We start from the raw sequence: 127,431 nt of genomic DNA on the forward strand, positions 1-127,431 counted from the left end.
CGACTTTTTCTTTAGGGTACTAAGATATAGTTTTAAAATATTTTAAAGATACTTGCGTTACACTAGCATTGGATTATCAAATTATTTATATCTATTACTGAGTTAATTTTCAGTTGTGGTTAGCTAACTTTGATCAGAACTGAATTTCTGATAATGATGCAACTAACCATCTTATCACTGATTTAATATGTGAATTATTTCAGAGATCTACATATTGGTTGTTTGATTTTGAATTTCGTCAAAGGTACACGAGGGCTATATGCGCTAGCCGTCCCTAATTTAGCAGTGTGAGACTAAAAGGAAGGCAGCTAGTCATCACCACCCACCGCCAACTCTTGGACTACTCTTTTGCCAACGAATAGTGGGATTGACCGCAACATTATAAGGTTCCCACGGCTGGAAGGACGAGCATATTTTGTGGATCTATATATATCAGAATTACTTAACGTAAAACAAATACATTTTACTAAATACAACACACTAGGTCTTCAAAAGCCTTTCAATTTGAACTTTGAAAATTGTTATTCTGTATTAAAACATAATTATGATACCACATCTTAAACATCAATGTCTACATTACATTAACAAACCTTTGACAACCATGAGGTATTTAGAAGAAAAAAACAATCATATTAGCCTCTTTGACAGTCATTTAACACCACGTAACTACTGCCGAAAACGTATATAAGTCCGTCGGTGAGTCAGCGATAAGTTTGCGGATTTTCATTGCTAAAATGCTAGATTCGATTCCGTGCGGAGGATAAGTAGCCCACTGTGTATCTACGCACTAAAATGAACAAACTTGAGAGATTAGGTATTATACAATCAATATCTGAAACTTTTTAATGCTGATTTTTTTATGTGTTATTACAACTTTCGAAAAGTTAGTGTTATAACACAAAAGGTATTAACGGATGGTAATTCAGTATAATTCGTACAGAAAACTCAACCAAATTAACTGAACGAATATAAGTAGTCAATTAATACTTTTACGTATCAATTATTTTTTAAAACACTGCGAAGAAATCTCAGAATAGGCTACAAGGTTTGTTGTTTTTTTGTTTTTTAGTGTATCACTGGTGGCAAAAAATATGAATACAACAGTCGAATTACTTTTACTTATCATAATTTATTTGAGATGTTTATAACAATAGCATAACTAGTAAAAATCGAATATCGACAGTACCTATATTATAAATTTGTATAAAGTAGGTTGCTGATAATTAGGCTAGGAGTATTTAGTTTTCGTAACAGACATTACGATTTTGTTTTCGTTTAATGTCGTGATATAACACAAGCAAATAGTGTTAGGATCTAAAATGAATAAATAGTTTCCTTTGTTATTTCTGTATCACGCAAGTTAAACCTGGTGGTAATCTGATTATATCACTTAAAACCATATATAAGACGACAAAGAATGACAGTTAATAGTCTGTTAAACCAGCTTTATAGCATTCCATAGTCTCTCAGTCCGTGTAACAAAAATTATTATAGTCTCTCAGTCTGTGTAACAAAGGTTACCATAATCTCTCAATCCGTGTACAAAGATTATCATAGTCGCTCAGTCTGTGTAACAAAGATTATCATAGTCTCTCAATTCGTGTACAAAGATTATCATAGTCGCTCAGTCTGTGTAACAAAGATTATCATAGTCTCTCAATCCGTGTACAAAGATTATCATAGTCGCTCAGTCTGTGTAACAAAGATTATCATAGTCTCTCAATCCGTGTACAAAGATTATCATAGTCGCTCAGTCTGTGTAACAAAGATTATCATAGTCTCTCAATCCGTGTACAAAGATTATCATAGTCGCTCAGTCTGTGTAACAAAGATTATCGTGAAAAATCCATTTCGTACCACAATCTCTTGGCTTTCGTCTTTAGGTAACGAATTGCGTCATTCCTACAATTAAAAGAACAGCATTGATCGTCTTAACATATGGAATCACATTGTCCAGAAATCAAAGTCATTACTATAATAAAACATGTGTATTTTATTGCGTACTTTGGACATTATTAAAAATCGCAAACTTGTAATTTACACAATATACATATTTATTTTTCATCAAACTTTTCAGAATCTATATCTTAACAGAGCTTGGAATTATACTTATTTTCTGTATTCTAGTAAAAACTGTATTTATAAATATTGCGTACTTTTGGCCAAAGTACCTAATCACATGAATAAGGGTATGACGGGGTATTTATTTTAGGGCGGTACCTTGGTGTCGAATATTTTATATTTGAGGTATTTGCGTTCTTATTCAATACGCGTAAATTCAATTTATGTTATTATTATTAACACTATTTCCGTTTGCATTTGACGGTTTTACATTTTTAATAATTATATTTTGTTTAAATAATGCAACTTGTTGTTTTAAAAATACTTTAAAACAACAGTTATTTATGTATTTCTTCTTTAATTCGTTTTCTACTTTCTCCTTACTTTTGTCTTCCTGTTTCTTTTCTTTTGTTTTATAGAATACGTCTAAACGTTATCCGTATCCTTGGAACTATTAGTGAATCTCCTGCAATGAACTGACGATCTTTAAAATATTAGGATAAAAAAATCAGTCGTCTTATTGCTTTGGAGTTATAAGTTAAGGGACTTAAAAAGGCACTAAGTACCATCTGCGTTATTCGTTCCTAATTTTGGATCGATAAACAAGGGTAAATCTTTGATTACTCCAGTTGAAAAATGGAATTTGACCTTCACTCTTATAACACGCCCACAGTCCCAAAGTGTGATGCATGTTTTTTGCGATAAAGGGACGCGAGTCATGCACCCTCCGTTCAAAGTCCAGTACGTTAACCACTAGGTCGCAACCGGCCCATATTAAGAGAACTACAGTGTGAAAAATAATGAAGAGTTATATATTTTTCAGTTAAAATATACTAAGTCTCACCCTCACCAATCAACTCATGTGCTATAACTTTTAGCTTAAAACGACGGTCTTGACCTGTTGAAGTAATACAATAACTAACAACCTTTTCAATACCCATATAACAGTAACTATTTCCGCAAAAATGCACGTGAGTGCAAAGAAGCATCTTAAAACATTCCCCAAAGTACTTCAAAATTAGCAACGATTAACAGTAACGTGATGATGTCACTGGACATTCTCCGTAGTTTTGGTTATGAGTCGGTTATCAAAGTGAGAGTCAGTTAAGAGCCAGACAAAGCGTTGTGACAGACGTTGCTTCTCACTGATTACCTTACCAGTTTAGAATTAGGGTCGTCTATACCTGAACATTAATTATGCGTAGCCTGGTCGTTGCGAAACTCCAATTTCATTTTTTCTCTGAACGGAATGTACTTTGTAAGCGTATTAAAATTCCTAATATCATTTAAAAGTAAAATACTTTTATTTATGAAAAACAGGATAACAACATGAATTATGCATAGTAAACGGTAGAATGGAAAGCTAGAAGTGATAGTTCTACTTTTTATTACACGTTTATTAAGGTCATAATTTAAAATACTGAAAGTTTTAATTCAGTGATATGATTAACAATAAACCAAATAAATCCAAGGTTGTCAGACTATTATGATTATATGGATAAAACATTTTATACATCATTGTTCGTTGTTGTTGGCCCGGCATGGCAGGTGGTTAAGGCACTCGACTCGTAATCTGAGGGTTGCGGATTCGAATCCTTGTCACACCAAACATGCTTGCCCTTTCAGTTGTGGGTACCTTATAATATGACGGTCAATCCCACTATTCGTTGGTAAAAGAGTAGCCCAAGAGTTGGCGGTTGATGGTGATGATTAGCTGTCTTTCCTCCAGTCTTACACTGCTAAATTAGGGACGGCTAGCGCAGATAGCACTCGTGTATCTTTGCACAAAATTCAAATCAAACCAATCATTGTTGTTTTTGTAAAGTTTATTTGCATTCTGTTCAAACCAAATAACCTATTCCGTTAGAAGTTCATTGATATTACAAATCAACAAATTTATGATACAGTGATGAAGACAATTAAAAGTCAATAGAGAATTTTAACATCACAATTATAACAAGGGAAAATCACTATTATAAAAATAGTCTCGATTATCCTCACCCTCTCAGTTTATTATCCTGAAAATCAGACGTATGATGATAAACTGTGTAATCTGAAATGGAAATTATAAGTCATTTAGATTAATATTATATAATATATATATAAAGTAGTTTCATACAATCTGAAAAGTGACTGACAGGGCTGTAAATGGCACAAATTACTCACTAACTAAAGCGTGTGTTTGTTTGTGTTTTTCTTATAGGAAAGCGACATCGGGTTATTTGCAGAGTCTACCGAGGGAAATCGAACTCCTGATTTTAACGTTGTAAGTCCGTAGACTTACCGCTGTACCAGCGGGGTACCTAACTATAGCTAACTTGCAGAGAAAACATCTGTATATTTTGATCATCAGATTTGGTTTGGTTTGTTTTGAATTTTGCGCAAAGCTGCACGAGGGCTATCTGCACTAACCTTCACTAATTTTGCAATGTAAGACTAGAGGGAAGGCAACTAGTCATCACCCCCCACCACCACTAACTCTTGGGCTAATTTTTTATCAACAAATAGTGGAAATCACCATCACAATATAACACCTCTACAGCTGGAAGAGCGAACACGTTTGATGGGACGAGGATTCGAACCCGCGACTCTCAAGTTATGAGTCGAGTGCCTTAACCATCTGGCCAAGCGAAAATTAAAAACAAACAAACAAACAAACATATTTAGGATCCCTGAAAATACTAATATCAACTCTATTTCTTCCTTTCAATCCTAAAGATAAGGTTTTGTTCAAGAAGGAAGAATAATGGAAGAAAACAATGGAATTAATTGAAATAAAACTGTTGCTACAACTATGTCATCTCAGAATCTTCTCTCAGCAGCGAAAAGTCACTTTTAAACAATAATAACAATTATTCTGTAATTTATATTTACAAAGTTTCCCCTGAGTTTTACAAAAGGCAAATCTAGCAAGAGAATCACTATCGTTAACATGTAACCACACTCTATTATCCATCCATAATGAAGACGGGACTGTACGGATAAGATTGAGAAATAAATAATGAGATCCGAATACATATCACAGAAGCTGACCAGGTGTGAAGTGTCTTTTTCTTATAGCAAAGCCATAACTAGCTATCTGCCGAGTCCACTAAGGAGAATCGAACCCCTGATTTTAGCGTTGTAAATCCGTAGACTTACTGCTGTGCTAGCGGGGGACGGCCAGATGTGGAAATCATGCTCTATAAATATTTAAAATGTTATAAAACCACTTGCTTTACCAAATACACCATCGTCTAAGGTTTATACAATGCGAAGAATGGCGTATACTAGTCGGAATGTCAACGTCTGTGTCTAGATATGTATATACTTGAAGGAACAGGGGTTCGTTTGCGCACAAAAATAGCCTAGCCCCTGAGTAAGCTAAATAAATTACAACACGAAAACAGTGCAGCCGTCCAACGCTAAGTTTACCTATAAACATAGTTTTCCAGCACCCGATATAGAATTAGTAAAAAAACAACAACAACCAAAGGAACAGTCGTAGAGACAACTGTAGAAGGCAGACACAAAAAAAAAAAAATTGCTATCTATCGATTCTAACTCGATGTCCGTGGTTGACAGAACATAGAATACCCACTGTATAGTTTTTTGCTTAAAAACAAAACAAACTGTCATAAGGTACGCGTTTGCCCAGTGAGCTGCATTTAACAGTTAATCTGGAACGGTGCCAAAAGCTTCTTCAGTGGACCATCAAAATGCAGAGTAATATAATTTTGTATAGATGAGTTGCACTTCCTTCTTAGTCCAAATAACAAAAGAGCCTGAAGCCAGATCCACCCTATTTCCACACAGAAAAATGATGCACGTGGAACTATTGGAACTATGGTATGAACAGGAATAAGTGTTGATAAATGAATATATTATTATTATTACAACATATATTCGAAACACATTCTACGACCCTTTCAACAGCAATATAACGGCGCAAATATTCCTAACTTTCATCTAATGGCTAAAATGCCCACCTCTTAGTGCTACATTCGTCTACGGTTTTTGTATAATAAGAGATTGACTGTATGGAGTGAGTTTCATGCTCATCGGGCTTTTGTCTTATCGTAGCTGTTTTTAGAGTCGCATCACATTCTGCCATGTGATCTCAAACACTAGAAAATATCCTAAAAAGACATATTTTAGAAGTATAATAGTGATTAACTCAAGACTTTGCCGACGCTACAAGAAAGATAAATCAGTGCCTGATTATCCTACATCTTTTGGATGACTTTACTCAACTGAGCAAAAAAAAAATCGTATATCAACCAAATGTTAAATTATGAGCTTAAGTAGATTTACCAATGACTTGTGTTTCACATAATACAATTACTAGCATCTGATTTGTATAGATATTTAAGTGAAGGAAGTGATGAATATTATGACAATATTTTAGTATTTCTTAATAACTTTAATATTGCAAATTCCAATAATATTTTAATTGTTTTCATCAGCGTAAAAAAGAAGTAATGTATTGTCATATCATTAAATATTTTCATATGCCTTCCTAATGTTAGTCCAATTAATCAAAAAAGTCCGTTCAATGGGGAGCTAATACGCGTATTGTCTTCACGCGTCATTTTCCGTACTCGTATGACTTAAAACAGATTATGTATTTTTTAGTATTTGATTTATTTATCATTTTTGTTTTCTATTTATACAATGTGTTTTAAATTTTGTTTCCTGGTGTGTATAATAAAATTAGACCTTTTTAAAGCTTTGTATTTAACTGCAAACAAACTTTCTTTACAAATATGTAAGTTTATATGTTAAAGACAGGATAATACCTAGTTTCATTGTTTGTTTCTTTTCTTATAGTAAAGCCACACTGGGCTATCTGCTGAGTTCACCGAATCCCTGATTTTAGAGTTGTAAATCCTGTTTTCATTACTTTTGTCGCTGTCTTGATATTTCACAGTATTGTCTCTTTAACCGTATCAAAACTTCACTTTTATTTCTTGATAATTTTATTATATAAGTCATCTAAATTCCAAATTTATAAAAACAGAATAACAACTGGATTTAAAGTTTTTATGGACTTCATCTGCAATTTAAAGATCTGATAAAAAGGTCTAAATCCAATACAATCTATACTCTGCCTAAAAGTCCCTTTGACCAGTATTAACGTCTTCATTATTATTGAAAAAGAACAATAATATATTTTCAGAATATCAAACAAACATAATGTTTACAGGATACTCCGCACATGAAAATTGTATTTGAATATTCACATGTTTTAGCAATGCTGGCACATTCCATGTACATATCAATTACTACAATATTTTAATACATGAGCTAGAAGGTAATGAGAAATTTCATTTAAGCTTGTAAAACATCAAACATGCTTGCCTTTTCAACCTGTGGACGTTATAATGCTACGGCCAATTTCTCTTGTTATTAAAGAGTAATCCAAAAGCTGAGAATGTTGACTAGATGCATGTCCACCAATCTATCATCACTTCTAAATTAGGATCTGCTAGCGCAGACAACCTTCGAGTAGCTTCGAGCGAAAGTCATTAAACAATTAAACCAAATCTATATCACATAAATAAGTTTAATGAATTCTAGTAAAGAAAATTATTCGAATAGTGGTAATTTTTACGTATATTTCTTGTACATATTTCTGAAATAGAATAAAAATATATTGACGCTCCTAGATCCTCTAAACCACAATTTATTCATTGTCAGAATATATATTATATGCTGAAACCAACGCATTATTTCTATTAATCACTATCCCATGTTTCTTTTGTTATTGAATTACACTTCACTTATGCATAAGTGTTTTCTACAGAGTTAAAACTTGTGTCAAGACAAATGTCAAACTATAATGATGGTTCAGAAGATATAGTTACCCCTGTATATCTAGAGAATGTATTTTAATAAAGCATCTAATCATTATTAATTTTAAAACTGCATCGACTCTTAGTTCTGAAGGGTCATTGTCTTTTGAAAATTTCAGACTATGCCTAGCATTAAAGATGTGTTCCTTTCATTGTTGTTGTTGTTGGTAAGCTATCGCACTGTAGAATAGAGTTTAAAATTTTAAAAAGGTGCCAAACAAAAGCATTATTAAGCCTTGAAAAATACTAATATCCTGATTATTTGAAACTAAGAACGTAATGGCCTTCAAAGAAACTAAAAACATAAACGAGAAACCAAGCATTAACTTTAAAGCACCCGTTATCGCCTTCTAGATGGAGTTGACTGTAGTATCGGTTATAGAATTTCTACAGTAAATATAAAGATTTCAGGTCGTGCAATCATACTTTTGCAATAAAATCATTAATATCAAACGTTTTCGCTAAGCCAACCTTGGTTTTACTAACGATTAGAAGCTTAGCGTGAAAAAGATATGCGCTGAAACCTTAGCACATACTAAATCTCTGTAGAAAGTAAATAATATATATAAAATGTTTATTAACACTTATAACATACTTGTTATCTCGCAGTGTTGTAATCCAATGCTTAAAAAATGCGAATTCTTTCGTTTAGCTCAACCATTCTCCCAGGAAAACAGTTATAGATTTACTACTCATTAGAGGCTGAGTTTAAAGCAAAATAATTCTGTGGTTTCGTCATTCATATCATATTCTATGCCACTTGTGCTAAAAAATACATTAAATGATGCTGAAATAATGTCAATATACTAGTAGTGAAATAGAAAATTTTATTTGTATTTTTAATTTGATTTAATAAGGTGTGTTTGTCTTATAACAAAGCCACATTGGGCTCTCTGCTGAGTCCACCGAAGAGAATCGAACTCCTGGTTTTAGCGTTGCAAATACGGAAACCTACCGCTGTACTAGGAGGGGGCAGGCTTAATAAGGATATCTGCTGCATTGAAACTACTAGCAGAAGAAATAAACCTTGCTCTCACAAATGTTGATTTTCTAACTTAAGCAGAATGGCTGAGCATTTAGGTTCAAATCAGATGCCTAATATGTATAAAAATATAACTGAGAGAAGTGGTTTATGTCATTTTGTATTCTCAGGTTAAATTGATTTCCGCAAAGAGTGTTAGGTTAGATCGTTTACAATGGAAGAATCATAGAATAAATTACGAAGTAAATATGAATTTAACTACTAACTGAGCTCAAACAAAGAAATAAACAGATTTAACATGGTGTGCTAGAAAACGAAATCGATATATATTTATATCAAAACACAGTATGCATGCTTATGATCAACTGATATATTTCCCTCGAGATATTTTTTCACAAATCAGCTCACTTGTACGCTTTTTAAATTTCACATTTTTTTTTTGCTATTGTTTTTTGTGTTTAACAAGAAATTTTAGATTTACCCATAGCGTTACACACATGACTGGTCATTTTATTTCAACATAGACGAGTGCGTAATCCCTAGGTAGCATCTCACCTACCAGTGAAGGACAATGCTGTCATCTATATTCTTGTACAATGCGCAGCAATACTGTAATATCTCCTACAGGCACGATAGTATCATTCGAATAATCAAAATAAATCGAAAACTCATACTTTAAAATAAGAAGGTAGAAAACCATGGTATGCATGCATTAGCAGACTTTCCATCGTCCTCTGTTTCAATATTGTTCTCAATCTGATGATTAAATTTAACCTTAAAACCAATTAGCTTTACACTTACAACTTTCTCTTATCCCCATTAACGTTCACATACAACATAGACAACCCAACACTTAAAGAATAAACAACTGCATAAAAATAAAGTATGGTAATCAATAAAATGTATTGCGTAATTAAATAATGATAATGAAAAGTTAAATGTTATTTATTTCAGAGCATATCTATTTATATTAAAACATCTTTACATATTGAAGCAATACAACGAAAAACCTTTCAAAAGAATTAGTATATAATGGACAGATTAAACATGTGAACAATGAAATAATTAATATATATATATATATACAGAACAATTATTTGACATCGAATTAAATAAAAGTCAACTTTTCAAAACATTGTAATTACACATACACGCACATGTACAAAATGCCCTTTAACAATGAAAACATCTTCAACAACAATAACCTATCAACTTACGGAAGGATAACCTAGCACACTATGTACCACTATATAACATAGAATGAAAGCCATTTCATAATGAAATACAAAATAACAGTAATGAAAAAAATATCAGTAAGGGATATCTGTTTTTAATCTTAAAAAATTCTAAAACACGAAACATACAACTATTTAAATAAACTCTTTAAGCAATTAATCATAATAATAATTTAAAAACGTGAAATACATTTAATGTATTTAATAATCCTTTAAGATATTTAAAGCATATTGAAAAATTTTAATATACAAAAATCAATCCTAAAAGAAATAACTTTTTATAAAAAAAAAATACGAAGAAAACGAATTGTCCTTAAAACGTACAAATCAAGTTACAAGCATGAACAATTGAAAAATAATGAAACCGATACAATATTTTTTAAAATTAAGAAAATAAATATAAAAACTCTACAACATTCACCCAATTGGTGTTTTCTTATACTTGGATCTGCTCTAACATCAGGTGGATGGTCAACTCCCTTTAGTGGCTTTGCTGTGAGCTCTGCCTTCAATTTTCTCTAGGTTTGATTGCGTGATATCTTTGTTGGTGGTACCTCAGTAATTGTGAAGATAAAGGTCTACCTTCTCTTTACTTACTACATATATGTAGCATTTTGAATGCAATGATACTGTTGTTACTGGCTTTTGAGCTGCCTGGCTTGTTTGGAATTTGGTGGTGATGGAAACAGTGTAAACATTGGCTCACTTTGTAAAGTCATCACGACATGGCTCACCTTGGCCTTCCTGAAGTCTGATTACCCTAAAGAGGATCCGAGCTCTGGAATAGTTTTATTGTGTCCAATAGAATTGAGAATACATCTGGTGTAGTTAGTGTGTGATGATATCACACTCTTCAATGGGGCCTTTAATTAACTGGTCCTGTTTCTATAAATGGACTGCGTCTCACTGAGGAGTGCCATAGTCCATCTTTATTTCTATATTATGGGCCTAGGTAATACATTATAATAAGTTATATTCTTGTATCGTTATTATACAAGTTGCTATCTTCCTTTCCTTAATTTCAAAATTTCTTAGCCACTTCAATCACTTACCATACGAGCGGTTGTGATTGTATTTTATGAAGAGAAAAACAATAAGCAGTTTTTGTTCATTATATAACATCTTTATCTGGAAGTGGTGAGCAGATTATTATACAGCTAGAGCTGTGATACTGTGGCTGATGACAACATGGAAGTATTGTAGAGACTTACCAAGCGGTCTCAAAGTCACTGATACCGTTACTATCCTCCATCGTCCTTACTTCCCTTGTGTCGACATCTATTCTGAGGAAAATGGTTTGATCTCCTAGTCTGGGTGCACCTGTCATTGATTGATCTTCCTTGGTTCGTGGCTGCAGAAACCTATGCAACATTGGCAAAAATTCTAAGTCCGAGAGAAACCTTCCTCTTATGGACTCGATACCTCTCTGATACATCCATCTCTATGCAGTAACAAGATCTCCATCTTGGTCAAAAATACTTCTTTTTTACAGAATATCTCATTCCTTCAACAAAAACATTACTTTAAATTTGTTTAAATTCATGAGATAAATCAAAGTATAATAAAAATTATTTAGTAAATCCAGTGGTAATGGAACAAAATATCTTCTTCCTGACTATTTGTGTTATTTTAGATTAACTGTTTGTTTGTTTGTTTGTTTGTTTAGAATTAAGCACAAAGATATACAATGGGTTATCTGTGCTCTGCCCGGTTTTTAGCAGTGTGAGTCCGCAAATATACCGCTGTGCCACTGGGAGGCTAGATTAACTGACTTCTGCAGAAGTATCAGATAAACGTGTTTTATAACAGAAGATTATCACCAAGTAAGTTTGATTTAACTACATAACTAAGATATAAACTATGGGGATGAACATGCTGTACATGTAATGAAAAGTGAATAACAATCTTTATTAATAATAATAATGTGTTTGTACTCATGTAAGACATCATGTTTCTACTGGATCTATAGATTGATGAAAAGATTTCTTCCTTCGAGATGCATCTTCATTGAACTATTCAGGTCATTAATAAAGAATAACCCAAAATAATACTTATTGCTGAAATATGTAACCTTACTTTTACTCATAAGTGATGAGCGTTACCACGTGATTGATTGTCTTTGTGTAACATACAAAGGCCGTAACCTCTAGATATCATCAACTGGATCAGCGAAAGACACTGATGTTGTTTATTCCTTTCTACATAACGTAAGAAGCTGCAGCAATATATCACCGTGGAAAAGTAAATAAAATAAAACAATTTAATCAGTTTTTGGATCAAAAATGAATAGAAATAAACTATTTTTTTAAATTTCTATATCACTAAAAACAGTTGGAAGCACGTGTTTATCACACCTGCTTACTAAATTACGACAATATTTTGTTTTTCTTCATAGCTTTGATATTGCAAATTTCAATTATCCTTTAAGTAATGTACAAAATAGATTCCAGCCAGATTATTATTTTTTTAGTTTGTTTTCTTAATTTTAATCCAGTTAATTATTGAATTAACGAAAAGTTTGTTTGTTTGTTTTTTTAATTTCGCACAAAGCTACTCGAGGGCTATCTGTGCTAGTCGTCCCTAATTTAGCAGTGTAAGACTAGAGGGAAGGCAGCTAGTCATCACCACTCACCGCCAACTCTTGGGCTACTCTTTTACCAACGAATAGTGGGAATGACCGTCACTTCATAACGCCCCCACTGCTGAAAGGGCGAGCATGTTTGGCGCGACAGGGATGCGAACCCGCGACACTCAGATTACGAGTCGCACGCCTTAACACGCTTGGCCATGCCGGGCCAAATTAACGAAAAGTCCGTCCAACAAGGCGTTGTTACATTGGTATGTGTATTATCTTCAAGTGTCAGTCAGCATGCCTATAAGTGATAAATATACTACAAATTTTTGTTTTAAATTTCTTTAATATTTTACTGCCCCGCCCCCCGCTAGTACAGCGGTATGTCTCCGGATTTACAACGCTAAAATCAGGTGTTCGATTCCCCTCGGTGGGCTGAGCAGATAGCCTGATGTGACTTTGCTATAAGAAAAATACAAAAAACACACACACTTTCCTGCACTCTTTGGTAGTTTAGAGTTAAATGTGAAGGCTTTTAACGTGAAAGGCTGTGTTTCAATACCTATGATGAGTACAGCAGAGATAGCACTTTATGTAACTTTGTGCTTAATAACAAACGCAAAGAAACTATCTTTACAAAATTTTTGAGTTTATGTATTAAAGACAGAATGTCATATGATATTTGGTTTCATTAATTATGTCACTGTTTTAATACGTCGTAACATTTTCTCCCTAACAGACTCAAACCTATACGTTTATTTTTCAGTACTTTTAATATCTAAGTCTAGAAATTTCAAACCCATTAGATGCGGAAGAACAGATGAAGTTAAAGTTTTTGTTGATTTTATCTGAGAATTGGACCTCAGAGATCGAGATACTGTACACTGCTGTATTCGAAGCATGTAAGTCCATAAAAAGGTTTAAATCCTCTACTTTGTCTAAAAATGATCATAATGAAGGGTAATGCCTTCATTCTTGTTGAAACAAGGCTAACATATATAGGGACGTAATCAGGGAAAATCGGGAGTCAAGGACAACCCATATATTATAAAAAGTTGTTCACAATTCAACATCTCATTACTGTGAGGTAAGATAAACTCCGATTTGTTTTTGCTTTTTTAAATTTTGGATACTTTTATTTTATACATTTCGTTTAAGATAATTAACTTAAACACTTTATTTAAAAAAGGGTACAATTTTAATTTTTTTGAAAAATACCCCTCTCACCAACAACCTCTAATACTGGCTACACCGCAGATATATTTTCAGAATGTATAAAATATAATACTTCAAGATATGTTAGAAATAAAATTTGCATTCTTGTCTTAACATATTTTAGCAACGCAATATTTTTTTTTAGATGGAATTACTTTTACATTGCATTTACATTATGAATGAGAAAACGTAAATCCATATATTTGTATATATATATATAAAGCACAAAAGATGTGTCTGTCTGTCTGTTCCTTATCTCACTATTCCTAGATCGCTTCGCCAATCTTAATCAAAATTTTTGGGATGATAGTTTGCAACAAGGTGCATAATAATTGGGTGTTCACAGCCCTCCTTCACACCAATTAGTATTGTTATTTAGCAATTCGTATCTTGGGCGTAAGTTAGGATTAACTACATTCATAGATGGCACTACATTCTTACACGTCACAAGATAACATTTTAAATTTTCTATAACTCAACATACACACAGTGTAGGGCATACAAACGTCTTGTGTATCTCAAAGAGTGCAGCAGCATTCTTTATGGAGGAATGTAATGTAAAAATGTAACTGCCATTGTTGTAATAATACATAAACGCAGATGAAGTTTCCACTCCAACAGCCAACATAACGCTGATACGAAGAGCCGTTGTTTGAGGTATACCTATTTCCTACCTTGGCCCGTGACCTTACAATTTTTCTCAGAAAGACATTTCTGCGGCCAATAACCGTCAATGAATTAATAACTTGAAATAATATCGAAAGACATTAAAAGCTAGATGTTGAAAGCGAGCAGGAGAAAACACACCTACCACCATTACTTTGGTCGCTACCTTTTCGTACAAAGTTACCGTGACCATCACACCGTGTGCACTACATTTTAAGCATATATTATAGATATATAACTTAGTAAGTTCTTAAATATTATACAAAATTTTGGGTGGGGTAATAATAAATACTGTAATAATACAATACGTTATGTTTTCAATAAATTGCATGATGACTAAGATGTTTGTGCTATTTTTCATGGTATACAGCCTCCACATTTTTGTAAGTTCATAACCCTGAAAAAGGATCGGTACTCCATCTTATTATCACATAAATCATTTTCTAGCTGAAGTTCTTTAAAGATGACCTCCTGTGGCTCAGCAGTAAGTTTGAAGACTTATAATGCTAAAACTAAAGTTTCGATGTCCACAGTGAGCAGAACGCAAACAGCCCATCATGCAGTTTTGTGCCAAACAGCAAACAAACAAAATCTGTTTACGTATCAAATAGAAAAAGTGTTTCGATACATAAGAAAGAGGAAGAAAGCAAATTTCACTAAGCTATTGTATATTTATTTCTATTTCGTATAAATCTTATAAATATGTTCAATGTTTTATACTTTAAAAAAAAAACCTCGAATAACAACAATCTATACTAATTACCTCCTGTATCTATCCTACACATATTCTTGAGTTAAGATAAAACATGTTACTCTGATTAACATCTCAACCCCATAACCTGTTCTTTACTCTTATGGATCTGTATGCTAAAACCAAAGCAATCTTTCTGTTAATAGCCATTCAATACTTCATTAACAACGTGTAACTCCTCAACTATGAAAAGTGTATGCTACAAGGTTAAAGTCTACATCGAATTTAATGTCATGCAACATGAATGGTTCAAATAATGTAGTTATTCCTCTGTATATAAGAACAACATTTTAATACAAAAATTATTTATCATTAATTTGGAAACTGCATCAAATCTAAGTTCCGAAAAGTTGTTGTCTTCTGAACATTTTAAAACTACATCTAGCATAAAAGACATTTCTTTTTGTTGTTGTTGATAAGCTATCAAATGGAGTTTAAATATTCTAAAAATGTACCGAAACAAACTCATTACCAAGCTTTGGAAGCTAAGTAATATAATCGTGATTATTTAGAAACTAAAAACATATCGATTTTAAAGCACTAAAAAAAACACACGGAAAACCAATAGCAGCTATCGCCTTCTTTATTGATGTAACTATAATACTGGTTATTGAACTTCCATAATAACCATAATAATATCAGGTCAGTGTAATTATATATATATATATATTAGATAAGATCGTTCAAACCCAATATTTTCGGTATAGCCAACGTCAGTTTTTAGTAAGAAAAATATGCAACGAAACGATGGCAGGTACTAAATTACAACAGAAAGTCTCGCAACAAGAAGAGTAGTGACATTGTACAATTAGTGAAATAGAAAACTAGATTTATATTTCGTAATTTTAGTTTAGTAAGGTTATCTGCTTAAGAAGAGAAGAAATAAATTTCGTTGCTCACTAATCCCTCAGCGATAAAAGGAGGTGTGTTTTCGCACTTTCCAAACTAGGCTACAAGTAGATGGTACAAATAACCGGGTTTGGCGCTACTATTTTTGACAGATATGATAAACTGCTCGATAGAAAATCATCCTATTTTGATTCCAAAGTTTGCTCTGGCCGAGGACAAGAGAGACAGGCCCTCGAAGGCAGGGGTCCACAGTTTAACAAGGCACTGGTGTGCGCACGTCAACTCCTCGAAGAGAGATAATTAATTTCACATCAGGATATAAGCCTTACTATGCATATGCTTATAAATATATTCACCTACGCGTGCAACTGTATGAAAGCAGCTCTGCATTATTTGCATTCAATACTTACAGAAAATTTGTAATATTGAATATAATATACCCTCTAGCCTTGAACTTATGAAAATAAACAAGCCCTTAATTATATCAAAATTAATATCTACTGGGTGTAATAAACATTTATGAAATAAGCAAGTTTAAATTAAAGCCCACCTATGAGGTAATTACAAATTTTTCTAAACACGTACATGCATTCTTTACTATAGTGTACCCTTTGTTTTCAAGCAGTTCTTTGTTGTTTAATTTTTAAAATCAGTTGTAATTATTATTCTTGAAATTGAAAACTTTAACTAACTTTCTAGAATTATTCTGCGAAATGATACTCATAAATGTATTTTCTCAAGTTGAGATAACAATAAGGTTATGGACTTATATCACTAAAATCTAGGGCTCCATTCCCCGCAGCAGACACAATAGACAGCTCAGTGTGCCTTTGCTATTAAAAAAAAAAAAACACCATCCATTCAGCTATGAAATGATTAACTAACTATTCCCTGTTACTTTATATGTCTTTACAAGACTAGAAATCAGACTTACCCGTGGTGGTCAGAGCACAGATGGGCCATTATATGATTGTGATTAATTACATATAACAAACATTATATAAATATTGTTGTTTTTCATCATTAAAATATTAAACTCCTAATTATTTGTCTCCCGCTGGAAGAGCGGTAAGCCTAAAATCAAATGTTAGATTACCTTCGGTAGACACAGTAGATAACCCGATGTGGATTTGCTATAAGGAAAACACATACTATTTTAATTCTTTGTTTTCAAACATTACAGCGAGTGTTTTTTACACAACCTTAACTTAAGAAGAGTGACTCTTGACAAGGATATTTTTACATCGTTTCTCTTTTAATGATAACTCTTTTATTAATATTTCAGGGGGCATTTTGTTTAGCCTTATTGCACCAAAGAATTTTAATAGTATTTAATGATTGCTGTGGGCATTATTTTTACTCAGTTTACGTACTGCATTCTAGGAATTGTTGTAGTTCCGGTATATTTTCTGAAGTTCTTTATCAAGAAAAAATTATAAGAATTCTCACTCTTTTTTACTCAGAATTATATTTTCTTAATTTGCTGTTCCTTGTACTTCTATAAATTATAAACAAATGAGAATAATATTTTTGGTTGAGATTTGTTATCAGACATTTCTTACTGAGATATCAAAATCATATCAAATTTGGAGTTACGAGACATAAACACTTTCCAAGATTTTTTTTTTCAAAACAAGAAAAACGATCTCTTTGCTCTGTGTCTAATAAAACTATGTTTTTTTTAGATATTAATTTCAAAATTTATTCATTAGTCACTAAAAAATAGCATTAGTCATTTGGATGTGTGGAAGTTAAAACTATCTTAATTAGTGGAGCATCAAGACAGTGATAACCTTTAGGTGAAATACTAATAACAGGGTCAACGTAAACTAGATAAAATTACCACACATTTTACAAAAAAAACAAAACAAAACAATAAAACATTATCGACGTCTTGCCTATGTTTCGGTTGGATTTTAAACACATGTTAAACTACAAATAAAAAAATTTACAAAGTATCCGAAACGCTCTCATCGCCTTTTAGTGGCTCTGTATCTCATATATAAACATTTCTTAAATTTAATACTTTAAATGTATACATACAACCTTTATTTATACGTGAAATAAAATTACCAGTAATATTTCCTAATATAAGGATGTAGAATTCATAACCATCATAATTTCAAACGAAAAAAAAATTAAATATACTAGACGGTTACTCTTAGCGTCAGTGCATTAGATCTGCGTGTGACGTTTTCATAATGTCATAGCTGCATCCTGAAAATGGAGAAAAATAAAGTTTTTCCATAACGGGAAATGGAGGTGAAACGTGAAAATTATGACCTCTATTGCAAATCTACATGCACGCAAGATAAAATTTCATAAAGTTGTGGGTTGCACATCGCGTAATAAAAATTTATTTCCAGTATCATATAAGCAAGAACTCCATTATAGTATAATGTACGTCTAACCTATTTATTTATTACATTTTTTATTCTGAGCCCTTTACTTCTAGTCTTAGAATCTCAGTGCAGTGTTTAGAAGGTAACAACATAACAAACTCTATATATGCCTGTGATAACAACACACTAAGTATGAAAAGTTATATCTAACATATGTAACAATCACTACTTACTTAATAAAAACTCGTTTAATCAAATATAAAAGATACTAATAATCATCGCCATTATAAAAACACCTAGTCATATACGTACACGTAGATGTGGGTGTGTGTGTAAAGCAAAAATGGAGTTAAAACAAGACCATTTACGTCGTACGTTCTTCACAATAACGAAAGAAACGAGATAGGCCCGGCATGGCCAGGTGAGTTAAGGCGTTCGACTCGTAATTCGAGGGTCGTGGGTTAGAATCTTGGTCGCACCAAACATGCTCGCCTTTTCAGCCGTGACTATGTGCAAATTTCAAGCCAATAAAGCCGTCGTTTGGTATGTACAGATGGTTAAGGCGCTCGACTAATAATCTAATAGTCGCGGGTTCGAATCCCCCTTGCACTAAAGATGTTCACCCTTTCAACCGTAGTGGTTATAATGTTACAGTCAATCCCACTATTCGTTGGTAAAAGAGTAGCCCAAGAGTTGACCGTGGATGGTGATGACTAGCTGCCTTCCCTCTAGTCTTGCACTACTAAATTAGGGAGGACTAGCGCTGATAGCCCTCGTGTAGCTTTGCACGAAATTCAAACAAGAAACGAGGTAACAGTTTTGATAACGCTATTATTCGTGCACGCTTAAATCAGGCTTGTACCATATCATTTATTATATTTATTATATTGAAGTAAAGTTTAAATCAGAAGAATACACCAAATTTACGAAACTGGTGAAGAAAGATAACAAAAAGAAAATTTTGTAAACAGGAGTGTTGCCTTTACTTTATTACTTAAGTAAGAGAAGAATCTTTGCTCCCGTATCTGTAAATTCGTGGAATATGGATATATGGCGCCATCTTTTATATTTTTCTGATTCTCGTTATACTAAGTGCAGTTTAGTCGAATATCAATTTTGATATTTATTGTTCAAATATAGTTTCGTAAATTAATCTGAGTATAAAGAATTTTGCACATTCTTATTAAATGCTTTTTGTTGTTTTTAGGGCTATCTGCGCTTTCCACCTTGAGAAATTAAATCGGGTGCTTTCGCGCAAAGCTACACGAGGGCTATCTGTGCTAGCCGTTCCTAATTTAGCAGTGTAAGACTAGAGGGAGGCAGCTATTCATCACCATCCATCGCCAATTCTTGGGCTATTATTTTACCAACAAATAGTGGGATTGACTGTCACATTATAACGCCCCTACGGCTGAAAGAGCGAGTATGTTTGATGCGACGGGGATTCGAACCCTCAATCCTCAGATTACGAGTCAAACTCCTTAACCCACCTGGCCATGCTGGGCCTCTTCTCAGCAGATAGCCCGATGTGGCTTTGCTATAAGAAAACACATACACAGATGCAAACTTAATAAACATTCTAGTATATAATATTCTATATGCAATGCTTCTACACCCATATATATATGTTAAGCCAACCAAACAGCTTAAATATAAGGGTACACGTTTACACAAATCTATTAATTAATACAACGTATGTTTCAAGACTTTCAAGCAAAATTATAGCGTTGGAAAAATTTAAAGAATTACTGATATATTCAACATTTTAAAATCATGAGTCAGCTATTATTTTTGTACAGGAACAGTACACATTACCATTTTCTTGCTAATGAATGGAGATATCTACTTGTAAATGATCTGAGTTAAATGAAATGATATTGATACATTCAACAATACAACTATATACTGGTTCATTTATCTAAGCAATATCAGTCTCATGCACTGTGGTTTTATATGAGGAATTTTAATGCATTTCCTCAGTGTTTTACATCCCTGTGCAAAAACTTATACTTTTTATGATTCAAATAAGACTAAAGCACTAGTTTCTAGTTCACTTATCTATTTTGTATTTTTGATAGCTAAACAAATATATGTGACATTTCCTTTCAGTAACTTATCAAGGATGTAATTCAAAGGGGTTCGATAGGGTTGTTTTTAACGTATCTAGAAAAGCCAAGAACTGCAGACGCTTTGAAGATAGATCTACAGGATCATAAGGTGATGAAGTGGAGTCTGGGAAGGATCCTTAACCACCAAAGCATTTTAGGAACTTAAATCCGTGGAAAACGATAAGACATAACAATTTTTGATTAATTTAAGTTCTGAAAATGTCCATTGTTTTTATATTTAATCAAGAATACAATACACAAATTACCTTTTCTCTAAGCACTTAAATTGAAGTCTTCAAACCTCTACCTCAGTAATCACCATCTTACCCAAATCTAACCTATTCGAACTTACCTAATCGCGGTGTACTTTTGCATAATTCGCAAATGTACGGTTGAAAGTGACAGACCCAAACTTACATAAGCATTTTAAAATGCTTAAAAAAACTCGAACTTCATCTAAGTTTGCCACTGCCATTAGATTCTGTATCAATAGAGTGGTTTGTTTGTTTTTAATTTTTTTAATTTCGTACAAAGCTACACGAGAACCATCTGTGCTAGCCGTCCCTAATTTTGCAGTGTAAGGCTAGAGGGAAGGCAGCTAGTCATCACCACCCACCGCCAGCTCTTAGGCTACTCTTTTACCAACGAATAGTGGGATTGACCGTCACATAATAACGCCACCACGGCTGAAAGGGCAAGCATGTTTGACGCGACGGGGATGCGAACCCGCGATCCTCGAATTACGAGTCGAGCGCGTTAACACGCTTGGCCATGCCGGGCCAGAAACTAAGAATTGAGACAATTGAAACAGAGTGACGTGTAGCAGGTCACAGTTTTTGAACAAGTGGCGTGTCGTGCTTCACAGTATTCAGAGATACCGGAGTGAACCCATTTCGGTTCCAGTTTTTGCTTTTTCGAAAAATTTCTAATGTCACAGCGTAATGGAAAACGTTTAATATTTCTCACAGAGTTAACGACAGCAGCTTATCAATCAGTAGATTTAATTTTGTATACAGATTTTCAAAACACATTTTGATTCGAAAATGAGCCTTTTGCCATTAAAATTTTTTCTAGGAAAAAGTTAAGTTCTAGCTACATGTTTTTCTACCATGGTGGAACTTGTAAATGTATTTTTATATCATTCTCCTATTAGGTGTTTATGCTAAGCGTTTAAATATTGAACGTAGGTCAACTACGCAGAAAAAAAAAATATATAAATCTGACTCCGATCCCGTATACAGTAGCATAACAGTGTGTCTGTAGACTAACAATCCTAAAAAGCGGATTTCGAGCACAGATAGTCAAGGTGTAGATTTGCGCTTAGCCGCAAACCAACCGACTCATTATTGTTTATTACTGACGCCATCTAGTTTCAGACATTAAGATTTCCTTAAATATTTTAGTCTCGGAAATTTTGTGGTAAAGATATTTCTTTCTGTTATTTTTATTCTTTATATTCTCCAGTGAGGTTTTAGCAAGTTATATCCCACAGAGAAAATTGCACAGATAGCCTATTGTGTAACGTTGTGCTTAATAACAACCAACAAATTTGATAATATAATAAAAAAAAAGTTTATATTTTCTGTAGTTACATGGCTGCAAATCAGTTTAAGTCTGTTTAATCGAGTGTTTAGTGACTATGATCGTGTTTCAAGGTTCAGTACAAAATTATTCAGTAATAAACCTAATTCCAAATTTTTATATTTTTGGAAAATAATATGGTAATAACTCTCATTTTTAGGATTTATGGATAACAGAAATAAAAGGAAAATTGAAAAAGCTTTTCAAATACTTTTTTAAGACTAGTTAAATATAAACACATGTTTTACCAATATATTTAAGGGGGATAAATTATCGTTCAAAATTCGTTAAAGGCAGACTGATAAGAAACGTAATACAAAATCGGGTTATCTACGAGTGAGTGGTTCAGTGAGCTCTTTTTTGGCATAGCGGTATGTCTGCGTCTTTACAACGCTAAAGACCGGGTTTCGATACTCATGGTGGGCAGAGTACAAATAGCCCTTTGTGTAGCTTTGTTCTTAATTACAAACAATTAAGCGAATTAGAAAGCATTCGTAACGAAACATTTTGTTTGGCTAACATCTAGCGTTCTTTACTAAAACTACTTTATTCGTGAAATTCACGTTCTGTTAAGTTATTATAAGTTAATGAAAACATATAAGTTCAAAAAACAACTTAGTAACTATACCGATTGATTTATAGTGGAAACTATTCCCAACGATATAAATATGCGTAAGTTTTGATTCCAATCTACGCTATGATAGTGCGCAATTCAATAATTTATGACAGAAACTAACCGAGCATTACTTGTGTGACCCCAACCTTCATCTGTTGTTTGCAAATTATTTGAAAGCATTTTGTTCATAGTTTAATTGAGAATTTAAAATAATGTGATCGTCTTGCCATCTGTATGTACTTTTTGATAGGTATTTTTAAAAAGGACTACTCTTCAGTTGAAATTATCATATCAACTTACAATTTTACACTCATGAAGGAATGTACTGTACCACATTCTTTAACTGACGTAAAAGTATTAAACATAACATAAATCAACCTTAGAACGATTTGCAATCGGTAGGATTCGAACCTACTCGGGAATATCCCAATGGATTTCAAGTCCATCGCCATAATCACTTGACCACGACTGGGTATTTTAATATTTTCATAAAGTTTCTGTTACACATAAACATATTTTTAAATGTATAATTTATTGTTATTATTGTGTTGTTTAGAGTTTAGCACAAAACTATGCAATGAATATTTGTTCTTTGCCACCACCATTATTTAAACTTGGCTTCTAGCGGTATAAATCTACAGAAAATACTGCTGTGACACTGGAGACATAATTATTGTAATGCTGTGAGTATTAGAAATAAAATTGATCAGTTCAAAGCAGTTGTGGGAAACAGAAGATTTTGTTATAGTGAGTATCATTAAGATTTGGTTGGATTTGAACAACTATGATGTGAGAAATTGCTTTGAATCACCAGACTACAAATTGTATCTCAGAACGGCTGTTATGGGTATTAACACTTTTATTAATAAAGCTTTATCAGTAAAAGTGTTAATGCCCCTACCAGCCGTTCTGAGATACAATTTTCTTTCAAGTGGGTTTCTCGTCATCAAGACTACAGATTATTTACTACACATAGAGTATTGGAAAGGAGGGAAGGTGTATATTTACTTGTGAGAAGTGAATTGTATATTAATGGAAACAGCACTAGATTCAGTCAATTTGGGTTAGTGTTAGTGGATATAAAGGGAAAATCCTTCTAACTGGGATATATTATAGACCACCAAGTTAGAATATAGAAGTTAATAACATAAAAATGATAGCTGAAAAAGATATTATTATTATTGGATATTTTAATTTCATGGGTATTGATTGTGAAAATATCGAGTCTGACAGTAAGGAGACAGGTTTCTGGAAATTGTTCAGGTTACTTTTATACACCAACTGATGACGGAACCCACAAGAAAGGTAGTTATATCATACTTAACACTAGTATTCAGTGTGAATAAGATAAACAGAGTTGTGGTTGGTGAGAAATTAAGTACAAGCAACCATTGCACTATTAGGTGTGGGATTTCACTACATGTAGAACTAAAGAAGAAGAATACCCTAATTCCAAATTTCAGGAAAGCCAGTTTTGATGGAAGAAACATGAACTGGCTTATGTAGATTTGACTAAAGACTTGGGATAGGATCTTGAATAAAAGTAAGAAGCATTAGAGGAAAATTAATATGCATACAGAACATGCATATTCCCTATAGAAAGGCAACTAAACCTAGTTCTAACGTTGTAAGTCCGCAGACATATCGCTGTGCAACAGGTGGACATACAATTATAACTTGATATCTCATGTAACTTAGAATTTTGCTACTTCTGTAATATATTCTAAAATTTGCACTTTCTTCCATTCACAACTTTATTTATTCACAAATAACAGAGTGTATAATAATAATAGCAAATGGTATAATAAGTAACGGAATATATCTGATCACAAACACAAAATCAATTTTCATTGAATGGCTTGCACTATAACAACAGAAAATAAAACTAGCTCATTGACTAACAAGCTGATTGTCTTATTTATAATCTGCTCATGCATCACGATACTTTCAAATTTACTAGGTTATATATCTAAAATTTAGAACACTACGTATTTTAAGCTTACTTTTATAAACTTTTCGATCTTAATATCATGTTCTTTCTTGCTAACATCTGAATAAAAGCACTAAAATATGGTTCACAAATATATTATGATGAATGCGTAATGTTTTCTGTGCACTTTTTTTCTACTACTATTAACTGTCGAACATTCATACTGAGCACCTATCCTTTTGTTTTTCACATGTAGCATATCTCCTTTGTAGAGATTTTAGAAAACATCGATGCATGATAATGTTATTTATATAAACATTAAAGGTAAACAAAAAACAAATTATATTTTCATGAGGTTTTGAGTCCTTTCTACTTCACCGTATAGTAACCTGGAATAACTTAAGTATGCGAATAATATTATGACATCTCATGAAATTCATTAATATAAATTATGTTTCTATAAATGAAGAAATAAAGTTAATAAAATATTAAAATGTCAAAAGAAAGATTATTACCTCATCAAGGATATTCCTTTCATCTAACCATAAACACCCCGTATTACTCATGCTTTCATCCAATATTTTTTTTAAAATCAGTTAAATTGTCTGCCTTCACCAACGTTAATTGATCTATATTATTAATAATAATAACTCTCGATAATCTTAAACATTCCAATCAAATCTCCTCTGACCATTCTCCTTTCCATATAAAACAAGTTTAGAGATTTCAGTCTTTCCCGCATAAGATAATCCCGCCTTCCCAGGTATCATCCTAGTGACTCTTCTTTGAACCTTCTCTAACAATTCAATGTATTTCTTGAGGAAGGGAGTCCAAAACTGTGCACAATATTCTAAATGAGGCCTTTCAGTTGATCTATACAGTAAAACAATAATATATCCTGTATTAAAATCTATTATTTCTATAGATGCTACCCGAAATCATATTTATAACAGTTTCTTTTTTTGATATCCTTTGAGGAAAGTTTTTATTCTCTTTTGACTTTTAATTGCAGTTGCAGATATTTGTACTTTATTTCCCACAGTCTGAGTGACTAAATGCTAAATTAATACTCTTAGTTTTTAACATTTTGTTAAGAGAGTTGATGCTTTAATACTACTTGATCCGATGATCCCATAACTGCTAAGTAGTCCCTTTAGATTTTATCTGCGACTTCAATGAATTCAATTTACATCGCCAAACAGAAAGTTTCCTTTAAAAGTATACGTTTGTTTTGCTTTAACCTAATTCTTATATCCTTGTCTGTTATAACATATATAAATGGGTCATGTGCCAATGAAGTCATCATTTTACGTGAAGCATCAAGGTAAGATAAACGGCTTTAGCTTTTCCAGATCTTTTGGAACTTTGACTAAGGTATTTTCTTTTTTTTTCATACCCTGTTCTAAACCTACGCTTGATACACTGAAACCCCGCTATAGCGCGGGACTCGGTATAGCGTGGGTCCGTCATGGAACCCATAAAAATTCTTTAAAATTTCACCTCTCAAAACGTTTTTACAGTTTTTTTTTTTACAAATGTTATTGAAGTATAAATCCTCTACAATGGACAGACAAACTTTCGACAGCTAATGTTTTTTGTCGCCCAACAAGTAATTTAAAAAAATATATTGTTAGACTTTTTCATTCTAAATACATTTTATATGAAAATATGAATTTAAATAAATATTATATTTAATATTTACAAAATATTCTTTATTAATTGCTGGATTATCGATTACGTCTTCACTGTTATTTTATCATACTATAATGGAACTCTTACTTATATGACACTGTAAAAACTCTTTTATTACGCGATGTACAACCCCATACTTTGTGAAAACTGTATTCTGTATGCATGTGATTTGCAATAGAGGTCTCGATCTTTACGGAGAACTTTATTTTTATCCATTCTCAGGGTGCAGATATGACGTCAAGGAACGTCACATGTGGATCTAATGCACTGGCTCTACGGGTATTTCAAAATAATATTTCTACTTACGAAATAGTAGAACTGATTTTCTAAACTTTAGACTAAATAGGTAAATCTAGAAACATCACTACGATTACTTGAAACTCGCCGTGACAAAGAATGTGAAGGTTTTGAACCCAAAACAAACTCTATTTAATTTTAGTACATATGTAGAAACAAGTGAACCTTCTTGTGATAATGAAACTCATAGTTAAATTTACAATCAGCCAATAATACGGCAGCCATGTGACTAATTAAAAGAGCTTATTCAATTATGTTTTCCCATTGTAATTGAACGCTCCTATCTCAGTATAGAAAGGGATGAAATTTAGAATACTGCCATCTATACTTGTAACGATACATATACACGATCAACATAAAGCAAATTTGAATTTATATTCTTCAGTTTGCTAACGAAAGTCAATTTCTTCAGAACAGATCAGGTAATTTGTCTATTTATGAAGCCGTTTTGATCATTTTTTCTTTAGTTTTGTATTATTGCAGATACTGACTTGGCACTTTTGAAAGAATCCCGCTATAACACGTTCTTCTGCGATTTACAACGTCATAACGGGGTCTCAGTGTAGTTGCTATGACACACATCTTGAATAGTGCTTAATCCCACTGTTTTTAAATGAGCATCATTATTAATAGCATGTTGTTCACTATTCCATTCTCAAACTTATTTTTTTGCTCTGGGCCTGACATGTCTCTTATGTTACCTTTTCATCATAATAGGTTGGTTTATGGTTGAATAATGTTGTTAGAATGGCCGGCTAAATTCTGGAACTGAGTTTGGTTGTGACAAAGTTGGGATAGTTCAGGATGGCCAAGCACTCACAGGTGGTAGGACAGTAGTGGTTAAAGGTAGAGGTCAAATTGGTTCCTACTCCATATTTTATAAGCCCGCTGCTAGTACAGCGGTAAGTCCACGGATTTACAATGCTAAAATTAGGGGTTTGATTCCACTTGGTGGGATCAGCAGATAGCCCGATGTGGCTTTGCTATAAGAAAAACAAACCATATTTTATAGCAAATTGTTTTGGTTTAGATTTGTTGGACAGATATAGAAAGATATGTATATGATTTGGTCTTTGAATTTATTAACTCCTTTTCCTAATGTTTTATTCTGTCATAACCTCAATTATCTTCTCTTTTTCCGAACATTTTTGTTTGTTTTTTATCCCAGCCTCTCCGTAATTCATTATATTTATTTAATTCTTCAGTCTTATTGATACAGTTTATCTTTACGTCTCGTTTATTTCATCAATCTTACCTTTAATCCAGTTTATAACACAATAATATTTTATCTGGTTATCAATGGGTCTCGTTCTTTTAAACACGCTTGCAGTTATGTAGCATTTTCATGAATAACTCAAAAGCTACATCATGTTATTTTTGCATTTTATTTAACTGGACAACAAAGTGGATATTCGCAAATAAATTATAAGATGAACGTTTATTACATTGAATAGAAATGATGTACGTATATAAAAATGAATTATTTTCATTATGATCAAAACATTATACTTCACTTTTTTCTTCAACCCAGCCTTTAAGTGGTTTAAAGACTGCATAACTACATTTTTGGAGCATTTGAAAATGCACTGCCGGCTAAAATCTTAAAGCCAATGAACATAAAGAAAAAATATGCATTTTGCGTTGTCAGACTCGAACACTTATTTGAGTAGAGCTTCGAAAGATGAAAATAAGAAAATGGAAAATAAAAATAAAAATTAATCTTGGCCTTAAGATTTTGGCCAGCAGTGTATCTGTGGGTCATGAAATACGGTTCCTTTTTTTCTTGCATAAGTTGTCCAGTCATATAAACGTCGACATTGTTGTCCATGTTTTGTAATTAAATACAATTTATTTTATATATTTATTACTGAAAAGTTAATGGTAGTTCTAATTAATGCAGCCATATACACCCATCAACTGTTGTTGCAAGCTGGCAATACATAGCCAATCTATCCCTGAGAAGAGAAGTCTATTTACCCAAGCACTAGTTTATCTTACCTTGTTTTTTAAAACTTGTTATCTGTTTTTATATGTTCCAAGCGTTTTCTAAGCATTGTTAATATCAAACAATTTGACAATCGCTGTATTATTCTTGTTACATTTATTTTTGACAAAGATAACAGCAGAAAATATTTGAAGAAATTTTAATAGATTCACTTTGACTGTTTTTTGTTTTTTTTATGTCTGTGTCGAAACGGTTTAGTATTGTTTGTTCTTCCTGATTATTGCACACGGTAATACCCAGGCAGGATCTGCAAAATTTGTTGCATGACGACTCCGAATACTCACATTTCTAAATTATAAATACGAAAGGTAAATAATTATGTGTGTATTTTATTATAGCAAATCCATATTGGGCTGTCTGCTGTGTCCACCGGGGGAAATCGAATCCATGGTTTTAGAGCTGTAAATCTGTAAACTTACTGCTGTTTCAGCAGGAGATAAATTATTATGAATCATGTTTAATCACAAAATGGTTACTGATTGCCACAATTTCTTTTAGTTAGATAGCCTGGTGGAGGCTTTCCTCATTAATGACGTCATTGTCTTGCATCGTATCCAGCTTTTGTCAGTAAAAAAAGATATTACATAATTTTCTTATGCATGGTTTATCGTGAAATTGGGTAATTACCATCCTGGGTTTGCATCTCACTTAAGTTTTTATGGTCGAAAATTGATAAAGGTCCGTTGTTTTTAATATTTTATGTAAATTAGAACAGAATAATGTCATTTAGGGTTTAGTTTCTGTCATTAAGTAGTACTAATTCTAGTGTTAGTATTACTACTAGTAGTAGTACTAAGTGCAAGAACATATGATATTAATTGGCATAAAATTATGAAACGTAGATCTGTTTATTTTATTTTTTGCAGTTTCATTGTCACAAATACTGTTATTACAAGTATGTCTATTTAACTTAGTCATGTATGGCGTATCAAATTCTGAGACGTAATTGCTCCGTCTACAGTACAGGCTGGTGACGAAACACAATGCTATTAACCATCTATGATTTAGGCTTAGCTCTTAGTTATATTGTTTTCCGTAAGGCAAATTAAATAATAATAACATGATGACTTAAGTAATCAGAAATAATATTCAAAGTTTGTAAATTCACAATTATATATATGTAAAAAAAGACTTAAATTACCTGTGTTAAAGTGTGCGTGAAAAAAGTTATCAATTTCACAAGTGATGTAAAAAAATTAAGTCAATGTCCGTTCTCAAGTATTGTCTAAAATTGTGTAATTTTTTTGTTCATCTTTTGTCAGAGCTAAATCTTTGAAAACTAATTTTAAGTGGACAAGATTTTTGGACTGAAACAGTTGAGCTACTCTATGAAGTTACAACTTAATAACATAGGTTAAAATCGTTACTTCTAGGTCTAAACATATAGTAAATTGTTAAATAATAACATGAAAAATAATTGAGAATGAAAGGTTTTGTCTTCTCTGTACCTTCATTTTGGCCTAAGTTGATGTTTGTTAAATCACGTGATATTTACTAGTTCACAATTTTAGTGACTCAGGTGTGCAAATATATGGCATGCCTCTGGATGGTGCTGGTAAATTAGGATACATTTTACTGTTTATTTGAACATTAATTAGAAAATGCTCAATTAAAAATTTTCCCCCTTTACTGAAACATGACAGGCACTTGATCTGTTGATCACTGTGCTACTAGTTTTACTATGAATCTAAGGAATCATGGATAATCCACCATTGCTACAAAAATGCAATGCTTTTAGGGACTGTGGGTGTGCTGTAAAAATCAGAAAAGTAGCCTGGTGCCATTTGCTTACTGCTTCTTGCAATTTATCAGTACAATTTTAGGGACAGCTAATCATTTTAGATATAAAACTGTAAACTTAATTTTCCAACATGATATAAAAGGAACAGTTATAATATTTTACTGCCTATTTATGATTACAACTGGTTTAACTTTTAAATTATAGTGGTTGTGGTATAGTGAGTATAATCATTTGTTATGTGCAACTGTATGTTGAAGGAATAACTAAAATTCATTCAAGGCAGTCTAACACATTTGAGTAATAAAGAACAACAGAGCTGTGTATTTACTGATTCTTCATTTATTTATCTATCTAAATTGCTATTTGCAAAATAAAACTTGGTATTGGTACCATAGACTTATTAACATGCAGGTGGTGTTTGCTCAGCAAGCAAACAAACAACAGACATAAATTTAAATATTATTTTACATCATGTTTTAATGCTAGAAGCAGCAAAGTTTGCAGTAGGAAGGGGCTGAATGAGAAATTATGCAACTGAATAAAAAATAAAAAGTTATTTGGTTTTTATTTTATTTTCCAATAATAACATTTTCATTAGAATAAATAGCTAATTTTTCCATGATGTTAAAAAAAATTATCTTTACAATTCCTAGTATGAGCTCCAGTACTTCAACCATAAATAAATAATTGGGGATGGAAACAAGACTTCCATTGCATAGCATTTTTATTCACTCTAGGTTTTATTAAAATACTATCAAAAAATAATCTACAGCAATATAAGGTATATTGCAACACTAATCTAATTCTCATTTGGCACCTTGGACAGTTCTTGTTCATTTAATTCTTAAAGTGTGCTGTATTGAAAAAATATGTAATGTGTATCAATCATGAAATTTATTTCTGTTATTTATTCACTTGTTGAGCAAGCACCACCACCCATACAGATATGTGGATGATAGGCTAACTAATATTTTTGTTTTGCAAAAGTGATTCAAATTTATAAGTAAATTAAGCATATGAACATACACATTCATGTTGGTCTTCCTTATTCTCGTGTATGTTGGGTAAGGCTCAAAATTTACCAGACAGTCTTGAGTGGAACTTGAGGTATATCTTACAGTTCTGGACAGTGTTTGGTGGGATTTAAACTGTATTAGATTGATTTTATGTAGGACATATATTGGTACATTTTGTGTTTTATGTACAGCATATGTATGTATTAGAAGTTCATATACTCATCAGTATAGTTTTATGAGAATGCAAAACAAAATATCTAGGCTTAATGAATAGCTTTTTTTTACAATATAATGATAAAAATAGTGTTTCATGTAAAGAATGTTGAGTTTTCAAAAAGGCAATTGTTGGCAGTTATGATGGTATATTCTTGAGGTATAGAAGTAGTAAATGGTTATAGATTATAACATTTTTCTTAAGTATAATTTTGGTATTATTAAGCTTTAGAATACTTATTTTAAAATATTTTAGTTAAATTAGAGAGAATTTCACACTTAGGTTTTTCATTGTAGAATTATATGAAGCTTTAGACTATTAATTCAAGTATTACTTGCTGTTTTTAAATGGTATGTTGTTATGTGCAGTACTAAGTACATTGAATATTTAATTGGAATAAACAAAGTATGTTAAGTGTTAGTTAAGTAAGAAGGGTAATACATTAAGAGCTGAATTTATTGTTTCTATTACGTTGGACAACAAAAACTTTGCTACTGCAAGAAACTCAGGTGATTCTGGGTAGTTTGATGATACGGATTTGAAATACGTAGTCAGACTTTATCTCTTGCCTCTAGGCTTTGATTATTGTCATATCTCAATATTTTATCAACACAAATATCATGCACTCAATTTTAGTACAGTAGATTTATGCTATTAAATTGTTTACTTCAACAATTTATAGGTAAAAGGTATACATTTTGAAAAATCCATACATTGACTGTATTGTATTGGTATAAAGTTCCAAATATAATGTTCGTATGTGCTATTTCTTTTTAATATAATTGTGGTGACTTGCACTGCTTTTGCTTAACTCCCACTTACCTGCTCCATCTAGGAATCATGAAACTCTCATGTGCTCTGTTTTCTAGAACATTCAATTCCTGTATCATACCACCATAAAGTGCTTCATCTGATTGCACAAGAAGAGTTAAAAGTGATTTGATTCATAACGTATCTCTTTCAAAACAGCAAAGGGAACTTCTTGGCTCTTTTTTACAGCAATGGAAATTATTAGCTCGGGAACAAGTTTCAAATTAACAAAATTACCATCAGTCTTTCTTCTTATTACAAAATGGAAGATTAGCTACTTAACATCATTCCCAAGACTGGAATTTTTATCAACTCATCTAAAGTTAGTCTGAAAGTTGTACTTTGGTATAATGAGAACACTAAACCATTTATTCTTGTTTCTTATGCTGTGAACATGAAAGAAATTTTCCAAAGCATGCAGATTGTATTTGAGGCTATCAAATGTGATCACCAGAGGTGGAACATACTTAGTGATCTAAAAGATATGCACAACTTCTAGGTCTGCAGAGTGGGTATACCAGATATTGTTGCTTTTTTTTATGTCTCTAGGACAGCTGAGATAATAAAATCATTTCAAAAAGAAGGAAAAGAAAGTGAGAAAGAACTACATACCAGGAAAACAAGATATTATCAATCTTTAGTGAATCCTGAAAATATATTTGTAAACCTTCATATTAAACTGGGACTAATAAAACTTTATAAAAGGAATAAACAAAGAAACCTGCTTGACAAATTTCTAAAAATCAGTGAATAAAGAACGTAAAGAGACATCTTTGTTAGACCCCAGGTTTGGGAAGTGCTGATGAATGATGGTTTTTAAAACAGTACTTAATCAGAAGGAACTTGCTGTCAGGACAGCATTTAAACTGGTTGTCAAAAATTTCTTAGAAAAATCACAGAGATGAAAGCTATACTGTGATACTTGATGATATGCTCAAGAACTGCAGGAAAATTGGACCTTACACTCCCATCTAGACTTCTTTCAAAATTATCTAGGTGTAGTGAATGATGAGCATGGTGGATGCTTCTACCAACATATTTCTACAATGGAACAGCAGTATCAAGGATGATGGAAGATTACTGTTGGCTCTTACAGCATGAAACTGAGAACACACACAAAAGGTGCAAAAAAGTCAGGCAGATATTTTATAACAAAAAAAAAGTAATACCTTGATGAAAGTTTTGAATGTAGCCTGAATGTGTTACTGCTCTTTTGAACTGGTATTGTTATTATATATTGTTTTGGAACATTCTTAAATCCAATTTTCAATCAATAAAGTTGTATATAAGAATAAATCTACCATAACTCAAAAACTGGAGGTGAACAGGAATTTTCAGTATGAGTTTTAGAATCAGAACTGTCAAATTACTTGTAAAGAGTTGCATTTTTTTCTTATTAGTAGGAGAGAAAGTGAGTTAATACAGCAATATATTAGAATTAGTAGTACATTGTGTGCAACTAAAAATGGATACATTGTAATTTAATAGTGTCAGTATGATTTAGTAGGGATTTTAGTGTTATATTGAGCTACACTTTAATCTGTAAACTGTGAACTAGCATAAGCTTAGTTAAATATACAGTTGTTATGTGGTTAGAATAATTGAGACTGATAAAACATCAGTGTTAGAGATAATTGAAAGATAATGGCATGGAACTTGTATGATATAGCAGGTGCCAGAATTGTGTAAATCTTGAAAATTGTATGCCTGTTACCCACTGTCAGAGATATATTAAACTACACTAGTAGAACTATCTTACTTGAAAATTGACAAATCTGGAAATGGTTTTCCATGGCAAAGAAGGGGAAGGTAGATTAGGAGCTTAAATCATAAAGCAAGGCAATAAATGGATAAAGTTAGGCAAGGGTAGGAATTATAGTGTTTGCTTTACAGGGTTGCACATTAATAAAATAATTAGGGCTGTAGATGCAGGTTCGGTTAACATTTGGGTTCTAGTTTGGAATGGATTCTCAACTTTTTACTGTTTGTCATGAGGAGTGAGATGATCAAGAGATGCCTGTTTTTCATTAAGTATACTAATAGTCACTTGTGGTGAAGAATATAAAAAAGACTAGGACTAGAATTTGCTTGCTTGATGCCAAAGTACAAGAAATTATGGAGCTTTTTGACAGTTTAGTTTCTAGGACAAGAGGATATTTTCTTTTCCTTTTTTTTGTTGTTGTAATGTATGAAGCAACAAAGATGTTAGAAATTGTAAATAGAAGAGGCTGCCTATAAAATAAGAATTTAAAATGACATAGAATGGAAGATTTATAGAACTATATGTAGTTAAGGATTTGATTGAAATAAAAATTAGGCAAATTAAAAGAGCTTATGAAAAACTGTGTGCTTAAAATGTTGAAATTGACAGCAGTGGTATTTTTAGCACATTAAAGGTAAGATCCCTTTCTTTCATAACAACTTTAAGATTATTCCTATCCAAATTATGATCATAATTGAATTATCTTGCATTTATAATTAAAACCCATCTTCCATTTATTTTATTTGTCCAACTCACTGAATGATCTGTTCTTTTTTGTAAAGCAGCAGCATCCTCTTCATAGCCAGCAACACCAAGTTTTCAAAAACAGTAAATTTGTTGTTTATTCTTTCATCCATATCATTGATGTAAATCATAAAGAATGAAGGTTCTAGGACTGAGTCCTGAGATACTTCATTATAATGACCATCTGCTTTCTTTCATTCAGCTACCCTTCTATCCAATTAGTTCACTCATCCTTCACATTTATAGTTTTTTTTATTTTAACAAGCCTGTTTATGTGGCACTTTGTCAAATGCTTTATGAAAATCCAGTTACACCAAATCTACACTCTTTCCCTCCTCTGAATAAGCAATAACCTTTTCAAAAAATGTCAAAAGACTTGTAAGGCGAGATTTTTCCTCTAATGAAACTATGCTGACTATCCAAGAAAATTTTAAACTGTGTTAAGTGACTTTGTAAAGCAGTATGATTTATCAGACTTTAAAAGAAATTTAACACTAATCTAAGATTAATAGGCCTTTGATTACTAGGACAGTTTTTATCAACTCTTGAAAAGAGGAGTAACATTAACTATCAATCCTCTGGCACCTGTCTACTATTTAAGGTCTTGTAAAAAGTAATAGCAAGAGGCTCATATATCCAGTCTTTAATCTCCTTCTTAACCTTTGGACCAGGAGCCCTATTTTCTTTAAACTTGCCAATTTTTTTCTTAACAAGCACATGAATAAAACAAGACAATGACATTAATTAAGATGAGAAATGTGTCCTAAACCTTCATTAGTGAAAACTGAAGGATAAACAGAATTTAACAACCCTGCCATCTCAAAATCATCAGTTACAAGACTTCCTTTATCATCCCTCAAAGGTTCTATCCTCATCCTAACGTTTTGTTTATTCTTAATGCATTTAAAATAATCTTGACATTCAAGTTTTACATTTTGAGCCAACCTTTATACATACATTCTCTATGAGGTCCTAATTTTCTGTTTGACCAATGTTTTTTCATATTCTGTAATCTTCTAAATCTCCTGTGAAACCATTCAATTTAAATTTCAATAATTTGTCATGTTTTTCTTTAATTTGATCCTGTATACCTTTTGTGAGACAAACTTTTTTTTAATTGTAGCCACCTTTTTTTTTCCTTGAAGGATAACTTCATAATATGTAAAAATATTCCACACTTGATATAGTGTCCCAAATAATTCGACTGCTCATGCACGACAGATAAGTTTTAATGCATCCCTTGAAAATTTGCTTTTTTTTAAAATTGTAACCAAAATATTATTATTCCTGATCTCCATGTGCAGCAAAACATCAAACCTAATAGACCAGTGATAACTTGCACCCAGATGTTTCCCAATTTCCACCTTTAGTATTAGAAGTTAACAACAAATCTAAAACAGTATTGTTTGTAGTAGGTTTGACTCTAATGTTTGCTTGTCTATATGCCTGAAATTAAAATCACCCATAATTATGACCACATTAACAGCTAAAATCTTAATCTCAATGTAAAGTTTATTATTAATTTTGTCAGTATCATGTGGTTGTCCTGTAACACATTCCCACTAAATGCCTTTTCCCTTTATATCCATCACTGGAAACCCAAAGGGACTTGATTACCTTACTGTTATTTTTGATATACCCTACTTCAATAGGATGTTACTCACACTTTTCATATAAAACAAATCCTTCATCTTTCTTTAGTACTTCATCCCTATTAAATGATATATAGCACTATATTTGAAAGATTTTTGTCATCAGAATTATCTACACCTAACCATGTTTCAGTTTGCCCATTATTTCAAAATCCTTCAGTACTACCAGCACACAAGTTTTTTTCTCTCTCTAGCAGTACAGTAATTACAATTAAGCTACCCCTCCATGTGGATTCCTGTAGTGGTGAGGGGACCTCCTATGGAAGGTTCTGTTCTTTCAGTTTACCTCCTATGGAACCTAAACATACATCCACATGTTTCCTGTGCATGGCGACCTGTGAAAGGGGGAGAGGATCCTGGTGGTTGAGGGGTCTAACCCTAACACACCACTTTTTCCTTGAATTCCTGTAGATGGGTAGGCTTAGAGTGGCCACCTTGGGTAAATTGGCTGGCCCACTCGGGCTAGGGTCAACCAAGTACCAGTGTTGGATGTTCTCAACAGGTGTTGTGGACATTGTATCTTATGTTGGTGTTTGGGTATAGTGCTCACGAAACCCTGGTGTTACTGCAGTTTCCTTGTTTAACATTGTAATGCATCCCCTCATGGGTACATGGTGGGTGGGGTCAGTGAGCACCGAAATTTCCCTTTCTTTATTATGGATACTCCAATCAAAAATCTTAATAAAATAGTGAAAAAACAGTCTATAGGTAAACAACCACGTCTTGAAGATTTTGAGCAGCAAACCTCACCATCTGTACCGCTGTTGTACCTCATTTTGTTATATTGCATTCACTTTCAGACAAACCTTTTGGGCAAATGCTTCTCTTTTTCATTTAGAAGGGACTAGAGGGACTTGCTAGCTTTCCAAAGTCAGTAAAGAAGCTTCAATCTGGTGACATATCAGTGTAAACATCCACATCTCAACACAGTGAACTCCTCTTGCATTTAAAAGCCATTGGGGATATACCTATTTTGGTTACACCTCATGTTATTTTGAATTTATCACAAGCAGTTATTGTTGAGAGGGGTTTGAAAAACATTCCAAAGTCTGTGATTTTTGCTGGTTTCTTCACCCAATGGGTTTCTGCAGTGAGAATATATCCACTTGCAAAGATAGAATTATGGTGCTGACCAATGTCCTCATTCTCACATTTATGTCACCACGTCTGCCTGCCATCAAGGCAGGTTATCTTAATTGCAGATTTCGGATATATTTTCCCAACTCTCTCCGATGTTTCCAGTGTCAGCAGTTCAGTCAATTGAAAACATCATGTCGTGGGTTTCTTGACATGTGCTCTTTGCAGCCGCATGGACCATGATGCCTACAAGTGTGAAATGGACCACTCGACACACCCTTGGAGGCGTAACCGTTCATGTTTCCTTTGGTCATACCATCACTGTTTGTTCTCTCTACCTGTCATCCGGAGAGACATGTGATCAATCAGCACTTGATGCTCTCATTGAAAAGTTGCTGTTTCCCTTTTTCATCCTGGGGGACTTTAATGGACATTACCCCCTCTGGGGAAGTGCTGTTAATGATAGGAGGAGTTGATCTGTAGAGCATATGCTCTCTGATCACAACCTTTCTCTTTTCAATACTGGTTCTTCTACTTATTTCCATGCACATAGTCAGTCCTTTACTGCTGTTGATCTCTCAATTTGCTCTCCTTCATTATTCTTCCATTTTACATGGAGGGTTGACAATAATCCATGAGGCAGTGATCATTTACCCATAATCTTGAGAGAGACTGGCCATGGAAGCTGGAACAGGCAAACTGGCCCTCTTTCACTGCTCTCACAGAACTTGATCCTGCCATTGTCTGTAAGCCATCACTAGAAGACTGTGTGGCAGCAGTAACTGACTGTATTATATAAGCAACTGCTCAATGTATTCTTAAAACCTCGACACATTTTCCACTATATCTTCATTCATGGTGGAATCCTGCATGCCACATGGCATGGAAGGCTCAAAAACGGGCTTGGGACATATTCCATAGATATCCCACACTCACAAACTGCATTGCTTTCCAGCGGGCCTCTGCACATGCTTGGTGGGTAAAACATCAAAGCAAAAAGGAATCTTGTATTAAGTTCACAACTGGCATATATTCTGCAACCAATTCCAAAGTGATATGGGACAAGATTCGAAAGGTCAGAGGGCAATATAATTCTGTCCCCCTCTTGATCTTGCTTTCTGATGGCCAGGAAATAGCTGGTACCCGGAGCATCGCCAATACTCTAGGTGAAAGCTTTTGCTGGATATCTAGCACTTCTGCTTCTTCTTCCACCTTCTTAACCATGTTAAGAAGGCTAATGATACAACATGGAGGTATGGCATTTTGCAAGACCATATATATGGGTTATGTGGCCATTTACCCATGTTTATTGAAACAATTTTAATGGACAAGAGATTCCAAGTTCGTGTGGGTTCGACACTTCCCATTCTTTTTTACAGGAACATGGAGTTCCTCAGGGCTGTATTCTGAGTGGCACACTTTTCAGTATAAAAATTAATGCCATCACTGAACAACTCCCTCTCACTTTTGTAAATATGCTCTATGTTGACAACTTTCACATCTCATGCTAGTCGTCGAACATGAGGTATATTGAGCGGCAGCTACAGACTGCTCTCAATTGTTTACTGAAGTGGATCACTGTGAACAGCTTTAACTTCTCTCTCTCTAAAACTGTTTGCATGCACTTTTGTTGCCAACAGGGTATTCACCCTGATCCTGAACTCCATATCGGTGAAGTTGTGCTGCCTGTGGTCCCTGAGAAAAAGTTCTTGGGGCTTATCTTTGACCATAAGCTGATCTTTATACCACACATCAAGCAGTTACGAGTCAAATGTACAAGAGCACTGAACATCCTCCGTGTCCTCTCTTCCACCACTTAGGGAGCTGATCGACGTTCTGTGCTAAAGATATACCGTGCTCTTATTTGATCGAAACTCAACTGTGGATCATTGGTCTATGGCTCTGCCAGACTATCGGCCTTAAAGATGCTGGACCCTATTCATCATCAAGGACTTCAGGTCTGTACTCGGGCTTTCTGCACTTCCCAGTTCAGAGCTTATACGTAGAGTCTTATGAACCTTCCTCGCACCTCTGCTGTTTGCAGCTGTCTTTACTGTATGCTTCAAAACTTCATTCCTTATCAAAGCATCCCACCTGGTTTTGTGTTTTCCTGAAAATGTATATCTTTGTATGAGGAAGAAAACTATTGTTTTTAATCTAATATTAAGTTTTTTCAAAGACTACTTAACATTTTATTAAACTGTTAACATTAGATGACTGCTAAGAAAATTACTTTTTGATTATCATACTAAAATTATTATAGTTCATTGTAGTACAAATTGTTTGTTTGATATAAGGAAGAAAGATCATATATTTTGGAAAATACTTCAGCTTGCAACCAGCAAGATGAAAAGTTTGAAATATGTTTGCAAAGAAAAAAAGGTAGGTAATGAATGGAAATGGATAAGTATGCCTAAATTATGGTACAGGTCATAACTTGAAAAAAGCAGTGTGCAGTGCTAAATATGTTGTTTATTGACAAACAATGGAACAATGGAATTCATTATTTTCATGGTTACATAAAATAGCAAATATAAATCCCATAAAACATTCCATATTATACATGTAAACATGTTTTGGTCTCAACATTAAGTGTTTATGAGAGAAAATAAATGCAGTGTGACTGTTTTGTTACGAATGTACATTTATTCCACTTCAAGAGTTAACGACCAATGACTTGATTGTAAATTCTGAAGAGGTAAAATACATGTTGTATCTTATCAACATTGCTTTAATGAGGTGTGTGTATCAATCTTATCCCTCATTGTTTTATGCTGTAGATCATCTGTAAAATGTGCAACATTGTAAATACTTTGTAAAAGTTTCCATGTATTTTTTATAGCAGTTAACTTGTTTTAATACAAATGCAGAAAAGTTACAAGTACGTCAACCTATGACATCATATAATATTTGAATTCCAAACTGACTGACCCCTTGGTCCGTTTTCTTACTGAATATTGGGTTAGTTTACTTTTTATCCTGATTATAACTAGAACTTGGAAGAGATTTATCAAGATGTAGGACATGGCTTGTTCAGTTGTTTGTAGAGAAGTATGGACTCCAAATGGTTCACAAACATTAGCAGAGGATTATGCTGGCATATGTACATTGTAGTTCATACCAGTAATCCTCAGTATTTGAATACCATTTTCTGGAGATTAAACTGGCTGAAAAGGATTACTGCAATTGTAGTTTATGCTTTTGAACCATATTTGGAGGAAATAAACATACTAAATTATTGCAATAATATTGTCAAAGAACTGTTTATTGAGGGTGGAAATGCAGCATTGTAAGATGGAAGTAATCAATAAAAATGTTCAAATGTACTTTTAATATTATTTGTCTTTTGAATGAAATAAAAGAACTGATTTATTTCTCAAAAACATTGCAATAAAATTATTCTACTGTATAAGAATTTTGAATATATCTAGTGGCTTCATTCATATTTTTGTTCTGTTCTCAGTATATAAAAATATAAAATGTTGCTTACTGAACTACACCATTTTTAACAAAATTGGTCATTTGGGATGAAGTCTGTTGCATATTTTTAAACCTGACAAGTCACTTTTTATTTCAATTGGCAGAAATTTATGCCCCAGTGATAGACACATTTCCTTTAGATTGGCACTTTTTTAAGACTTATTGACAGATATCTCTAGACAATATATGAAGGAAATGTTTTTTTTTTGGTAAAAATGTTCCTGTTTGGACATACAATGGCTATCTTGTTTCATTGTTAAGTCAGAAAAATCTAATTATACGAGGGCTGTTCAAAAAATACGCGGACTGACATCATAAAACAAAATGTACTTTATTTAGAAGTTACAGGTCTAGGACCCCTTCAAAGTACTCTCCTCCCCAACGCACACACTTATCCCAACGGTGTTTCCATTTGTTGAAACAGTCCTGGTACGCTTCTTTTGTAATGTCCTCCAGCTCCTTCCGTCGCATTTGCCTTAATCTCGGGAATCGTCTCAAATCTTCTTCCTTTCAAGGGTCTTTTGAGTTTGGGGAACAAGAAAAAATCGTAAGGAGCAAGGTCAGGTGAGTAGGGGGGTGGGGAAGAACAGTGATCAAGTGTTTGGCCAAAAACACACGAGTTCTGAGGGCTGAATTTCGCAGCAACGCGGTGCATCTTCAATTTTTTAGGTCAAAATCTCGTAACAAGATCCAACTGATATCCCACACTCTTCAGCAAGCTCCCTGACAGTCAGACGTCGATCTGCCCGCAACAGGGTTTTGATTTTGTCCACGTGTGGGTCATCAGTTGACGTGGAAGGACGTCCAGGACGCTCATCATCTTCAATGGATTCTCGACCATCCTTAAAACGTTCATGCCACCTGAAACATGCCGTACGCTTCATAGCAACATCACCGTAAGCCGTGTTAAGCATAGCAAAAGTTTCAGTCACAGATTTTCCAAGTTTAATACAAAATTTCACAGCAAATCGTTGCTCCTTCAGGTCATTCATTCTGAAATCCGCCAAACGAAAAAATCGCATTTCACTTAAAACCGCGTAGCTAATACACAAATGAAGATATCTGCAATCGGGAAATGGCGTCGTAATCAGCTGATTGTGCGAACCTAGCGACACCAAGCTGATTCCCCTGGAACCAACTGGAGCCGCGCAATTCAAACAGTCCGCGTATTTTTTGAACAGATCTCGTATTTGCAGGGTAGCCATTATATGAGTAAACATATTTCTATGTTTATGGAGCTGTAGCAATAACTATTGCACTTTGTATAGTTAGTGTATTTTGAGTAAGCTGTGAATTGTGTGAAGGTATAATTTATCAACAACACAAAATTTAATCAGCAAAAGTTTAAGTTACAAAATATGTTTTTCACAACTAGTTTTGTGAATTTAGTTATTTTTGTCTTTTTTAATTTTTTTTTCCTTGGTTTGGTACTTTGTGATGTTTGCTTTAAAAATTTAGGTTTCCACCATGCTCTAATACAGATGTGTGACAATTTTTACACATTTTCTACATAGTTAATACAAAGGACATAACTGATTTGATTTGAGCTTTTCACATGTATTTGAGAAAGTCACATAATTACTTTATTACCTCAATTTTGTTGAAAAGCTTTCAAGTTAGGTTTCATAAAAATGTTATTGTAGGTTTCAAAGTGTTAGTATATTAATATTATTATACATCTGTAAACAGTAGTAAAGATAAAGGAATAATAGCAATTAAATAATTAAATCATAATGTTTCAAAATATTATGCACTGAATGGATATTTTTTTTATTTAGGTTGGGGATGATCCGTTATAAGTAGGCAGTAATCTCCTGCTTACTGCAGTGTTCCAACCAATGGGGAAGTGCCTTTCTTGTTGTCAGTCCAATCAAGCAGGATCAGTACCCGAGAAACACTTGAAGCATCAAGAGTCCTCTCGGACAGTGGAGTTTTCAGGTGCCAGTGTGCCATCTAACAATTGTGGTGGGAGCCAAATTTTAAGATCCAGCAACAGAGAACTTAGTGCTCCTGTGGTTAGTAGTAATGGGGAAATGCATATAAGCACCTCTTCCAAGTCTACTCTTGGTTTTGCAGAAAAATTGATGTTTCACCCTCGAATCCCTCCAATCCGTAGTGGTAGCACAGACAAAAAGAGGTCTAGTCATTCAGGACGAGATTATTCAGAAAGCAAGATTCATGCTCTTTTTGATCAATATAAAGATTCACATGAAGATGCTATATTGTCAGAAGGAATAGAACGACTATGTCAAGACCTTGAAGTTAAGCCTGAAGAATTTCGTGTCCTGGTTTTAGCTTGGAAGTTTGGGGCTGAGCAGATGTGTTGCTTTACACATGAAGAGTTTGTGATTGGCTGCAAAGCTCTTCATGTTGACACAGTTCAAGGAATACGGTCCAAGTTTCCAGAGATGTTAGCAGAAGTACAGAATCCTGAAAAGTTCAAAGATTTGTATCGTTTTACATATAGATTTGGTCTTGAAGTGGGACAGCGGATCCTCCCAGCTGAAATGGCAATACAACTATGGAAACTTATATTCTCAATAAAAGAACCTTCAATTCTCAAACGGTGGCTTGTCTTCTTAGAAAAACATCCAAATATTCGAGGGATACCTCGTGATACTTGGAATATGTTTCTGAACTTTACAGAAACTGTTGGAGATGATCTCAGCTGCTATGATGACACAGAAGCTTGGCCAAGTTTATTTGATGACTTTGTAGAGTATGAAAATGATCAAACAAATCAGAATGTGCTTCAGAGTAAGGAAATAGAAGAGCTGGAGTAATAAACAGCTGCTTATGTCTTTGTTTGGTTAGCAGATAAAATGTGCATGCTTCTCTGAGTTAGTGTTGGTCTACCTATTAAGGGCTTTCCTAAATTAAATGTTATGTGATATTTTAACAGTGTCCTATTGGAATATATAAATGTTTGGACAAAAGACTATAAAATCTGACACGTTTTTTAAAATAATTTATTTTTCTTTTCTAAATTAGTTGGTTGATTTGTTGGCTTTTAGATATAAGTGAATTGTACACCTTACTCTATAAACTTTATTAATCAGCTGACCATTGTCTGCATTAACATGTATTTGTAATATTTTTTGTACATGTGACTGATATTTATGCAGATCATTTTAAAGTAAAATGTTGACAAATTCACACTGGCTGTTATAGTATCTGTTAATTAAATTTTCACATTATTCAAGGCCACTTCAGTAGAAACACTAAAAAATATTAGAAACCCTTTCAACGGCTATGTGACTGTTAACTTAAACTATTGCCATTTATAGGTGTAAGGTGTTTTTCTCATCACATTTAAATGCATGTGTGTTTGATAATTCGTATTAATTCTATTACGTATACTATAAAGTGTGTCACTTGAACTTACCTTCTTTATCGTGTACTTTTGAAAGAAAAACTGGAAAAGTATAATTTTTTTTAAGAATGAAAGACTATTTTGGCCAAAACTAAAACTTGTGAATAAGGTTCGTGTTGTTATTATAATCATTCTTGTGGTGTTAGTGGTTTAACTTTCTACTTGTAGTGGTGCATGTAATATTGTTTTTATGATGAAGCACATTGTCTTAGTTTACATGTACGTATATCTATATGCATGTATATAAGTACAAAGTACATAAAATTGAGTAAAAGGAAAACAGCTAAAAAAGTGTATATAACTGTCTTGTAGTAAATAAGAGCAACTTTTTCATAATAGGATTTTGAATGTGGGAGAACAGGATGCTACTTTTACTGTAAACATGTTCACTGTGACTTTGTATGAAAGGAATATAAAGTTCAACATTTTGATTGTAAATAGTTTGAAACTTTTAGATTGAATTAGTATTTACAAGAATACTTTTAAACTGGGTAAATCCTGTAAGCTAATTTGATATGTATGTGTACCAAATACATCTACTGTACTTGTATTCCATGATCAACAATACTGCTTATTTTTTAATTTGGGTTTTTCTATATAAAAAATCTAAATTCAAACTATTTTGTTAAAACTACATTACTTGTAGGAAAGAGGAGTTATTACATTCCTACTTTTCTCTTTTTTGTGTTATTTTTTTCTTGTTTTCAAGAATTTTATTTTTTTAAAATAAATTATGCATATTTGTGTCTTTATTTTGTAATGCTTCAGGTTCTTAATGCTGTGATTATTTAGTGTTAATCTTTTTTAATAGGTCATAATCATAGTTTTTGCAGTATTCAAAGAAAATACACATTTTGATTTGAAAAAAAGTAACAATTAAGCAGTTTGCATCCTATTTCCTTAAGGCATGTATGTGTTCTGCTTTCACCAGAGTTTGGGCATGTACTGTATACCTACACACTGGAAGTCAGCCTTTTATAGTTAACTCTATGAAGAAGAAATAAAGTGGGGAACAGAAATAAAGTACATATTGTTCAGTTTATTATTTCTTTATTATAACATAAGACTACTTCAACCAGTAACTCCCAGTAAGGGCATGTCAGCTCAGCACTGGAACAAAAACAAGTGAAATATTGCCTGGAACTTGCATTGAAGTTTACAATGTGTGATCCTCGGTAGCTCAAAAGGGAAAAACGCTTACTAGCACATCATTTTAGGAAAATACTAACTCATTTATTTCACCAGCAGTTCAACAGAAATATATTCATTACATATCGCTTCAGAAATTAACAAGAAAACTTTAGATTTGAAAATAAAGATTTATTTTATCTTTTTGCTTAAATAATGTTCTTTTTTATTTTAAAATTTTATGGCTTTTTTGTAAAGGTTGTTGGAAAGCCTTCTGGAAGCTGATCCAGTCTGAACAGTTTTGCATGTTTGTTTTATATATCAAATCTTTCTAACTTGTATGTTCTAATACAACACCATTTTTATCAATTAAATACAACATTTATATAAATATGTAAATGCAGTGTCTTGACCTTTATAATTATTGTAGGTCATCTTCAGTCATAAGAATATAATGGAAATTAGACTTGATGGAAGATCGAAAATGTTTTAATCAGGTGAAGCAAGAACAATAACATTAACCAAGAATATTATTGACCACCTAGAAACCAGCACTGGTGTTTAACACAAAAAAAGAGTCAATTGGGAAAAGAAGACACTTATATTAAGAGGTTAAAAGAAAGGTTCTGTATTTTAGGAATATAGTATAAAATGTTCAATTCCAAAATAAACATTAAACTTTTTATTACCACATACATTAATAAGGCTTGTATGTTACTGATATTGTTTTTTAAATGCTTTTTTGACTCTTTTATCTGTTTGTGTAATTTTTCTTTGTCTTTATTCCCTGTAAGTAATATGACTGAAAAAGTAGAAATCAAATTTTTTTTTTAATACTGTGTTGATAATGTTGTTAATTGGAAGGTCAGTTGATCAGAAGAGTTGCTTTAAAGCTATTGTAAAAGAAGATTATATTTGAAATAAGGGATACCCATTTTCTGAATACTTTCTGATATTAATAGTTCAACTTTTGAATTTCCATTACAAAGAATTAATCCACGTGAATAACAGGGTGATCAATGTGGCTAGACTTAAAAGCATGTTAATTGACTTAAGTGATACAACAACATGTTCATGGGTGGGTGTAAAAAAAAGTTTTATTTTCCTAATGTAGGTGTCACTACTCATATTTGTTAACAATCCAAAAGCAAAGAGAGAGAGGTAGATGATTCTTCATCTTGAAGGGATGTTTTAGTGTAAAGGATGGTTTTAAAATGATTTTTAAGTTTGATATACTAATAGAATTTTCATTTGTGAAACATTGATGTAACATAATGTTCATGGACAACAACATCCTGGTTCTCTCATCTAAACTAAACCAAAACTATTAAATAAAAATATCAAAATCAGCTTTATCACTAATATAATCATTAAATTTTCTTTTAAATTGACATAAATTTACTTTCTCCTCAACATCCAAAGGAACCCATTCCAATTCAAAGTTCTTAACCTTTACATTAATAACAACCCCTCTAACCCAGGCACCATTATTGTAGCTTTTTTTTTTTATTTAAACTTTTCCAATAATTTAAGGTCCTTAAGGTATGGAGCCCAAAACTGAACACAGTACTCCAAATGTGGCCTAAACGGTGTTCTATACAGTGAAATTATAACTCTGATTTATATTCAGTACTTTTGTAGATACAGAGTAAAATCCTATTTACCACAATACTAACAAACAGTACACTGGATGGCATAAAAGGCTGACCAACCACTGCATAAAGATCCCTTTCTTTCATAACGCTGTTAAGATTATACAGGGTGTTCGGAAAGTCACTGTGCACTTATATATTTATTAACAGACAAAACTGCACAGTGACTTTCCGAACACCCTGTAATTCAAATTATGATAATCAACATGCATTATTATAATTAAAACACATCTGCCATTTATTTGTCCAACTCAGTAAATGATCTAAATCTTTTTTTAAAACAGCAGCATCCTCTTCACAGGCAGTAACACCAAAGACCTTAATATCATCAACAAATTTAAGTAATTTATTGACCATTCCTTCAATTGTGTCATTGATGTAAATAAAAAGGAACAAAGGTCCCAAGAATGATCCCTGAGGTATCGCACTTGTGACATTAATGTAGTTTGACTGAAGTCATTTTATAAATGGCCATCTGTCTTCTTGCATCTAGCCACATTTCTATCCAGTTAGCTTACTTATTCCCTGGCCAGGTGGTTAGGGTGCTGAACTCCTATTCTAAGAGGCATGGGTTCACGTCACACCAAACGTGCTTGCCTTTTCACTTATGAGGGTGTTATAATGTGACAGTCAGTCCCACTATTTGTTGGTGAAAGAGTAACCCAAAAGTTGGCAGTGGGTGGTAATAATTAGTAGCTTTCCCTCTAGTCTTACAATACTGAATTAGGGATGGCTAGCACAGATGGTCCTTGTGTAGCTTTGTTCAAAATTCAAAAACAAATAATACTAATCCCCTATACTTAGAGGTAATTTTTTTACCAGCCTTTTTTTCTGGGACCTTGTGGAGTGCTTTCTGAAAATTGAAATAAACCAAATCTATATGCTTACCCTCATCTACATTAGTGGTAACATTTTCAAATAATTTCAAGTAAGCGTGATATCTGTTTTAAATATAACACTCTTCTTATGTATGTAATTTGTTTTAAAACAACTTTTATTTTGATAAATTAATCTTCTTATTTGCAACGTTATAAGTAGCAAGTTAGTTTTTAGTCCTATTTCCTCTCCTTGCTTTGTACTGTTTTTAGTTAGTAATATTGCTTGTTAATTTTCTTGTTCTTGCATCATCTGACTTAACATTCTTTTGATTTTGTATTTTTCTAATGAGCCTAATTTTTGTTACCTGAGGATGTGTCTTATTAAAATTGTATTACATAAATGTTAGTAATTGACAAGAGATCATTGTCCTATTTGAAACCACATATATTGCCTTTAATAATTTGTAAATGAAAGAATAATAAAGGTTATTGTTTTCCATAAATCTATTAAATGTAAAAGTTATAACATCATACATGTAACTTGTTTTGCTTAAGCTATCACAGGAATTTTAAAGTTTTATAATACATACCATTACAAATGGTAATTAATAACATTTGGTTATGCTATCCCTTTATTTGATGTACAATGCGTATGTGTGTATAGTATTATGGTTACAACTATATAGAAAAATTTACCATAACAATTACATTGTAATGTATTGTTGAAGTTAAATTTTCTAAGTTATGATTGTACAAAGCTTTTATTTCCTCATGTTTTAATTAAAAAGCAGAGAAATAATTTATAATATGACTAATTGATATATCATCCTACACAAACTATTAGAACTAGTCACAATTCAAGAAACCTAATAACCAGAGTGCTTTCAGAACACAAAGCTCAGATTATCTTCTCCTGTTATTGTACATTTTTGGTTTTTCTTTCAGCATGGTTTTTAACGCAAAAAAGATTTGACGTTTGATATGTACTTGTAAATTGAATATTTTATTAACAGAAAACAGTTTTGTTAATTTCAAAGCTCTTGAATGATAGTTCAATAATCATTCTGTTTAAATAGATATAATTACACATATTCCACAATCTTACATACTGATATTGACAAACATGAAATAAGAGTGATCAAGGTGCAACAAACGTTAATGGAATGGGACAAATAATCATTTTGATTGGAGCAGAAAATACTTATTGAGAATATTTTTTATAAACATCATTAAAAATGATATTTTAGAACTTTATTTAAAATGTTTTAACACTTATCAAATCTTGCACCCTTTAAGCTGATTATCATCTTCACTGTGGTGTACATAGCACTAAAAACATAATGTTCTAAAATTTGAAATGACAAATTGTCATTCAGGCATAGCCCTCCTCAATGAAGACATAGTATAAAAGTGTCACTTTAGAGGTATTTTGACTCTCAAGTTACACTGTTACCAAGCCAGAATGAGAAAACTCATTTGAGTTCGTTGATACAACTTAGATTTATTATATTAACCATTCTAAATTTTTACAAACTTGTGCTAAAGAGGAGGAACAAATATTTTTAATTTAAATGTCATGTGTACTTTAAACTTTGATGCAAATAATAATTTAAGTTTGACAATTAACTTTTCTTAATTGCCTTGCCATTACTATGAGAATATCATAAATTATTCAAACTGAGATTCACTTCTTAATTGTAAAAATAATAGATGAAAAGTGATGTTTTTTAATGTTAAAAATAATTAAGAATTTTTTTTTACTTTATCATATCATCTAGTGACAGTCAGTTATTGCACTGTTAATCAAAAGTTCATTATATAACAAGATTTTGTAGGTTTTGTTATGATTGTATTTTTGAATACCTTGGTAATAACATTTCTAGGTCTGTTCAAAGTTACAGCCATGTCCTCATAATAAGCCTGCCTTGTGTTTAGTTTACACATTTTGAAAGCAAAATGCAACTACTATTATTTTGGTAGCAATGTAAATCCACTAAAGGCTAGTGTACACAATATATATATATATATATATATATATATATATTTTTTTGCTCTTTTTATTGAGATTATCTCTAAATGTGCAATCTATGATTAATTTTTATATGCTATAGCGAATTTGTTGGAAGGCCATCTTGCACAGTATAAGATGTTGAATTTATTATACTTCATAATTACAATTAGTGTGTTAAAATACTTGATACATTTTGTTTATTGAAAATACGTATTAATTTAGTAGTGAGTATTGCATAACCTTTAAGAATATATTAAATTTCTCATGTTTCAAGTTGGTGTTATTAACCCTTCTTATGCTTAATAAATGACAATAAGGTATAGTTATGCCATTTTCAAAATTATTATTTTTGAACCATTGCTTAAAATGATTTTTTGTAACTTAGACATGTATAAATATTCTTATATTTTATGCTTACAATATAGAGTTGTATGAGTACAGACTTTAGATTGATTTTTACTTTTAAGAAATTTAATGTTAAAACTGGAATATTACATATAAAATGTTTGCACACCTTGAAATTCAAATTTAAATAGTAAGAACCATGATTTAAAATAACTATCAAATGATTTCAAACCATCAATGATTCCATATTTGTGTCGAACATTTAATGGGAAAATCTCGTTAATGCATAGGCATTTAATTATTGGCGCAATGACGTAATATTTCCGTAATTACGAAATCTCACGCGTTCTAATTGTTCTTCGAGATTTACTTACGAGCCCTATTTTGATATTATTTCGCAACAAAAATGGCAGCTTATCATAAAAGAAAAGTTGATGAAGAAACCGGCACTGCGCAATACTATTTTGTTCAACAACAGAAGAACGTGATTTGTCTGCTGTGTCATTCGACAGTAGCAGTGGCGAAGGTATCCAATATAAAGCGTCATTATGAGTCGAAGCATAAAGATTTCCACAACGTTCCCGGTGATGAACGAACAGCTCGAATTGAACCTCTGCGGCGATCGCTGAATCACCAGCAGAACGTTTTCTCAAAGCAGCCAGCAGATTTAGGTGCAGCATGTGAAGTAAGTTGCGATATTTTGTTGATGATAGCGAAATCTGGCCGACCATTCACTGATGGTGATTTTGTCGAGCAATGTATGATTACTACATCGGAAAAGTTGTGTCCGGAAGCAGTTCGCAAGCTACAGACGGTGGCTTTGAATTGTATGACAATTCAACGAAGAATTTCACACCTCTCAGCAGACGTGACAAGGCAGCTTACAAATAAAGCAGCCAACTTTGTCTACTTCTCTTTGGCAGCAGACGAGTCGACTGACATGAGTTTAACAGCACAGCTACTAGTTTTTGTTTGTAGTGTGTCGTCATCGTTTGATATCACAGAAGAAGTAATCGGCATGGGTTCCATGAAGGGTCAGACAACTGGGTCTGCTCTATTCGAGGAGACAGTACGACTGTGTAATAGTGTTTCATTGGATTTCACGAAACTGGTAAGTGTGACAACTGATGGAGCACCAGCCATGACTGGAGAAAGTAGCGGGCTGGTAGCACTGTTGATGAAGTATCGAGGAAGGCAGAACAGCCAGTTGGTGAAGCTGCACTATATTATTCACCAACAGAACCTGTGCAGTAAAGAACTTGGTTTTCAGGCACTGATGGCATTAGTGACGAAAACCATTAATTTCATGAAATCACGAGGGCTCAATCACCGTCAGCTTCAAAGTCTTCTTGAAGAAATTGATTCAGACTATGGTGACCTTGTGTATCACTGTGAAGTACGCTGGCTGAGTCGAGGGAAGATGCTCAGAAGATTCTGGGAGTTGATTGATGAGGTGATAGAATTCCACAAAAGCAAGAACAAAGACACAGAAGTGATCTCCATGACTGATCCAGCATGGCAAGCTGATTTGACCTTTATGGTCGACATGACACAATACTTGAATGATCTGAATTTGAAGTTGCAAGGCAAAAATCAACTTGTCTGTCAGCTTGCAAATCACGTATCAGCTTTCAGGACAATGTTGCAGTTGTTCCAGCAGCAAGCAGTATCAGGCAACTTCATGCACTTTCCCACTTTTCAGTCATAGCTACAGAAGAATCAGTACATTAACACACAAGTTTATGTTGGGAAGCTAGATACCTTGATTCAATCCTTCAACTCACGGTTTCATGACTTTGACCAATGCAGATTGTTGATGAAACTTTTTGCTGATTCATTCAGTGTGTCAGTGGATGACTTGTCAGCAGAATATCAGCTCGAACTTACTGATCTCCAGGCATCTGATGAACTACGTGCTATTTACCGAGAAAACAGTTTGCTTGACTTCTACAAAACGTTGCCCGATACATTTGCTAATCTGAAAGAGAACGCACTTGTCTACACCAGCATGTTTGGCAGCGCGTACTGCTGTGAATGGGCTTTCTCGCATAGGAAACTGAACAGAAACAACACTCACAATCATCTGACTGATGATCATCTGGAAGCAGTCTTGCGTCTTTCAAGCCGGACATTTCTAAGCTCGTAGATGACATACAGTACCATCCATCGCACTGACTTCGTAACTGTTGACGTATCATAACATTTCTTAAAATAATGTGCAAAAAATTAATGAACTGTGGGTGGAGGAGTAACCGTAGGGGTGGATATAAGGCACAAAAACAGACTGTTTGCTAAGCAAAACAAGCTCGTCGAAAGTAACAGACGAATACTGAGATGCCAAACCATAGACATTATTAAATCTTCACAGAAAAAATAAAACATCTAAAAGTAATTAGATTAATGCATATCGAGGTTTTTGTTTTTCCTCACTCTTAGAAGAGGTAACGAACATGGTCACTTATGAAAGTGTTTAAATTTTTATTTTGTTTGGACAATAAATCGCTGTGGACTTCTTCCGCTTGTTTTAGGCTTCAGCGTAAACTGCGGCAGTTTACTTCACACAGCAATAAACTAAACATACCATTTTACATATTACGCTTTATTCATCCTTTTTATATATAATGAATATGAGTGAGTAAGTGCGTTGACTACGCTAATCGGTAGATTTATTTTCCTAACTGGTGGCCAGCACATTTTTTTTTTTTAATGCTTACAAATAAGGCCCATTTTAAACATAAAAAACTGTTGGAGAAAAGTTAAAACATAGTTTATCTTTCCTTAATTGCAGTATAAATATTGAAAACATAAATTAATACACGTAATAACATATGGGTTACAGTAATAAGTTTGACTTCTAGGCAAACTACAATTCCTCTGTAATTAAAGGAGCCTTTTGTTGGCTCACCAATAGGTTTCAAGATTGTAACTGTAAAATTCAGGAGTTAATGCCCATAGTGGCTACAATACACAGCTCATTGTAGTTTTCTGCTTAAGAAACAACTAAATCACGCCTAACAACATGAAAATGCTAGAACAGACGGTTGTTGAGAGTAAAAGAACCACTTCTGACTAAAGAATCACCTGGGCATAAAAAATAAATACTTAGAATTTGTTATACATTCAACGTAAAACTCATCTATCAGGTGAGGTAGCCCTAATCTATACACCTATGCTCTAAGTTCACTCTCTTGAATAACGAACATTTTAGTTTCATTCTGAAATTGCTGTTTTAAAATTACAATTACTTTACTTGTAGATATAAACTCAACCAATAAAATTTTTTACTTCCTAATCAACTTAAGACTTAAATCAGATTTGTTATTTTCGCTGCTTCATTATTTGAATCAATGCAAGAACATTGTCTAGTAGAAAATCAAACTATATATATAAAGTCAAACCTATGATTAAATAGTATATAATTAACATTTTAGAGGAGGCTAGCTGAGTAAAATTATGCAAAACATTCCCCTCCCAAATTGAAATTGAAAACCAAAAGTAAAATAAAGAAAAAACATTTTAACAGAGGTAGTCTGGATATTCTATCCAAAAGAAATGTAGAAACTTCAAGTTTAAGTGGTGAAGGAACTCCAAATAGTAACTGGTTAAAATATAAACAAGTAAATTAAAAGCACACAAAACCAGGTTTATTTCAATAACCAAGAGTTACAGGTAATTTCTGCATTCACACAAAAATCTCGTTAATTGTTTGTAAATGTTTCAAGTATATTTGCTCAAGATTAGAATTAGAATTAGCAATCTGAAATTGCATTATTTCTTTATTTGTATCAAGCTTTGATTTTATACTCATAAACATGTGAGTCATCTTTATTACATTTGTCTCATTTATGTATATTAAAGCTCCACAAATTATAATTCAAAATGAATCTACACATTTTACATGAAAAAGCCATATGTTTAAATAACACTTATAAAAAAATGATAAAAAAAACAAGAGGAACTTGAACAATAATCACAGATAACTTGCATTAGTTAAGCAAATGAAATTTTTCCTTCCCACAATTAAAAAGCTTTTTCATTTCATACCCTGTTTTAAAATATATTACAAGAATTTACAAAGAAAGATTCTGTATTAGCAAAGACTGTAACATATTAGATTAAATTACAAAAAGACCATTAAATAATACACAAAGTATGGAAGTTAATCAAAATTAAAAAGATTAATATCAGAATTATTGAAACTTGCATGTAGAAAAATATGCCTATGATGAAGATCCTAAAAATGTGGAAGGCATGCATAAATGTATAAAAAAGGTAGCACAGTACATAGAACATTTGATAGTAGAAAACAGAAAAAATTATATAACTTTTTATGTATCTGGTGTGAATTATTTTTCATCTCTCCTTATTCATTTAATGGCATATTCATACCAACAGGAATAATTTTATTTGTTATTGCACAGAAAGATACAGAACAGACTTATCTGTTTTGTACTAACCTTGAATGCTTCAACACTATTTTTAGCATTATGGGTCATTAAACTTACCATTAACCTACCATGAGCAAAAAAGAGAAATTAAAAGTTTTTCTGTAGCACAAGTCAAAAAGATGTTCACTGTAGCAGAATTTGTATTATGACATATTATCTGTTTAACCCTACATTTTAAATGGAACATATATTAATCTGTACTGAACTATTTCTAAAAGACTCAAGGTAACATTTCTGAACTTCACACAACTATTTGACAATGTTTTCAAAAAAATAATGAGGTTTTACTTTTCATGATTTACATTTATCTTTCAAACATTCAGAATTTGATACTTTAAAAATTACATGTATGCCATTTCTAGTTATATTTTACTCACCACATTGAGCTTATATTATGCAGGATTTGAAAAATGCCTAACATTCTTGCAACTAATTTCTGGGCTTGATGGTCAGGGCACTTGAATAAATCCCTCTACACTCAAATCCTTTACTCACTTGACCAACTTTTGACAAAATTGATTTTTAATGGATTCCATACCACAGCAAAGGTCAGAACCATAGATAGAATGTCATATATTTGTGCTCGTAATTTCGTTAAATGTAATAGTTATATTTTAATAGTAGAATTTGCCCAAAGATTTTAAAAATTAAAGGTGTACTATGTTAAACAAGTAAACTAGATTTGAGTACATTCCTGGTAAACAGAAATCATCCTAATTTCATTATCAACTTTCCACAAAAAGTCAGTTAGACCTAAGTTTAAGAACAATAAAATACCAAGGAAGTCCTGTGTTCCACAATGTAGAAGCAATTATAGGAGTACATATGTGTAGGTTTTAGTCTTCCAAAAGAAGAAGAAAACAACTAGAGTTAATAAATATTCCAAGAAAGGATTTCATGCCAATGAATAACGTGATTTATGAAAAACACTTCATTTACAATGATATACTTCCAATAGAAGATAGAATACATTAGTGTTTCAAAAAAACCAGATAGAATTAATTCATAATGCTTATTCAACTTTATTTACTAACTTGCCTTCTTACCTTCGTGCTAACTACCAGTTACCAGAAGTTATCCTGATAAATGAGCTGGTAATATAGATGAAAAAGTTTCAAGATGGTCCAAGGTTTAATAATTGAAAAAATATTTAGTTTCAAATTTTAACATTTTGAAGTTTGTCTGAAAAAATAAAATGTCCAGGTAATTCTCTTGTATTATAATTTTCAAATAACAATGTAGGACAATCTGAACTGAGATTTTTAATATATTTTTATGTACAATATATTTATATATGTATCAATAACTTACAGCTTATCAAAAATAAACTGGCAAATTATGAATATATGATAAATGAAATAAAAGCATGGCATGAAGTGAAGGCCAGATTAAGGGTTTAATTGGCCTTAGGCTTTTCAACTTATACAGGCTTCCCCTCAAGACAGAACTTATGTGTAATTCTTTTATATTAATAGCTTGAGGTTCCCTAATTTGGGGTTGCATGATGTTTTTCATTTACTTTTTACAAGTTTGATTGAAGTAATTGGCATCATTACTGAATCTTCAGATTAACATTACTCAGATAAAATAAATGTACTTGTACTTTTTATTTCAGCAAATTTACATTTATTAAATTTACTCACACATTCTATGAATATGATAAATGAGAAAGAATAATAAATATTATTGTTGATTAAATATGTATTTAATCAACTTTAGAATATGAATGTGGTCAGCTTACAGGTACTTTTCAGGAAGACAATGATAAATTGATTGATTCAGTATGTACTCTTATTTTGGAATCTGCATTTACATATCATAAGGATGCAATATTATTTTATCTTGTTAAATATTCAACAGCAGAACTGCACGAACATGTGAAATTTTGTATCATTAAAATTTAAAATGTTGTATGCAAACTAATTTCTTTTATTATAGCAAACAAAATGTTTTCCTTGTTTCTAACTTCTACAAAATTTTTAAATACACTGGCTTGTAATCCAAGGGGTTTGAAAAGGCCACTTTTTCCAGCATTTGATTTGGTCCATATTATTTGAAGTGCATAGGTAATAACTGGATTTCACAAATAAACAAATTTATACTTCGTGCTGATGAAAATACCAGAAATGTATCTTCTAATTATCAGAATCCTGTAAATACTTACAAAGTCAAACAAATAGTTATTAAATATGAGCATAAGTTGTCACAAAATGTTTTCTTTCCATCAAATATTAAAAGGCAGAATGTAACTTTTGCTCTAAAATTGTTTGACAGAACAAACGTGCACACTTTGGAAATGCTTGAACTACAGTATCCTGATTTATTTTACTGGGTTAAAAATTACTGCACTGTTTTTTAAGACAATTACAAATTGATGGAAAATTGTAAATCTTAAGTTTGTGTAACAAAGGATTGTCAGAGAGGAACAAGAATATGCTTCCAGTATTTTCTGTTAATGATTTTCAAGTTGAGTTTCTCATAAAATTTCCTACTTGCTAGACAGTAGCTGTTGGTAAATACTAAGAGGCTATTATTCATACTACAGAACCTATATTTATCAATTGTGTTTTAACTGAACCACACTGAAAATATGTCTTACTTCGGCAGTTTCAGACAGGTAATTTTGAAATTCAGTTTGGTCAAAACAGACAACTTAGTGGTAGTATATAATATACCACTACAACAGATTTTTGAATCTGAAAAGAAAAAGCTAAAAGTAAAATCTCTTATAAGTAAAATGTTCAAAATATAGTAACATCTTTGCATTATTTATGTGTAATATTCTCAGGCAATGTTTATTTAGCTACTGAGCACACTGCTATTGATATTAAACTTATTCTAGAAAGTATTAATATAAATGTAGAATTTTCCTTCATTCAAACCAAATGAACAACTTAATATACACTGTCAGATACGACTGCTTCAAATTGAAACTGGTAACACATGCATTTCAATGTGTTTGTCACAGACAAAACTAACTGCTGAGAACAGATTGGATTTCTAACTAATTGTAATGTGTAACCATGGTGATCTCACATTCTGTTGAAACTGTAATTAAAACATGGGCAATATGTTATGCTTTACTTCAGAAACTTGTAACTGAAAAATCTGTTGTGAACGTTCTCGTTTTTCTTTTGTTTTTCTAAATATTCTGATTAAATATGCCCCCATGGGGTCAAAGAAGGATAATGAAAGCAGCAAACCAAAAAGAAAAGTTGTTAGAGCCACAATAGAGGTGAAAAAAGATCTCATAGCAAAGTATGAGAGTGGTGTTCGTGTGTCTGATCTTGCTACACAGTTTGGTATGGTGAAGTCTACAGTCTGCACCATACTGAAAAATAAAGAGGTCATCAAAGGAGCTGATGTTGCAAAAGGAGTGACAGTGCTTACAAAACAAAGATCACAAACAATGGAAGAGGTAGAAAAACTGTTGTTGATTTGGTAAACGAAAAACAGTTAGCTGATGATAGCATTTCTGAGACCATCATTTGTGAGAAAGCAAAGCAGTTGCATGCTGACCTACTGAAAAACACCCCTGGAACGAGTGCTGATACAAGAGATGCCTTTAAAGCTAGTAGGGGGTGGTTTGAAAAATTTAGGAAGAGAAGTGGCATACATAGTGTGATGAGATATGGGGATGGTGCCAGGCAGAAACAAACCTCATTAGACAAGTTTTTAGTGAGAAATAGGTCCAGTGAGTCTCAAGCAGGTTGTAGCAGTGTAAAGAGACAGAAGAGAGAAAGAACCCCAGAAGGACAGTTACCTGACGTTTTTATGGAAGGTGACTCTCCTTCCAAACAATAATAACCCTCCTACTCTCCACGTTCTTCACCACCTTACGCCATCAGCTCTCCTCAGCACAGGTAAAGTGCAGTTAAATTTTCATTTATTGTTTTTCTATTGCGTTTATAGTTTTTTTGGTTGACTTTATGCATGCAAGTATTATGATATAGGTATAAATAAGCAATATTTTTACTTAAAATGCTTCATAATGCATAATTTTTGGAGGTCTGTAACAGATTAATTTAATTTACAGTATCTTTTATGGGAAAAATTGATTCTGTTTCCGAACAGCCTTCTGGAATGGATTAAGTTCAAGAACCGAGGTACCACTGTATTACATTTAGAGAATTGTAATTTTTACAAGTTAAATAGTTGAACTTAGTGCTAGTTTTTCTTTACAAGTAATTCAAATACCCAACTGAAGTTTAGTTGTGTATCATATTATTTCCTTGGTTAACAATAATTAAAATGGTATTTCTAAATTAAATGTTTTCTTTTCACAAGTAAGGACTATTGGATTTTGTTCAGAATGTTATAAAATACATTTATAATAAGTGTATTTCTTATTGAACTGCTTCTGTGTTATCTGTTATATTTAGAAAACATAATAAAAACAAGGAAGGAAATTTAGTTATTTTTTTCTACAGTTGAATATTTAAATAATTTAGTAGTATACATTTTTAAACGGTTCTATATTATTTCATTTGGAGCCTCTTTAGATTATGTCAAAAGGCATGAAGTTCACATGGTCTCAAGCTTTGTGTGTATAGAGGGTTTTGGCTTGACTTGTTATCTTTCGGCCATAGCATCACTCAAGTTTGATAATTATAGACGATGACTAAAACTTTCTCACACAGCCAACTTAATCTCATTTTGTTCAACTAGACAGTTAGTACCCTGTAACAGACCTTTACTTAAAACAGCAAGTCTACTACACTCTTATCCACATCCATATGACACAGGTAATGTTGACTCTAATCCTCAACCATCACCACCCACTGCTAATTCTTGGACTACTCTTTTATCAATGTAAAGTGAGATTGACCAGAACATAATGCCCCCATCGTTAAAAGGATGAACATTTTGACATGACAGGGATTTAAACCCATGACCCTAAGATTGTGAGTTGAGCACCTAAACCACCTGGCCATGCTGGGCCAAAAATGTTAGGAAAAGTTTGCTTTTGTGAATGCTGTTCTAGTCACTAAACTTTCTGTCGTAGACAAGCACCTCTGTGTTGCTTGATGCACGTAACCTTTGCATGGAGTTCAAGTTAGCATGAATAACTGTAAGTAGTAAGACGGTACAATGTATACTGCTCAGTTACATTACCACACAGTGTATTGCATAATGTTTGTATACATACATATGGGTAGGTAAGAATTTGCAACTAAAACAAATACTGATAGCATGAATACTTAGTGAGATTAAGTTCTGGTATGGATGCTTATAACAACAAAAAAATCTAACATGGCTTTCTTCACTTCTTACTGATAAACTTTCGATACAACTAAAATTTTCAAATTTACAAAACCAAACTCAGACTTTTCATTGTTCATCATCACAGTTGAAACACTGACCCCTTTTCAATTATGCCTGTATAGGCCTAAATTTAATGTTAAACAGACATGTTAGCAATCAAGTTTGGGAAATAGAGAAGGAATAGCTACCATAAGAAAAGTGGGAAAATTCACAAATTAAACAAAGCATAATAATAATAATAATGATAACTGCAAACAGAATTTCATGAAAGTTTTGATCAGTAGGAAATAAAAAATAAATTATATAAACCTAGAATATCCTCACTCCAAGTCCATACAAACTATGAGTGTGGATGACAATACATATCAGTGGTATGTATGTGTCACACATACAGCATTCAGGCATTATGTACATATTATGGTACAGTAGTATGTGTGAGAGTGCCAGTGCAAGTGAAGTCTTACTACTTTACTGTAGTTCATGAAAGGCTAAGCTGGTCAGAACAAAAATATTTAGTGTGATTGGTCAAGATCTCTGTTTGCTATAAAAGTTTTGTAGGTCATTAAATGGTATCTCAAGGGAAGAAACATTCATCTTTTCTTGATGGTTATGCTTTTTTTTTTTCAGAGAATCAATAAAGCTTTCCAGACAACCTCTGATGCAGGTCAGACCATCTGAAGGACAACATAGTAATTTCCTTAAAATCGAGTCTTGCAAGGGATCAAAACTTGTCACAAAACATGCTCATCCTTTCAACCACAGGGGTGTTATAATGTGAAGGTCAATCCATTATTTGTTGGTCATGAGTAGCCCAATAATTGGTAATGTTGACTAGTTGTCTTTCTTCTAGTCTATCACATCAAAATTAGGGACAGCTAGTGCAGATATTCTTCAAAAGCTTTGCAAAGAAATAAAAAAACAAACAAAATAATACTAATTTCTTCTTACTAAAAATACATATGAAGTTCAATATATTAACACTGCACATATGATATTATCTCCACCACCATAAAAAGCCTACACTTGAATCCACTTGCTCTTGTCCACAAAAACTAAGGAGGGGTGGAATTTTTCAAAATCAGTATAACTCTGTGAGAAGTAGGGAACCAAATGACAGATTGGGCTACAAATTTAGAATTTAAAACAGCTTGTCTACTAAATAATTCAGAAGCATGAATGTTAATTATTCTTCTAGTTCTTCATAAATGAAGGTTCACTGTGGTGAGTAAAAGGGAACTAAAAACATTATACATACAACCTACATTCCAATGCTAAGTCTTAAATTGATTTCCTGAAGATGGTATAATTCAAAGCCAAGTGGGGAATTCAATGACAGATTGGGTTTCATATTTATTTTTTACACTTTGAAAACTAGCTTTAATAAAATTCCTAACAATTCAATGGCACACCAATTAAAAGGTTTTATCATGCAAAAAAAATATACTAAGATTTTATTTTACTATTGTTATACTCCAATGCTACTATATTTACCAAGAGCTATGTAAGTTTAAAGTACAGATTACAATGTCTGCAGATACATTTTATTAATCAGGTCATAAATTACATTTAGTATCAGATGAAACTACCTCAATGACATTTTTATGATATTTCATTTTCATAATCTAAATTAAATGTAAACATGTATGATGACAACCATTTTAGATATTTTAATAGTAATTATCTTCAGTCATCCTACATATGCATAAACAGCTCTAACCAATGATACATCATACTACATTTTATAAAAGAAATTAAAACTTCAATACATTCAACAACAAGTTTCTTTTCTTCATTATTAACTATAACTGTATTAAACATTTATAATCATACAGAATTAGAACTCTAATTAAAGACTATTGCATGCATGTCCTCACTTAGGTTATCTACAAGCATCTTCTACTTTTTATGGCAATAAACTTCTTGTTATTTTCATTTGTAAAAATCTGTGATAATCCTATGAATGCAGCAGTAAGAGCACAATAACAAACTGATGAAAAGTATCCTAGAAGATCCCAATACAACTATTACTAATGATATATTTCATGTGGAATTTCCAACCATTAAGTAAAGAAACATTATTAGAATCTATTTGTAGTAAAGCAGCTACACCGTGTGCCTACAGTGTAATATTCGTCATAGTTTTATACAGCATTTTCACAGCAACTGTCAGTACTATGGCTCATCTGATCATTTAAGCCATTGTACAGTATACACAACTTATTGAAAATAACCTACAACAACAAAAAGTGGGGTTAACATTCTGCTAATGTAACAGTTTATTCCAGAAAATGACTGTTTCAATAACAAATGAAGTTCCAAAACCAGTCTAAACAGTCTTTATATGGCATTCTCAAGATGGTGTTCTAAAAACCTTATCAGATTTAAAAGCTTTGTCAGCACTGTCTTTATACATCTACAGATTGATATAATAGGTTTAATATGGTGAAAATATTTCATTAAAAAGTACACATATAGTATAAAACTTGTGTTTCTCTAGCAGATTTGTTAAAATGAGATTTCAGAAATTATGTTCTAAGGGATGATTTTAATTAAGTTTATACAGAGAAATGAAAAAACAACAAAAATTTATGTTTCTGAAAAATACAGAGTTAAAAGTCTTGATAAATCATGTTATCTTAAAAAGCAAGAACAAATTTACACCAAACACCTTTGGCATATTTTAGAATTAATTATGAAAAGATCTTGGAGTATCAAATAAAATTTAACTAATTACAAGTCTGAACCCTAGCTGTACAGTTTTTATCAAAATCTGAAATTAAAGGTAATTTAAGTTGATTGAAAACCAACAATATTTATATACATGCAACCGAGAAGAGATTAATGGAAGCAAAGAATGCTGAACTATTTCAATACATTTTCTTATCACTTGGCACGTTACTAAACTCTAGTAACTTGGATGGCAGGCAGGAAAACTATTACATTTAATTACTCCACAATCTATACTATCTGCAAGATAATTTAATATCTCTTTTAGTAATTTCTGGTGAGATTAAAAAAGTTTTATTTCAGTCCTTTACATTAGACCAGTTTCAGTGTATATTTAGTTAATGTAGTTTTAGCATAAAGCTACAAAATGAGGTTCTGTACTCTATTGGTTGCAGAGAACTGAATCCTGGATTTTACCACTGGAAGTCCATAATTTTACTGTTGATCTGCTAAAGGGACATACATGTTAATAACTCAGAACTATGCCAAAAATAAATTGTGAACATAGTCAAGTCTTTTAAAAGTTTCTTTTCTCACCTGAAATTGAGAAAGAAAATATCAAATGCCAATGTACATTTACAAGATAAAATTAAAATTGTTAAACTCTGTTACGGATATTAAATAAAATACTATTTATAACTTGCAATAATAAAAATTCAAATGTTCAAAAATTTAATGAATAAATACATATCATCAAACACCCACACCTACCATTTTTACCTTTCATGAGAAACTTAAGTTCTTAATTACAAATCTAATAACATTGTCACACTTATGGGATTTTCTTTTTCAAATTCCTCTTAATTAGCTCTTTACATGTGTCTAATTAAAGTTAAGTAATAATAGTACTTTAGACTAACGTTTTGTCTCACACAAATCACCAGTCATTTTGTCCAATGCCAGAACACATTAGCTAAGATAGACTTAAGACAGCTGGCAAGATAGTTAATGGAGTGCTGTAAAATATAGGATTTGGTGAACCAATATGACAGTCTATGCCTAACAGAAATGATAAAATCATGATTATTAATTTTTATGTAAATGATATACAACTGTACAAATAACAAGGCCAGAGACATTTATAATTCATCTGCAACTGTCTATACGTTTTTAACTGCAGACCAGAAGGAAGGTCACTAGTCTGTAGCACCCTTTGCCTGAAATGTCTACTCTTAACCAGATAGTGGGATTGGTTCATTCCCACAACATGTGCACAGATGGAAATGAAAAGCACCATGTTTTGAATCTGAAACCCAATCTGGCTCATTAATCCTAGGCCACGCTTGGGCAAATTTGCGCTTAACTCGAGACGATTTCTCTTAACATTGTTCTCAATTAGTTCTTTATGGCTTTATCTTCAAAGGTGTGTAAAAATCAAATGAGATTAATGTGAAAAAACCAAAAAACATTTGCCATGAAATGTGATTTTATCACTTTTGTTAGGCCTAACAGGCCTCAATAGTTCACCATTTTAGGAATATTAAACTGATTAATGATACTTTCAATCAAGCCAGTTCAACTTGTCAACAAATATTAAAAATGTTGATCTGTACAATAGTTATAAGTTCTTGACACATATGTACAAGAAAAAAGTACAAGAAACTTTTATAAACACTTTTCACACAAGCACAAAAAAAGACAAAAATCAAAGAAATAACACATTTGTATACTTAAAAAAATCAGCAACTTTATACTGTTAGCAACACATTGCAGTGATTACTAGTTGCTCCGTGATGAAAAGTATTTATATCACCTTAAACTGGATGATTCAATTGATGATCAAATGATGAGTCAAAGGGAGTAAGAACTGAAAATAAAGAAAATATTCATAGAATGATAAAAGCAGCCATTGTTTATAAATGCATCTAAAAATACTTAAAAAACATAAAGAAACATATCCATTGAAAACTTTAACATCTAAACTCAGTAATTTTCAATTCAAACATCACAGATAGCCTTTGTGATCATAAATAAAATACTTGACTACATAAGAGTTGCACAAATACTGATTTAATTTGCACTGGACATTTAAACAAACTTTTCTGAATGAATAACAATATTTTATTAAACAAATGAATTCATTCCCATGTTTTTTTTTCCCATTTTGCAAACAGAAACCAATATTAACAAAAGATATAAATTTAACCTATCACCTGTAGAATACGTATCTTACCCACAATGTTATTTAACACTTTAGGACAGTATGTTGTAAAGAAAATTGCTTTCATAAATTACAAAAATCAGTCTTGATGAATGTGAAAGCATGTTTACAGATGTAACAATTAAAGTTACACCTAAAGAGACTTTGCTATTACACTGCTCAAAATTTAGAATTCTAATTCTTTGTTACAACTTATTTTTATTACTTTGTAATATGCAAAACATCAATGAAGATTCCTACTGACACAAATCCATCCATCCATATGTACCTCTTTGCCTGCAGCTCAGGTTTGTATAAATAAACAGCACACAATCTATGATAAATGGTAGAACAGAAACTGCCTGAAGGACAACTTATGCATGACATTTTTTGTAACTTTGTCTTGCTTGGCATAAGAATGAACTCCAATTATCCAGTTTGAATTGTTCCTAATGATATTAAAACTATAGTTCTTATTTTCTAAATTAATTTTGGTATTAAAAAATGGGAAAAACAAAATCTTAAGATCAAACTAATTTTCAATTGCAAATTCCACTAAGAAAGTTTTTATTTCATTTATTTCTCTTCCATAATTAAAAACTAAAGAAAACGAAAGCACTTTAGGAACTATAAAAGAGGTTCAACACTTAGTCCAGGAAGCAAAAATAACAATAATACAATCATGATTATGTGATGGATGCAAAAATAATTTAAAAACATCATCCAGCAAGTAAAACTTCTGTAATGTGATAAAAGTTAATCATTAGCATTATCAGTGTGTTCATTTTACATTATTTTCTTTTGTGATACTTTATTACTTATACAGATGGATACTATAAACAGAAAAAATAATCTTGTGATTATTAAAAATCTAGTATTTTCATAGCAATAAATTATAACATTCAAAGCATTTTAATGTATGTATGTATGTGTGATTTTGCAAATAAAAGAAAAACAGTCATACTTTTTGATTAAATGTAAAAATTTTAAATAAGAATGAACTGATGATGAACCAAAACAACCAACATGCCTAGGATAATGTTTCTATAAGGAGACATAACAATTTTAGAGGTTAAATTGGAAATTGATGAATGAATAACAATTATAAATATTTTTTTATACCATACATTTCACTATGAAAGATAAAACTTTAACATTAATGAAAAATAAACAAATCAAAGCAATGACAAAATGGTTATTTAACACTAAAGTCTCAAGTTGACAAAAGTGAGAAAATATACTAAAAACCTCCCAACCAGTACAATCATTGTTATTTTTATTGTTGGTCACCAGTTTTGGCAGAATAGTTGGAGACCCTGAATACCACACATACTCATATTTATACAATTATAACAGCTTATGTCATTTGAAATAAATTAATCACAGATCCACAAAAACAAACAAAACTAAATTTTGTTTTAAGAATTGACTCTGGAATAGGAAAGATGTTACTGCACTGATATTTTTTAAAGATCTTATGTGACAGAAGAAGAGATTTAGAAGGAGCAAGCAAGCAAAAATATTCAACATACATGAAGCTATTAGAAGCCGAAGTTGGAGAAGAGTGAGATAAGAACTTCTACTAAGGAAGAAGGTGAACATCCGAAGCAACACTTGCTCTCGATTCTACACAGAGAAGATAAATGTACTTGTTTAGATGATTAATACAGCAATGTTGCAAACCTTATAAATATAAACTGGATGATCCTGAGCACACCTTAATGTTTTTTTAAAAAACACTCGCACATTTATATTTGTTTGAGTATCAAAACTACATAAAACCTACAGAGGTATGTACCTAAGTTTGAAGTCATAAAACTTAAAAAAGGCTTAATATGCATATTTATGAAGAATATTAATGCAATACTTTAATCATGTCAAATAAATAAAACACTGAAACAAAAGGGAAATATACACATCTTATTAAAAAAGTGTTCTACCTCTCTACCTTCTCACTTAAGAAAAAATTGTTTTTTGGAAACTTTCTATCCGATGGTAATTCTTTTTACACACAAAAACGTCCATGTGTTTGCATGTGTATTTTAAAAATTTAATTTTTTTGATAATCTCACAAGTTATGGAATAAAAGTTTACATATAGCTACCTGAGAGCTATCTGTCCTTAATTTTAAGGTGACAGACTACATGGTAACCAATACCTAAAGCTTTCACAGGACAAAAAAAAATCCTCTACTATTCATAGGAAAAGTAATGAAACTTCATATATACTCTGAAACAAAATACAAATAATAATAATAATAAAACATACACCTATAGACACACCCACACTTATATTTATGTAAAATTACATATGTACATAAATATAGATCCACAGATATTTAATATATACACATATTCAAATCATAATATAATCATGCCAATGTAGATATAACAGTTTAATAATGAATTATAATCATTCTGTTTCATGATATAAAGGTATTACATAGAGGATCTTCTCAAAGATTTTGGTTAAGCTTGCAGAAAATCAGTTGTTTATTTTAGTTGAAATGGCTTTTTTCAATGTTTGTTTAATTCTAAACATATGATCACAATATTAGCTTAATTATTTTCATGAATCTGATCAACCAAGGCAAAAGTCTTCATGACACAGTTATTTATACTTCTGATATCCTCATGTGTACTTTTAAAGAATGTTGTGTGACACTAACAAATATTTGACCATAGAGCATGTGGAATTCTGGACCTAACTTCTGTTCTTCTTTCATCTCTATTGTCACATTTGTAGATAATTTTTTATAGTTTCATTGTTGATGAATATACTCTGGATATAAAATAATTCATAATGTATATTTCTCTCCAAAACAAGGAATACACAGAAGTAGTACTTTTTATCCTTCAATAAAATTAATATTTCCTTGGTCATTCACTGATAGAATATAATGAATTGTGTGCAGTCACGTTTATGAGAAATAAAGTTGGAAAGTAATTCACACTGAAGTGAAATAATACAAAAAATTCTAACTTATAACTGATATATAAAACAAACATGTTTGACATTCCTAAACAAAATGAAAAAAATATATATACACAGAAAAATATTACTGTACTATTACAGGTAGTAGTAATAAATAATGAAAATAAAAGATGAAATTTATTTAATATTGAATATATTTTGAGAATGTTTCAGAGCTGTGCAATCACATTATGGATGTCTTCCCTAAATGTCCATAACAAATTCAAATGACTGACTGGTTGGTTGGTTTGGCATTTTATGGTGCAAAGCAACTAGACTGTCCCCACCAAACATCTGGTAAAAATTTAAAATTATTAAAATTCATAAAAAGAAATCAAGGTAAAACAAAACAAAGTTTAATTTTCGAATTAAAAACAAAAATAGCATTGAAATCCAATTTTTAAAAATCACATTAAAAAAGGTTTAATATATAAATTAAAAAGCTTAAATAGCATTAAAAAGATTAATGACCTTTAAAAAGACTGAAAACATTTCCAAGGTGGACAGTGTCACCATTGCCAATAATACTGTAACATTATGGATAAACCTTAGGACAAAACATGTTTAAAATAGTGCTGTCGTTGAGAGTCACAATGTGGCTTATTGTGACCTGAGTGTTACATAGACTACACATTGGTGCATCAGTTCCAGAATAAAGAAAATGATGAGTTAAAAAATGGTGGCCAATCAGTAGCCTAGTTAGAAAAACTTCCTCTTTCCAATCCTTATGGAAGCAAGATGGCCAAAATCCAATAGAGGATTTTCTTCAGAAAAGCTTGTTTTCACATTGATCACTCCAAGTTGACTGCCAACTGGCATGGATCCGAGTCTTGAATACAGAACTATAGTCCATGTATGGGACAAGCACAGCAGTGATAGTGCCACAGAAGACAGATTTAGCTGCTGTGTTGGTGAGCCTGTTCCCACGAATACCAACACAGCCTGGTATCCAGAAAAACTGGATAAAAGTAGATGTCAAAGAGAAATGGGCCAGTTGGTTTTGAATATCAGTGAGAACAGGGTAAGAACTAATGTGAAACGATTCAAGGGCCAGTAGAGAACTAAGCAAATCAGTATAAATAGTGCAGTTTGAGTACTGTTTAGCTTCTACGTGATTCAGGGTAAGTGAAATGACATACAGTTCAGCAGTGAATACAAAAGCTGTAGAAGGAATATTGCACCCAACCACCAAACCATGGCAGAGTCCATACAGTCACATGATTTCAAACCATCTGTATAAATAGGAATGGAAGGATGGTACGAAAAATGTTCATCAAATAACAGATAGTATTTCCAATCGGGAGTGTCTGCTTTTCTCAGACGACTTAAAGATAGGTCACATCTGGAGACTGTAATAAGCCATGGTGGGATGGGCTGACAAGTGGATACAGCAATGTTATTCAAGGACAGATCCAATTCACCCAACTGCTTCTGGATCTGAAGGCCAAAAGGAGCAATGGCAGATCGTCTGTTTTGAAAAGTCATAGCCCACCAAGGAAGGAAAACACAACCCCAGGTGGGATGCTTTAGTAAGGAATGAAGTTTCGAAGCATACAGTAAAGACAGTTGCAAATGTCAGAGGTGCAAAGGAGGTTCATGAGACAATAAACTTTGAACTGGGGAAGTGCAGAAAGCTCCAGTGCAGAGTCAAAGTCCCTGATGAAGAACTGGATCCAGCATCTTTAAGGCTGAGGTCCTGGCAGAGCCTTAGACCAGTGATCAATGGTCTAGTTTCGATCAAATAAGAGCACAATATATCTTTAGCATAGAACATCGATCTGCTCCCCAAGTGGTGGAAGAGAGGACGTGAAGGATGTTCAGTGCTCTTGTACATTTGACCCATAGCTGCTTGATGTGTGGTATAAAGGTCAGTTTACGATCAAAGATAAGCCCCAAGAACTTTGTCTCAGGGACCACAGGTAGCACAACTTCACCGATATGGAGTTCAGGATCAGGGTGAATATCATGGTGGCAGCAAAAGTGCATAGAAATGGTTTTAGAAAGAGAGGGAAAAGTTAAAACCGTTTGTTGTGGTCCACTTCTGTAAATGACTGAGGGAAGTCTATAGCTGTCACTCAATACACCTCTTGTTCAACGTTGGTTGGTTGGTTGATTTTGTGTTTTATGGCACAAAGCAGCTAGACTATCTGTGTCAAATGCCCAGTAAAAAGGTAAAAATAAATTAAATGTAGTAAAATACATAAAAGGAAATGAAGGTAAAACAGAAAAAGCATAAATCCAATGTTGACATCTAATCCACAATGTTAAGAGAGAAAGCAGAGTAAGGGAAGTTGTAAAGGACTTTCTCTAGCATAATGGTAATGATCATAACCTGTCAGGAAGACACACAGATAAGTACAAGGACCACCGTTAGTCACCTAAAGTTGGCCTTTCCAGTCCTGGTTCCGGGTTATGTGTCATAACAGCCATTATCAAAAGGTAAAGTAATAAAAGTTTTAAAAGACACAAAGTAAAATCGTAATAATAATTAGCCAAATGTCCATTAAAAAGGTAAAAGTAAAGTAAATGAAGTAAAATACATAAAAGGAAATGAAGGAAAAGACAAAACAGCAATTAAAAACATAAAATGGCATAAAACCAATGTTGACATCCAGTCTACAAAGTTGTAAAGGACTTTCTGTAGCATAATGGTAATGATCATAACCAACCAGAAAGACTAACAAGTAAGTACAAGAACCACCGTCAGTCACCTGAATTTGGTCTTTCCAGTCCTGGTTCCAGGTTATGTGTCATTATAGCTAGTACCAAAAGGTAAAGTAATAAAAAATGTTAAAAGACATGCAGCAAAATTGTAATAACAACTCGCCAGGATGACTAACGGGTAGTTTAAACGGCAGCGTAAGTCACCTGAAGTTGGCTTTTCCAGTCCTGGTGTCGAATTATTTAATGTTCTGGCCATTTTCCAATTTCAAATTGAACTAGAGAGATTGAGACTCTTCAAAGGGAACCACAATTAAAAAGGTGTAATGAATAAATATCAAACACTTAAATGAGATTAAAAAGATTAATGGCCATTAAAAAACTAAAAACTTTATCAAGGTGGACAGCGTCACTGTCACCAATAAAACCGTCCAATGTTACGGACAAACCTAGGGACAGAACATGTTTAAAATAGTGCCATTGCTGAGAGTCAATGATGGCAAGAAAGTAAAATGTGGCTTACAGTGATTTGAGTGTTACACAAACTACACACTGGTGCAACAGTTCCAGATAAAAGAAAAGATGAGTTAAAAAACTGTGACCAATGTGTAGTCTAGTTCGAACAACTTCCTCCTTCCGAACCTTACGGAAGCTAGATGGCCAAAGCCCAATATAGGGTTTTACTTGGAAAAGCTTGTTGTCGCATTGCTCACTCCAAGTGGACTGCCAGCTGGAGCCGAGCCTTGAATACAGGACCATAGTCCATGTACGGAATAGGCACAGTGGTGATAGTGCCAGAGTAGATAGATTTAGCTGCTGTGTCTGCCAGCTCGTTCCTGTGAATACCAATGTGGCCTGGTATCCAGAAAAACTGGATAGAAGTAGATGTTAATGAGAAATGGGCCAGTTGGTTTTGAATATCAGCGAGAACAGGATGTGAGCCAACGTGAAGGAATTCCAGGGCCAGTAGAGAACTAAGCGAGTCAGTATAAATAGTGCAGTTGGAGTACTGCTTAGCTTCAATATGATCCAGGGCAAGAGATATGGCATACAGTTCAGCAGTGAACACAGAAGCTGTAGAGGGGTTCTACGTGCAACCACCGAACCACAACAAACCATGGCAGAGCCCACAAAGTTACCTGATTTGGAACCATCTGTATCAATTGGAATGGAAAGATTGTTTGAAAGATATTCAGTAAATAAAAGATGGTACTTCCAATTGAGAGTATCTGCCTTTCTCAGGTGACTTAAAGAAAGGTCACATTTGGGGACTGTAATAAGCCATGGGGGATGGGCTGACCAGTGGATTCTGCAATGTTATCCAAGGACAGACCCAATTCATCCAACTGCATCTGGATGGGAAGGCCAAAAGAAGCAATGGCAGATTGTCTGTTCTGAAAAAGTATGGCCCACTGAGGAAGGAAAACACATCCCCAGGTGGGATGCTTTGGTAAGGAACGAAGTTTCGAAGAATATAGTAAAGACAGTTGCAAACGGTGAACATGCAGAGAAGGTTCATGAGATTCTATGTATAAGCTTTGAACTGGGGAGGTGTGGAAAGCCCCAGTGCAGAGTCCTTGATGATGAATTGGGTCCAGCATCTTTAAGACTGAGGGTCTGGCAGAGCCATAGATCATTGATCCATAGTTGAGTTTCGATCGAATAAGAGCATGATATATCTTCAACATAGAACATCGATCCAAACCCCAACTGGTGGTAGAGAGGACATGGAGGATGTTCAATGCTCTTGTGCATTTGACCCGTAGCTGCTTTAAGTGTGGTATAAAGGTCAGCTTACAGTCAAAGATAAGCCCCAAAAACTTGGTCTCAGGGACCACTGGCAAAACTTCACCGATACAGAGTTCAGGATCAGGGTGAATACCCCGTTGGCAGCAAAAATGCATGCAAACTGTTTTAGAGACAGAGAAATTAAAGCTGTTTGCCGTGGTCCACTTCAGTACACGATTGAGGGCAGTTTGTAGTTGCCGCTTAATATATCTCATGTTCGACAACTAACACAAGATGTGAAAGTCGTTGACATAGAGCCTGTTTGCAACAGTGAGAGGGAGTTGTTCATTGATGGCATTTATCTTTATACTGAAAAGTGTGACACTCAGTACACAGCCCTGAGGGACTTGAAGTTCCTATAGAAAAGAAGGGGAAAGTGTCAAACCCACACAAACTTGGAATCTCCTGTCCATTAAAAATTTTTTAATAAACACGGGTAAACGGCCATGAAACCCACATATATGGAGGTCTCGCAAAATCCCATACCTACATGTTGTGTCTTAAGCATTCTCAATGTCAAAGAATATAGATACAAGATGTTGTCGTTTGAGAAAGGCTTCTCTGATTGATGTTTAAAGTCGAATTAGGTGGTCTGTTGTGGAGTGCTGTCGTCGGAACCCATACTGGGTGGGCGAGAGGAGGTTATTTGATTTGAGGAACCAAACAAGATGAGAATTAAACATCCATTCTACATATTCAACGACTGACATGAGATATGAAAGTCATTGACATTGAGCCCGCTTGCAACAGTAAGAGGGAATTGTTCAATGATGGCATTAATCTTTATATTAAAAAGTGTGACACTCAAAACACAGCCCTGAGAGACTCCAAGTTCCTGTAGAAAAGAATGAGAAAGTGTCGAACCCATGAGAACTATAAATCATCTGTCTGTTAAAAAATTCATAAAAATGAGCAAATAGCCACCTAACCCATATAAATGAAGGTCTCGCAAAATGCCATACCTCCATATTGGCTCATAAACCTTGTCAATGTCAAAGAATATTAATACAGGATATCGTTTGAAAAAGGCTTTTCTGATTGACGTTTGAAGTTGAATCAGGTGGAGTCCATAGTGGAGCGCTGTCATTGGAACTCACACTGGGTGAGGGAGAGGAGGTTGTTTGATTCTAAAAAACCAAAGAAAACGAGCATTAACCATCCTCTGTAAGGTCTTACAGGACAGCTTGTCAAAGCAACTTGACAGTAGTTTGAAGGAATTTTGGGATCCTTCCCAGGCTTAAAGAAAGCATCAGGATATTGTGCTAGGCATCAGAAAAAAAAATTCCTGCTGGATCTAGTTAAAACAATTAGAAGAATAGCAAGAGAAAGAAGGCACAGTACCTCTAAGTGTACATCTTCTGGTCTGACCAATGCACTATTAGATCGATGAAGGGTTAGTTTGAATTCCACCAGTTTAAAGGGACGATTATACTCTTAGATACAATAGGATTAGATAGGAAAGCAGTGATTGCTCTGTCTGAGTCTTGATGGTCAAGAAGGTGGAGGGTGAAGCAAAAGTGCTAAATACCCAGCAAAATCTTTCACCTAGAGTACTGGCGATGCTCTGGGTATCAACTACTTCCTGGCCATCAAAGAGCAAGATCAAAAGGGGACAGAATTATATTGCCCTCTGACCTTTCAAATCTTGTTCTTGAAGTGGTGAACAGCAACTTTTGAGCCTCAGGGTAAGTAATGTTTTGAATCATCTTCAAATGCTGCACCTCTTTTTCTTCCAACCATTTAGGGCAAGAACAAATGTGGGACAGGTGAGAGCCATTGCAATTGACCCAATGAGGATCTGTTTCACACTGATAAGCATTGTTGTCCTTGTCACCACAATGAACACATGTCAAGGAACCATGACATGATGTCTTTGAGTGATCAAACCGCTGACACCGGAAACATCCAAGAGGGTTTAGAATGTATGGCCATACCTTGCAATTGAAATAAACTGTCATGGTGGTGGCAGGCGGACGTGGTGATGTAAATGTCAGAATGAAGACATTGGTCAGCATCATAATTCCCTCTTTGGAAGTGGAAATACGCCTCGCTGCAGAAACTCCTTAGGTGGAGAAATCATCCAGAACCTCTGACTCGGAGATGTTCTTCAAATCCCTCTCATTAATAACTCCTTATGATGAATTCAAAGTAGCATGAGGTGTAACTTCAATAGGTACATCCCCAATTGCCTTTGAATGCAAAAGGAGTTTGCTGTGTTGAGATGTGGATGCTTCCATCAACATATCACCAGAGCAAAGCTTCTTTACTGACTTTGGAGAGCCAGCAAGTCCCTCTAGTCCCTTCTGAATGGAAAAGGGAGACACCTGCCCTAAAGGTTTGTCTGAGACAGAATGTAGTATATGAAAATAAGGTACAGGTGTTACAGATGTTGAAGATTGCTGCTCATAATCTTCAAGTTGTGGTTATTTACCTAAGGACTTTTTTCACTTTTTTATTTAAGTTTTTATTTGGAGGATCCACAAAAAAAAAAAAGGATATTTCAGTGCCCACTGACCCCACCTACTATGAAGCCCTACGAGGGAAACCACCCCAAGGCTGCCCGTCTACAGGAATTCAAGGCCAAAGTGGTGTGTTAGGGCTGGATCCTTCAACCACCAGGATCCTCTCCTCCCCTTCATGGGTCACCACACACTGGAAACACATGGGTGGATATTTATATCCCAGAGAAGGTAAACTGAAAGAATAGAACCTTTCCTGGGAAGTCCCTCACCAAATACAGAAATCTACACTGAGGGGAATTCAAATGAAATAAAAATTAACAAAATTAAAAACAAATGCAGAGTATACTATTTTCTAAGAAGGAGGAAGGCAAAGTGTTACAGAGGTAGGAAGTGCATGCCTAACCCAAGTATTTGCACACAACCAGTAAGATGGACATGAGAGGTAGTGTTGCCACAGCAATGAACAGACTATGCATTTTAATATGTTCTGTTTAATCATTTGCTCACTGTACATTACAGGTCTTAGGAGGAAAAACACTTGCCCCATTAAGCTGGCCAAACTATTGGGAATTTGGCACATTACATAAGAGAGGGGTGACCAGTACAATACTGATATGGACACACTTGCTCCTCTTAAACTTTCTAGGAAGGGACCATATAACTGGCGAGAAACTCAAGTTGATCATCTCAGCAGCTTCCATGTTAGTCCACAAAAGGTACAGTCTTGAACATATACACCATCTTAATGGTCTTGCAGAAAATCCCAATTCAACAATGGGAACATTTGGAACCACAATGGAGGAGTTTAATACTTTCTGGTACCCCAGATGCAATGTGTATTTAGGAAATTAAGCACCTGCTACGTGGCACATTTGCCACTGGGTGGGTTCAGAGAAGTAAAGTAAAACAAGCATTAACCTAGGAATGTTTTTTTTAACTGAAAAATGACAAATGGAGACAGGCAATATCCTGAGGGAGAAAAAAAACTATCAGATGAAAGTAACTGAAGAGGAAGATGTTGAGTTTTGCCATATTCTAGCCTGGAAAATCTCATTCAAGTGTTTTCAGACACATGGGACAGAGAGTCAAGTAGCATATTCGATGTGATGAGACATGACATAGCCTATGTAAGTCTCCATCCAAGGAGGAATACATGATCCAAATCAGTTGATGTGATAAACATAAAGAACCAGAGATATTTGGAAAAAGCAAGATCCCATGACAAGAATAATTGATTGTGGGAACTCTATGGAGCTGTGCATGCAAAGTAACATCTGAATACTCAAACTGGTCACCTGAGACAATCAAGATCAGTATGATTATAGAGAGTCAAAATTAATAGAAGAAAAGGAGTGATCTCTCTCCTGAGCCACCTAAGTCATAGGAATAAATGAGCAGTTAAGAAACAAGATCAAGGAAGATCTGTGAAATAAAGTATGGAAAGCATCCAATGCATGAAGATAAGATTTTCAATGACTATAAAAATAGAGAGGAAAATGAGTTATAAGAGAGAGATGATATAATGAGCAAGTGCCCAGTGGTTCAAACACGGCTGGGTAACAGCATGAAGAACCACATTAATGTTCCAGCCAGACAAAGAAATTGGAAGAGGAGGATGTTGAATGAGAAAGGACTGGAACAAAGTGAAAATTACATGCATGTCTGAAATAGGAAGAAAATAAAATAATTTTCAATATGAGACATGCAGTAATGTAAAAGAAAAATAAAATAACAGAAATGAATGAGAAAGTAAAGAATAAACCTAAAAATTGAAATTCATAAAGATATTTGGAGTGAGAACATTGATCTCTACAGGTAAAAATGAGCCTTGAGTAAGCCTGGAAAATGAAAAGAGCTGATGAAATCTCCATCATAGTTGTTAGATTCAGATACACAAGTTGAACAATGGCAGTAACATCTTCCATAATCAGTGAGCCTCCAGTAGATGTGGGTAAAGTGGGATCAAAATTACCTCAGGACGAGATTGTAGTCACCATCACTGGTGAATTCATTGTTGATAAAGGCATTTTAGAAAACAAATTTTTTCTATCAGTAATTGAAAAGTGATGTAGATTTAAATCAAATATGCAGCCAAATAAAATGGAATGAATGAAAGTTAACAGTGGTATAAAGGCAGAGCAAATTTTACTACACTGAACAAGTGTCACGGAAAAGAACACAGTTAATTTTGAGTACAAAGGTTTATGAGGATTTACTATACATGCAAGATGCATCACCTTTCTACTGGTGGAGGGCTACTGTCACATGATGATTAATTCAAACAATAACAGAGTTAACATTCAAGCATGTTAATGGCATGAACAAAATATCAAAGGCAGACATATGAGGAACAGCTACTATGAGCAGACAAGTAAAGATAATTTTGGAACACAAATTTAAAACACAGCTTTATGAAAAGAAACATTTAAAAGGTATTAGAAATGACTATTTAAAGTTGGACAATCTACTAGAAAAACATCTGATGAATTGTATCATATGTTTACCATAACATTAAAATATTTTCATTATTTTTATTTCACAAATTTTTATCTTTAAGGTAAGTCATTATTATGCATAATAAATAAGTTTTATAACAGCATAGATTCATGTAACTTATTCCCAAATACCTGCAAATATACCTTTACAATTCCCTATACAAATACCTTGGTGACTTAAGTAGAATAAAAGCCTTAGCAATAGCTATTAATGACTTTTACATCACATGACAATTCACCAAATTCTATGCTTTAACCGTGATTAATTTTGTTCTCTTTTAACTGTGCAAAAATACACAAGTAGAAATGCTCATCTAATTAGTTTAGTTTTTATAATGAATGTCTGAATATATAATTTTTCTTGTTAGGTGTCTCAACTGGAATATTTTTATCAACAAATAAAAATTGATACACATATTTACTTAATGTAGTACACAGCATGTACCATTTTTTCAGGTTCATCATAAAAATTATTACACACTTCATTGTGAATTCTTTTCTATGTTCTATTTAGCAATTCAGCACTACATACAAAATACTACATACCAGACACTTCATCTTGAGAAGCTGTTGAGTCGCCATGCAATGTTTGATCACCCCAGGCTGGATGTTGTTGAGTCAAAAGACCATTTGAGTCATCATTAGCTGTCTTGTAAGAATTAACTTGTTCCCCTAAGCTAATAACAAGAATAAATATAATACCTTGACATGAAAGAACACTCCTATTTATATATACTTTAAGATTAAACAAGCGAAAAATTAAAGTGTTTCAACACTTCCATTCTCCGTAAATGTGGAGCTGAACTTGTATAAATACTTGCTTTCTAAGATAAAAACACTTACACTATTCTGAATCAAAATCTTTCAATGTAGTTAAAAATAATCTGCATTAAGAATTTTCTGCATTGTAATACTTTTCCAAGGAATGAAACAAATAAACATAGGGATTTAAGCTCTATGGCGCTGCCACATGTTTCTTGCAAAATATTAAAAAAAAAATATTGAGAAAGTTTCTGGCAATATTAAACATTTTGCAAGCTTCAGTGCTTCAGATAATTTTTTCTGTAAGGAATAATTACTCTCAAAATTACATCAGCAGAAGCAATTCTAATTTCTTTAAAATAGCAGAAGTAATATTTTATAATACGAAGTAATCTAGTTAATAATGAGTTATTTTACTATTTCAAAAAGTGAAATTTGACACGTTTAATTTAACAAATTTAATCACCAGATGTAGTCCTAATAAATGCAAATAATGACATTACAATCTTCTGTTTATATTTTTTACACAAAACTGGATCATCCAAAAGTGCATCAATGGAAATTTAAGGCAATTAGAGTGTGCTTATTTTTGCAGCTCTACTGTGTAAACTACACAGATTTTGTGCAGAACTGCACAAAGCTACAAGAATGAACCCATTAGTTACTGCACTACCATTAAAGCAGAATAAGCAGTAAAACAACTTCCCAGTACTTTTTTAAGGCCATAAAATGCTGATTTTTGGATAGGAATAATGCTGGTACACCCATTACATGGAATACTGATGCTTGATAATACAGAGCACAATGTTGTAGAATAATTTACTCTGGTTGGATGTTTCTAACTGGTACTAATTTTGATGCAACATTAGTTAACACATGAAACAAAAATGTTTAAAGAATAAACTTTTTTTACTTAAAATATTTCTTTAAGCTTATCAGCTTCTATGACTGTCTAAGGGCATATGGCAAGAATAACAGGCAAGTGAAAAAACAATTATGTACATGTTTTTACAACTCAATCTGTCATCATGCAGACTGTGAAAGAACATTTGGATATTAAGCAATCAAAAGTAAGGATCTTGTGGAAAGAATAATGAATCAGTAAATGGTACTGTTTAAACATTTTTTAATGGGTGAATGACAGAGATTTCACTGAAAAGGCACAACAGGCTTCATCTAGAAGCATACATTTGCTTAAAAGAAAAACCAAGAAACATTCTACTCTCTTAACACAGGTCTACCTCAAGACCTGTATTGGCAAACTGAAACATCATTTTTAAACTAACATAAAGAGAAAAATAAGATGGCCAAATTATCCAAGTAACAATTGTTTTCGTAGTTTCAAAATCAGTTTATGATTAATTCAACTACTCTTTCATTTACAAATGATATTGATACAGTGAAGTGACTTACCTTGTTTGAGTTGTGGAACCCATTGAATTGTAAGAACTACCTGGTTGAGTATGAGTTGGAAAATTTACACCATCTCCCAAGCTGTATGAAATATTAAAAATAAAACTGGATATTTCTGACTTTAACAATCACAGTATATACATAAATAACAAGTACTGTGTACAGACATGCAATTTTAGTTAATGTTTGATTTGATCAAAATCAAAACCATATTTAAAAATATATATATAAAAGAATTACTTTACTGTGATGTATATTTAGTAGCAATGTTTTATAATCTGGCTATTGACTTTGAAGTAAAATTTTTTTCAGTAACTTGGAACTGCAACAGTAAAAAATTACTTCCTTACAATTGAAAAAGATTCAAGGAAACACTAAAGTATACATACTGCTCAAAATAATTAAAGGAACAAGTACATATGTTAGTATATTTTTGTCATAACTAAATTTACGTATGAAAACATATTCATCTGCAAGTGTATTTCTTAAGCTTGCGAGTGAAGTTTGAAGGAACTCAAATGAAACTCACCTCACTCAACGAGAATACAACTCAAGATACCCTATATAAAGCTGTTGAGTGAAACTATGCATTCCTCATTAATTCTTGAAACAAACATCAACATGGATCTTTTGCAGCTTGTTTTGTCAGTGTGTACCTTCATCTTGTGTACCAAAGCAGTCAGGTGCTATATGACAAAGAATGAAGTGGCCAGGGCAGTCCAGATGCTGGAGGATGGCCAGACCCAAAGGAGGGTGACACAGCAGGTTGGTGTGTCACCAAAGCATCAGTCGACTTTGGCAGCACTACTAGGAGATGAATTCAAGGCCGTTATCGCTGCACAACAGCCAGAGAGGACCATAACATCATGATTACTGCTCTGCAGGACAGGTTAGCTACAGCTCAGTCACTGCAAAATGACCTTCAGCCTTCCACTTGAAATGTATGTCGACCCAAACAGTTCACAATCATGTGCACGAAGGATGCCTAAGGGCCAGGTGGCCTCCAAGAGGCATTATTCTCACAGCATGACACCATGCAACCAGGTTGGAGTTTGCTCATCAGCACCTGGACTGGAATCGTCATCAATGGGCCACCGTGCTGTGGACAGAGGAGAGCAGGTTCACTGTGTCTCATGATGATGGACATGCGAGAATGTGGAGATACTGAGGAGAGTATTTTCCACCTGTAACTTTGTGCAAGTTGACACTCATGGAGGAGGTTCTGTAATGGTCTGGGCAGACATATGCTTGGGTAGCCGCATGGACTTATTCATACTCGACAGGGGTGCTCTGAACACACGATGATACAAGACAAAGTTCTGGAACCCATTGTGAGACCTTTTGCTGGTGCTGGGTTCATTCTCATGCAGGTTAACACGGAGCCCATGTCACCAGACTGTGTATGGACTTCCTTGATGAGAAAGGAGTAGAGACTTTTGAGTGGCCTGCCAGATTTCCAGATTTAAATCTGATTGGACATTGTTGGGATATGTTGTCAAGGCATGTTAGTGAATGCCAGCACCCTCCTTAGAACAGGAACTCTGACAAGCCCTGGTAGATGAGTAGGTTGCCATACCCCAAGATAACATCGATAGACAGAATTGAAGTGTGTCAAATTGCTGTCAAAAGCGTGTCACAGCCCATAAAGGTCACACTAGATATTGAATGTTTCAAAAATTTCTTAAATAAAAGCATATAAACTATTTAAAGTATTGTTTCATATGGGATATCAGTTTCAGTGATATTGGTCACATTTAAAAATTTTATTTCTCCATGTTTTACCATTCATCACACATTAAAAAATGGATACAGATGAAACTGAAATGAAGCAAATAACCTAAAAAATAAAAGTATTATTCCATTTTCGAACACTGAGATAAATAATATAAGAAAATGTACTTGTTCCTTTAATTTTGAGCAGTTTATATTATAGATATCTTTTCACTCATAGCTCTCAAAACATAATATTCAAAATGAATATATATTATTTGTAATATCTCAGTTCAGCACAGTTATGTGTGGCAAGTTATTCATGTTTATAAATTTATTTGAATAAATTAGTTACACCATTGTTTTCATATTTTAAAAATGTAATGAATGTTTATGTGTCCATTATGATTTTGAATCTGCAACTGAAGATCTCCCATGAATTAACAAATTCTAAATTATCATGCACTGCACATGAAATATTACAACATTGTAGCATATTACTTGTATGTTAAGTATTTTGTTTTGAGTATGAAAGTATAACTAGTGCCAGCTGATGCTTATCTGTGTATACAAAAAGAAAACTGAACTTTCTTAGATATACATGTAACACTCTTCATTGAAACAAATCTATAACCTCTAAATCACATTAGCTATTTTGAGATCTCCTAATCCAATTCTCTACAATAACATATTCTTAACAATCATAAATTTTCAACTTTTATGGGATCAAGACATGAGCTAGGAGTGTTGAAGGACAATTGTTTTATACCTGTATCTAATCATCATTAGTTTGTTGCCAAACTAATGGTTAATACATTTGTAATGCTTAAACTTAACATATTTTCAGTCTTTCACCTTGTGGGCTACGTATGACCAAATGATTACTGTGTTGAACTGTGAATCTGAGGGTTCATAATTATACATTTTGGGGCTGTTATTGCATTATAAGAGTTACAAACAGATTCCATTATCCAATTAGGCAATCCCAACAGTACGTACTACTGAATAGCTACTTTCCTCTTCTCTGTCAGTTCAAAATTAGGGAGAGCTAGTGTAAATAGCACTCTTTTAAGTACAAAATACTAAAATGAATTAATTCTATATTAAGTGCACCTTGTAAATAGTGGAAGAAACCACTTCCTTTTATCATCTCCAAATATTTCAGCAAAGTTGGCATATTTTCCTAAACTGAATCCATCCTTATCAGGTCCTGTCCTGAATACTGGAGCCCTAAAAGATTCTAAAACATTTCCTTTGATTTAAGACAAGTACATTAATGTACTAATCCAAAATATATAACTACTATACATCTGTTATATCAAACATATAACAAAAACAAAATTACTATTAATTTCTTTCCTTCAGTGTTTAATTTCTTTGAGAGAACCAACTCCCATACATGGTACAAGTAGAAGTATCACACAAATAGAAACAAATATCACATTTACAGTCATGTGAAAAAATTAGGACACCCTATGAAAACATTTCTGGATATATAGATATTTAATCTCAATTTTAGCAATACTGAGAGATTATAGGAATATAACTAAACAATTAAAACTGAAGAAAAGACTTTTCAAGATCTTCTGTAAAATGTAATTCGACAAAAATGCATATTCTGAGGAAATAGTTAGGACACCCCCACATTTATACCCAAATAAAATGGCTCAACTCACACACAGGTGTATCACACCAGGTGCATGTGATTAGATTGTTACTCAGCATTGTGAATGAGGGTTGCCCTATTTAAACCTCAGACATTTAGTTTGGTGTGCTCCTGACTGTTGAAGTGAAAGTGGGTACCATGGTGAGAGCAAAAGAGCTGTCTGAGGCCTTCAGAAAGAAAATTGTAGCAGCTTATGAGTCTGGTAAGGGATTTAAAAAGATCTCAAAAGAGTTTGAAATCTGGAAAATAGTCAACAAGCAGAGGGCTTTCAAAACAACTGCCAACATGCCCAGGTCTGGTCGTCCAAGCAAGTTCACCCCGAGAGCAGACCGCAAGAAGCTAAAAGAGGTCTCCAAAAACCCTAAAATGACATCATGGGACCTACAGCAGGCTATGGCTACTGTTGATGTGAAAGTGCATGCCTCTACAATCAGAAAGAGACTGCACAAGTTTAACTTGCATGGGAGGTGTACAAGGAGGAAACCTTTGCTCTCTAAGAGAAACATCAAGGCCAGACTGAAGTTTGCTAGAGAGAATGTAGACAAAGACCAAGACTTCTGGAATAATGTTCTTTGGACAGATGAGTCCAAAATTGAATTATCTGGACACCAGAACAGAGGACATGTTTGGCATAAACCAAATACAGCATTCCATGAAAAGAACCCCATACCAACTGTGAAGCATGGAGGTGGAAGTGTCATGGTTTGGGGCTGCTTTGCTGCAGCAGGACCTGGACAGCTCACAATCATAGAATCCACCATGCATTCTACTGTGTATCAGAGGATGCTTGAGGATCATGTGAGACCATATGTAAGAAAATTAAAGCTGAAGTGTAACTGAACCCTACAACATGACAATGACCCAAAACATAACAGTAAATCCACCAAGGACTGGCTGAAAACTAAGAAATGGAGAGTCCTGGAATGGTCAGGTCAAAGCCCAGATCTTAATCCCATTGAGATGCTATGGAGTGACTTGAAACGGGCTGTACATGCAAGAAACCCCTCAAACATCTCACAGCTGACAGAATTCTGCATTGAGGAGTGGGGCAAACTTTCTTCAGACCGATGTCAGAGACTGGCAGATGACTACACATCTCACTGCAGTTATTTCAGCCAAAGGGGGTAACACTAGCTATTAGGGGGAAGGGTGTCCTAACTTTTTCCTCAGTTCGAATATGCATTTTTGTAGCATGACATTTACAGAAGATCTTGAAAAGCCTTTTTTTCAGTTTTAATTGTTTAGTTATATTCCTATAATCTCTCAGTATTGTTAAAATTGAGATTAAGTATTTATATATCCAAAATTGTTACAAAAATACACAGGCTTTCATAGAGTGTCTTAATTTTTTCACATTACTGTATATTTATGAAGTTATAAACTATTTATGTAAATTAGATTTATCTATTTTGTAAGAAGATTTAATATTAGCAAAGTTCACAAAATTTTTTGAAAATTCTATAAAATTTAGAAATCAAAAATATACATGACAAAATGAAATAAGCTGATATAAAATTACCTATTTTGGAGGAGTATGTAATGATAAACACAACATTAATCATTTCACAGATATGAAAGAACACAGCCCTTATGTTAGAACATACTTCTAATTTAACTTCTCCTTTTTTGCTAGTTTTTCCTTATGAATAATTACTGAGCATTACATTTTATATTTTTAATGATATAAAAAAGGTTGATAGAGAAAATAAAAGCATCAAAAGTAGTTTAAATTCCTAATGCTAAAGCTCAAATCTGTTTGTAAGTCTGCTAAAACCTTATGACTAACTTCACAATTATGGAAAAACCTTAATATTAACTTATACATTTTCTTTCTTCTCTTGATATATTTTATGAGATTTGCATTTAAATGGCATAGGAGTCTGCAATTTAGTGATGACTGGAGAATAATCCAGACAATAAGTGAAAGAACTTTTTAATGTAACAATCAACAGTCTTCCAACTGATCAAATAGGGCTACCAAAACTATCAAAATCTAACACACTAATTCTTTATATAATATTCACTTAAGATATACTATTTCTTTCATATATTGACAAACAATCACATTTTCAACTCCTGCTACTTTAATATATGTGCATTAACTGGTTGTCACAAGGTTCTTCTCTAAATATATGTGCTGATATGTCAGAAGATATTATCTGAACAAATGACTGATGTATTGCATTTAATTTTATTGTTTGGTGAAAATTTCAATAAACACAAATGACTTTAAACTTAAAACTGTTATTTTTTGTGTTCTTAAATGATGTAACATCTTTATGAAACATTCTAAATACAACTCAAACCACATATTCTACATTTTAATGGCTAACAACGGGTGTCTCAATATGGCTGTAAAAGTGTCATGTCAAGAATAAAATCTTTTGTACAAATATCTTTTTCTACTTTCTTTAAAGAAATTCTGAACTATAACTCATATATATGGCATGCATATGTCTAAATAACACTTATCTATTACTTTTCATGGAATATTTTGTACACTTACCAATGCATGTTTCCCTTAATGCCAACAGTTGTATTATTAAGACTAAAAAAAGTTTTTCTAGTGCTTAAAGTGAAAAAAAAAAGACAAAATAATGTATCTAAGACAAAGTATGATATTTACTACAAAAAGATGGAAAAAATTTGAAAAAGGCTCCTATGCATAATAAAACTCAAACACATAAAAAACAGAATAATTACAACAAAAAAATTTTTTTCACTTTTTAAATGACCTTTAGGGTGGATTAATTCTATTTCAATCAGTTTTTAACCTCACATGCGTAACATGGTCAAAGTGCACATTATGACCTTTTCCAGAGACACATTCAAAATTTAATTAAACAACTTTAATATAAATCCATGTCAATACATATTGCATCAAAATGTAGTTTAGTTTAATTTTACCATTATTTATGTTTTAATTTCTTATTGTCAAAAAAGAAATGTATATAACAGAAAAATTCTCAATTTGTGCTGCTCTATGTTGTGACACATCTGCACTTCCATTTCTCGTTATCAAAATTTTCTAAAGTCAAAAACAGGTAGCTGCTGACCTTAACATAAACTACAAGTGCAAACCAGACATAATGACTAGTAATAATATAAAATAAGAGCCTTTTATCTTCTTGGTTTCCTGAAATATCAATAAATTTGTTAAACACATTAAAGAAGCCCATTCCAAATTTTTCTTCCATTTCAAGCTAATTATCTATATCACATCTACTCATCTGATGGATATGCTTATAATGAATAGAAAGAAGTGCATATATCAATGTAAAGGAATCTTTAGTTTTGGAAGCCAGTGAGAGTAGTTCACAAGAACATCTGTTGAATAGTCTTTACATATAGCAGTAACAGAATTATTTTAACCTATTTATAGTTTACTTTAAAAGCAAGATAAATTATAGTAGTTTTGGGCCATTATATTCTAGTACCTCATACATTTTTGTATCTTAAAATGGAAATTTGAAAACTAAAGTAATTATTTTTTAGATAATGACCATAGTAGAAAAAATGTAGGATTACTGAACCAAAAATGTCAACATAAAAAGCTCCAACTCAAAAGAAAAAAGTGCTAAATTTTTTAGTTTTATGTATATTTTTATTTATTGTTTATATTTTTAAAAAACATTAATTAAAATGCACATATTAAAAATTTAAGTTATATAAAATTAAATAACTTAAAACTTTATTAGCTAAGAAAGTTGAGCTTGTAAGCTCAAACATTGTAGAACTTGATTAATTTGTTTACTTTACCGTGAAAGAAAAGTACAAAAATTAGCATTATAAGCCCTCAAGATTACTAAGCCTTTGTGAAAAAAGTAAAAATTCAAATAAATTGTTATAAGCAGAAATTTCCATTTTTGATTTGCATTTGTTAAGTACAAACAATCTGAATGCATATGGTTGTTAATATTATGAGTTAGTTTTAAGTTTTACACATACAAATGTTACTAAAAATGTATAGACTTGTAATGAAATTTTCCTGCTCATCATCATAAAATAATGAAACTCTTGTTTATGTGAATGATACTGTAAAAAATGTTTTATTACACAGTGTGCAAACCCATCTTCAAAAAAATTTTATCCTGTGTGCATGTAGATTTGCAATAAGGGTCACAAGTTTTCTGTTTTGTCACTGTTTCCTGTCACAAATAACTTTAGTTTTCTCCATTCAATCATACAGAAAAAAATTTGGTAGATGAATTTGCTGCATGTAGTTGAGCAAAACGAAGGTGAAGAGGTCACATGCAAATTCAATGTTCACAAAGTATTTGGTATGTTTTGGTTTTTAACAAAACAAAAAAGAATTCAACAGAGATTACTATACAAGGCTGCAAATCACTCATAGCCACCATGTACTGTCATTCCTACCAATTGCTGGCAACTCAAGTTAGCACCAGCACCACAGGTTATCGGCTAGTTTACCCCCCGTTTTATTTGTAATATATCTGAATATTCAAAAATGTCTAATTTGATGTAGCTAACATTTCATGACAGAGTTCCAAGTTTATGAGAATATCATCCCATACAGACTACAATGAAAACTTAACTTAACTATGAATGAAAAATTTAATGACGTAACCTTAACTACATACCTTTGAATGTACAGATAGCAAAAGTTAGCCACAGAAGTAATGAGTATTTGGTAATGTTCACAGTAGTCAAAGTAAGCCCTTTCTAGTCTTTAGAAGCATGTTACAGTTAGCAAATAAAAAAATTAATAACTCAGTTACTTCTGCTGTCACTTACGACTTAACCTGCCTGAACTGTCCATAATAAACACAAAAATTGCTATCCCACAGCACTGAAAATGTGTCTATTAAGTTAAGATTACTTTTTTTAATATTCCAAGCACATAACTTACATAAGTCTACTACTGATCAATGAAAAGAAAAGTGTAAATTATCTATAAATAATAAAAAAGAAACATTAGCAGCTGAATAAGCATAGAAACAGACTAATTATTTGAAGGCTTATAGTACTGCCACTGACAATACCCAAGAAGGGCTACCCACATTTATCCATTTTTCTGGTTGATATTTTCTTTTAGAAACAGGGAGTGTTTAATTAACCATGCACGTCACAGCTTCTTCAGAAAATATCATGTTAACTGGTGAACAGATAACACAAATGTACCATATCTCTTGGGATTTCTTTAATGAAAATAAAAATAATATAAGTGGATTATCATAGTTTAAATTATAAATAAAATTTGAACAGCAATAATCTCAATTAACAGTGTCATAAGAGAAGATCTTGGTATAATGGTTGATTTGTCTTTTCAGTCATCCAAGCAGCGTACTGTTGCTAGTGGTAGGACAAATATCTTTTTAATTTCTATCTACAGAAATATTGAACAATAGTCTAAAGAAGTAATTTCATTGTATATGTTACATTTGGAGTACTGTATATCAATCTTGGACTCCTTACTTTAGGAAAGACATTGAACTGTTGGAAATGGTTCAAAGAAGGTTCATCAAAATGGTACCATGGATTGCGAGGTTGTCATATGAAAAGATTTTTAAAATTGTTTTCACTTGAAAAAAGAAGAGTTAGAGGACATATGACAGAAGTGTTAAAGATTGTAAAGGGAAATGATAATGTTAATGCATCAACATTTTTTTATACTTAACAGTGAGAATTAGAGAACTAGGGGACACAAATATAGATTTCAGCAAGATAGAAGCTGTTTTCAACTAAAACAATTTGTTCTTCAAATAGAATTGGAGGTCTATGAAATGATTTGCCTTCAGATATGGTGAAGGCATTAAATTTGAATGAGTTTAAAAGCAGCTTGAAAAACATGAATGATAAGGGCTGGCTTTTTTCTTTTTTTTAAAGTTTTAGTTTGGCTCAGAGAATGGGACAGCCAAGATGGACCAACAGGTCCCTTTGTTGTTCCTTAACATTATGTTGTGTTATTTTATTTACACAAGAAATATTTACATAAACTTAATAAAAATTTTAATGGAAGTTAAAATGAAATTTATTTTCAGATCATACATTATACAGTACAAGAATAATATAAAACCTAAAAAATAATTTCTGGGTACCAGTTAATAAGAAAGGTCATTCAGTACCTTTTACTTACCTAATGTTGATCTATTCACACTCACTAGGTAGCAGTGATATCCAAATAATGAGACCAAGCTAATAGCAAACATAATAGCAACAAAAAACAGGAATAATATGTGGAATCGTCCAAATCCTTCCAAATTGTTCTGTAAAATGAAATGAAGGAAAAAATTGCTATTTCTTTGTGATAATACAAGTTTTTATCACATTTTTGTAAAATGTAAATACAAGAGATATCATTAGTATCTTCAGTTCATGGAGAAAGAAGTAAAGCTATATGTAATAAATGTTTAATTTTGAAGACAGATTACTATACAGACTACAAATTATGAAATATTCTGTTATGCTGTACATGCTCATTAGAAAAGCTGGAATCTCATCTTAAGTAGTTAAGCTTTACTCAACTGTGTTTATGCCCAGTGGTTTAACATTATTTACCTGTTCAATAATCCTCATTATTCTGTTGAGTAATAACTTCTATGCTCATTCTGTTTAATTAGGAGCCAATTCCTCTCTCCAACTGATAAGGGACAGCAAATGGTAGCTTACATGTGTAACGTTGCAAGTGTTCTTCATTTTAAATTAAAGAATGACTGGCAAGATCAGTGACCAAAAGTCAATGTCAAAATAAGTATTTAAGTAGTATCCATGGCATCTAGCAACAAGTTAAACAATTTTCTTAAATTATTTATACATCAAACTGGTTATGGGTCTATGACTGTTAGCCACAGAATTCCTAATAACAGGTAAGTCACATAGAAATAAAATAAAAAAAACACAATTACAATTAATCCAAATAATTGTAAAAGGGATTCCCTATCTTTCTTACACAAAAAATAAATGATTTTGCTGAAATGGTTTTGACCAGTTTCTTACTTTAAGTGTTATTACAGAAATATCCATAAAATTACTTAATGTAATGAAATGTGTATCCCATCAGAGTGAACAATATAATAACAAGTCGGATGTTTAAAGGTTAAATATACTCTTCAAAACAAGAAACGCAAAAGGGATATTTTTATTTTATTTTAAAGAGAAATATATGTAATAACGTTACAAGCTCAGAGTATGTGATGTTACACGTGTTAAGGCACTGATTGTCAGACCAAAATGACAATAAAAGTTGTGCACTTTGAAAACGAAGGAAAACATCAAATTTTTCGCCAAAACGCATTCGTTTCCAATAAATTTGATTGAGAGATCTGCATGTTCTGCAAGTGCAACATGTGCAAAATCCCTATAAAAGTGACGGGTTCTCAGTTTCCATAGCTCAGTGTTAAGCCACCAACACGCAATACAGTTATGCCAAGACTGACTGAAGCACAACGCAACAATGCCATTGGTCACTTTGAAGCAGGCAAATCTCGATCAGATGTTGCCAGAGCTGTGAATGTCCACCCAAGCACCATCACAAGGCTATGGAATCGTCACCAAAAACATGGATCAACTTGTGACCATCCACGATCTGGCAGACCTTGTGTGACCACGCCCGCACAAGATCGCTACATCCGGTTACGTCACCTTCGGGATAGGACCACCACTGTGACGTCTACTGCCTCAACCATACCAGGGCTGCGTAGGATTTCCAATCAGACCGTACGCAGCCGTCTATGAGATGCAGGAATCCGACCTCGACGTCCAGTCAGAGGTGTCATCCTCACCCAGCAACATCGTCAAACACAGCTGCAGTGGACTTGGGCACATCGGATATGGCCTCACCGACGATGGAGGCATGTTTGGTTCAGTGATGAATCACGTTTTATGCTTTGTAGGCAGGATGGAAGGACCCGTGTTTACCGTCGCCGAGGTGAACGTTTTGCAGCAAACTGTGTGCAGGAAGTTGACAGATTTGGTGGTGGCAGCATCACGATGTGTGCTGCCATCGCCTACAATGCCAGAACAGACCTTTTGCACATTTTGAATTACGTTTTATGCTTCGTAGGCAGGATGGAAGGACCCGTGTTTACCGTCGCTGAAGTGAACATTTTGCAGCAAACTGTGTGCAGGAAGTTGACAGGTTTAGTGGTGGCAGCATCACGATGTGTGCTGCCATCGCCTACAATGCCAGAACAGACCTTTTGCACATTCAAGGGAATCTAATGGCTCAATGATACGTCAACGAGATTCTTAGACCCCATGTGCAACCCATCATGGTGAACGTCAACGTTTTTCAACATGACAATGCCCGTCCTCACCATTGTCTTCTTGACAATGGTGTTCTTGAGACACCACAACATCAACATTCTTCCCTGGCCTTCCAGATCACCAGATTTAAACTCCATCGAACATCTTTGGGACGAGTTGGACCGACGTCTGCGACGGTAACAACCTCAACCGCAGACTCTACCTCAGCTTGCAGCAGCTTTGCAGGCTGAGTGGACAGCCATTCGTCATCTCATCACTTCCATGGGCAGGAGATGCCAAGCAGTTAATAATGCTCATGGGGGGGCATACTCATTATTGACGTTGAGTGACGTTATACTTCAACCAGTGAGCGTGGACTTCATCTTTGCAGACTTTGGATGTTCAGCAGTGAATGTGCAAAGTTTCACACATGTCATACAGAACTACCCAGAATAAACTTGTTAACAATATGTCTCAAATTTTGCCTTTTGCTTTTCTTTTTTTGAAGAGTATATAAAACACAGAAGTTTTATCTGTATTGTAACACAAATTTATGAAATAAAAACATTTCACACTCAAATTTATTTAATTTCATTCATAGATACATTACTGATCTGTGATGTTGAGAAAACCCACTTGTAGAGAAAAATATATACGAAAAAATGGCTCGTTTGGGTTGAGAAAATTTTTTTACGTAGAGGAGCGAACAATGTTTCGACCTTCTTCAGTCATTTTTGTAAGACATTAGAAATTCTACAGTTTATGAACATTCAAATAATATATGCACATACAAAAATATTTCTTGACAGACTTAAACTCATTTGTAATATTAAATTCTGAGATAAGATTTTTTTTATACACAGCATCAAAATACTTTTTAAAAGTAATAAAAAATATTTTCACTGATGATATAATTTGTTTTTACTTTGGCACAAATTGGTAATTTATATCAAATTGTTCAGTTTAATGCATGGGATTTAAGGAAAGTTTGAGGCAGCAAGAATTGGGTAAGACAACACTTGTATAGCTTTTTTATTTCTGTGTTGTCTTACAGTACTACACTTAATAACTTAACTTGACTAACTGTATTAATTAATTAAACACATGTAAGAAACAACAAGAATATTGTATTAAGTTGAAACTAGACTGAGCATCTGCAAAAAATTTTCCAAGGGGAGCAAAGTACTGTAAAATTGTGAATTGAATAAAAAAATCACATTATATATGCTGAAAGAATTATGTTTCTCTTTTTCCAGGTAGGGGCAAGTGTGTCAGCAAGTTATTTTTGTGCTTAAGGTATTCGTTTTTGAAGAACAGTGACTTATCAGGTAACTTTAGAATATTTTCCCTTTTTTTTGCCTCCCACTGGCTCAGTTTTACTGGGCCTGAACACTTATGACCCTTAAATACCAGGATTCGATACCTACAGTGGGTACAGCCCATTGTTTATCTATGCACTTAGAAACAAAAATTTTTTAAGTAATAATAAAAATTAATAATGTATAAAACTATTAAAACAGCATGCCTGACACGCTGAAATATGTGGACTGATTATGCAGTTCAAATAAGTAATAAGAATAATGTTGATCTGTATACCAATAAAGTAACATATACACGTTCGTTTCAAGGTAGACCATCTTTTAAATTTTATCAACTTGATGTAGAAAAGATTTTTATACATGTAATAACACAAATCTTAGAACACAAATTTGGAATAAATATATCAAAATTATGTTCAGTAATAATATTTTAATAATTTCAATGAAAATAGAAACATTTACCTTCCAGAACTGAATAAAGTATTGCAATGAAGTAGCAGCAATAAATACACAGTAAATCAATGCATATCCTAGGAAAAGGATGAAAAACTTGTAGTTTGAAAATGATACACAGTTGTTAACCCTGAAAAGAAAAAAGTTTACACTTAAAATTAAGTACAAACATTTTTAACTTTTTTAAAATTATTTACTCAAATCACAGAATGTAATTGTTCCCACCAAACACTATTCTGAAAAATAGTACACAATTATAGTCTCGAATAAAATATTTAAAAAATGATATAAAATCAGTGCACGGACTCTTACCATGGACAGTGATGATCCATTTTCAGAACACACCTGCAATAAATAATGTTTGGTACATTTTATGAAGGCAGACTTCTGGTATTTACAAAATTTAAGATTAAGCAATGATTACAAAATAGTGCATGGTCATAAATACAATTCCTTGATAAAATAAATCTTTGTAAACAGTTTGAAAATATTCCAAATTCATATGTATTATACACTACTTAACACTCATGTATACCAGCAAATCAAACCAGTTACATAAATAGAGCATAAATATCTATTTTTTTTTTACTAAAAACATTTTTTCTTAGAATTTTAGAAAAATCGACCAAGATATCCTTTATTTACATTCTTAAAAATAATCATTTAATAAAAAAGTTAATAACACCATGAAACACATATAATACAATCTACATTTCAATTTAATAAATTTCAAGTCCTAATGAAAGCTCAGAATTTAAACAATAAAAATCATAAAAATACAAACTATTTTGTTTTTACAATGACCAACTATTACTTTTGTTTGGTTTAAAATTCAAAAACTTATTTCATTATGTTCAATTATTATGACTCTCCTATATTTTTAAACTTTGGTAATTTTACAAAAAAAAATAAAAAAAAAATAAATAAATAAAAAATCCAGAAATGTGTCATGTCACAACTGATAATTTATCAATCATTCTCACAAAATCATATTTTCTGAAAGATTATCAAATATTTTATTTTTTTCATGTGAAAAATACTGTTGATTTTTAATGAATCTCTGTCAATTTCTTGGTTTTTTTTGCAAGTTAAAATATAGGTGAAACATCAACTAATCAGCATTGTCAGTTCAAGTTGTATTAGTTAAGAGTAAACATCACTTATGCTACAGTTATCTTGTATATACTATCTATGATAGGACTTCTTTCTGCAAGAAATTTACAGTAATTTGTGTAATATGAGCAAAAGTAAGGCAAAAACCTTTTTTGATAACACTTTAATTGTGGCAACAACGTTCCTGGTGATTCTTTATTAGTGGAGCTACTACTGTGTGTTTACTACAAAATCTTGATGCCACAAAACATGTAGTTTGAAATATATTAAAACTACAGTACTAAAATCTGATACGAGAGATTTAATGATTTATGTAGTTAACAAGGTTAGTTTTTTTATTAGTATTGAAAACAACTTTAATTTCTTATTAAATCAGATAGTCTCTTCAACATGTTAACTGAATATTCTAGTTAGACGTAAAATACTTATTGATGGCCTTTACTTAAATTTTAGTACATTGAGTTTAAGTCTTCAACAGCTCTAGACAAACATACATATATATATATATATATTTCAAAAGCTCAAGAAGAGCCTTCAGTAAATATACTTTTTTATTTTAAAATAAGATATTAAAGAGTACTCACGTAGTAAGTGAAACAACTTATTTCTCAGTTTCAAGCACTACTCCTTGGACCACTAAACTGTTTTTACTCAACTACTTTACAAATGTAGAGGTAAATGTTTGGAATGATTTATTCATGTGCATATTAATGATGTCATAAAACACTGGTGCACCTTTTGTGTTTTTATTAACTGAAAACACAATATCAATTATCAACAGTAGTATTTAATAACAGAATTAAGAAACATTATATGTACAAGTAATTCCCAGCACCAATGATGATTTCTTAAACAAGTAATAATATCAGAAAACACCATTTCTTAATTCCAGTGTCATTTTTAAAACTACATACGTTTAGTGGTCAGATTTTCTTCTTATAGGTTGAATAATATTTGATGAATATGGAACTGCTATGTACATTTTACACACTTCACATTCTATTTATATTCCAGTCTCTCCGATCACTGATATTAATGTCTGAATGTGTCCAGCATGAAAACACATGAAACAAAAACAAATAGCTCCAATGTGCTGTATATGAAACCATGAAAAATCAAGCATAAATTTTTCTCTTCTCACATCCTGTTTGCTAGTTTACAAAACTACCTTTGTTGTTTAATATATAATTAATAGCTATTGACTATTTACTTTTAAAATTAAACCCATATTTTCTTTCTGCAACTTGAATATATTCCACACATAAGATTTGTAAACAATAACAAAATTTGCCATTGGAAACTGCAATTGCTCAGAATCTACCATTTCTATAATTTTCGCTCGTCACCTGTATAGAGAGCAGTTGACGCATCTTTTCGTTACGCACAATCAAGTCTTCATACATAAACTGGAGTGAAGTTGGTGCTCACTTATTCAAGTTAATCAGACTATGATGAAAAATTAATTTTAAGAGCAACAGCAATACCATTTTTTTTTACCATTAATACACATTTGTATTATTTAAGATATAGCTAGTGATTTTTCCAACTAGAAAAAAGCCTTTGGCTTCAGTAATGGCAAAAAAATACTCACACTCCACAAACTGAACAATGATGTGCTCTATCAGGTTTAATATGGTGGCATTTATCACAAAATCGAATGCCTAGAAAGAATAAAATATTTTATCAGTCAGTTGTAATGGATACTATTAAATAACTGTACACAATCAGCAAAAGTTGAAAGTGATAACATGAGAGAACACAAAACAGTACATGTAATAAGTTTTAAAAATTGCAAGTACTCTTCGGCTTATTAAAATAAATAGAAAGTTAAATTCCTCACTCAGAAAACAGAACAAACAAATTCAAGACGTATAGATATGTGGAAGTATGAACATGATTGTTTATATAAACATATATCTGTGGGCACATGTGTATATCTATACTTGCACATATATGTATATTTAATATACATATTTCATCCTATATGTAATATTGTTTCTGAGAATTATTGTAGCTGCATATTTGCATTCTGATAACCTTGTGTCAGGTTTTAAGACAAATACTGTTAAAAACACTGAATTTCTTAAATACCTAAGGGATTATTCATAGTTGTCATAACTTTCACCAGTATACGAAACGTACATCGGGGTCTGGAAAAGGTGCTGAGAGTTAAGGCTGTTTTTTATGTTATTTAAAAAAAACAAAATCTTCTTTTTTTTACCTTCAAAACTTTTATTTCTGCCACTGGATTTTATTAGAAAAGTAGATTGAAACATATTTCCCAAGCAAAACCAGTTACCAAAGAGTTATATGACACAAACTTTCTAAAGACACACAAAAGAAATACTTTTGTAATAATGAAGCACTTTATAACATAACATGAACGTTAAACATGAGTATTTTTTCTATTAAATATTTAATATTTATTAAATATTCTATTCAATTTTGCAGAACTTTAGATACTTTTCTGAAATTTGTTTTCATAACAATGTATTAGAGTTCTATTATAGTATTTACAGCAGGTTGAGTAAAATGTATTAATACTGAATATGCAAATCAGCAACTCGTATGATAACCACAGCTGAGGAAAGAAATATACCAGAATTTCACAGCGTGATACAACAAAGTATATTTTCTTGAAAGGAAATGTAGCTGTCTTTTCTGATGCAACATATACCTCAGATTATACACATGTTCAGTTGAAGGATGTAGAATTTCCAAAATTGTAATAGCCCTAATTCTTAATAGCATCAGAAAACAAAAGGAAAAAAACCATTTTGGTTCAAGGAACATCCAGAAAGAGATTTGTAATAAATCATATACCAATGGCAGTAAGCAAAATATGAGGTCTTTTAACAAATAAGATTTCACAAAGGTAAAAAGTGTAAAACATTCTCTATATACACCAGGCAAAAGTGAGTAACATAATGATTGCAGTCTAAAGACAAAGTCAAAAGGGCATGTAGGGTTCACCAAAACAAGACTACCAGTCAAACCTCTCATTTAAACATGAGTATTCCTGCTGTTCCTGGATGCAGCACATACAGATTTCTGTGCAATAAAACAGTTGAAAGAGGTGCTGGGAAACTGTTCTCCTCACCAATTACATGGGTTATGGAAAGCATGCATGAAAGAATGGTGTGGTTTTGTACATGACAAAATGCAAACTAACGTGGCAGGGGTTTAGTTTAGAGAGAGAGAAATCGTAATAATTCTCTCTCCAACTGGGGTGTTCAGGAACGTTGTGATTCCTCTTCGTCCCCTTTCGTGAAAGGTTATTAGGTTTAGTTTTATTTATTTATTTATTAAATAATTTTTTACTCTTTTGGGTGAAGGAGGTCATTCTTAATGTTATCCTAGACCGAGGCAAAGGCAGCACCGGAGAGAACGGCCAGGTCCCGTCCCGAAAGGCAGAAGTCAAAGTAAAAATGAACATGAACTCAAACGACCCGACTCAGGGTCTGGCAGTAAAGTTGCCTGTGCTGGGATCCAAAAATACCAATGCCAAAGTTTTTGCTGTGGAGGGTAACGGGAGTGCCCCGAGAAAACCCACAGGCAAAACTTTCGGCGCTTGTCCTGTGCCTGATATCTGAAAAAGAGAATACATATTATTAACATGAGTTTAGTTCTTTAGATACTTTGTTGTGTAATTTGTGATTCTTGAAATATGTTGTAAGGTGAAATGTATTTTGTTGGTGCACTAGTTAATTTGTATAGTGATGCTGTTAGTTTGTTTTTTGTTTTATGCTTTTAGATAATATTTGTGTGATATTTCCGTTAGTCTATTTCTTAGTGTTGGTAAGTTACTGACTTGATGTATATAATTTACTGGCGTGTGTACATGACAGTTTTATACCAGAGCCTTTTGTAGCAGAAACTATGCTTCAGGGCTATTGTCGAGATATGTGATCACCATGCAGCATAACCACATGTGGTGATATGGCATATAATGACATGTGAGGCTCCAAAATCATTTTAATACTTAACCTCTGTATTGCTCATGGTGTTCTTTTTCTCTGTATTATTGTTGCTATTTTAAACCCAAATTGTTGATATAATTACATTTTTTTCCCATAAAATGATTGTGTATATTGTGTATTCAGTGATGATGAGAAAATCCACTTGTAGAGAAAAATATATATGTAAAAACGGCTCGTTTGGGTTGAGAAAATATTTTACGTAGAGAAGCAAACAACGTTTTAACCTTCTTCAATGACAACAATTATGTACAAATCTTTTGTACTTTACCTCATATTTACATTTTAAAAGTTTTGAATTAAAATAAATTTCAAACCAACTTTTGCTTGTTGAAAATGCAATTCTTTCCATCTTTAATCATTCACTCACACACACACACACACATCCTGTCTACAACTATACCATTTTTGGTTCTGAATGTCTTTGGTGTAATGTATTATATGCATCACATTACATATGACTTTTGCACAAATGTGATGAAAATATACACGTACAGCTTTCCTGGTCCAACATCAACATTTCTGGTTTTGGATTCTTCTTAAGCTCTATTTATCACATCACTCAATGCTTTGTGTGGTCTAACCATGTTACTTTTCTTATCACATAGCTTAGCATCTGAGAATCTGAATGTCTTTTATTATGACACTCTTTGATGACAGTAAAGTCTTTGAGATGTGTGAAAAGCTATTTCAATAGTTCCTTTTTAATGCAAAACACACCCTGATCCAAAATTTTAAGCAAACTGGATAAGAAGATAGAAAAAAGATATTAAGTAAGAATAAAGTGGAGGGATATAACAAAAGTAAAGAGAAAAATTGGGTTGAAGAATCTACTGAACTCGAGGATCCCACACATGAACGAGTCTAGATGATATCTCTAAAGATCATCTGGATGAAGAGTATGCCATTTGGTCGTTAGAAACACCATGTTAACTTGTACATTTGGTAATTAAAATGACGCAAAAAAGGAGAAAAACTTGAGAGTTATCAACCTGAATAAACTGCAGTAATGCACCTCTCCTGAACATGAAATTAATTCAGGGAAAATTCCTACTAAGAAAGAAGAATGCAAGATTTGATGAAGTACTGGGGAGGGGAAAGTATACAAGCACCTTATAACACAGCATGGCAATAATACTGAAAGATCATGGTAAAATATAATAAATAAGTGATATATGCATGAAGACTGCAAAGCAAAATACTATTCTGATTATAGGAATTGAGTAAAAAGGTAATCAACAGCCAACAGTTGCACAGAATAAATAAGTCTGAAAATAAGACATATACCATACCATACCATACAAGAAAAATTAATTAAGAAAAAGAAAAAGACAATAAAAAAAACTTATGTGAATCTAGAACTTACAAAGAAAATGCATTATAGAAGTTGTGCCTACTATAAAAATGCACACATGATGACTGCAAAGAACATGAAAATTATAAACATCCTGCTGAATTTTGAAAGCATCAGCAATAACAAAAGTATCAAGAGAAGGAAGAAGACACAAGGATTCAAGAATTGAATCATATAACATAACATAAGCAATACTAGCTGTAAGAGAAAGTGATTCAAGTTTTGAAACAGTAAATACCCAAGAAAAAAAGTGAAACAACACTAGCAGAATTTTATTGAAGATCAGGAATATGAAAATGGTTATTCTACTGATTTCTGAAGGCATCATCAACAACAATCTATTAGGAGAAGGCAGAAGATACAACAATTCAAGAATTAAATCATAAACATAATAGTTATTCTCAGCAGTATCAGAAATCAATTCATGATTTAAAATATAACATACCTGAAAAAAAGAGGTGAAATAAACAGAAAATACTTTAGTTTTTAGGGCAACTGTCAACAAGAAAATGTGGATTTCTTCAAAAAACTGAGTTTTTGTAGTTTTTTAAACTTTCAAAATAAGATGTGAAAATGAGAGAACAGAAAACTTTGGTTAAGGTAATCAGTTTAATCATTATGCCAAGGACTTTGAAATCCAAAAGTCACATAATGGTTTACACAGTGAGGAAAGACTCAATATTTCAGAGATAATTTTATCTGGTTTGGACTAAAAGTTCAGTTAACTCGTTCACAATGAGCTTGGTATAATATACACAAGTTTGTATACACATTTGGATGCAATAAGTATTTATAACATAACTTTAGACAGTATATGCATCTTCACAAAATTTGATTGGCTTTCAGTAAAGATCACAATGTTTTGTATGCAGAAAATCAGATTTTTTAATTAAATATTTTTACTAAAGATTTGTTTGCAAAAATATTGAGTTTGTTGTAAAGTGATTTCATATTTTGATTAAAAAAATTATACATCATCCCAAAACTCTAAAACATTATTTCTATAATCTCTAAAGCTCCTAAACACATTTCAAATATTTGTTTTTAGTAAGGTATTACATTTTGTCCATTGTTTTCTCTACTTTAATTATGTGGGACCTGTCAATTTGACCAACCTCATAACCATCTTTAAAAACTTAGAAAATACATATAAATTATGCTTTTTTTCATGTAGAATGACTACAGATTATAACACAAAAATACAAATGCCAAGTATATGTGTAAAAATGCCTCATTTGGGTTGAGAAAACTTTCTATGAAGAGGAGCGAACAACGTTTCGACCTTCTTCGGCCACCGATGACCAAAGAAGGTGGAAAGTTGTTCACTCCTCTAGGTAAAAAATTTTCTCAACCTAAATGAACCATTTTTACATATATATTTTTCTATACAAGTGGGTTTTCTCGATATCATAAATGCTAATTATAAATAGCTTAAATTTTATGACATTATATATTTATTATTTTTTATGATATTGACCTTCCAGTCTTGCTTGGCTAACATAACTTGCATTGACATGGTGCTAAGGTGACATTCTAGTTGTTGATTGGTTACTCATGCCAACATTGAAGTAAGGGTATACAATGGACCATTTCCAAAACAGGAAAGAAGTGAATGGGACTACTGTGTTTGATTCAGTACACAAGTCATACCTCAGCAAAATAAAAAGGTACAAGATTTTTTTATTTTATATTTTAACCAGTCAATAACAGTAAGTTGAGTTCCTAATTCATATAAAACTACAGATTTAGTGCAGCATTCAACATATCACTCAACTCACAAAAATTGATGTTTGTGTGTTCTTCTAATATTTGCTTTCAAATTAAGAAATTAACTCCTACATAATATAACAATTTGAAGTGTAAATTACAATCTACAATTTAATTCCAAACATATTGACACAAATTCATAAAACAGTTCAATAAATATTTGAATGCAAGTTAACAAATGCAATGACATCTCTTTGTCCCTTCACCAGTCACAAAAGGGTTAAAATCCAGTTTTTTCTTTGGCTTCAGAATAAGCTAAAAGCAAACTTTTTTGTACAATAGTATAAAAACTTATATTTCTTTTAAGTGATTCATGAAGCTAAACAATGAGCTTTCTGTATCTTAAGTACACAGACATACATATACACTGTGCTACTGGAGGGTACAAAGTTTATATTGATAACCAAACGAGTCCTTTGAGAAGTTTATGTCTATCTGCTTGTTAATCAGCAGATGATTATAATTAACTAATTAAAATATCTTGTCAGGTAAGGATTAATCCTTTTGACATTCATGAATAGAATATTGAAAAATGCTATATAAACTAAAAATCTGACATATTACTTACAACCACTGAAAGTTCGACAAGCTATAGGTACATGCAACTCTTTGGAAACATTTTCTAAAATAACACGTTGACATTCCTCGTTAGATTCTTTTAAGAGTTTTTCCATATCAGAAGATGGAATTTTAAACTGTAATAAAAAAAAAGAAATATACAGTGAATATTTTCAAGTTTTCTTGCTTACAGTTCAAAATTGAAGTACTGATTTATTTATACTTTTAAATCACATTTATATATCACAACATGAACATTTCCTTAATTTACAGTAATAACATATTTTAACTTGTATAAATACTAAATGCATTAATGTTAAGAAACCCACTTGAAATAAAAATGCATCTCAGAATGGCTGGTATGGGTATTAACACAACATCAATCAACTCAATAGTAAGAACAACAAGAAACCAGATAAATTAAGGTGCTTACAACAAAAAAGATGCCAATGCGACAAACTACCAACAAACATTGTAATTAACAGATCCGACATTAAGCAATGAAGAAATACATCTACTCAACAAAGGACTCAACTTTATAGTAACACCTAGAAATATTCCATCTATTGAAATGAAAGCCTGCCTGGAAGACCTAGCTAGAAGACTGGTGATTCACTCTACATAAACAGAAAACCCCAACAAAATGATGAGAAACAACCACCAAAAAAAAACAACAACTTCAACAACAAATCCACCGACAACCAACAACCTATCTTTCCAGGTAAAACTGAAAACATCTATTTCCCTGAAACACCTCAAAACAGTATCTTAAACAACATTTTCAAAGAATTTTCACACAAAACTATCAACATAATTTTACAGAAATCTAAAAAACAACCTCACACAAAAAGATATTAATTCTATAAACAACTTAAAACAAGACAACATCAAAATTCTAAAAGCAGGTAATGGTAATGCTACAGTTATAATGTACACATATGAATACATTCAAAAAATGAGCAACATCTTGTCAAATACAAACAACTTTAAACTGCTAAACACAAATCCAACAAAAAACACATGAAAACCAGTTAATCAAAATGCTACTACAAATTAAAAAAAACAACACAATCTCGGAAAACATTTATTCTTACCTATGAAAGACGGACTCACACACCACAACTATATGGCACCCCCAAATCTCACAAACTTGATCATCCACTATGACTCTTAATGTTGGCCTATAAATCATTTAATTACAACCTCAGTAAATATATAGTGTGGGCATTTTCTACATATGTAACATCAGCTGGATCCTTTTTCAAAGACTCCTTCAACATTAAATATATTCTTAATCAACTAAATAATAAAGCCTTAACGTCCAGTTTTGATGTAATCTCCCAATAACTGAAGCCTGCAAGATAGCTTTAGAACTTTATATCAAAAAGACCCCAACTCACTGATACACATCCCCAGCAACCAATTAGAAACCCTTATAGAATTCACTACCACCAAAGTATGGGGAATCCCATGTCACAAGTTCTAGCAAACATTTTTATTACACAGATTGAATCACAAGCAATCAATTCAGCCTTACACCCACCACTATACTGGTACAGGTAAGTTGATGATACAATTGCTGGATTCACATCTACAGAACACACAATTTTTTCAATCATGTTAACTTCCATACATCCCAACATTAAATTCACCTGTGAACAGGAAAATAACCAAATAGCATTTCTTAACCTCAAAATCACTAGAACTGATACACAATTGGAAACAGAAATCCACAGAAAATTCACCCATACTGGATTATACGTTCCCTGGGACTCAACACATGAAACAAAACAAACACTCAACATATTAAGAAACCAAATAAACACAGCCACAAAACTATGCTCATCTGATAAAATTAATGATGAAATCAATAAAATAAAACAACACTTCATTAACATCAACAAATTTCCTCCAAAAACTGTGGAAAAAATTACACATACACACACACACCTAGACCAACAACAAATTAACAGCAATAAATCACACGATGCAACAAACTACAAAACCTTATACTGCTGCATAACATATGTTCCTAACATCAATGAAAAAATAACCAACATTTGGAAAAACCTTATAACAAAACACAACATTCCAGTAAACAAATTTATTCAAAAACCAGGTACAAAACTAAAGTCCATACTATCTAAAATCTATACTGACAAACACAACACTAACATAATTTATAAAATACAATACAGCAACTATCATGACATATATTGAAGAAACAAGCAGAAAAGTGGAAACTAGATTCAAAGAACACAAAAAAACACCTTCACAAATTTTTGAACACTGCAAATCAAATGACACAACATAACCATAGAAAACACCCAGATATTAAGTAGGGAAACAAATATAAACAAACAGAAAATCAAAGCAACCCTACCTATTCTAATTAATTCACCTGCAATGCCCCCTACAATCCCATACCCATTTATACTCTCATCCCTAAGAAGTGTTCATCAATGGTCACATTCAAACTTTCTCTTTCTTAACCTGACAATGAGCTAGAAAGGTTGAAACACTGTTCTCTCCTTATCAATAAAAGTGTTAATACCCATATCAGACATTCTGAGATACAATGCCAAAAGAAGTATTCTACATATTTTTGAAATGCATTTTTTTTATAATCAGTATTATAAATATATACAAAAAGACCAATAGAACAACATCATGTCTCTCTCTCTCTTCTGGTATAGAAACTCTCATTTTTCATGAACACACACACATACATATAGTATTGAGGATGAGGATTCCGTGGCACATCAGTACCTGTCAAATGCAGTTCAAACATATATAAAAATTTTCAAAATAAATTAGTAGGGGACACAAGGTGCATGAATTCATAATATTTTGTATTCTACTACCACTCACTATCCACAACCAATTATGAGTATGAAAGTAAACCTTTAATATCCAGATAGTATAAACAAACAGAACAATTATCATTACATACTAAGATATACAGTAACCGTAGAAAACACCCATATTTAAAAAAATTACAACTTAGTTAAAGTAAACTAGCTGGAGAAAATAAGTTTAGCCCAGTTGCTTGATATTTATCTTCCTGACCCAGTAATAAATGTAACACTGTAGATGATTCTATTTGCATTACTGGATTACTAAGCAAAATAATTGTGGAGGGTTATTACCATGCCAGAGAATGGCAGTTAGAGATGGAACATATTTATTTATGCACCTAAGCTGCATCCCCTTATTCAATATGTTTTACAACTACTGACTTTTTGTTTGTTTGTTTTTGAATTTTGTGGAAAGTAACACAAGAGCTGTCTGTGCTAGCTGTCCCTAATTTAAAAGTGTAAGATGAGAGGCGAGGCAGCTAATCATCAATAACCAATGCCAACTCTTGAGCTACTTGTTTAACAATGAATAGTGGGACTGACTGTCACATTGTAATGTCCCCATGGCTGAAAAAAGGGAGAGTACATTTGATGTGATGAGCATTCAAACACATGACCCTCAGATTATGAGTTGAGCTCCCTAACCACCTGGTCATGCTAGGCCTACCAGTTTTCTTTGTGATATTTCTTAGACGCTGATGAAACAATAAATTCCTTACATTTTTGAGTATCAATAATGTACCCATCCTACCTCTAATGTTACAGTACATCTTCTGCAGTTTCCAGTATTTGGTATAATTGAACATTGTGTTTCCAACACAACATTTATTTTATGTATATACTGTAGACATATTTCTTACATAAGAAATTTGTGAATTAGAAATTAAGCTTGCCCTAGCAATTGATCCATAACAAAGGTTAGGTTAATACAGGCCTACCACCATGAACAGTGCAGGTTGATTCCCTTTAAACAAATATATATATATTATATAGAATATTACTACCATTAATAAGATATAAATCTTATTTGTAGTTCACCCTGACATTACTGATAAATTTTTACTGTATTCACTACCTGTGTGGTTTATATATAATATCAAATTCAGTAATTAAGTTTCTAACTGTTACACAACTTTCTGTAAAGGGCTGATCAAAATAATTTAATGAAATATCTCATCTTCTTTGTAAAATACATAAAGAACCTTTGAAGTAATTATCTAGATGTTCTTGGAATATTTAAACTATGTTAGTTTACATATTTTTGTATGATTCATATGCTATTAGGGTAACCAGTAGTCAGTCATTAACAACCGACAAACAAGTATGTATACAAAATAGTTTAATTTTAAAAGCCATATATGGGTTCATAATAGTTATGTTACAAAGTATGTAGTGAAATAATAGTGTTTAGTTATTTCAATCACTATGAAAAATATTAGTTCTCTGTATAACACTTTATAGTTACATGTAAATTCAGAACAAAGGACAGACCCCCCATCTTCCTAATTCATCCTAAATATCCAGCCATGATTCTAACAGACATTGTTCTTGGTTTTCAACAGTTTACTCATGACCAACATCTTAAGCTAAATGTACTATTTAATGGAAAAACAGTACACAAATAAAAAAATGGAGATTGCTATCTGCTGTGCACTTGTATTACATACAAAAAGTTCCACAATTAACAACTGTTGCTTCCTCAATAAAACTGCATAATAATTTAGTAAAACTAAGATGTGTTGACACAAACTTATGTTTGTCTTCATCAAGTTTGATGTCAAGCCTGGGTTATTGTCAAAACATGTCATAGTTTTAATAAATCACTCTGCAATTTTAGTCATTGGTTTTTAAGTTTGATCAACTTTATCTGCAATCTTCTTCTGTTTCAGTTATTTTACTGATATTATTTAAGCAAAATCTATATTTTCAAATCTCTATATTCATTTGAGAGAATATTTAAAATTTGTTTTAATAATTACACACAATGAACAGTTATTATTTTATAGGCTACATGCTAAAACCTGAAAAATATTTTTGAAGTTTAAAAGATAAAATGATTAACTACCATTTAAACTCTGTTACAAGATAAGTCCCTTACCTCTTTTGGAACTGAACGTATATCTGTAAAAATTGTCTGCCAATAAGACCATACCAACATCGCAAGAAAGATATGATAAAGAAATAAGTACACCACTGTGGAAAGAAATAATATAAGTAATTAAGAAAATTAATTTTAGATAAAATTTTGTAAAAAGCAAAAGCAAAAAGAAAAGTTGAATATGTTTGTATTCTAATAGTTGTTAAAACATGTGCACAAAGTAATGCAAGTTCAAAGTTCATAAAACACCGAAATGTGTACTTATTTGTTTTCTCTGTCACAGTTTTCTTTCTATGAAAATACAAAAAGTCTTTTATGCATCACTGAATTTGCAATTAAATATAAAAAAACTGTATGTTGTTTCACACATTACAAACTTTTATACAGATGATTTATGAATTTAAAATGAGCAAGAAATCAAAAACAGTATTTCTATTTGTGATATTTTCACAGAAATCTGTGTGCATGTTAATATTATACACTTTAATTCATTTATTTCATTCATAAGTAGGCAAGGTTTTACATGTATTCATGGTTTGTTTTGCAATACAAAATATTAAGCATAATTATTGGAAAGATTAGAGGCCTAATACAAAAAACAAGAGAAAACTGTAAACTCCTAGTTTACATACACTCACTAAAGAAAGCATATGCATAATGTGTTGTTACACTAGGCTTACTTACATATACATAAATGAAGGGCTATTTACTATTAGAAAGTGTTCTTCACATCTCTCTTAATGAAATGTCTATTCAGAAAATACTTAAAATTCATAATACTAATCAATCAGCATTAAAAAACCTTATTTCCTAGTCATCATGTGACTCTGTAACTGGAGCCTTCAATGAGACAACTGTAAAAAAAAATTGATGACCCATCAATGAGAGTTTTATCATTTTAATAACCTATTGATTCAGGAAACAAATAAGGTGAAAGGAATCTCCTATAAAGACTACAAACAAAACAGATGACTGAAATTGATAATGGACCTCTTCATGATTAAAGTGAACTTGCTACAAGTGGTGATCTCTTTCCTAAAGAAAATCAAGTACTAGCAGTGGTAAGTGCATTTCTCATTTTTATACAGTAAACAGTGGCTTTTTGTTAAGGAAATGCAGTTGTAGTTGTTAAAAGTTGAAAATAAAATAGGAGAATGAATGAACTGTGCCTGAAAAATATTGAATAGATCACCCAACTAAGTCAAAAGCCATACTGACCATAGGTGAGAGTTGAAACTTTGATGAGGTCAAACAGAAGCGAAAGAGATTCTAAAATGTGTAATTCAAAGTAAAGAAGTGTCACACAAAGACTAAAAATTTATTTAATTATTTCCTTTTGAAATTGAGAAATTAAAACTTGTATAACATTAAAAGTTGATTTATTAACTATGTTTTGATGCTAAGTTTACTAATATACCTTCATAACAAAAGTTTAACCACTTGGAGTAAAAACAATTCAAAAATCAGATTTTATTATTATATAATTTTCAGTTCTCAATTTTAAAAGGAAATATTTAGAAGATACTCAATCTCACCTAAGTATGAGAATTGTAATATCTACTCTCTAGGTATCCCCTCTTCTCTAATTTATCTACCACTGCTCTGAGAAGTACAGAAATTACCCATTATCATGTTCTCATTGCTCAGGCAAAGCACAGTCTTTACAGCCTTGAATCTCATTTGGTTACAAAGGCACAAAACAGAAAATCAGACCTCTTTTGCAACACCAATCTATCACATTCTCTCTCACAAATTGTGAAAAGCTTTCTCTGATGTTTTATATTATATTATTTATAATATATAAAACAAAAGTTTGAATCTATTACATTAGGGTGTTTCTTGTACAGAGAACAGTCAGTTTTGTTTTGTTTTCAGTTTAAACCTCATTTCCACAGGAAATGTCTCAACACACTCCAAATTTTAATGCCTCTTATTATGTAGTTAGAAAAATTATGATAATTATAGAATATTGTCCACTATTTATATATTATTTTGTTTCTTAGGTGCATTACTTTATTCATGAAAATATTTACTATAGTAGCATCATTAGTATAAAAAAAAGTTTTTAGTCAACAGCAAAAAAAATGGCATTATATTTCTTATTTTTTATGTGTATTCTTTATTTATTATTAGTAGAAGTATTTAAAATTTAAAAATTAGAAATGTATTAGTTAGATAAAGTAAAACAATATTTCATAAGCTATATCTATCAGCTGCTTGTGGCTAACTCGTGCATTATCTAATTCAATATGGTAACATTAGCTATACATATAATTTTATGAGCAAGAATTTGGGCATAAATATTTCCTATAGATGATATCTCTTAAATAAAAACATCAAATAAGATTCATCTTACCATAATAATTTGCAAAGAAACTTTAAATTGCCTGTAGCCCTAAATTTTTTTTGATATAAAATATGCTTCATGACAGCAAATATCTCACGTAAGTAACTCTATTAGAGTTTACAGATTTTATTTACATAGGGTAGCTCACAGGAATATACTTTACATTACCAAATGTTTGATACTTACAAGATAACTTGAGTATTTCTTTGCAATTACATACATTTCTAAATCTATTTATTTGCACTGCCATGGACAGTGAAAAAAAATGCTACAATTGCATCTATACATCATACACAGATGGAATGTAAATAATCAGCCCTAAATAAGCATTTCCATTATTAAACAGTGTTTACACATTGTAAATGCATTTGATACAGAAAGCCTCTCTATTTTCAAAAACTCCCTGTTGGGACCTAGAGAGAAGTGACTTCTCAGTTTAGGAATCTGACTTAACCCTTCAAACACAAGCAAAGAAGATGAAACTAGTACATGGTTAGAAAGCAAAAAAAAACAGTTAACAAAGGAAACATACTTGGTAACAGATTAAAAAAAATTATAAGACACAAACACAAAAAATTAACCTATAATGGCTAACTATTGGGCATAAATTATTAGATAGACAAATAAATAGTTTAAAAATATGTAAAACTGTTACTTAGGGTGAGACTGCTTTAATCAAGAAAGTTATAAGAAGTTAATTCATTACCCTTGATTCACTAAAAAAACAAAAGCAGATTGTCAAACAATTTGCTCATTCAACTGCAGAAATTACTAATTACAGACTAATAGCAGTTTTAAAATAAATAATACTGTTAATTATTTGAAACTAGATGACTAGTGCTATTGGCTAAGCAATTAATCAGGGGCTTCATTAAACAATTAGAAGTGTTTCTCAGGGAAAAAAAAGCCAGAAACCCTTCAACCATAAGACTTAAAAAACAAACTCTAAAGCTCAACGAACTTGAAGTAAAAAACAAAATTTAACTGCTAAAATCTGGCAGAGCAAAGATTGTCCATTAGGAAGCATTTTGCTTGAAATTAAACAAAACTTAATAGTAATGCTGTGATTACTCAGGTACCTGGAATAATAAAATCTAATAATAACCAGAAACATTAATTTTGACTAGTTGGTTATTTTTGTGACAACTGATTTAAATATAATTTTGGTTATTCAATTGTTGGAATAATCAAAAACATGAGTTTTGATAAAACGATTCAACTATAATCTAAATTAACCAGTGAGTTTGCATGACATTAATCAGTGAAATCACTATTTGTAGGTAATAAATTATAATGATTACATCACCCAGTACTACATCGGATAGAAATGTTTTATCGAAACATGGTGTGGTAAATTTATTATTCTTTATTTGTTCAAAAAAATGTTGACTGCTCAATAATTTGCTCATTTAACCATATTCATCAGAAATTACTATACAAGAACTAATAACAATCTGACAATATGTAACACTATTAAGTCATTAATCAATTTACATGGACAGTACTCCTGTTTAATGCCAACTACTCTATTTAGATAGAAAGCACTGAAAAGGAGAAAACCAAAGACTGGTTGTCATTACATGCAGCTTAAACAATGCCTAGTACTGTAAGATGTGTTTAATTCATTGATTTTTTTAGCACACTGATAGTTTTTACAGTTTGTACTGTAAATTGTAAACATTAATCATTTCAATACAGTCTTTTTAAACATCAGTCAATATTAAAATCTTCTAGTTTATAATATTTTTCATACTTGTAAAGTTGTTCAATACTTTAAAAAAAAGGTTTACTTTTAGTAGAATTGTCCTGTGAAAATTAGTAGAGAGAAACTAACAGAATTGTAGTAATAGTATTTTCAGGTTGTTACAGGTTTTCTTCTGTGTTGTTTATATGATAAATTTTCATCTACAACAGTTTAGGATTTTAAAAAATAACTTAATCCTAAAACTTGATACCTGAAGATGTCCAGCTTATTAAATAATAGGTAGTTTGAAAGTGATAAAAATCAAAAAAGAAGATTAGTGTTAGGAGAATAACTGAGTAATGATCTTGATAATTAATAAGCAGGGTGCACTAATCATTCAGTTCTGGAGAGTTATTCAGCCAGTCTGTGAATCAGTTTTTAAGGACCAAGTTCAATAATATAAAGTCAAAATCACATAAATAAAAAATATAACAAATTTAATCAATGAAATATTAAAATTGTATTCATCTTTCACAAACTTCTGAAATAGATTTGACACAAACTTTAGTTATTTTATAAATAAGAAATATATGTGGCTAATGCAATAAATGGTCATTATAAAATTAGGGAGGAAATGCATATATCAGGTAAACTATTTTTTTTTTTAAATTTCACGCAAAGCTACTCAAGGGCTATCTGCACTAGCCGTCCCTAATTTAGCAGTGTAAGACTAGAGGGAAGGCAGTTAGTCATCACCACCCACCACCAACTCTTGCATTACTCTTTTACCAACCAATAGTGGGATTGACCATCACATTATAAAGCCCCCACAGCTGAAAGGGCGAGCATGTTTGGTGTGACTGGGATTCGAACCTGTGACCCTCAGATTATGAGTTGAATGCCTTAACCCACCTGGCCATGCCAGGCCGTGAACTAGATATCGTGCATTATCCGAAATCCATGTTCCATAATAATTAAAATCATACAGGCCTAATTGCACTACTTACAGACAACAAAATGTTCCTTCAGTTACTTGCACACATTGCAGGAGTACTTTTGATACTTATCAATGTTAGTGGTTCATGTGAATAAAAAGATCGATTGTAGCAGACAAAATGAGTGAAGAAACTTACCCTTCTCTGCTATACTGTCAACTGTAACTGAAATGAAAAACATATTTCACCATCATGAATAACAAGAGAGCTGCATAGCATTCTTATATGTTAAACACAGTAAACATACTTAAAATATATCTGATTTATACACTTGGGTTTGTAATAGCTATTTATTGTTCTTAAGCATTCTATAACCCAAAAAACCTGATAAGCAACTGCAAATCTTTAGTTGCCAAAGGCCAAATGAATGAACAAAACTAAATATAGCAGAATCAAATGATATACAAGATGTAGCATAAGTAAAAACTGATTGATTTAGGTAATTTTAACAAGATTGTTATTTTATGTGGAAGTACTTAATAAACATTAATTTTCTCAAAACTTTAAATGTTGATATTAATGCTTGTGTAAAACACTTAAAAAAAGTGACAGATTCTGGTTGAAGCTAGTAGTACTAACATAACTTTCAATTATGCTAAGTGGCAGAGGATTAGTTCACATTCACATGACAGAAAAGTGTAAAGTCCTACAGAAAATACTTGCTTTCCTACTATGAATTTCAAATGTCCAAAACATACCCCTACTCTATTTACACTATTTAATAAATTATATTCTAGTATTTTGACCAATGATGCATTGTAGGTACACTTTCATACAATTATTATCAAATATTAAATTCAGTGAGTAACCAACATTTTATGCCACACAAACATGAGCTACATGTACACACAAATTAAAGTATGATATTGTACATTATGTATTGAAAACAAATTTTTCTTGAACAATTAACACCTTTCATTATATGTTTGTAATAATTACTCTAAATACATGTATTATAGATGTACAATACATTATGATTCTGCACATTTTCAATATTTTAGGATACTCTTTAGTATTGTATATTCAGTTAATTTTTAGGCCTTTTTGTGAGGAAAACCATGTGTTGATTCAGAAAAAGAGACTTTGCACATTCAAACTGCACAGGTGTTTAAAATAAAGCACTGTGATAGGAAATTGGGAAAAAAACAATTATTTAGTGTTACAAATATTTGCATTATATTAGCAGAGTTGTCAACTTTAACAAAACTATAAAACAGAATAAACTACACAACACTATTATTCAAAAGGATTGTTTTATTTATGATTTCATTTTTTAGGTTTCTACAAGATTCTCTTCAGAATTGTCATGATCCTCCTCTTCCTCCAATATTTCTGTAAACACAATCTCTGATTTCCTGAAATCCTGAAACATTTTGTCTTCATGAATGATCACAATGAATTCAATATCTTTTACTATGCTTCTTAAAACATTTTTGTAAGAGGTTTTTGCTTTTCTCAAGAATATTCAAAATTGTACTGGACATGTGGCTGAATATGGTCTTTAAAATAGGAGACAAGAAACAGTATGCAAATATATTTTTATGTGCTTACTCATGCATGTCCAAAAGAATATACACAAAATGAACAGAACTGGTTTTGGTAATCACAGTGGCATCTGTGTCTGTAATGTAACTAATAAGCAAAAACTTGTATGTACCAGCAAAGTTCTGGAAGTACGAATGATAACTCATTACATGCACATGTATTCAAAATTACTTATCACTTACTTGGCATACAAATAAGAAGGCTCTAGAACAATTATAGCATTCTGATAATTATTGTATTTTTATACTAAGAATCTTGCTGAACAGAATTAAAAAAACATACTCAGATGGTAAACATTAACAGACATTTACTGTAAAATGCATAGCAGGTATAAATATTTGAAAGTGAACTGGTAATGTACTGGAAAAAAAATTATACTTTTCTTTGGCCATTTATAATAATAAACAACAAAATGTACCAGAATAACAACTTGAATTTGAAGACCAATAAAATTGTTAAGTAATTTTATTTATGACAGTCAGGTATATTTGTGTGTAACTATCTTTTAATTTTATTATGAGCACTGTAGTTAGCCACATTTTTATAGCAGTTCCAGGGGTGCTTCCGAGGCAGTAAAAGACAATGCAGTACATGTTTAAGTAAATAACAGTTTTTTTTTAATAATGCTGACTATAACAGATATATATTTGTTAAAAGTAATTTTATGACAGATGATCCAATAGCAAGAAACACTTAACCACTTCACACCTTTCAGTTTAGTGTATCCTTCCTACTATTATAGAAGTAAACAAAAGTAATTTCATACTGTGAACTACAGTGTAGGTACAGGGGTAGAAATATTCTAAATTTTCATCAGGACACAGGTCCTGCTGAATTGTGAAACTTGCCAGACATTTGAAATTTTACCTGAAACCTCAAAATTGTCACTGGACATTACCGAAAACAAGAAATCAAGTACAGACAATTATTATATAAAACAGAATCATTTTATTTATGGCACTGAAACATTATTTCAAAGCAAGTGGCAACAAGCCTTGTATCCATGAAAAATGACACATCAATCAAACTTGTAGATTTAGTCATCCAGCACTAAGACATCAGCTGATGTAGACTCAGTATCTTTATTGTCTCTACGTGTGCGAGTTCCATGTGGACTCACAAATCGTCTGGTCCTTTTACTGTCCTTCCACCAGGATTCTACAGACTTGCACAGTAATTCTGTGCTTCCAAGATCACAGGTCTTATTCTTAGCTAATTGTATTGTCATCAAGTCATTAAGAGAATCATTTATTAGTTTGGACCACCAGTCATCCTTAATAACTGCCATCTGGGAAAATCCACGTTCTGGTTCAGCAGATGACATGGAAAGCACCTGCATGAGGCATACCAAGGCCAACACTGTTGATCCAGGGAAAGATTTACATCCTCAACAGTAATTTGACTTAACATGTGGGCCCACAATCCACTTGCACTACTAGCCAGGGACTCTTCTGATTTGGCAAGTCTTGTGGCTTTGAGCAGTGTCTCATGTAAGTCAGCTTGGCAAATATCAGCTGCAATGTTGAAACCCTTAGCTTCTAGCAGAGCACCAAAGTGGTCCAATAGTGTCTGGAGTTCATTATGGCCATAAGATGACAATGCTTCCTTGCTTTTAGGCAAGTTGCTTGGTTCAAAAATTTGAAAGGCACCAATAAAATCCTTATCAAATTCTTCAAATCTCTCATTTAGATATGTGACAATTTTACCTATGAAGATGGCAATTTCTTCAGCCATGGATTGAGCAACTGTCTCTTTTGTGGCACTTTTTGAGCTCTGGCCCTTGTCTGACCACTAATACCAATCACCTTTCCTCTAAGTAACCACTTGCCAGTTTGTTCACATGTTGTGAGCTCTTTAACAATTTTCTGGGATCTCTCAATATGATTCAGATTGCCCAGCTTCTCTTTGCAAACAGCAAGTTTGTCAGAAACAATGTTCACAGTAGCAGAATTGTCTTACATTTTGAGACTAAGAGATGTCAAAACAGGCAGAACTGCCAAGAGTATGTCCATGTACAGGATGAATTTAAGGCTTGTCAAAGTACTGTATAATCCTGCAGCTTTCTGTCCACATTCCCCTTTGTCATGCAGCTTTACTTGATACAAATGTTCTGCTAAAGCTGGCCAGTTATGAGAAACTGACTCCAGAGCACACTCTTTGTAGGCCACCTACCAGGTTCCTGTCCCTTTTGTTGGCTTTACCAGCTTCTTTGAGGCCAGCCCAGTTCTGTGGCGAATTGTTGCTGCATCAAAAGACGACATTTATAAACTCACAACTCATTTGTAGAAGTGTACTGAGTCTAAAAAAGCTTATTATGATTAAATAAATTACACAAAAAATGATGCACTTGTTTCATATTTTCCTTTAAAAATATAACAGTTCATATTTAACAGCCTAATAGTAAATTCATTCACATACATGAATATCAAGTGTTTAACTGAGTTCTGAATGTAACACAGTGACTTGAACAGAAAAGCATTTACAGGAGCTTCCACTATGAAAGGATTAAACAGTATCTTTTGTCCTCATAAAACACCTGAATTTCATCTTTTGATTTGGGTCTATTTTGCACAGGAAGAAGTTCTTTTATAATAAACACTTGTTACATAAAAGCAAAAAGCTATTTGACACAATTTTTGCATGTTAGGAGATTGATCACCATGCAGTTTAATAACTCTTTTGCATAAATGTTCAACTTTTGAGTTTTATACATGCCTCCAATAAGTCTTTGAACCAAGGCTATTCATTTTTGTTACACACAGGCATCACTTCAGTTTCAGTTTTTCCATCATCATTTGAAATTCTGGTGAGTTTATTGGTTCCATAAAAATATGCAAAATTAGTAATAGCCCCATCTGCTAAATCTTTATCAAAAACAAAAATCTCAAGTATGGAACCTAGATTATGGATGATGTTTCCATCTTGTTGTGTAAGTCTACTATCAATGATGTTCTAATGAAGTCTGTATGTGTTTACTTGTCAACTGTTTTACTTGTAAAGGAATCTGTTCCCAAACAAAAAGTTTTGCACCTTTCATACAATTATAATGTCATTTCAAAGTGCTCATTATAATTCCTGTAATTTTCCCAACCTTTCTTTAGTTCATCCAGTTCAACTGGACTCAACTAGTGGTCTCATCTGACTGAATTCTAGATATTCTTATGGAAATCCACAAACACCTTAATTTCATTATGAATATCTAACTTGTACTTAAAGATATTTTAGTGCTGTTAAAGTATGCATGTGGTGATGTAGCTGTTGCAACTGCTGTATTTATTTCACAAAAGTAAACAAAAAACAAACAAAAAATTTAACATATTGCATATTATGAATAAATCATGTTTGTAAAACATATTTACATATTGTAATATTAATAACTTTAAAAAGAACTACATTTGTGTACAGTACCTATGCCCCATGTCTGCAAAATATCTTATGTAGATATGATAAATATTAGACTTAAATTTGTAGAAGTCATACATACATTTAAAATGCCAGTACACTTCACGTTGCTTTCTGAATGTGTAGATCTCCAATGCTTTATCATTGTCATTTGTTAAATAAAAGCAAAATCTTCAAAGCAATATTTTACTTTTTGTATGTGTATTTTGTGGGACAACAAAGTGGAAGTAGATTTTTATGTATGACAAGTAATTTCTTAGCATTTTGTCCCTTCTTATGTCAAACCCTTTATCCCAGGCACCATTCTAGAAACCCTCCTCTGAACCATTTAACAATTCAATATCTTTTCTAAGGTAAAAAGCTCAAAATTGAAAACAATACTTCAAATGTGACTTAATCAGTAATCTACACAATGAAACTATAACCATTTTAGAATTGTCTTCAATATTTTTTGTAGATACAACCTAAAATCCTAGTTGCGTTACTACTAAGCCACAGCACACTGCTTGGATGGCTTAAAAGACTGATCAATCATTAAACCAAGATTCCTTTCTTTCGTGACACCGTTCAAGTTATTTCCATCTAAATTACACTTATAATTGAAGTTATGATAATTCACATGCATTAACTTGCATTTATTACAATTAAAATCAATCTGCCATTTATATGTCCAACTCACTAGATGATATAAATCTTATAAAGCAGCAGCATCCTCTTGACAGCTAACACATAAGACCTTAACATCATCAATAAATTCAAATAATTTATTGATTATTACTTTATCTGTATCAGTGATGTAAATAAAAAACAACAATGGTCCTAAAAACAAGTTCCAAGGTATCCCATTTGAAACATTAATCTAATTTCACTGTTATAATGACCCTCTACTTTCTTCCATCCAGCCATTCTTCTATTTTACTTGTATGCAACACCTATAAAGAATAAGTTTCTTTACAAGCCTTTTATGTGGAACTTTGTCAAATACTTTCTGAAAATACAAATACACCAAATCTACACCTTATCCTACTCTACACAAGCAGTGAACTTTTCAAAAATGTCAAAAGATTTGTAAGGCATGATTTTCCTTTAGTGAAACCATGTTCAATATCTAATGAAATTTAAACTTTGTTAAATACTTTTCAAATCTTTATTAGACTTTCCACAAAACTTTTCCAACAAATGATGCAAAGCTAATACACCTATAATTACTGCAACAATTTTTATTACCACCCATGAAAAAATGAGTGATATTAGCTAACTTTCAATCTTTTGTCACTGTCCACTATTTAAGGACTTGCAAAAAAAAACAGCAAAAAGTAGTTCACATATCCAAACCCTAACCTCCCTTCAAAACCCTTGGGGAAATATTAGCTGACCCAAGAGCCTTATAAATCTTTACACTTCACAACTTTTTTCTTAAGAAGCTCAGAATTAATGCAATCATCTTGTTTGACCTCATTTCCATCTATCTGTTGTTCACGATGAGGAATATTATTTCAGTATTCATTAGTAAAAACTGAAGAAACATCAGATACAAGCCATTCTTTATTATTCTTCAAGTGTCCTACCTCAATTCTAATATTGTTTACTCTTAATGTATTTAAAGAAATCTTCAGCATTCACTTTTACAATATGATAACCTTTTCATACATCATTTTTGATGTTCCGATTTCCTATTTGACCAATTTTCTTTATCTTCTACAATTTGTAAATCTCATATCATATCTGTCAGCTTAAATTTCTTAAATTTATGGTGCTTTTTTTAATTTTATCTTTTATACCCTTTGCAAACCAACCTGCTTTTTTTTACTTGCAGCCTCCTTTTCTTTCTAAAAGGAATGTGTTTATCTTTAATATTTAAAAATTTTCCACATCTGATTAGTATCTCTAAATAACTCAACTGCCTAATTCACAACAGATAATTCTCACATCCCTTCAAAATTTGGTGTTTTAAAATTTTAAAAAAAAAATATTACTCATCTCCATAGGCAGCAAAACATCAAATTTAAAGAAATAATGATCACTTGCACCTAAATGTTCCTCAATTTCTACCCTCTCAATCATTTCTGTATCACTAGGCTGATGAAACAACATTCTAATCTTTATAAGTCACAACGTATTTATATATTAGGTTATCCAGAAATACATGTCAGAATTCTCACGATGACATTTAGAAGCTCAATACTGAGTAATTTATCACTGGTGTTGTTACTTACAAGGTGTCTTACTTGTTTGCTGTTTCAACTCTACTCAGAGTAAGTTTGAAACTCCCAAAGCAGTATGAACAAAAAGGATTTTCATCCGATTTTCCTCCACAACTTGGATGAAAAGCTACCAAAACTGCATAGAACATTAATTAGGCATGGATCTGTTACTAAATGTAAAGTCTTGAAGACCACGAAGGTCCTGGAGGAAGTCATTCTTATGTGAAAACACATCAAGGGAAGCAGTTGAGACAGACCCTCACACAACAGTATGTGAACTTGCAGAAAAGCTAAACATAAGCAAATCAAGCGTTGCCAACCACATGAGTATGATTGAAAAGACAATAAAGTTGGATAAGTGGGTTCCAAATGAACTGACTGAAAATCAATAAAATTGGTGTTATGAGACCTGTCAAGGATGACACTCCAAAATGAAAGGAATAGAGAATTGAGGTTCTGCCTCATCCACCTTATTCCCCAGATCTTTTCCCTATAGATTCTCATTTTCTCAAGAGCATTTTGACAACTTTTTGAGCAATAAATGCTTTCAAAACCAGGCAACAGCAGCAGAAGTTTTCAGGGAATTTATTGACCACAGAAACTCTGATTTCTACAGCAGGGAAATAAACAGCAGAGTTATACATTGGCAAAAGTGTGTTGAAGCAAATGATGCTTACTTTGATTAAAGCATGTTCTACAACACTGGTTTATACTTTTCCAAACTTCACATTTCAAAATTGAGATTTATTTCTGGACAACCTGACATTTAAAATGCTTTTCTCATAAACAGGTTAATTTTTAGTTTTGTTCAACTTAGGTAAGTTGTTTTGATCAGCAGTTGACATTTATATCACCATTATGTTACACTAACAATTAGAAAAGAGATTAGAAATATATCTGACCCTGCATATCCTATGAGAAAGTACTGGAAATGGGATGGGGCTAAATGGTTATATCTGGTATCCTGCTAATATCTTGTTGGTATCCTATATAATTGTGTATTAAGTGATTCACTCACTAAATCTTAAATAATTTTCAGTATATATTGATAATTTGATATATACAGGGTGTTTAGAAAGTCACTGTGCACTTATTAACAGACATGTTTCAATATAGAATACAAGAGGTAATTATGAATGACAATTATAAACAATGTTGAAAGTGACCCCCATTGGCATCAATATAGGCCTGAATCCTTCTTATTTTGTTTCTAAACACCACTATCAATTGCTGGCTTCTAATAAACTAAATAAAATATGATTAGAAAACTGCACAGTGACTTTCTGAACACCCTGTATTTACATACTAGTTTTAAAACTTAATGCAAAATCTTGTGTTTTATACATTAAATATGCATTTTAGCATTCTCAATATTACTCCATTCTGTAACAATAAATTTTTTTAATATAATTTTTAGGAAGAATGGATATTTTTAAGAAAAATGGTTACTGTTAACATTTAAGCTTCTTTATATGAATGTTTACTATTTCAATTATTGAGTGAAATACATAATTTAAAGAAGTCCATCAATCTCTGTTAAGTCACCACAAAAAGTACCAAATGCATGAGGATACTGTCTTTTACTAGTTTTAGTCTTTGAAAATGACCTGGATTAGGTAGATATTAATTCTTTTTAAATAAAAAAATTGGAAGACTAAACATAACAACAAGGTTTTTCTCTCCCCCAAGGATTTTAAAGAAGGTCAAAGAACATGTATGCAAGCCTCTCCCTTTCTCTCTTTCATTTTTTGTAGGTCAACAGTCAGTTGGTAGGTGCCCAAGTATTAGATATTTGATAATGTGATTGCTGTTTTTAAAAGGTGGTTAAAAAGATTTCCTTGAAATAGAGAGTTGATACTCTTCCTTTTGTACTAGCAAAAATGCTAGTGGTAAAAATAGCTTTACACAATAATAAAGTAAAATATCATACAAAAAACTAAACAAAAGAACACTAAAGGAAGATACTGTGTCACTAAAATTTTAATTTTTTTAATGTTACTATTTTATGTGGATGATGAAAGATGTGGACTTTATGTACTTAACATTTTCTAAAAAAGAACCTTTGATAAGATACCACATGGAAGATGTTGGAGAAAGCCTAGTTAATTAGATTGTAGAATAGTTTGATGATATTGATAAAAAAGCAATAGGTTGTTCATAATGAAGTTCAGTAAAACTGGGTTCGTGTTACTATTACTGACAGTGCAGTGACTTGACCATCTGTTTTTTTACTGTTTTTAATACCTGATGCAGTATGAAATTCATAACTAAGATAAAAAAAACAGAAAACAATGCATTAAATAAAAGCATATCATAATAATTCCTCTATTTCGATTAGATACAGAATAAACCATCTTGCAACTTACGGAAACATAACTGAATCACGTAGGCGTAGTAAGACCAAGCGATAATGGCAGTAATGAAAACAACTGGAAACCACTTGAAAAGTTTAACACACAAAATACAATGTGCACATGGCTTCCCTAAATTTGGTGGCATTACTTTAGCATTAACAATATATCCCTGAGTTTCTGAAACAATTTCTATTCGCCACTTTGTTTCTACCTAAATGCTAATTTAATCAATTACTTTTAAAATTACAAAACACATAACCATACGCAAGTTAACTTTTTATGCTAGCGGCAGAGGGCAGTGGCAATGACAGTGTCATAAAATAAATAAAGACAAAATGCGAAACAATATAATTTATATATTTTATTTTAATACTTATTTATGTTTTTATAATGAAATGGGAATAAAAATTGAGCTTATATGTTACCTATAAAATGGCTACTACAGCTGTAAAGCAAGGTATAAGTTATATTGTTATAATTAATCTTTTAAGCAACAAATATTTAAAATGTATTTTTCCAACAAAGTAGTAAATACGAGGAATTGTTATTTGTGGTGGATGGTTAGCGCAAAATTACACAACGATCAAAAAGCTAGCTTACAAAAGCGAAACAGTTCGTTGTGATCCAGTGGAAACAATGTTTATAACATCTCACACCTTTTAAAATTTTTGTGTGCTACATAACTTATATTATAATTAAAACTGTGTGTGTGTATTTCGTATAGCAAAGCCACAAAGAGCTATCAGCTCAGCCCAACGAGGGGAATCGAACCCCTGATTTTAGCGTTGTAAATCCGGAGACATACCGCTGTACTAGCGGGGGGCAATTAAAACTACCCACCCAACTCACCAAATGAACAAAATGGTTTTTAAAGCAGTAGCATTCTTTACATAGTGAGTAACATCCTAAACTTTAATGTCATCAGTAAATTAAATAATCTGTTTATCATTATTTCATATACGTAATTGAAGGAAATAAAAAATGGTAAAAGTTTTAACACCGAGGCTTGAGATACCCTACTCGTAACATTAATCAGTTTGACTGATTTCAATATATAACAACTCTTTTAATTCCTCTATCAAGCTAGTTTTTTTTCCAATGGATCAACATATCCCCTACATTTACAGAGATAACTTTAACAAATCTTTTATGTGACTCCTCGTCAAATGTTTACTAAAAATCCAGAAAGACCAAATCCTCACCTTTACTCTCATTTACATCAGCAGTGATCTCTTTAAATAATTACAAAAAAGGTTAATAAGGCAAAATTTTACCATGGTAAAACTATATTGACTATCCAATAGAATTTTAAACTTTGCAACTTGACTTTAAAACAAAAAGTATTCTATAAGACTTTCACAAAATTTTGGAACAACTGATGTAAAAATAATAGGACTCTCATTAATGAAACAATTTTTATTACTTAAATTGAAAAGAGGAGTGGGTGTATATTTTATTATCACAGAGCCACATCGGATTATCTGTTTTTGTCCACAGAGGGAAAGTGAACCCTTGATTTTAGCGTTGTACATCCGTAGACTTACCGCTGTTCCAGCAGAAGATTTAAAAAGAAGATTAACATTAAATATCTAATCATCTGGTACTATTATATACGTAAAACGACTGGTATAGATAGAGAACGCACTATGTAGAGGAGCGAACAACGTTTCGACCTTCTTTGGTCATCGTCAGGTTCACAAAGAAAGAAAGAGGTAACTGACCACATGTTTGAAGGCAGTTGTGTAATTGAGTGTAGGAATGTAGAGAGCATGCTTAGATGTTGGATTATATTTATTAATATAGGTATAAAAATGTTCCTTTGTATTGGTTTATTTTGGGTTGAGTTGTTGTATAATTAAGGCTTCTTTAATTTTGCGCTTGTTTATGTTTGTTTCTTTATTTAGTATTTGGGTGTTTTCTATGGTTATCTTTTGTTTATTTGATTTGCAGTGTTCGAAAACGTGTCAAGGTGACTTTTGGGGTTCTTTGAATCTGGTTCCATTTTTCTACTTGTTTCTCCAATATAGAAGTTGTGGCAGTTATCATAATGTGTTTTATAAATAACGTTGGTCTTGTGTTTGTCAGTGTAGTTTTTACATAGTAAAGACCTTAGTTTTGTGCTTGGTTTTTGAACACATTTGGTCTTAACTGGAATGTCATATTTTGTTACTAGTTTTTTTTTGTTTTTTCCAAATGTTGGTTATTTTTCTGCTGATGTCAGGAATATATGGTATGCAGCAGTATATGGTTTTATGATTTTTAAATTCGTGGGATATATTTACTTTTGTTGGTTGATTTTGCTTTTTGTCTAGGTGTGTGCGAATAATGTTTTATACGGTTTGTGGATGAAATTTGTTGATGTTGAAGAAGTATTGTTTTATTTTGTCTAATTCATCGTTAATTTTACCTGGTGAGCATAGTTTTACTGCTGTGCTTATTTGGTTTCTTAGTATGTTGAGTTTTTGTTTTGTTTCATGTGCTGAGTCCCAGGAAATATATAGTTCAGTATGGGTGCTTTCTCTACCCATACCAGCAGTTTTTTTTTCATATACAAATCCTAGCTTATAGAGTATTATGGCAATTGCTTAGTACATATAAATAAAGGTTGAGAAGGCGAGAAGAAATGTTAACTTTTATTATTTCTTTCTTTTCTTATATTCATAACCAGGTAGCAGTGAAATCCAAACACATAGTTATGATATCTTTATATATTTCAATTTCATCAATATTTGTCTTACTTTTCATGGTTTATTTTTATAAATAAAACTCATATCAAATACATATATTCTAAAATTGATTCACTACTTCACTCACTTAAATATTGATATATTTCCTAATTTTTATTGAAGCCCATTGAACCACTATCATCTTTCCATATTTCAATTTTATAAGACGTACTTCTCTGTCTAAAAAGGCTAACGAAAAACAGAAGAGTTTGCCCATGAATAAGGTTTTCATTCATTTCTCGGAAACCAAAAAAGAACATTTCTCTAACTTCCCTGATGGCCCTTCACGGTCAATATCATATTTGTTCATAGTGATCTAAAGAGTTCTACTAAGAGTTATATTATATAATATAAACCGTTATGTGGCAAAAATATATGAATTTGCCCCATACAACTGTCAAACCGCTGGACCGATTGTCACCAAACCTGGTATGTACTCATGGAGTTATACGGTGATCGGCTTTTGGATCTGAACATCCTATATCACTACAGGGAGACATGTATCTGCACTGTTTGTTGAATAAGTGCGTCACCAAGTTCTAAATAGTGCTAGTAGTACTTACCTAATTAAAGACATTGATTAAATGCAATATATTATGAGGGTCTTAACACAATTTAAAAATCTTTGAATTGTAAAATATTCTAATATCGGTTAAACTTAAGCCTATAAAATATCAATTACATTTCCATGAAATAACTGGAACGTGGAATTTGAAACAATAATGTTTTTTTAATGAAAATCTCTGGAATTATAATATATAACAAAATTTATTCATGACTTAATAACACCCGAACGTATGTTTTTAATGAAACGATGAGCGTCTAATAAAACCTTTAGTAAATGATATGAATAATACAGGGAAGCAAATTGAATGAAGAAAGTATTGTTGTTTGATTACAAGGGTGACTTGACAAACAAAAACAAGTTAAAATTACACTTACAGAGTTCCAGAAATACTATAGTTTTCAAGTTTTTTCATCGTAGTGTACTCATCATAAAAATGATTAATTAAACTCCCTAAGAAAATACATTCAGCTCAAAAGATTCTCTTGGTGCACAGTCAGTGTTGACCATAAAAGTAACAGTATTAAAAAGTGCTCAAACCAGTATTAAAACTCGTGTTGAGGGACTTCCAGTATAAAAAAAGACAAAATTTCTTTTTCTTACGTTTTCAAAATAATCGGCATCCAATGTAATGAAAAGGACGAATTCATTTAGAATTATTTTTATTTTCTAAAGCATTCCTGTGAAAAGGATTGGGCAATAAAAAGTATTAAAATCGAGAAAAGCAACTGGAAAAAGAACACATGATACATGGTCAATTTTGATCACCAATCCAGTGACCATGAAGGAGGTTTAAACCAGTGGTGAGAAACAGCTCCAATGTTTTAAATAAGCTTTGGTATCAAGAGAGGTGTAGATAAGTTACTCTCAAAGCCATTTGCTACATCTGTAGACAAGGTTATTTGATTGGATAAAACCAAAATAGAAATAATGATTGAAAGTAAAGGTGCATCTGTTAAAAATAAATAGGAACTAGTAAAGCAAATTAGAGCACAAAGTGGCAAACGTCAATAGCAGTAGTCAATGTGATGCCTTCTATTTAAATGATTAATATAAGTTTTTATATCTGGTAGGACACTTTTTGTGACAATACTTATATTTTTAGCTAATATTGTAACTTTAAAAATAAATTCATTTTAATAAGTACAACTGAAATATACACGATTTATTAATGTGTGGTTTTACACTTTGCTTCATCTTTTTTATTACAACAAAAAAGTTTTGACAAAAATAGAAAATTGCAACTTCTATCATTATCACACTAATTAATAATATGCAATAGTTAAGTCAGTGGTGATGTCAATAAGTTAACAATTTGCATTTTTAAATACCCTAACAAATAATTGTAACAAAATATTTCAGTTAAAAGAAATTAAAGTGTGTTTCATTTGAATTTTAGTTACGTAATCTACATTGCAGTATTTTAATTTGTAAGTTTTTGCCTGTCTTGGGTTTTAAACCAAACGGCTCTTCACACGTTGTACTGAGGCTTTCTGTGAATCACTGTTGTTAAAAATGAGAAAATGGAAGTGTTTAAGAGTTGATTCAGGGCCTTTAACAATGTGTTTTACACCTTCTGTAGAGTGCAAGTAAGTTGAACAATAGACAATAGTAAAAATAAAATATCAAATCAGTTATTTGTGGTAATGACAAGAATTCTCAAGGTGTTACTGTGGTATAACATAAGCAATAAAATGAAAAAAATGAGAAAAGACTGTATATTAAACAAATATAGGCTATTGTAAAAAGATAACTAAAAGTGAGCTTATGAAACCAGAGAAGACAAGCAAGTCGACAGATCTCACTTATACTGAAAACATGTTTTAATGTAAATAGAGTATAATATAAAATTTAGAGGAAAAACTGGTATTTGCAAAAAAAACATCCATTTTAAAATGCCCATGAGGACAGAACTGGAATCAGAAGATAGATATCGTAAGATATTTAAAAATATATATTTATTTGAATCAATGTTTGTTTTAGTTAAATGTATATTTAGAAATGCATGTAACTTGTATTGTTCAATGTGTATTGCAAAATACTCGCCTATTCTCTAAATTTGTAGAAGGTTTTTGAGCATAATAATCATTAAAATAGTGTTTTGCGAAAGCAATAGCGCATCTTCTAATATTGTTGCCAACTGAACTTTCGAAAACCTTACCTTAAAGTTTATTAATTGACACGTCTTGACCAGGAACGTTTGCAGGTTTCGAATATGACAAATCGTTTACCTTCAGTGAATTACCTTCGGTCATTAGTATTTCTACGACGATATTATATATCTTCGTCGGAGCAAAGTGAACTTGTAAACAGCATGAGACCAGCCACGAAAAAATGCTGGCTAGCTTATCCGTAAAGTGAACTGTATCTCTAGCAACTCGAATAGAATTCGCTTCTTTTGGACCACTATTAAAGTTTTGAGTTCCAGACCAGATAGAAGACTAAATGTTGTTTTTAAGTTTCTAAAACTTTTGTATATAAATCATTATTTGTATTAACTATTTGTAATAACCATTATTATCAACTGTATTGCTGTTTGTATATTAGAATATATTTGTGTTAAGAAGGAAAATTGTGTGTGTAAATCTTGTTGGCAAATATCTTCCGAGATAAATTATAATACGTAACAATGGTGAAGTTCAGTAGAAAGGTTGTTTGTTTGTTGTTTTTTTAAATTAAGCACAAAGCTACACAATAGGCTATCTGTGCTCACCACGGGTATCGAAACCTGGATTTTAGCGTTGTAAGTTCGCAGACATACCGCTGAACCACTGGGGGATACTGAAGAAGAAATAAAACACAAAGTTAGAGACGAAAAAAAATCATCCATGAGGGAAA

General features: G+C 32.4%; 2 protein-coding genes across 9 annotated transcripts; one reads left to right on the forward strand and one right to left on the reverse strand.

Annotated features, from left to right (window-relative positions):
• Positions 1-29,024: 29,024 nt before the first annotated feature.
• On the forward strand, positions 29,025-49,767 carry SCCRO3 (defective in cullin neddylation 1 domain containing SCCRO3). Of its 4 annotated transcripts, XM_076477489.1 has the most exons (3): positions 29,256-29,414; positions 43,011-43,989; positions 46,164-49,767. In XM_076477489.1, the coding sequence occupies exons 2-3, from the start codon at positions 43,071-43,073 to the stop codon at positions 46,178-46,180; spliced, it is 936 nt and encodes a 311-aa protein (XP_076333604.1). In that variant the 5' UTR covers positions 29,256-29,414; positions 43,011-43,070; the 3' UTR covers positions 46,181-49,767. The 4 variants fall into 4 exon arrangements, with proteins under 4 accessions (XP_076333603.1, XP_076333601.1, XP_076333604.1 ...); XM_076477488.1 differs by lacking the exons at positions 29,256-29,414; positions 46,164-49,767 and adding an exon at positions 29,025-29,044 and having other exon boundaries at positions 43,011-45,791; XM_076477486.1 differs by lacking the exon at positions 46,164-49,767 and having other exon boundaries at positions 29,249-29,414; positions 43,011-45,791.
• Positions 49,768-61,799: 12,032 nt separating this feature from the next.
• LOC143237835 (palmitoyltransferase ZDHHC20-B-like) lies at positions 61,800-121,605 on the reverse strand. 5 transcript variants are annotated; one of them, XR_013020287.1, is made up of 14 exons: positions 121,315-121,605; positions 111,936-111,962; positions 106,772-106,866; positions 101,826-101,952; positions 95,751-95,820; positions 93,359-93,391; positions 93,056-93,176; positions 89,167-89,296; positions 82,517-82,643; positions 79,694-79,774; positions 78,065-78,195; positions 66,672-66,765; positions 64,753-64,806; positions 61,800-63,536 (listed from the first exon to the last, which is right to left on the reverse strand). XR_013020287.1 is itself a non-coding variant. In XM_076477484.1 (13 exons), exons 1-12 carry the CDS (start codon positions 121,445-121,447, stop codon positions 64,754-64,756), a joined length of 1,128 nt encoding a protein of 375 aa, XP_076333599.1. In that variant the 5' UTR covers positions 121,448-121,605; the 3' UTR covers positions 61,800-63,536; position 64,753. The 5 variants fall into 5 exon arrangements, 2 of the variants coding, with proteins under 2 accessions (XP_076333599.1, XP_076333598.1); XR_013020285.1 differs by lacking the exon at positions 66,672-66,765 and having other exon boundaries at positions 64,670-64,806; XR_013020286.1 differs by having other exon boundaries at positions 61,800-64,806.
• Between the last annotated feature and the right edge of the window lie 5,826 nt (positions 121,606-127,431).

The sequence above is a fragment of the Tachypleus tridentatus genome, chromosome 13, assembly GCF_004210375.1.
Source record: "Tachypleus tridentatus isolate NWPU-2018 chromosome 13, ASM421037v1, whole genome shotgun sequence".
NCBI classification, from domain to species: domain Eukaryota; kingdom Metazoa; phylum Arthropoda; class Merostomata; order Xiphosura; family Limulidae; genus Tachypleus; species Tachypleus tridentatus.

What these genes read in the sequence shown, in the direction of transcription:
- LOC143237835 (XM_076477484.1), bottom strand. Translation starts at nt 121,447, where the DNA reads ATGCCACCAAATTTAGGGAAGCCATGTGCACATTGTATTTTGTGTGTT. An exon ending in CATTGTTCAGTTTGTGGAGT is followed by an intron (nt 93,392 to 95,750) that starts GTGAGTATTTTT and finishes TATTTATTGCAG; the next exon opens with GTGTGTTCTGAAAATGGATC. An exon ending in GGTTCCACAACTCAAACAAG is followed by an intron (nt 78,196 to 79,693) that starts GTAAGTCACTTC and finishes TCTTGTTATTAG; the next exon opens with CTTAGGGGAACAAGTTAATT.
- SCCRO3 (XM_076477488.1), top strand. Translation starts at nt 43,071, where the DNA reads ATGGGGAAGTGCCTTTCTTGTTGTCAGTCCAATCAAGCAGGATCAGTA.